The 132,749-nt window shown below is 52.2% G+C and overlaps 3 protein-coding genes across 3 annotated transcripts; 2 read left to right on the top strand and 1 right to left on the bottom strand.

The window, feature by feature from the left end:
- Positions 1-18,062: 18,062 nt before the first annotated feature.
- CDK2AP1 (cyclin dependent kinase 2 associated protein 1) lies at positions 18,063-21,951 on the top strand (the record flags this gene model as incomplete). Its single annotated transcript, XM_080717606.1, has 3 exons — positions 18,063-18,155; positions 19,521-19,647; positions 21,884-21,951. Exons 1-3 carry the CDS (start codon positions 18,087-18,089, stop codon positions 21,949-21,951), a joined length of 264 nt encoding a protein of 87 aa, XP_080573732.1. The 5' UTR covers positions 18,063-18,086.
- A 3,857-nt stretch (positions 21,952-25,808) lies between these two features.
- MTRFR (mitochondrial translation release factor in rescue) lies at positions 25,809-29,124 on the bottom strand (the record flags this gene model as incomplete). The annotated part of the gene is made up of 2 exons (XM_080717596.1): positions 25,809-26,033; positions 28,843-29,124. 2 exons carry the CDS (start codon positions 29,122-29,124, stop codon positions 25,809-25,811), a joined length of 507 nt encoding a protein of 168 aa, XP_080573722.1.
- Positions 29,125-39,172: 10,048 nt separating this feature from the next.
- On the top strand, positions 39,173-83,158 carry MPHOSPH9 (M-phase phosphoprotein 9; the record flags this gene model as incomplete). Its single annotated transcript, XM_080717595.1, has 23 exons — positions 39,173-39,282; positions 42,603-42,756; positions 46,560-46,649; positions 46,856-47,358; positions 48,701-48,821; positions 53,139-53,229; positions 56,529-56,638; positions 61,344-61,469; positions 61,574-62,028; positions 63,288-63,443; positions 64,279-64,366; positions 65,652-65,867; positions 68,582-68,629; positions 70,505-70,569; positions 72,244-72,345; positions 73,693-73,818; positions 75,947-76,119; positions 76,394-76,540; positions 77,732-77,852; positions 78,776-78,879; positions 80,016-80,263; positions 80,563-80,631; positions 83,057-83,158. 23 exons carry the CDS (start codon positions 39,173-39,175, stop codon positions 83,156-83,158), a joined length of 3,525 nt encoding a protein of 1,174 aa, XP_080573721.1.
- Positions 83,159-132,749: the final 49,591 nt, after the last annotated feature.

The following is a 132,749-nucleotide window of genomic DNA, read 5'->3' as shown; positions in this document are numbered from 1 at the left end:
CCACAGTTGGTTTTTAATGCTTGGAACTTCCCAACCTGGCTTTCTATTTCTGTTACACAGTGCTCAGGGTTAAGCGGCGTATCCATGTCATTGCTGGGGGGGCCCCCACATGCATGTGTTTTGAGTCTGTAAATAGAGAAAATATATATTGGCTTCTTTTTTCCAACTTAAACAATAGGTTTACTAAAGCATGAAATGAGCGGTCGCACACCCTGCATTCAGGTTCTCTCGTAGCTTTTGTTTGACAGTGCATGTCTTTGAAAGCATGCGTCAATGAGACTCGCACAGAAGTCAAGTCCTGGGGAGAAGCGTCGTCGGTGTACAGCGTCAGCGCTGCCTTCTCCAGCCTTCCCACCTGGGTGTTGCTTCGAGCCCTGCCAGCCCCGCCATCCTCTCCCTGCCCCGGTCTCCTCGAGATAATGAGTACATAACCCTATTTGTGATAAAACTCTGAAAAGTTCATTTTTATGTATTAATAGTATTTCTAATGTGTGCTGCAAAAATGGCTGTAAGCCTCATAGTCATAAAGTTACGTTTTCCTTAAAGACAGCTTCAGGAAGAAGTACAGTTGGCTTCCATTTGGCAAACAATCTTGTTTCACTCTGTGGTCTGGGTTTGCTTTGTGACTCAAGCAGGAAGCCAGGCTTGGGTTGGAGATGACGAGGGCGCCCTTGAGGCCTCTGCTGTGACATCGCCGTCCTCGTTGCCGGTAACTTGAACATTGTTTGACGTGTCCTACGCCTTTGTAGAGTTTATCTCAAGCTGTTAAAAATGGTGATGTACAAATGTGAATAGACGCGTGTCTATATAACATGGGTGCGTTTTGCTCTGCCTAGAGTAGATGTTCATAACAGCAAGTGAGGGGCACTTGGGCTTTTTGTTTTCTTATTTTCCTCCCAACATTTTTTCTGTTTTGTTTGTTGTTGTTGTTGTTGTTGTTGTTGTTGTTGTTGTTTGCTTGCACTGGTTGCACTATTGAAAAATTGAGATTGTATAAATCTGGTCAAAAGTTGCAAGATACCACAATCTTGTAGATGTTAAATAAAAAAGTGCTGTACATTCTACAAACGAATGGCCTCCTGCCTCGGCGCTCACCGGCGCCCTGAGAAGCGAGGCGGGCGCCGCGCACCCCAGGCAGCGACCGGAGGCTGTGCTGAGGAGGCTGGTGCCGGTCGTTTGTAAAGTCGGGTTGTCCTTTATAACTTCAAACTCCTCGGAGTTGCGTGAGGTGTGTTGCGATGGGAAGCGTAGGACTCCGTGCGCTTGTGTTTCTTGAAGCCTGAGTGTGGTTGGGTTTGCTGCGAGTTTCCTTTGGACTCTTTATTCTTAGTGCCTCAACAACCAGTAGAAGCGCTCGCTCTCCTAGGCACGCTTTGCCCAGTGGATGCAACTTTTATCCTCAGTCCGTCCGCGTAACTCAGGCAGATCCCCGTGAATACGGCCAGTGTCCTTGGCACAGCGTCCAGGCCTGGCTGGTGGCCAGGAGCAGATTGTGTCCACCTTTGGCCACTTCCCAGTCAGTGCTGCTTTTGTTTAAGCTGGAGGTCCAGCTCATGACCTTTAGAAGAGCAGGGTGAGGTGCTCCAGTGGGAGGCGCCCAGCAAAGGCCCTGGTCGGCGCCTGGTCGCGCTAGCTAGCGTGGCTGGCTTAGAGGCGCTGCCTTCTCATGGTGGTCTCCAGGTGGCCTCCAGGAAGAGGCTTTGCAGGAGTGAGTTGAGGCCGATGCCACCTCTGCTCCAAGGGCCGGCTAAGGTCTATTCTTTGCAGAACATCTTTATTGCTCTTATCATCTGAAAGACTTCCAGCAGGCAGTGGGGTGGGTGGGTGGGTGGGTGGAGCGGGTGCCCCGCCCCCCCGCTGGCGGTGAGCCTCCCCTCAGCAGCCCAGCACTCCAGGGCCCTTCTGTGAAAATCCTCTACATACCCATCTACATACCCAGAGCCCTCGCTTGACCTCAGCAGCCTGGGTCCTTCAGCCTCTGCGCTGCAGCGGTGCGGCTCTGAGCACGCAGGTCTGATGCAAATCATGCCAAGTCCTCGGAGCTCACCCTGCCGCAACGCGAGTCCAGAGAGCTTCGCCCCAGAAGCTGTCCTCCCCAGCAGCAGCCCACACCTGGGGCCTCTTGGCAGTTTAGAGTCAAGTATTCATGAAGTATTTCTTTAACGCCCTTTGACCAAATGTCGGTATGTCCAGCAGTTTTGTCTTTTTGCTACTAAATTGTACCTTCTCTCTCCATGTGTATGTAAATTAGCAAGAACCTGCATCCAAAGCTCTGCGGTGTGTGTGTATATGTAAATATGTATTTATTGAGTGCTCAGCCAAGCGCCTCACAGGCCCTTTGGGTTGCAGCAGAACACCCTTTAGTCTTCATGGGCTCTCTGTGAAGGTTCAAGTGTGAGCTGCCCAAGCTCCAGGGAAATAGAATCTTCGCCATTCTAATAGGCAGAGCAGGCCGGCCGGCACTGCCACAGCGCTGTGATCGCAGCCCCTCGCGGCGCCCCCGGACACAGCAGCAGCCTGGGCGGGCGGAGGCCCCTTGTGCTCTCTGGTGAGATGCTAGCGGCCGCGGGGCCGTCCAGTACTCGCCGAGTGTGTGGTGCGAGGCAGAGCCGCCGCGAACGCGGGCTCCAGATGTTGAGTCGGCTGTGCCGCGCCGAGTGCAGAGTGAGCACCGTGAGCCGGGCGCCGAGCCCGCGCTGCTGGACCGAGCAGGCACTCACTGTGGCTGCAGCTCAGCAAAAAACCTGCAAAGAGTTCCTCCAACAAGGCCAAGCGTCCAGCACAGACAAGGTCCTTAAGTGAGGGCGTGTGTCGGCACCTGCGGCGCGGTGCTGGCGGCCGTGGTGTGGGGTCCCAGGGCCGCCCCGTCGTGCCGCGCGTGTACATATGTACAGTGTATATACGCGGGAGCGCGCGGCGCTCTGAATGTAAATGTCCCTTGTAAATCGGCCTCTCGCCTGCGTCCCTCGGCCTCTTCCCTCCACTATTTATTCTGTCCTCGACTTCTCATCTGCGTCACCTTGTGTTTTTTTGTAACTTAGGAGACCTTAGTTAGAGCTGGCGTGTATTTTCATATTCCGTCTTGCACCTTTGCCATGGAGCTCCTGTCTGTGTTGGTGTTTTCCACACGCCTGATTGCGTTTTGTGCGTTCATTACGGTTTGCTGTGCGGAACGTTGTTTGGGGCACCCCTGCGTGGGGTCCCGAGGCTGCCGTCATGACTGGGCGTGCTCATCTAAGTTGTTCTTTGGAAGCTATCGTGAGCCTGGTGTTTGCACACAAAAAATACAGAAACAGCAACCGCTTCCCCAGACTTGCCTGCGCCCCTCCAGCGCCTCAGCGCCGGGAGCCTGGCCCTGAGGGACCTCCACTCGCCCGCGCCCACCTCCTGCCCGGCAGCGCTGGGTCCCGGCCTCCTGCAGGTTCCCTGTGCGACTTCAGTAGCCACAAACACCAGAAACCTTTGCTCTAACTTGTCAGGGGTTTCCAGCGCAGGGGAAGGCCGGGCGGGCGGCCGCGCTGGCTGGTGCTGGCCTTGGGAAGTGGCGCGGGTCATCTCTCCAGCCGCAGGCACTGGGTTGTATCCACAGACTTTGGCACCTTGATGAAAAGGTTCATAATTTTCAGGAAAGATTGCAGTGACCTTTTCTAGGCCTTTGGTTCATGGACAAGTTTCTCATTACCATTCAACTTGGTAGAGTGGTTGAAATTGTAGAAATTGTTGTCTGTGTTTGGTGAGGCCTAGGGACTTGTCCCGGAGGGAATCTCCTGCTGAAAGCCCCTGCTGGCCCGGCTTCCTCTTTGCTCCCCTCTGTGGCCCAGACAGCGAGGGAGGCCGCCTTGCCGCTCGCGGCCCCTCCCAGCCCGGCCTGGGCGGATGCTGCTGGCACCGAGGAGGGTGCAGGGGCTTGAGGCTCCGGGCCCTCTCTGGGGCTGGGGGAGCCTGTTTCTCTACACTGCAGCCTCGGCACTATCAGGAGCAGCATCCTGTCCATGGTTCATACTGAATTTGCAAACTACTGATAATATTTTTCAATAGCCACTTGCATCTGCCGCCAGCCATGCGAGGTGGGTGAGGTACGCTGTATGTCTGCAATAAAACTTTTGCCAGGTTCTACCTCCTTGAGCAGAGGATATTTTATACATAGGTGTAGATCTTCCTCCTTTACTAACCGACATGGTGCATCTCGAGACAACATCCGACGGAATCCAAAGACCATTGAAACAAAGGGACGTGAACTCTCGGGGGTTTCTCTTCTCGCCTCGTCCCCCTCTGCACCGCTGCTCTGTCCGGAAACGTCCGTCTTGTGAAGGGTCCGCACTGTTCTCCACGGCGCTGCGCCGCTGCCTCCGGCTGTCCCGGGGACACGAGCCCACGTCCCGAAGCACGAGTTCCCGCCATTTTGACTTGTACCTTTAAAACTGCTGTCATGCGATTAGCGTGGGCTGCGTTTAGCAAGGTGTGCTCTTGCGAGGACAGAGAGCAGCCACCAAGCGTAACAGATTCTGTACTTAGGTTTTTGTTGTGGTTTTCGTTGTTTGTTTTTGTTTGAGTTCTTTTGTTTTTGTAAAATTCTTAAATAAAATACAAAAAATAAATGACTGTGCTTCTCTGCTTTTGGCTGGGGTTTGGTAACACCTCTTCCCCGTCAGCACCACCTCCCCCACCAAGAGGGCAGCTGGGAATGCTTTCCTGTTGGCACTATTTATTTGGCATGAGGGATGGAACCCAGGGACATTCTACCTCCAAGCTACACCCCCAGCCCTATTTTTTATTGTTTATTTGGAAACAGGGTCTCACTGAGTTGCAGAGGGTCTTACTAAGTACCTGAGGCTGTCCACAAACTGCGATCCCCCGGTCTCAGCCTCCCAAATGCTGGATTACAAGCATGTACCACCACGCCCGGCTACCCCCAGCCCTATTTGATTTTTGTTTGGGAACAGGGTTTGACTAAGTTGCTGAAGCCAGCCTCAAGCCTGGGATCCTCCTCAATCTCTTCCCAAGCATTCCAGGTATGTGCCACTGCACCCAGCTGTGTTGGCATTGTATTTAAAATAAATTCAAGGGTGGTGACCCACGCTTGTAATTCTAGTGCTTGAGAGGCTAAGATGGATCTTGGTTTGCGACCAGCCTCAGCTACTACTTAGTGAGGCCCTCTGCAACTCAGTGAGACCTTGTTTCAAAATAAAGAATAAAAAATACGGCTGGGGGGTGTAGCTCAGAAGTAGAATGCCCCTGGGTTCCATTCCCAGTACCGCAAAAAAATAAAATGAATTCTAGAAGCTGGGCATGGTGACACACATCTGTATTCCCACTACTTAGAAGTCTGAGACAAGAAGATCACAGGTGAGATGTTTCAAAACAAAAATTATAGCTGGGGTGTGTTGTTACACGCTTGTAATCCCAGCAGTTGTGATGCTGAGACAGGAAGATCCCTGTTTGAGGACAGTCTCAGGTACTTAGGTCCTTTGCAACTCAGTGAGACCCTGTTTCCAAATAAAAAAAAAACAGGGCCGGGGGTGTATTTATTTATTTATTTATTTATTTATTTTTGGTGGTACTGGGGGTGGAACCCAGAAGCTTTCTATCTCTGAGCTATACTCCCTTATTTTTTTTTTTTTTTTTTTGAAACAGGGTCTCACTAAGCTGCTGAGAGCCTCACTAAGTAGCTGAGGCGGCTTCCAACCTGTGCAATCCTGTCTCAGCCTCCCAAACACTGGGATGGCAAGCATGCTCCACCACGCCCGGCTTCTGGGAGTGTTAATTAGGAGGTGAAATGCCCCTGGGTTCAAAAAATTCAACAGCGACTACAACTCTCTTGGGCCTGGGCTGTAGTCCTGGCGATTCAAATAGGACCAAAGGCAGAGGCAGCCATGTGTGCGGGGGATGCTGGGTTTCTGGGCTCCTTTGTTGAAATGTGGCCCAGATTCCAACATGGTAGCGCACCATAATCCCAATAGTTTGGTAGCCAGCCCCAGCAACAAGTTTCAAAATGTGAATAAAAAAGGACTGGGAAGTCCGGCGTGGTGTAATCCCTGCACTTGGGAGGCTGAGATGGGAGGATCGCACAGGTTTGGAGCCAACTTCAGCCGCTTAGGCTCTCAGCCACTTAGACCTTGGTTCCAAATATAAAATAGGTCGGGGATATACCCGGAGGTAGGATGCCCCTGCGTTCCATCCCCAGTACTGTAACAGAAAACGGGGGAAAAAATGAAAAGGAATGCCAACCTCAGCTGAGGCTGGCGTGGGTACCGCGAGGTCTGGCTGGAGGACAGCGGGAGCCAAGGAAAGGCACTAGAGCGAGGAGACGCACTCCTAGCCACCCTGTCTCCAGCCCAGAAATGCCACCAAACCTGGCCCAGCGCCAAACCCAACCATCGGGGCGTGCCGACTCCCGCTCTCCTGGCACCCCGTACCAAGCCGGGGGCTGTACGGAAGGGGCTTTCTGAGCTCCTGGGCTCTTCCCCTCCATCCCCTTCTCAGGTTTTATCCCTGAATAAAACCTACGATGTCACGCAGTGTCACTTGTCCCTGGAGTTCCTAACAGTGGGGCCCTGAGAGATGTGACCGCTGAGCCCACACCAGAAGGCTGGAGGCCCCGAGGAGAGCGGTGGAGGAGCCAGGGGGACGTGGACTGGCCCAGGAGTCACTCGGTGGCGCACCTCGTCATCCCAGTAGTGGGAGGCTGAGACAGGAGGATCACAGGTTCATGGCCAGCCTCAGCAACTTAGTGAGGCCCTGTTTCATAAAACTGGGCAGGGGTGTAGCTCAGAGGTAGAATACTCCGGGTTCCATCCGCAGTGCCACACGCTCACACGGAGGAAGGTGACTTGGCACAGAACAGCCAACATGACTTCTGCCGGTGCGTGTGTTGGAGAGGCTGCCTGCGCTCCAGCTGTGCATGGTGAAGCACGCCTGGAATCCCAGTGCTTGGGAGGCTGAGACAAAAGGATTGTGGGTTTAAGACCAGCCTCCGCAGCCTAGCAAGATTCTCAGCGACCTAGTGAAACCCTATTTGTTTGGTTTTTGTGGTGCTGGGAATGGGACCCAGGGGCATTCTACCTCTGAGCTACACCACCAGCTTTATTTTTAATTCTTTCTTTCTTTTCTTTTCTTTATTTATTTATTGGTACTAGAGATTGAACCTAGGGGCATCTGCTTCCAAGATACATCCCCAGCCCTATTTTTTACTTCTTTCTTCAGTATTATGGATAGAACCAGGGGTATTTTTTTTTTTTTTTTTTTTTTTTTTTTTTTTTGGTGGTACTGAGGGTGGAACCTCCAGGCTATACTCCCATACCTTTTTTTTAATATTTTATTTGGAAACAGGGTCTCACTAAGTTGCTGAGAGCCTCCCTAAGTAGCTGAGGCTGGCTTCGAACTTGTGCGATCCTCCTGTCTCAGCTTCCTAAGCGCGGGGATTACAAGCGTGCGCCACCACGCCCGGCTTAGAACCAAGGGTATTCAACCTCCGAGTGACACACCAGCCGTAATTTTTAGTCTTTTTTGGGGGGGAGGGGTCTGGGGATGGAACCCAGAGGCATTTGACCTCCAAGCTATACATACCCCCTGCCCAATTTTTTATTCTTTATTTTGAAACAGGGTCTCACTGAGTTGCAGAGGGCCTAAGTAGCTGAGGCTGTCTGCGAACCGCAATCTTCCTGTCTCAGCCTTCCGAATGCTGGGATGACAAGACTGCACCACCACGCCAAGCTATCTATTTTATATTTTGTTTTTTATTTTGAAACAGGGCCTCACTAAGTTGCAGAGGGCCTCACTAAGTAGCTGAGAGTGAGAGCAGTGCAATCTCCACACATATGAATAGCGAACCTGTGTTCCTCCTGTCTCACCCTCCCAAGTACTGGGAGGACAAGTGTACCCCACCACACCTGGCTGAAACTGTTTCAAAATAAAAAAAAAGTTAGCCGGGGAGCGGGGCGTGGGGGCACACACTCCCAGCATTCGGGAGGCTGAGACCGGAGGATCGCGGTTCGTGGCCAGCCTCAGCTACTTAGCGAGGCCCTCTGCAACTCAGACCCGGTTTCAAAATAAAAAGAATAAAAAACAGGGCAGAGGGTGTAGCTCGGAGGTCCAGTGCCCCTGGGTTCCATCCCCAGACCCGCAAAAAAACAAAAAAGAAAAACTTGTGGTCCTGTCTCGGCCTCCAAGGACTAGGATCGCAGGTGTGTGCCAACGTGCCCGGCTGTGTCCGCACCTGCGCGTGCACAGGGAGGGCAAGTCCCGGGAGGCAAGCGCGCCACCCCGAGATCCAGAAACTCCAAATGTGAACAGGCTGGCGTTTGGAATGCAGACGGTGCAATCTCCATAAGTATGAATATTTATCAGCTAGTCATTTGAGAGCAGGATGTAAAGAAGCCATCTGTGGAGGCCTCTAAGGAGAGAGAAGCTAAAAGAAATTTGCAAAAGACTTATTTTTAGTGTCCAATTCCCTGCAAGTTGGCTTTACCCCCTGCACGCTGCCCACCCTAGGCTGGATTAGGGGAGCTAGGGCCACGGCTGTCCACCCTAGTCACCACCGCTGAGTCAGCCGCCGCAGCCCGGCGCACACCTGCAATCCCAGTGCTTGGGAGGCTGAGACGGGAGGGACCGAGGTGCTAGGCCAGCCTCAGCAGCTTAGCGAGGCCTCATCTCAAGATTAAAAAGAGCTAGGAGTGCAGCTCAGAGGTAGAATGCCTCTGAACCCCTGCTCTCCACCCCCCCCCAATAAATAAAAAGCGCTTGAAGCCAGGCCTGGTGGCACACGCTCGTCATCCCAGGCTGAAACCCGAGGATTGTGGTTCGAGGTCAGCCTCAGCTACTTAGGCCCTCTGCAACTCAGACCCTATTTCAAAATAAAGAATAAATAATAGGACTGGGGGGTGTAGCTCAGGTAGAATGCCCCTGGTACCACAAGACAAGCAAAACACTTGAGTATCAGAAAAGGGTAAAATAGAGCCGGGCGTGGTGGCGCACACTTGTAATCCTTGCGCTTAGGAGGCTGAGACAGGAGGATCACGCAGGTTCGAAGCCAGCCTCAGCTGCTTAGTGAGGCTCTCAGCAACTCAGTGAGACCCTGTTTCCAAATAAAGTATAAAATAGGTCTGGGAGTGTAGCCCGGAGGTAGAAAAGCCCATGGGTTGCACCCCCAGTACCACACAAAAATAAATAAATAGAAATAAAGAATAAGCCTGGCGTGGTGGCGCACGCTTGTCATCCCAGCATTCGGGAGGCTGAGACAGGAGGATCACGGTTTGCGGACAGCCTCAGCTACTTAGGCCCTCTGCAACTCAGTGTGAACCCTGTTTCAAAATAAAGAATTAAAAATTGGGCAGGGGGTGTAGCTCGGAGGTCAAATGCCTCTGGGTTTCCATCCTTAGACCTGCAAAAAACAAACAAATAAGTAAATAAATCTGGCTGGGGGTGGAGCTTGGAGGTAGATTGCCCCAGGGACCAATTCCCAGCAAAACATACACGCACGCACACGCACGCACACACACACACACACACACACACACACACACACACACAAAAGGAAAAAAAAGTGAAAAAACTCCAAGAGGGTCTGGCTAGCTGCCCAGGGTGGCCTTGAACCCAGGATCCCCCTGTTACAGCCCCCCACCTACAGGGTTCTCTGCATGAGCCCTGGCTCCCGGCCCACCACCTGCTTTTGAAAGGCCTTGCAAGCCGAGAATGAATTTTTTACAGTTTTACATAGTTGGAAAAAAATAAAAAGAATATTTTATAACGTGAAAATTATATGAAATTCAGATTTTAGTGTGATAAATAAAGTTTTATTGGGAGACAGCCATGCCTGTTCGTTCCTGTATTGTCTCGGCCACTCGTGAGCTCCCACGGACGAGCTTTGTAGTTACCGAGACTCTGAGGCTTAGAAATACTCGCCCTCAGTCACTTCACAGAGAAAATGTGCTGGCTCCAGGTCCGCAAAGAGAGGAGATGGTAGAAAGAAAGCTGAAAATGTGTATATATGAGAGGAGGCCTCTCAGCTGGGCGCAGTGGCGCACACCTGCGATCCCAGTACTTGGGAGGCCAAGGCAGGAGAATCGCAGGTTCAAGGCCAGCCTCAGCAAGTAGTGAGACTCATTAATCTAGCAAGACCCTGTTTCAGAATAAAAATAAAATAGGGCTGGGGATATAGTCCACAGGTAGAGCGCTTCTGGGTTCAATCCTTAATACCTCTAATACCTCCCTACACACAAATAAATGAATAAATAAATAATAAATAGGGCTGGGGGCGTGGCTCAGAGGCAGAATGCCCCTGGGTCCAATCCCCAGCAGCAGAAACAAAAAACCAAAACCCTCCAATTCAGGACGTAGCTCAGTGATAAGAGTACTTGCCTAGCATTTTGGGGGCCCTAGGTTCAATCCCCAGCACCACAAATAAACAACCTCAAACTGGCATGAGTGCTGGCCATGGTGGCACTGGCTGGTAATCCCAGGACTTGGGAGGCTGAGATAGGAGGATCGCAGGTTCAAGGCCAGCCTCAGCAAGTAGTGAGACTCTCAACAACCTAGGGAGACCCTGTTTCTTCTTTGTTTGTTTTTTGTTTTTATTTTGCGGGTTGGGGGTGGAACCCAGAGGCATTTGACCTCCGAGCTACTCCCCCTGCCCAATTTTTTATTCTTTATTTTGAAACAAGGTCTCACTGAGTTGCAGAGGGTCTCGCTAAGTAGCTGAGGCTGTCCGCGAACCACAATCCTCCGGTCTCAGCCTCCCAAATGCTGGGATGACAAGCGTGCGCCCCCACGCCCGGCGACCCTGTTTCAAAATACAAAAAAATAGGGCTTGGGGGCGTAGCTCCGAGGTAGAATTCCCCTGGGTTTCATCTCCAGTACCGAAAAAAAAATAAAGATAAAAATAAAGCCAGGCGTGGTGGCGCACATTTGTAATCCCAGCATCTGGGAGGTTGAGACAGGAGGATCGCAGTTCAAGGACAGCCTAGGTAAGTAGTGAGATTCACATCAGCCTAGCAAGACCCTGTTTCCAAATAAAAATAAAATAGGGCTGGGGTGTGGGTTGGAGGTAGAATGCCCCTGAGTTCAGTCTTTTGTACCACACATTAAAAAAAGAAAAAAAAGCTGGGTGTGGTGACACATGTAATCCCAGCATCTGGGAGGCTGAGACTAAGTAGACAGCCTCCACTACTTAGGCTCTTTGCAACTCAGACTCTATTTCAAAATAAAGAATAAAGCGGGGCGTGGTGGCACATGCCTGCAATCCCAGCACTTGAGAGGCTGAAACAGGATCGCACAGGTTCGAAGCCAGCCTCAGCTACTTAGGCTCTCAGCAACTTAGTGAGACCCTGTTTCCAAATAAAGTAAAAAATTGGTCTCGGAGTATAACTCTGAGATAGAAAAGGCCCTGGGTTCCATCCCTAGTACCACCACCAAAAAAAAAAAAATTTCCACCCCTAGTAGCACCAAAAAAAGGGGGGGAGCTGGGGGTGTAGCTCGGAGGTAGAATGCCCCTGGGTTCCATTCTCAATACTGCAAAAAAAAAAAAAAGGAAAGAAAAAAAATAAGATACACTGTGAGAATAATAAGCTTAATTGTTTGTTTTTTTGTGTGTGGTGGTTCCAGTGATTCCACCTCTGAATTTACACCCTGCACCCTAGTTTTTCATTATATTATTATTATTTTTTTTTATTATTACTATTGTGTGTGTGTGTGTGTGTGTGTGTGTGTGTGTGTGTGTGTGTGTGTGTGTTGCTGGGGATGGAACACAGAGGTTCCATCCCTACTTCCAGGCTACGCCCCCAGACCTGCGCGATCCTCCTGTCTCCGCCTCCCAAGCGCAGGGATTGCAAGCGTGCACCACCACGCCCGGCTTCTTTATTTTTTGAAACAGGGTCTCACTGAGTTGCGAAGGGCCTCGCTAAGAAGCTGAGGCTGGCTGCGAATCGCGATCCTCCTGTCTCAGCCTCTCAAATGCTGGGATGACAAGTGTGCGCCACCATGCCTGGCTTTTTATTCTTTATTCTTTTTTTATTTTTTTGCAATACCAGTGATTGAACCCAGGGACATTCTACCTCCAAGCTTCATCACAACCCTATTTTTTTTTTGGTGGTACTGGGGTTCCTGGAAGCCCTTCTACCTCCGGGCTACACTCCCAGACCTATCATTTTTTATTTGGAAACAGGGTCTCTTAAGCCACCAAGGCTGGCTTTGAACCTGTGGAATCCTCCTGTCTCTGCCTCCCAAGCGCGGGGATTACAAGCGTGCACCACCATGCCCAGCTTCCCCCCCCCAAAAAAATTATATATATATATATATATATATATATATATATATATATATATATATATATATATATATTGGCACTAGGGATTAAACCTAGAGGCATTCTACCTCCAATCTAAGCCTCAGCCTTATTTATTTATTTATTTATTTATTTATTTATTTATTTATTTGCAGTACTGGGGATAAACTCAGGGGCATTCTACCTCTGAGCTACACATGCCCAGTCGTATTTTTCATTGTGTTTGTGTGTGTGTGTGTGTGTGTGTGTGTGTGTGTGTGTGTGGTACTGGGGGTGGAACCCAGGGGCTTTTCTACCTCTGGGTATACTCTCAGACCCATTTTATACTTTATTTGGAAACAGGGTTTCACTAAGTAGCTGAGGCTGGCTTTGAGCCTGTGTGAGCCTCCTGTCTCAGCCTCCCAAGCGCTGGGATGACAAGCGTGCGCCACCATTTTATTTTATTTTTTTGTGGCACTGAAGATGGAACCCAGGGGCATTCTACCTCCAAGCTACACTCTCAGCCCTATTTTTTATTCTTTATTTTGAAATACGGTCCCACTGAGTTGCAAAGGGCCTCACTAAATAGCTGAGGCTGTCCACTAACTGTGATCCTCCTGTCTCAGCCTCCCGAATGCTGGGATTACAAGTCTGTGCCACCTGCCCACCCGTGTAGAAACAATGTCTCACTAGGCTTTATTTACTTGGAAACAGTATCTCACTAGGTTTCTGAGAGCCTTGCTACATTGCTGAGGCTGGCTTTGAACTTGCAAAGCTCCTGTTTTAGGCTCCCAAGTACTGGGATTATAAGCATGTGTCTCCACGCCTGGCTCTGGTTTTATTCTTTATTTTTCAGATAGGATTTCACGTGTGTGTGTGTGTGTGTGTGTGTGTGTGTGTGTGTGTGTGTTTACTGGGGGTGGAACCCAGAGGCTTTCTACCTCCGGGCTATACTCCCAGATCCATTTTCTATTTTATTTTGAAACAGGGTCTCACTAAGTAGCTGAGGCTGGCTTTGAACCTTTGTGATCCTCCTGTCTCAGCCTCCCAAGCATGGGGATTACAAGCTTGCGCCACCACACCCGGCAGTACTAGGATTATTAATGAACACTTCCATGCCCGGCATTAAAAAAAAAAATTAAAAAGGAGGGGCTGAGCCAGATGTGGTGGTGCACTCTTGTAATCCCAGTACTTAGGAGGCTGAGACAGGAGGATCGCACAGGTTCGAAGCCAGCCTCAGCTACTTAGTGAGGCTCTCGGTAACTTACTGAGACCCTGTTTCCAAATAAAGTATAAAATAGGTCTGGGAGTATAGCCGGAGGTAGAAAAGCCCCTGGGTTCTATCTTCAGTACCACACACAAAAAAGGGGGGTTTGGGTGTGTAGCTCAGAGGTAGAATGCCCCTGGGTTCAATCCCAGTACCTCAATCAATCAATCAATCAATCAATCAAGGCAGGTGTGGTGGCGCAGGCTTGTAGTCCCAGCATTTGGGAGGCTGAGATAGGAGGATGTTGTTCTCAGACAGCCTCAGCTACTTTAGTGAGGCCCTGTGCAACTCAGTGAGACCCTGTTTCAAAATAAAGAATACAAAATAAGGCTGGGGTATTGCTCCGAGGTAGAATGTCCCTGGGTTCCATTCGAAGAACTGCTAAATAAATAAATATAAATAAATAAATAGGTCCAGGGTCATAGCTTGGAGATAGAATGCCCTAGGGTTCAATCCCCAGTACAAATTATTTTTCCTGGCCGGGCGTGGTGGTGTAATCCCAGCATTCCGCAGGCTGAGACCGGCTGCTTAGGCCCTCTGCAACTTACACTCTTCCTTCAAAATAAAGAATAATAATAAAAAAAAAATAGGGTAGGGGGTGTAACTCAGGGGGCAAATGCCCTCGGGTCCCATCCCCAGACCCTAAAAGAGGAAATTATTTTTCCTTCTATGTTGATTTGAAATCATACTGTTCTGGGTCTGTTTTAAATACAATGTATTCTTAAATTAATCCAGGTTCTTACTTTCACGTTTCTTTTCAAATTTCCTGTTCTATTTCCGAAAAAGGTGTCTCCTCTAATCTCAAAATGACTTAAGTACGCTCGTTTGTGTTTCCTGAGGCCAGGGCCCGAGGCGGCGGCGGCTCCCCTCTGGGCGGAGAGGTCGAGCCTTTGTCACCAGATCCAGCCCTGCTGTCTGGATGTGACTAATAAAAAAGAAAGAAATGGGGAAAAAAAAAAAAAAGGCTGAAGCTATGGCGATCAAAAGCAGCAGAGAAGGGCGGGCGCTGTACGCAACGGAGCAGCGGTGCCTGCCGTCCACCCGCCTGCAGCTCAGCAGGTGAGCGCCCGCTGGGCCGCGCCAGGGAGGACGGCGGAGGGAGGACGGCGGAGCGCGCGAAACAAGCAAGACGCCGGCGCCGCGTGGACCGCGCCAGGGAGGAACTTCGCCAAGTTCTCGGCAGCGCCTCACGCCCGGCGCGCCCGCCGCCAGTGGGCGGCCCTCGGAGGGCGAGGGGGCGGGGTGTGCTCCTCCCTTGATGGGGGAGGAGGGAGGAAGAGGGAGGAGGAAGAGGGAGGGGGACTGGGAAGAGGAGGAGGAGGGAGAAGGGGGTTGAAGGAGGGGAGGAGGAAGAGGGAGGAAGAGGAGGAGGAGGAGGAGGGAGAAGGGGTTGAAAGAGGGGAGGAGGGGGAGGAGGACCGAGAAGAGGGAGGAGGAGGACGGGGTAGAGGAGGAGGAAGGGGAGGGGCGAGGGAGGAGGAGGGGGAGGAGGGAAAGGAGGAGGAGGAAGAAGTAAGGAGGAGGAAGGAGGAGCGGGAGGAGGAGCAGGAGGAGGAGGGGGAGGCGGCGGCCCCGCCTCCGGCTTTTGTCGCCTCCCGCAGCCGCGCTCGCCCCGGGGTTGCGCCGCCGCCGGCCGCAGCCCGATCCCGCAGGGTCAGCGCGGCCCGGGCCGGCGGAGGGCTCGCAGCTCGGGGCGTGAGTGTGAGCGCGGGCGGGCGTGGGTGTGAGCGCGGGCGGGCGTGGGTGTGAGCGTGAGCGTGTGCGCGGGTCGCGGCCGCCGGCTCGGGCCTCCCGCCTGCGCCGCCTGCGCCCCGTCGCCACCATTTTCTCCAGGTAATTTTCCTGCGCGGCCCGGAGCGCCGGCCCCAAACTTTGCCGCGCGGCGCCGGCCATGTTGGAGCCGCCGGGACGGCGCGGCCGGGAACTCCGCCAGAAGTTGCGGGCGGCGGGGCGCGGGGCGGGGGCCGGGCAGTGCGGCCTCGGGGCGGGGGGCGCTGGGGGCCGGGCTGGGGCGGGGGAGGTCAGGGCACCGGGCGGGGGGCGCCGGGAAGTGTGGCCTCCGGGCTGGGGCTGGGGGCTGGGGGCCGGGGTCCGGGCGGGGGGCGCTGGAAAGTGTGGCCTCCGGGCTGGGGGCGCTGGGGCTGGGGGCCGGGGGCGGGCGGGGGGCGCCGGGAAGTGTGGCCTCCGGGCTGGGGGCCGGGGGGGGGGTCCCCGGCCCGCCGCAGCTCGCCCCCGGCGCCCCCGCACCCCCGCCGGCCCCTGCACCCCGGCCCGCAGCCCTCTGGGGGCGCTGGGCTGGGAGCCCCCGAGCGGGGACCTCGGGGTGCGGGTCGCGTGACAGCGGCGCCCCGGGACCCTGCAGCCCCCGCTCTGGCCAGCCAGCCCTGTCCACAGGCTCCCCCGGCCCGCTGGGCATGCCCCGGGCAGCCCTGAGGGCCCCCAGCCGGAGTTGGGGTGGGGCGCCACAGTTCCCGGTGGGCCCTGTGCGGACCCGCGCCCCTGCCACGCATCCAAGATGGACTCTCGCCGGCCGCGTCCCGGCTCCCTGGCCGTCCCGCAGCAGCCCGCAGCCCGGCCTCCTGCGCGGGGCTGCCAAGATGCGGCCTGACCCGCGGCGGCGGCGGCGGCGGACTTAGACAAAGCCCCCGCCCCCCCACGCGAGCCCCCCAGGCGCCCCAAGTGGCGGGAAGGCCGCCAGCTCCCCAGACCCGGCCGCTCTTTGTCTGGCGTGGGGGCGGGGAGCGGGCGGCCCCAGGAGCCTCCCGGCCTCTGCCCAGCCGGCCCATTGTCTGCCCGCGCTCGCCAGCTGCCTCGAGTCCCCGTGTCTGCAGGAGGGAGTGGGCGTGCGTGGCCCTGGGGACCTCCCGCCAACTTTGTGGGGCCAGCCCCCCTCCTCAACCCTGGACAAGGGGCCGGCCGCGTGGGAGAGCCAGTCCCCTGCCAGCAGCCCCCTCCGAGCTCCTGTGGGCTGCCCTCAACCCACTTGGGATGACTCCTCTCTCCCCTCTGCCCGAGACTAGTTCCCTCCACCCACAGAAGGAGAAACAGGCCCGGGGAGGGAAGGGGCTTCCTGAGGTCACCCAGCCAGCAGCAGCTCACAGCTGCCCCGGGCCGGGTCCAGGGGGGGGAACACAGCAGGCAGAGCCCCAGGGGGACAGGGCAGGAGGTGGCCAGAGTCTGGGAAGCAGCCAGACCGCCTCCTGGGCACCGGGACTTCTGATGTAGGCCCCAGCCTTCCTGAGCCCAGAGGCGGGCGACCTCTGGCACACGGATAGAGCCCAGGTGTGGGTGTGCGAGCCTGCAGGTCGGGCATTCCGGGCCAGGGTCGCCCACCCTGCCCACGCCCATGCGCAGCTACGGCGGAGGAGCGCAGTCGTGGGCACCGCACAGGTGTCTCCTCGTCCCTGCTTGGAGGTGTGCTAATGGGCCTCAGCCTGGCTCAGGACCCCATTCCCACCTGGAGCCTAGCCCTGCCCTGGGCCCCGCTGGGACAAGCTTTGGGGCTGCAGTGGCCTGCTTGGTCTTCTGAGCCCAGGCCTGGGACCACACCTCTGAGCCCCTCCCTGCTCCTGAGCCTCCTCCCAGCCCCTCCCCTCGCCCAAGCCAAACGAGCAGCTGGTCGCTGGGCCCGCCTGGCACCAGCTGTCCATCCCCGGGGCCAAGTCCGTGGAGCCCGCTGTGTGTGTGAGACCGCTTGGCTCTGGGGGCGGCGGGCAGCAGCTGCCGAGGAGGCCTAGGTAAATTCTCCATGGTTACCGCTGTTTGTAATTCTGCAGGGCATCTTTTACCCGCTAATGGCCACTCGGACGCCATTATGGCTGTGGTCGCGGGCTCCAGCCACAGGCCTCCCTGCCCCCACCCGGGAGAGGACATTCCCAGCTGGTGCCTGGCTGCTGGCTCAGTGTCCCTGAAAACCGCACTGTGTTCACGGGGCCTCGCGCTCCCATCTTGGGCTGCAGAGCCCGGGCTGCGTGGCTGTGAGGAGTCCTGGCCTCTGGGGAGGCCAGGAGTGGTGGAGGGGTGTGTCTGGGGTGCAGAGAGGACAGCCTTGCTCGGCCGTGCTTGGACCTGTCTGCCCAGGGCTGGGTCCAGCTTCCTCCTGGCCATTCTGCCTTCTGTACCGCATCGTCCAGCGGGGACGGGGGACATAGGAGCAGAGAGGTTGTGTGTAAGGAATCTTAGCCCTGTTGGGCTCCGGCAGGGAGGTGGCTCTGGGTCCCCAGCCTGTGATGAACAGGACCGGGGCACAGAGGACGGCAAGCGTTGGTAAGGGAACGGCAGCGACTCTCGTCTTTGGTACCAGTCCCTGTTGCTTGGGAGGCGGGCGCTGGTGGGATGGGCGTCTGAGCGCCCCATTACTCCCGGTGACCCGGGCCAGCTGTTGGGGACGTGGCCGTTGGAGGTCGAGAGCAGTCCTGTGAAGGCCAGAGGCCCAAGTGTGGCCTGGGTTCTGGGTGGAGGGTCTGTTGCAGCTAGCCGTGGGCATAGCTAGACACGGCCGGGGGGTTCCTGACCTTTCTCTCTTCCTCCACAGCGGGAAGCGTCCACTCTCCTTCCACCAGTATGGCGACATCTTCCCAGTACCGCCAGCTACTGAGTGACTATGGGCCGCCATCGCTGGGCTACACCCAGGTAGGCAGGGTGCGAGAGGCGGCAGGAGCTGGGGCAGGGTGTGAGAGGCGCTGCAGGGGAGACGTGTCCCTGGCACCCGGCGCTCCGTCAGCCACGGGGACCCTGGCTCCGTCGTGGCCACCAGGATGGCGTTCCATGGGACACACTGAGGCTGCTCGGGGAAGGACACGTGGGATCCTGGGAGGATTCCTGGCTCCTGTTTCCTGGACAAGCAAGGCTGACTTGGATGCCGAGCTGGGACAGCACCAGAGCCCGCCTCATGACGGATGAGGCACGTGGGCCCTGAGCGAGCTGCGTGGTTTATACCTGCTTCCACCACTCCTGCGACCGTGACCACACTCGGCAACCTGCAGGACATTCGGGGTCCTCATCCGCCCAGTGCGCGAGGAAGCCATTGCTTCTGCAGCCTGGATCTGCGAGGGATGCAGCGTGCCTGGGGAGGGTCCTGACCCTCTGCATTCTGGTCACCAACTGGAAGGTTCTCTTCCTGGGCCAGACCCCAGCCAGAGTTCCGGGGTCGCCATGGAGGTGGCTCCTCATCGCTGATGGTCCCTGGAGCCGTGCGGCCCCCAACCATGCCCCGCCAGGCCATCTTATCCCAGGAGGAGAGGCAGGCCCGGGCCCGGGAGCGGGACCGGCTGAAGAAGCGGCGGCGGCGGGAGGACGGGCAGCGGCGCAGCCTGGAGCGGCAGCGCAACATCCTGGCCATGTGCCGCTGGCGCCGGGAGAAGCTGGAAGCCAGGAGGCCGCTGGGCCAGGCCTGGGAGCAGAGGCAGCAGCAGGAGCTGGAGCAGGCCCTGCAGAGGGAGCTGGCCGCCTGGATGCAGCCGAGGGTGTCGAAGGCCCAGGAGAAGGAGGAAGAGGAGGGGGAGGAGGAAGAGCTGCTCCACCAGGGCGCCTCGCTCATCCGGGTGCTTGCTCAGGCAATGGCCGTGGGCTGGAGAAGGCTTTCTGTGGGGCAGGCCTGCCTGTGACGGAGATGGCGCAGATCTGAGGAACTTCAGACTCTGGGGTCCCTGGGGGTTGTGTTCCAGGACCCGGCACTTGGCCCCTGGGGATGTTCCTCCTGCGGCCCTAGGACGCTCCCTGTGAAGATAACCAGCTCTCCTTTTTTACTCTGGGATGGTAAAGGAGCTTTCTGGAGACTTCCAGAAAAGTGTCTGAGTGTACCAGAATAGGAGGGTGAGGACCAGCTTCCCGACTCTGGAGTTGTCCCCGGAGCGGGACCTGCTGTCCCGTCCTGGCCGCAGCTCCAGGCCAGGCCGCTTTCCCTCTGCCGCCCTGGCCCCGCCTGGGCATGCATGGGGCCTGCTGGGCAGCGGAACCCGGTGCCGTCCACCTGAGCCTCTGCCCTTGTGATTCTAGGGGACTGGGAGCAGCCAGGTGCCCCAGAGCAAATACGCCGAGCTCCTGGCCATCATTGAGGAGCTGGGGAAAGAGATCAGACCCACCTACGCCGGCAGCAAGAGCGCCATGGAGAGACTGAAACGAGGTGAGCGCCGCCGGGGCCACTGTTTGGGAAGACGCCCCTAAGCCGGGTGTTACGTTGAAGACTTGAAAACCCGGCCGGACGAGAATGGGGGCGCAACGTTGTGCGGCGACACCTGTGAGCAGGCGGGCTGAGGCCGGGGCTGTCAGCGCTCCAAGTCAAGGGAAAGTAGTACTTATAGAGGAGGGGTCTGCAAACCACACAAAAGACCGCGAGACGCCGGGTTTGGTGGTGCGCGCCTATAATCCCAGTACTTGGGAGGCTAAGACAGGAGGATCGAAGATTCGAAGGCAGCCTCAGCTACTTAGACCCTGCTTCCAAACAAAAAATAGAATAGGGCTCGGGGGTGTAGCGCAGAAGTAGAATGCCCCTGGGTTCCATCCCCAGCGACACATGCACACACGCGCACGCACACACACACACACACACACACACACACACACACACACACGCCTGCTAGTTTGTGAGTTTTGGCACATCCTGAAACAAGGGCGCTGGCTTCTCGGGGTCTGCACAGAGGGGAGGGATCTTCAGTGTGTCACAGCGGACGGAGCATCTTGTGCACAGCACAGCATCCTTAGCAGAGTGAGGAAAAGGCCCAGGGCAGCCGCCCAGGTGAACGGAGCAGCACAGGGATTGTGCACCTGTGGTCCTGGCTCCCACACAGGACGGCTGGGCTCAGGCGCTCGGGGCCCGCGGGCCCATGTAGTGAGACCCTCTCCATTCAACAGAACGTTTTGTGGGGATGGCGTTGAGGGCGCTTTGGAGAGGGTGGGTGTGGAAGGGTCCCTGGACACGGCCATGTCGCTGCGGGTAGGTGTGGCAAGGGTGGACCTCTGCATGGGGTCCTCGGGAGCCTCACAGGCTTGCCAGACACAGCAAGTCTTCACGGGCTGTCACCACAGAGGCTGCTGGGTGGCCCCATATCGGGGCTTCTCGCCGTTCACACTCGGATCTTTGTTTTTATTTTTATTATTTATTTCTTAATTCATTTATTTTTGGTGGTACGGGGGATGGAACCCAAGGGCATTCTACCTCTGAGCTACTCCCCTGCCTTATTTATTTATTTATTTATTTATTTATTTATTTATTTATTTATTTTGTGGGCCTGGGGATGGAACCCAGGGGCATTCAACCTCCGAGCTACACCCCCTGCCCTATTTTTTTTATTCTTTATTTTGTGTGTCTGCAAACTGCGATCCTCCTGTCTCAGCCTCCCAAATGCTGCGATTATAAATGTGCACCACCACGCCCAGTTTTTATTTTTTTACAGGATGGAACCAGGGGCCTTCTACCTCTAGGCTACTTTCCCAGACCTATTTTATATTTTATTTGGAAACAGGGCCTCGCTAAGTTGCTGAGAGCCTCACTAAGTAGCTGAGGCTGGCTTCGAACCTGTGCGACCCTCCCGTCTCAGCCTCCCAAGCGCGGGGATGACAAGCGTGCGCCGCCACGCCCGGCCACACTCATATCTTTGGAGTGGGGAAAGGAAGTGGGAGGGTCTGTCCTGCAGCCGGTGGGGCACCTGAGGCCTTTAGTGCTTCTAGAGGGATGATGTCAGAAAACGAGGGCCTCTGGCAAGGGGAGAGGCCAGCAAGTGGCCTGCCTGCCACCTCGTGCGGTAGGTGTGGAAGGCATGAGAGGATTTCTGTTTTAGGAGGTAGCGGTTCACAGGCTGGGGCTCTGGGCTCATGTACTGTCAGGAGGGCGTGTGTCTCACCGGGAATTGAGCTTGAGCCCAGGGGCATTCTACCTTTTTTATTTTTTTTATTTTTTGAAATAGGTTCTCGCTAGGTCGTTGAGAGTCTCCCTAAATTGCTGAAGCTGGTATCTAGCCAGGATCCTCCTGTCTCAGCCTCTCAAACACTAAGATTATAGGCAAGGCGGGCGCAACGGCGCGAGCTTGTAACCCCAGGATTTGGGAGGCTGAGACCGAAGGATCATGGTTGGCGGCCAGCCTCAGGTATTTTGTGAGGCCCTCAGTGACTTAGTGAGACTCAGTTTCAAAATAAAGAATAAAAAATAGGGCAGGGGGTGTAGCTCGGAGGTTGAATGCCTCTGGGTTCCATCCCCAGACCCGGGGAAAAAAAATGGGGCTGGGGGTGCACTTTGGACCTATAGTCCCTCTGGGTTCCATTCTCAGTACCTCAAAAAATCAAAGGGGGCAGCCCCTGCTCCTGCCTGGGGTAGTGGTGCGCCGGCTGTGAGCGGGCAGGCCCAGACTCTACTTTTCTTGCAGGTATCATCCACGCACGAGGACTGGTTCGGGAATGCTTGGCCGAAACGGAACGGAACGCCAGGTCCTAGCGGCCGGAAGCTGGAGCGCTATCATCTTCCGACAGGATGAGATAACAGCTCCTCTCCCCAGTTCAGATGAAAGTCTTGTTTTCAAACTGGTAACAGTTTAGTTGTTTTCTCCCATGGTTCCCTAGGCTCTGAACCTCCAGCGTCAGAGACCGAGAAAAGCTTTCGAAGATAATTAGATTTGCATTTTAAGTAGTTAGGAACCACCCAGGTTTCCTCCTCCTTCTGTTTTTTTTTTTTTAAGCATTGACTTAAAAGACGCAGTGAAGTTGTTTTACAGCAAGCTGCTGTCTGCCTCCAAGATGCTGGTGTCTCCCTTCGGCCTCGTCCTCTGGATACACTCACGGCACCCATTCGACCTTTGTTCTTAAGCGCATCCGACTCCGGGGATTTGTGTTGACGCAGCCGGGCTGGCTCAGTAGCTGGTCCCATTTGCCACACGGCGTAGATTCTGCTTAATGGGATTTTCTTTTTTGCTTAAGCATTTGCATGACTCTTAGTGCTTTGAAATCAATTTCTAAAAATGCACAAGTTATAAATACAGAAGAAAGAGCAACCCACCCAACCTAACAAGGACCCCGAGAATTTTCATACTAAGACTGTATGTAGATTTCCGTTCTGCGTTTATTGTAAGTTGATCAAAACATCGGGAAGAAAATGACTAAAACTGTTTGCATCTTTATATGTATTTATTACTTGATGTAATAAAGCTTATTTTCATTAACAATTTGTATTAAGACGTGGGTCCCATGGATTCTTCAGCACTGAGTTAAGGCAGCTGAGCCTTACTGAGATTGGAGATGCCTGTAAGGGCAGCTGCCCACTGGCTCTCAAACACTGTGTCATTGGTACACCTGCCCGGGAAAGGAGGTACTTGCTTCAGTCGCAGTTGGGATGATGTAAGGTTGTATCGTGGACGTATCTTTGTGTGTGTGGGGGTACTTGGGATTGAGACCCAGGACATTCTTCCTCTGAGCCATATCCCCAGATTTTTTTTTTCTTTTTTTTTTTTGTGGTACTGGGCATGGAACCCAGGGGCATTCTACCTCCGAGCTACACCCCCAGCCGTATTTTTTATTCTTTATTTGGAAACAGGGTCTCGCTGAGTTGCAGAGGGCCTCAGTAAGTAGCTGAGGCTGGCTGGAATCTGTGATCCTTCGTCTCAGCCTCCCAAGTCCTGGGATGACGAGCGCGCGCCCCCACGCCCGGCTCTGGGTGCGTCTTAACTGCAGGAGACTGAAATGTATGCTGGGAAGAGAGTGAGAAGAGCTTCCCGTCCTCAGCCCCTCCGGACCCATCCCATGAGCGTTGCCTGGGTTCTGCAGAATCAATTTTTCCTGTGGTGTGGTTGGTAAACGGTTTAGTACTTCCTCTCTTGCTCCCTGGAAGGATTGGCTGGTGGAGAAGGAAGGAGTTGCCCAGGGTGTCCTGAGAACCCAGCAGTGCCTCCCGCAGGGCTTCCGAGTTCATCACTGCTGTCAGCCTCCCTGAGCGGGAGGGACCGCTTTGGCAGGCGCGAGGCAAGGCCTCAGTCCTCCAGGGCCTAAGGGCTCCAGGTGCGCCAGGTCCTGGGTCCCGGTCACGGGCAGTGGAGTGCGGGCAGGGTGGAGACAGCCCGGGCCGTGGCTCTTCCTGGTGTGGCTCCAAGTCTCCCCTCTCACCGCCCCGGCTTCTTGCCTCCGACTCGGCTGCCGCTCAGGGTGGGTTGGCATCCGCCGGCCTGCGCGCTGGTGGGAGGTGGAGACAGCAAGGTGCGGGGTGTGCGGACGTCCCGGGCTGCGCACTAGGCAAGGACCGCCATACCAACGTGGGAGGCTGAGACGGGAGGATTGCAGGTTTGAAGCCATCCTCAGCAGTTTAGCGAGGCGCTCATAACTTAGACTCTGTTTCCAAATAAAAGTAAAACAGGGCTTGGGGTGTAGGTTGGAAAAAGAAAATAGAGAATGGCCATAGCCGGCAACCTCAAACAGTGTTTTACTTGGATTTTACAGGGCTGGGCTGCCTGCTTGTGGGACAGGCCTAGACTGAGGTGAGGCAGGGTCTCTCCCCTGGTACTTTACCTACTGTGTGTGTGTGTGTGTGGTACTGGGGATGGAACCCAGGGGCATTCTACCTCCACGCTTCATCCCCTGCCCTATTTTTTATTCTTTTTTTTTTGGTCTGGGGATGGAACCCAGAGGCATTTGACCTCCGAGCCACACCCCCTGCCCATATTTTATTCTTTATTTTGAAACAGGGTCTCACTGAGTTGCAGAGGGCCTCACTAAGTAGCTGAGGCTGTCCACGAACCGCGACCCTCCAGTCTCGGCCTCCCCAATGCTGGGATTACAAGCGTACGCCACCACGCCCGGCCTTATTCTTTATTTTGAAACAGGGTCTGAGTTGCAGAGGGCCTCACTAAGTAGCTGAGGCTGGCTGTGAACTGCCATCCTCCTGTCTCGGCCTCCCAGATGCTGGGATGACAAGTGTGCGCCACCACACCTGGCTTTAGTATTTTGGAACAGGATCTCACTAAGCAGCTGAGGCTCTGCACCTGCAATCCTGTCTCAGCCTCCCCAGTGCTGGATCGCAAGCGTGGCCACCACGCCCGGATGCCATTAATGGTTGACTCAATCCTCCCCCTCCCCACCAAAGTGGAGCCTACTTGAAGAAATTAATTTTTTCAAATTTTTCTTACTCTTCGCCTTTTATAATAAAACAATCACACAAACCAATGTGTAGCTTAAAGTAAGGCGAGCCAGGCACAGGAGCACCAGGAGCCCCGCTGTCCTGGAGACTCACGCCGTATTGCTTGAGCCTAGGAGTTTGGGCCGGCCTGTCTTTCTTGGTGCTAGAGTTTGAAGCCAGGGGCTTGTGCGTGGTCGGCAAGTGCACAACCACCGAGTCATACCCCTAGTCTAAGAGACCCTGCTTCTCTTTTTTTTTTTTTTTTGGTAGAGATTGAACCAGGGGCTTTCTACCTCTTAACTATACCCCCAGACCTTTCATTTTTACACAGGGGATGGACTCTGGAGCTTTCCTGCTTTGGGCTACACCCCCAGCCCTGTTTTGTTTTATTTGGAAAGGGTCTCACTAAGTTGCTGAGGCTGGCTTTGAACCTGTAGTCCTCCTGACTCAACTTCATGAGTACTAGAATTGCAGGCATGTCGCCACATCTGGCTGAGACCCTCTAAAAAAAAGGGGGGAATGCCCTTCTAACTACTGCCCAGGTCAAGAAACAGAACTCCGTCACCTACCTCAGAAGCCCCGCCATATGCCTCCCCAAAAAGTAACCATGGTCATTTTATAGTAATGACTGTGTATGTGTGTGTCTGCAGTACTGGAGATGGAACCCAGGGGCATTTCTCTACCTCCAAGCAACACCCCCAGCCCTGTTTTTTATTCTTTATTTTGAAACAGGGTCACTGCATTGCAAAGGGCCTAAGTAGCTGAGGCTGTCCACGAACTGCCATCCTCCTGCCTCAGCCTCCCGAATGCTGGGATGACGAGCGCGCCCACCGCTGTCTCGTTCGTTTTATTCTCAAAGTATGCATCTGTGTGCGCTAAAGTTTAGCCTACCACCTCAAAACTCTGATGTCTGTTTTTTTGTGTTTGTGCTACTGAGGACGGAACCCTTCTGTGCCACACCCCCAGCCCTGTTTTATTTTTTATTTTGAAATAAGACCTCACTAAATTGCTGGGTCTGGCCTGGAACCGGCAGTCCTCCTGTCTCAGCCTCCCGAGGACTGGGAGGTAGAGTGCGTCCCGACCCAGCTTGATCTCAGGTCCATCGGTGACTCCTTAGGGCTCTGTTCCCAGCTGGTGCCGGCGTCTCCGCCATTCCTGCGAAGCTTGCTGGCGGTCCAGTCGGGAGAGCGAGTTCAGTGCTCAGTGGCACTTTTGCTCGATTCCCAGAGCTCTCTGAGTGCTTTCTTTTTTTCTAGCGTCTCCTTTACTCTTTTCTTCCTCTCTTGTTTTTTCCTCTCCGCCTCCCGCTTCTCTTTGAGGACAGGACTGTTCTTGCCGTTGTAGAAGACGTCCACTTTCTCTTGGAGGATCTTCCGAGCCAGCTTCCTGTTGTGATCCACAGATCTCGTCTGGTGGCACTGGAAGAGACAACGTTCCGGAGGTGAAACCCGCACGCTGTGGGAGGTGGCTGGGCCTCTCAGATCGCTTAATTCGCCTTTGCCCGTTACAGATGGGGACAGGTCTGGGGGAAAGCCACGTGCCAGGAGTCCCCGTGAGTCAGTGGCCCTGAAGAGCAGGCCTGGCCTCTGCCGAGGCCGCCGCCCCTTCCTGAACCCTAGCTGGATTCTGGGACTTTCACTGAGGCTTTTTTTTTTTTTTTTTTTTTTGGTGGTACTGTGGTTGGAACCCAGGGGCTTTCTACCTCCAGGCTACGCTCCCAGACCTATTTTATACTTTATTTGGAAACAGGGTCTCACTAAGTTGCTGAGAGCCTCACTAAGTAGCTGAGGCTGGCTTCGAACCTGCGCGATCCTCCTGTCTCAGCCTCCCAAGCGCCGGGATTACAAGTGTGCGCCACCACGCTCAGCTCACTGAGGCTTTTTAGATTGTAATTTTTGTTTAGAAGCAACAGCAGCCTTCAAAGAACTTTAAGAGCCTCAAAAATAATTGTAAAGCATGAGCCAGTGGTCTGGCTTGTGACCGAGCACTGGGCCCTGCCCCATGTGTGCACCACTCACAGATGGCAGAGTCTGGAGCCGGGCATGGTGGAACACACTTGTCATCCCAGCATTCGGGAGGCTGAGACAGGAGGATCGTGGTTCGCGGACAGCCTCAGCTACTTAGTGAGGCCCTCCGCAACTCAGTGAGACTCGGTTTCAAAAATAGGGCAGAGATTAGCTCGGAGGTCAGATGCCCCTGCGCTCCATCCCCAGACCCACACACACAAAAAAGGCAGAGTCAGTCTGGAGGATAAAAGAGCATGTTTATTATTAGCCAACCACAACATTTAGACAGAAACTTTGCTATTACGGGCAAGCACCTAGCAAAGCTGGTTGACAAAAGAAATGTTAGTAAATGAGGGTAAAAGGTACCAAACAGATCTGAAGCTGTTAAAAACAGTGGGTTTGAGCTGGGCGTGACCCCAACACAGGAAGACCACAGGTTTGAGACCAGCCTCAGCAATTGAGTGAGACCCTGTTTCAAAATAGCATAGGCTAGCCGGGCGTGGGGGTGCACGCTTGTCATCCCAGCACTCGGGAGGCTGAGACAGGAGGCTCGAGGTTCGTAGCCAGCCTCAGCTACTTAGCGAGGCCCTCCGCAACTCAGGGAGACCCTGATTCCAAATAAAGAATAAAAAAACAGGGCTGGGGGTGTAGCTCAAAGGTAGAACGCCCCTGGGTTCCGTCCCTAGTACCGCAACAAAACAAACTGTTGTTATCTCAGAGGTAGAATGCCCCTGGGAGCACTCTCAGTAACACACACACACACACACACACACACACACACACACACTGTTATGTCAGGTTTCAGAATTTTGCTCAGTTCTGACAACTGAGCTCTGGGGAACTGAACCATAGGGGCATTCTACTTTGAACCACACCTCTAGCCTTTTTTGAATGTTTGGCACTGGGGATGGAACCCAGGGGCATTCTACCTCTGAGCTCTACCCCCAGCCCGATTTTTTCTTATTTTAAATCAGGGTCTAAGTTATGGAGGGCCTCACTAAGTAGCTGAGGCTGTCTGTGAACCCAGATCCTCCCGTCTCAGCCTCCCAAATGCTGGGATTACACGCGTGCGCCACCATGCCCAGCTACCCCTAGCCTTTTTTATTTTCCATTTTGAAATGGTCTTGCTAACCTGCTGAGGCTGTCCTTGAACCTGCGCCCCTCCTGTCTCAGACTCCTGCGTCCTGGCACTTCCAGGGGGTGTCACCGCATCTGCCTGTGGCTGAGCTGCTCACTGGGGCTCCTGGGTCGGGAGTTGCCTGCCTCCTGCAAGTCACCTGCTATCAGGGCCCTTAGCATTTCTCCACGTTACCGTCCCTGACGGCCGTGCTGCTCTGGGGCCCTCTAGCGGTGGGCGTGTGTCAGGATGGGCCAGCGGCTCCAACTACCGCCACCAAGAACCAGGAAATACTGGGCCACTTCCTAGGGGTTCAGAACTTGGTTAGAGCTGTCGGTTCCAGCATTTGGGAGGCTGACACGGGAGGATCGTCGGGCGGCGACAGCCTCAGCTACTTTGTGAGGCCCTTTGCAACTCAGTGTGACCCTGTTTCAAAGTAAAGAATAAAAAATAGAGCTGGGGGTATAACTTGGTGGTAGAATGCTTCTGGGTTCCATCCCCATACTGCCAAAAAAAAAAAAAAAAAAAAAAACCACCCAAACCCAAACAACAACAACAAAACAAAACAATAAAACCAAACAAACCAGAAAACAGGAAGAGGCCCGCCACCCAGGGATCCGCCTGTGTCGGCCTGTGCTCTGCCTGGCAAGCAACCCGGCCTCTGCTGAATGTGTTTATTTATTTATTTATTTATTTATTATTCATTTTCTGGTACTGGGGATGGACCCCAGGGGCATCTACCTCTGAGCTACACCCTCAGCCCCATTTTTTATTCTTTATTTTGAAACAGGGTCTCACTGAGTTGCAGAGGGCCTCACTAAGTAGCTGAGGCTGTCCAGGAACCACGATCCTCCGGTCTCAGCCTCCCGAATGCTGGGATTACAAGCGTGCGCCACCACGCCCGGCCGCGTCTGCTGAATTCAAGGGTAGCAGGGATACGCTGGCTGCAAGGGGTCCCGGAGTGGGCTTGAGGCTGTGCCGGAGATGGCTCAGGCACGGGCAAGTCTGCACTGAGGCAGTGACCTCCGCGGCCCTGCTGGCGGGGCCGGCCTCAGTGAGACTGCCCGCCCTCGGCGCCCACCGTCTGCGCCCTGCGGCCTCTACCTTGACAACGATGCCCGAGGGGACGTGCTTCAGCACCACGCAGTTGCTCGTTTTGTTGGTGGCCTGGCCCCCTGGGCCGTGGCCCTTCACAAACTGCTCCTCCAGCGCGTTCTCGTCCAGGGGCAGCAGCGCGGGGCAGTCCTTCTTGCCCGCCGTCTGGACCACGGAGGCAGCGAGCCTTGGGGACAGCAACAGCAGCTGCCCCCAGAGCCCCGGTCCCCGAGGCGCTGCGCGTGTTCTGCTGAGCGGGGCAGGGCAGCGAAGGAAATCCCAGGCGGCCATCAGGGACGTGGCTGGGCTGGCTCAGGCCCTGAAGTGGACACACAGAAAGGCCAGTAAGATGCCTCTGCTCAGAATGCTGCCCCAGGCTTTTTTTCTTTTTGGTGGTGGTACTGGTGTGAAACCCAGGAGCCTCCTACCTCTCAGCTACACCTTCATCCCATTTTATTTTTATTTTAAAACACAGTCTCACTAGGTCGCTGAGAGTCTCACTACATACTGAGGTTGTTCTCGAACCTGCGATCTACCTGTCTTGTGTGTATGGTACTGGGGATGGAACCCTTCTACCTCTGGGCTACACTCCCAGACCTATTTTATATTTTTATTTGGAAACAGGGTCTCTTAAGCCTGGCTTCGAACTTGCTGGCTTCGAACCTGTGCAATCCTCCTGTCTCTGCTTCCCAAGCAGGGGATTACAAGCATGCACCACTGCGCCCAGCTTTTATTCTTTATTTTGAAACAAGGTCTCACTGAGTTGCAAAGGGCCTAAGTAGCTGAAGCTGGCCGCAAACCTCGAACCTCCTATGTCAGCCTCCCAAACGCTGAGATTATAAGTGTGCTCCACCACTTCAGCTTTTGTAAACATTTATAACAGATCAAAACTATTTTCAAGGGACTCAGAGGTCCTGTTTCTCAGGAAGGAAAGCTTTCAGGGTGAAATTCAGAAAACGGGGCTGTAGTTTGATGCATAAACACTGCATCAAGCAGGAATTAGGATGAGTCGGGTAACAGTATTTCAACATTTCTGAATCCGAAGTCAAAATGTGAAGTGGCTGGGCGTGGTGGCGCACGCTTGTAATCCCCGTGCTTGGGAGGCAGAGACAGGAGGATGGCGCAGGTTCAGAGCCAGCCTCTCTGGCTTAAGAGACCCTGTTTCCAAATAAAAAAATATATATAAAAATAGGTCTGGGAGTGTAGCCTGGAGGTAGAAGGGCTTCCAGGAACCCCAATACCACCAAAAAAAAAAAAAAAGTGAAATTGGTTGTCTCTTTTACAGCTGAACTTCAACAGTCTGACACGGTACGCTATCAATCAATGTCACGATTGTTGCTTTTAAGTGTTTCCAGTTTCACGGATCTGAAGAGGAACATTGTTCCTTGGACGCACTGCCAGGAATGAGACCCACTTGGTGTTCATTGTTGGGATGGCCCGATCCGTGCGCTCACTGAGGCGCTGGCCAGGCTCACGGCACCATCGAAGCACAGCGAGGGCCGTGGGGTGGAGAGAGACTGTCTTCACGGAGCTTGCAGGCCAGTTAGAGACGAAACTCGGACGGGAGGTGGGGCCCAGTGCACCTTGTAATCCCAGCACTTGGACTGCAGGTTCGAGGCCAGCCTCAGCAATTTAGTGAGACCGTGTTTCAAAATGAAAAGGGTTGGAGGCATAGTTCACAGGTAGAACACCCCTGAGTTCAACCCTCAGTAGCACAAAAAAATCAACTATTCAAAGACACAGCCTAAGATCAATACAACTTAGTTGGCAAATGGGAAAAAGACCTGTAAGGATAAAGTCCCATAGGACTTTGCCCCTCCCTCCCTCCCTTCCTTCCTTCTTGGACGTGGAGATTGAACCCAAGGATTCTACTTCCGAGTACCAACCCCCAGTCCTAAGTTGCTAAGTTGCTGAGGCCGGCCTCGAACCTGCAATCCTCTTGTCGGTCTCCTGACTACCGGGATGACAGGCACCAGCACGCCCGGCAACGTGACAGTGTTAAACCCTATGCTAGGCTAGTTTTCAACTCCAGGGCTGGCCCTGTGGTCTAAACCTGTTTTCTTTCTTCTTTTATGATGCTCACTGTGTTTCCATCCCAAGGGATGAGGAGTAAGACAATCCTGGTGGGAAGGGCTGCATTTTGAAGTAGTATGCTGATGAAAATGGCACTTTATTTTTTATTTTTCTGCCGAGCTGGGGATTGAACCAAGGGATTCATGCTTCCTAGGCAAGCACTCTGCCACTGAGCTACATTCCCAGCCCTAAAATGCTACTTAAAAAAAACCAAAAAACAAAAACTGGCTTTTGCTTACTGTGTGAGAGACAGTAGAGGTGATAAACCGAGTTTCTCTGTGAGCTCAATAACCAACTAGCTAAATGCACTTGAGCGAGCGGATGGCCTCATTCCCCAGAATCCCCCTTCCCATGTGTGTTTCAATCTACAGATCGGAATCCACTGCCCCGGGAGTGGATTCCCAATGGAACAGGAGCTTCCGCCAGCTGGTGAACCTGAGCGGTGGGACACGAGGTGCCCGTGTGGGGACAAAGGCAGGAAGCGGTGGGGCCCAGGAGGCTTCCCAAGGACGGGCGCCGTCATAGTCCCCGTCTCAATCCCTACCCTACTCTGCTCGGCCTGGAAGATCTCCTGCCCAGCTGAAGTTCAGGAAGGGCCCCGGGTTCGGTTTCTGGCTGTTTAATGGAGGATTCCAGCAGCCAATCAGACAATCCAGGACGCGTCTAGTGTCCTGGAGCTCTGGCCCCACTCCAGTGATGTCAGAAACGACAAATGCACCCAGGATTGTCCATTCCCAAAGGCTGGAGCCTAGGAACTGAATTCCAGTCCTTGTGAAACCCAGAGACCGGCCTAAAGTCTCTGGGGAACAATAAAAGCAGCTCGAGTTATCGCCTGTCGTGACATTAAAGCAGAAAAAGCAAAAGGTGAAAAGAAGCGGGAATAAGGGAAAGCGGCCGTCGGACGCTCTGCTCCAATTCCTCTCTGTGAATGTGGCTCTCATTTGGGGCCATCTACCTTTCCTTTGTTGAAGGCTTTCGCTCTAAACAGCTGGTCAAAACTTAGATTAAAACCTCTCAGCAGCCTAGTGAGACCCCGTTTCAAAATATAAAGGGTTGGGGTGCAGCTCAGAGGTAGAATGCCCCCGGGTTCAAAAGCCGGCCGCAGAGGTGCATACCTATAATCCCAGTTTGTGGGAGGCTGAGACAGGAGGGTCGCAGGTATTAAAGCCAGCTCAGCAACTTCGTGAGGCGGTCTGCAGTTTGGTGAGACTCAGTTTCCAAATAAAATGAGACGGGGCTGGGGGTATAGCCTGGAGGTAGAATGCAATCCAATCCCCAGCACCCCAAGATAAAAGGAAACACCAACTCCTGGAATGGGGGACTGGTTGGTAGTGAGTGCACCTCAGTCTGGACCCTTGGACTGCTCACTGGTGATGGTGCCGGCCGTGCTCTCCTGGGGCACGGTGCTCCCTGGAGGACAGGGCTCTCCTGGGGGACGGTGCTCCCCTGGAGGACAGGGCTCTCCTGGGGCACGGTGCTCCCCTGGAGGACAGGGCTCTCCTGGGGCACGGTGCTCCCTGGAGGATGCAGCTCCAAATCCCATCTCTCAGTGTGGTCCAAAGCACAAGGGCGGGCTTGTCGGGAATGAAGGCTCCGGGTCCACCCAGCCCCACTCATCCATCGCACGCTCCTGATGCAAGCCTGCGGGCCATGTGAGGGCGGACGTGGCTGTCCAAGGGAGTGGGGACCGCAGTCCAGGCTTGAGGCAGACCATGTCCTTTCCCAGGCCTGAGGGCTGGCTCGGGGCTTCAGACCGAGTGTGAAGCACCTCTCCCCCACGGCCGGTTCAGAGCCAGTTCTCCAACAAGGAGAGCACGGCAGGTCCAGCAGGAAGCGCAAGCGGCCACCTTTGGTTTGGGGGCAGGTGGAGGAGGAGAGGACTGTGCGGGTTCACGAGACAGCTGGTGAGGTGTCCACAGGGAGCAGCATCCACTCCAGGTCACACCGACAGATCCTGCTCGTCTCCTTAGCAGGAGCCTGCACCATGGCAGTCGCACCTGCCTACTGGAGCACACCACTGTGAGCTGCTTCTACTTGTAGTGTCTTACAGGAACCTTATAATTTATCAACCACACTTAAAATAAAACACACAGCCGCAGCAACAGTGACACTCCAGCTTCTTCGACAAGTCTGTGTTCCCATTAATGGTGCCTTGTATTTGTTTAGGTATCAGATATTAGCAGGGCACTTTAAAATATAGGGGTGTGCCACCGGGCACGGCTGAGTTTTCAAGCCCTGACACTAGATTTATCCTTTCCACAGCTTCTTTTGTTACCTCTCATAATCTCAATGTGTTCTTTTTCCAATTCCTTAAAAAAAAAGGGTGACCTCATTTTCTTGACCTTTCTCTTTTTGCCTCATTTGTTTGGTCCCAGAAAAGCCAGACTGCAGAGGCTATGAGCTTTGTGGTCATCGCATCCTGCTTGGTGGGAGCGAGTCACACAGGGCGCCACAGGTCGTGCCATCAGAGGGGAGCGCTTCAGCTCCTGAAACTACAGAGCGGAGGAGCCTTTGACCAACATGCCCTTAGGGCATAAGCCTCGCCTGGCCTGCGAGCAAACTGTTTCCTGGGCTTTCTGACGCTCAGAGGGAAAGGCGTCTGCCAGCGTGGGACTTGGTGTGGTCCAGCTGGAGAGGTACCTGGACACCATCAGAAGGGAGACAAGGCTAACTGGTGAGATCATAATCCTGGCCTGAAAGCAGGTGCCAAGGGGATGATTATGACACTAAAACCACTCCCCAGCAGGCTCGGCTGAAGGATAGAGACAGAAAGATCGCACAGGTTCGAAGCCAGCCTCAGCTACTTAGTGAGGCTCTCAGCAACTTAGTGTCAGCAACTTAGTGAGACCCTGTTTCCAAATAAAGTATAAAATAGGTCTGGGAGTATAGCTCGGAGGTAGAAAATCCCCGGCGTTTCACCCCCAGTACCACAAAATAAATAAATTACCTAAAAGACAAAAATCAAAAACATACCTCCAAACTGAAACCGAACCCATCTATTTTTGTAGCCGAAAGCAATATCAACTGTCCTCTGCATGCTTAATAACTAATCACTAGTTCTTGCTCCTGGGCTATTTTTTCTTTTAGGGAAACATACCTCTGGTTGCCTGGAGCTGTCTCAGGAATTGACAATTTAGTGTCAATTTTCTGTGTGTTCAAGATTCTACAATGTTTCCGATAGTTTTTTGTGACAAACTGAAATCAGTTATAAAACTGCCTCTTTAGGTGGGTGGGCTTGAAATTTGGTCACTGGAAATAGAGTCGTGTGCTTACGGATAATTTGCTTTTGGTTACATGAGCATCGTATTGGCTGAAGGCTAATGCAAGGGGCGGTGGGTTTCCATTTATTTTAGCTCGAGATCTGACACACACCGATGGGGTTTTGGATGGAGACCAGTTGAACTGTTGGAAAATAACAGGTATTCTAAGGAGGCGCACAGGAGATGGAATGCCTCTCGGCGGGGTTTGCCATTCCACGGGCAAATCTCCAGCATCCTGGCTTCCCAGTTCCATCTCTGCCACACTTAAGTGCGAACTATCGCTAAGGCCAGGGCACTGGGCGGAGAGTTGTGGACACATCTTCAAGGCTCACTAGGCTGGAGAATGTGGGCTGGGGGCCCACGGGAAGGAAAGCGGCCTTTCTGTGGTCCTGAGAGCCCAGTAAGGGCAGGGCTGATCCATGCCACTCCTGAGAGAGTGCTTGCTGCGGGGCCGGAGCTCCAGCCAGCTCTGCAAAAGGAGCCCGGCGTGGTGGCGCACGCTTGTAATCCCAGCATTTGGAGGCTGCGACAGGAGGACCGCGGTTCCCGGCCACCAGCCTCTGCTACTACTTAGCGAGGCCCTTTGCAATTCAGCGAGACCCTGATTCGAAGTAAAGAATAAAAAATTGGGCTGGGGGTGCAGCTCGGAGGTAGAAGACCCCTGGGTTCCATCCCCAGTGTGTCCGTCCCATTTCTCCTTGGGCCTCCGTGGGGCTGTTTTCAACCAGGGGGGCGGCGATCTCTCCTCCTCTCCCCCGCCCCGAGCAGCTCGGAGTAAACCGAGTCCAGGGTCAGGGCCGACTCCATCTCCCGGCCACAGGCCCTCGGCCCAACGGGTTGTGCGACTTAGGATCGCAGGACCGGCAAAACCCAGGCGTCCCGGCTCCCTGACCGCTGTCCAGAGCTCTTGGCAATCCTGGGCAGCCGTCGGGGCGCCTGGCTGCTCGCTTACCTGGTCTCTCGCCCGAAACCTTCCAGGAAAACCCGAACCGCCGCAGACCCGGGAGCGACAGGTCTGCGCAAGCGCGAAACTCTAAGCCGAAGCTTCCCTCACCTGCCCGAGACTCATTCCCACTCACTGCGCATGCGTGAGGCGGAGGCTTCTCGCCTGCGTGGCAGCGGTAGGTTCCCGGAGAGCCAATCAGAAGTGAGGGCTTGGCCGAGGCCTCTCCCCCCGCCCCCCGCGTAGGACCTCCCTCTCCGGCGCTCCGTGCGCGCTAGGGAAAGCGGAGGTCGGCACGCCCTCCGCGCTCAGCTGTCTCCGCCCCCTTCCGAGCAGCCAATCGCGGTGAAGACGCCGGGCGCGCGCACGCTCCCTCGAGTTTAACGGTCGCGAGAGGCCGCCCGGCCGAACCTGACTTCGGCAGTGGGAGCAGCGGCCAGGTAAGCGGCCCCTTCGGGGAACCGGGAGTCAGACTTAGGGACTCCATTTTGGCCGACCCCAGAGCGCGCCGACGGGCCGGGGTGAGGGGCGGCGGTTGTCAGGGTCGCCGGCCGGCCGGCTCGAGCCCGCTGGCGAGTGGGGGCGCGGGCCCACCGCGGGCCCTTTTCTAGTCTCTGCCCTTGAGTGACGTCCGCGCGGCCCAATCGCAGAGCGCCATCCCGGGGGCGGGGGGCTTTTTTTTTTTTTCCCCCTGGACCAGGTGCCAGGGCTTCTTTTGGGAGTCACGATAGTTGAAGCTTTGAGGTTTCTCCTCGGTCCTCTCTGCTTTGGGGTCTGGCAGTGATTTACAAATCCCCGAAGTCCTCCGGTCTCCTCTCCCCGGCCTCCCAAGCTGCAGCGACGCCCAGACAACTTTGCATTCGCTGGTGCAGCCCCGTCGTAGGCTCCATTTCTCTGCGGGGTTATGAGTTGGGGGCAAATCCAGGCGTCATGTTTTGTTGCTGGAAGGAAAAAAAAAAAAATCTCGGTCCCTACATTCATTCCCTACCAAGTTGTCCTGTCTTTATTTTTATTTTTTATTTTTTGCGTACTGGGGATGGAACCCAGGGGCAGGCTACCCTCCGAGCTGCACCCCCAGCCCTATTTTTTATTCTTTATTTTGAAACAGGTTCTCATCTGAGTTTCAAAGGGCCTAAGTAGTAGCTAAGGCTGTCCTCGAACCCCGATCCTTCTGTCTCAGCCTCCCGAATGCTGGGATTACACGCGTGGGGCTGCCACGCCCGTCTTGTCTTGTCTTTAAAATTTTGCATAATAGCCAGGGGTGGTGGCCCACGCCTGTAATCCCAGTACTAGGGAGGCTGAGACAGGAGGATCGCAGGTTCGAGGACAGCCCCAGCAAGTAGTGAGACTCATCAAAGTGGCGAGACCGTGTTTCAGAAATAATTAGGGCTGGGAGTGTAGATCGAGGTAGACTGTCCCTGGGTTCAGCGCCCAGTAAAACACACAGACGCAGGCACAATTGCATCATATCTGGCTCTCTCCCCTCTCCTCCTCTCTTCAGCCCCCCAGCCCCCATCTGGAGAAGCATCAATGGATTTCTAGTGGTTTTTCCTTCTGGCTCTGCTGCATCCGGGTTACAGATGGGGTCCACCTCCCTGGAGGACTCGCATTTCCCTGGTATAAGGGCAAGGTGATTAGAAGCCAGGTGTTGTCAGTGCCAATTGGAAGAGGCAGCCCCTGACTCTCTGAATACCTCATTTGTGGTCGGTGATGGGCTGAGCCCCTGGGGAGACATCTAGCTAGCTAGGTCCGGTTTCCCCAGGCTTTCACACCTGTCCCTGAAAATAAAACAGAAACAAAAAGCCGCTTCCTTGATGAGCTGATGGTTTCTGGCGGAGTGCTTTGTAACACTGGGCTCTGGAAAGTGAGAATCTACAGGGGGCACATCCTAGGTAATTTTCCTGTTTACACTCTCTTTTTAAGCTTTTTACTTTGCAAATAACTAACTTCCTTCTTTTGTTTTCTTTCTGGTACTGGGATTTATCCCAGGGGCATTCCACCTCCAGGCTATCTTTTTTTTTTTTTTTTTTTCAGTACTGGGGATTGAATCTAGGAGCATTCTACCTGTGAGCTTGAGCTACATCCCCAGCTCTGTTGTTTATTCTTTATTTTGAGACAGGGTCTCACTAAGTTGCAGAGGGCCTCACTAAGTAGCTGAGGCTGGGTGAGAACCTTCAGTCTTCCAGTTTCAGCCTCCCAAGTACTGGGATTACAAGAGTGCGCCACCATGCCCAGCTTTTTTTTTTTTTAAATGTTGAAACAGGGTCTAAGTTGCTGAGGCTGGTCTCAAACCTGCAATCCTCTTGTCTCAGCTTCCCAAATACTGGGATTACAGGCTTGCACCACCACCCCTGGCTTCCAAAAGATTGCTTCTTCAATCTTTTAAAAATGCGGCTTCAGTAAAATTATAGTTGGCCTGACAAATAGTTTATAAGAAATGATAAATCACAGCCCGGTGTGATGGCACATGCCTGGAATCCCAATACTCGTGAGACTGAGCCAGGAGGATGGCAGGGTCGGAGCCAGCCTCAGCTCAGCTAGGCTCTCAGCAACATAGCAAGACATTGTTTCCAAATCAGAAATATAAACTAAGGCTGGGGTTGTAGCCTGAAGATAGAAGCCCCTGCCCAAAACACACACAGGAAAAAGAAATGATACATCACAGAGTATGAAAGGTAGCAGTTTAACTGGTTCTTTTAATATCCAGTAAAATACCAAGTAGTTAAGTTCTCTTGTCACTGTATAAGCCAACAAGTGTGTACACTTGGTAGAATTTGTTAAATGAACAATATGAGCATTCCAACTGTTACATAATAGAATTGTGTCTAGAATCTTGATGTTAAGCACACAAAATCTGGCATATTACCTGAAATAGTTGTTGGTAGTTTTGCAAGTCACCCTTAGAGTAGTTTGTTTTAGATATCATATGCCATAAAATTCACCCATCTTGAATTTGTACGATGCGTTGGGTTTTAGTATATTTACATGGCTGGAGGACCACCACTCCCAGTTCCAGAACTTTCTGTCACCCCCAAAAGAACCCCCGTGCCCTTTACAGTCCCTCTCTCTCCGCTCCCAGCTGCTGGCAAATACTAATCTGCTGTTTGTGTCTGTGGATTTGCCTCTTCTAGATATTTCACATAAATGGAATGACTAGCTTTCGTTTTACTTAGCATAGTATTTTCTTTGTTTACTTTGCAGTATGTATCAGTGCTGTGTGTGTGTATGTGTGTGTGTGAGAGAGAGAGAGATGGCGTATTGAACCCAGAGGTCTTGTACCTTCCAGCTACATCCCTATCCTTACTGGGGACGGAACCCAGGGGCTTTTCTACCTCTGGGCTACACTCCCAGACCTATTTTATACTTTGTTTGGAAACAGGGTCTCACTAAGTAGCTGAAGATGCCTTTGATCCTGTGCGATCCTCCCGTCTCAGCCTCCCAAGCGCTGGGATGACAAGCGTGCGCCACCACGCCCGGCCCCCTATTTAAGTTTTTATTTTGAAACAGGGTCTCACTAAGTTGTGGAGGACCGCCCTAAGTTGCTGAGGCTAGTCTTGAACCTGTGACCCTTCTGTCTTTCCCTCCCAAGCACTGGGATTACAGGGGCGTGCCATCGGGCCCGGCTTTGTTTTCCTTTTAAAGACAGAAATGTATTTAGGAAAGCGAGGAATACACATCGCAGGCGCACCGGGCATCTCCACGTGAGCGGCCGCTTCGCTCTGTAGGCTGACGAGTGTCTGTGGCGCGGCCGCCAGGTGTCTCGTCCATCCCTCGTGGCCGGCCTCGGCGTGGCCTCCATTGTGCCATTGTGAGTCGTGCTCCTCCCTAGGCGTGTGTACAAAGAAGCGCAGATTCCGGTGATGGGCAGGGACTCGCTGAGCTGCGGCCGATCCTTCCTGTTCATTTTCAGACTCCGGAGGTTGGGCTGCTTCACACTTCTGAATGTCAGCAGCCGATGATGCCCGTGGGCGATGACGCGTCCGAAGAGGACCCGGACTCGGCTCCCTCAGGAGGCGGGCGAGCCTGTGTTTCCACGTAAGAGAGCGTAGCGTTTCCGTACACGATGGAAGAGTTTCACCTGGTGAAAACCTTCCGAAAAGCTACTTCAACTTCTGGAGAAACGGATACCAAAAACCCTTCCTGTCCTTTTGGACTGGGCGTAAATAAGAAAAGGTAAGGATGGGCTAGATGTTTTTATTTAATGCAACAGCGAGTCAAAATAACCTTATTTGCATAGGTTATCAATTTATCCAGATAGTGTCAGTTGCTGACTTGCATTTTTTTTTTTTTTTTTTTTTTTGCGGGTCTGGGAATGGAACCCAGGGTCATTCGACCTCTGAGCTACACCCCCGGTCTCACTGAGTTGCAGAGGGCCTCACTAAGTACCTGAGGCTGGCCGCGAACCAGGATCCTCAGATCTCAGCCTTCCGAATGCTGGGATTATAAGCGTGCGCCACCACGCCCGGCTTGCTTTTTTTATTGTTGTTTTTGGTGGTACTGGAGGTGGAACACAGGGGCTTTCTATCTCCGGGCTATACTCCCAGAACTATTTTATATTTTATTCGGAAACAGGGTCTCACTAAGTTGCTGAGAGCCTCACTAAGTAGCTGAGGCTGGCTTCGAACTTGTGCGATCCTCCTGTCTCAGCCTCCCAAGCACGGGGATTGCAAGCGTGCGCCACCACGCCCAGCTACATTTTTTTTTTTAAATAACTATGAGCTGGGCGTGGTGGTGCACACTTGTAATCCCAACACTTGGGAGGCTGAGGCCTGTCTCAGCTACTTAATGAGGCCCTTCGCTAAGAATAGAAAATCGGGCTGGGGCGTAGCTGGGAGGTTGAATGCCCTGGGTCCCGTCTCCATTTATGTCCCTCCCCAGTAAGTATACCAACTCCGATAGTCAAACGCCGGCTCTGGTCAGCAGCTGCTCGGGCTCGGTGTTGACCTTGAGATGAGCTCAGTCCTGTGTTTTTCTTCTGAGATGTCCTTTTTCGAACCTGCGAGCTCTTCTTATCTCAGCCTCCCAGTACTGAGATGATAAGCATGCACCGCCGTGCCCGGCTTTATTCGTATTTTTGAAACAAGGTCTCACTGAGTTGCAGAGGTCCTCACTAACTAGCTGAGGCTGGCTGTGAACCTGCGATCCTCCTGTCTCAGCCTCCCAAGTACTGGAATTACAAGTGTGTGCCACCACGCCTGGCTAATCGCTTTAAAAATTGTTCTGCCCGGCATGATGGTACACTCCTATAATCCCAGGACTTGGGAGGCTGAGACAGGAGAATCGCAGGTTCAAGGACAGCCTCAGCAAGTAGAGAGACTCAGCAACCTAGGGAGACCTTCGAAGAAATAAGAAAGAAGAAATAAAATCGGGCTGAGGATGTAGCTCAAAGGTAAAATGCCTCTGGGTTCGATCCTCAGAACCATAAAAAAACAATTGCCTCATGAGTAATTTAAAACAGGTTACAGGAATAATTAAAGTGAGAAAAGATAAAGTAGGGTGAACTTATTTTTCTTCTTTTGCGGTATTGGGGATGGAACCCAGGGGCATAACCTCCGAGCTACACCCCAGCCCTATTTTTTATTCTTTTTTTTTTTTTTTTTTTTTTTTTTTTGGTGGTACTGGGGTTCCTGGAAGCCCTTCTACCTCCGGGCTACACTCCCAGACCTATTTTTACATTTTTTTTAAAATTTGGAAACAGGGTCTCCTAAGCCAGCGCGCGCGGCTAGCTTCGAACCTGCGCGATCCTCCTGTCTCTGCCTCCCAAGCGCGGGGATGACGAGCGTGCGCCACCACGCCCGGCATATTCTTTATTTTGAAATAGGGCCTCACTTAGTTGCAGAGGGCCTCGCTAAGCAGCTGAGATTGTCTGCAAACGGCGGTCCTCCTGTCTCAGCCTCCTAAGTGCTGGGATGACAAGCGTGCGCCGCCACACTGGGCTTGGAGATTCTTCAAAGAATATGAAGTGGTTTGAAAGAGATGGCCACTACAGCAGTGTCATGGTGGCTGGCCACGGGGCTTTTCCTCTGTCCCTTGGTGGCCCTCTGCCGCCCTCTCCTGGAAGCACCCTGCGGAGCGTGGCGCTGGGTCCACCTGCGGGCACCTCCGCGCCCCTCTCGTGAGAGCTGTGTCGTCCAGCTCGTCTTTCTTTCCCTGTGACTGGTGGTTGCATCTACCACACTGGAACTAGATTAGTACAGCTGTGTAAATGAAATTTTTTTTTTTTTTTGCGGGTCTGGGGATGGAACCCAGGGGCATTCGACCTCCGAGCTACACCCCCTGCCCTATTTTTATTCTTTATTTTGAAACCGGGTCTCACTGAGTTGCAGAGGGCCTCACTAAGTAGCTGAGGCTGGCCGCGAACCGCGATCCTCCAGCCTCCCGAATGCTGGGATTATATGCGTGCACCCCCATGCCCGGCTTCGCTGTGTAAATTAATCGCTTACGGACCACTTCTGTTCTTCTTTTGAATTTCTATTAATAATTTCCCTTTCCTAACTTTTTACTATTTTGCTGTTTACTATTTTTATTTATATATATTTTATTTATATTAATATCATATATATATATATATATATTTACTATTTTTCTCTTCTTAACTGATTCTTTTTTTTTTTTTTTTTTGTGGTGCTGGGGGTGGAACCCAGGGGCTTTCTACCTCCAGGCTATACTCCCAGGCCTATTTTTTTATATTTTATTTGGAAACAGGGCCTCACTAAATAGCTGAGGCTGGCTTCAAACCTGTGCGATCCTCCTGTCTCAGCCTCCCAAGTGCTGGGATGACAAGCGTGTGTCACCACGCCCGGCCTTAACTAATTCTTTGAAACAAAGCAGAGTATCAATAAATAAATGAAAATGACCGTTTAGTGGCTAGATTTTAAACAAATTTTAATGTTCTGGTTTATGCTTTGTGTGTTTATAAAACAAATCTGAACTCAAGTTTGGTAATGCCGTCTTCCTGGAAAGAACCCGCGTTTTATACACTGAAAGGGCTATAAAGTCCTGAATATTTGTTACTAATTTGCTTGGCACAACTTTTATTCAAAGAACGCAGTGATAGCATCAGCTTATCTCACCCAATTAGGGGATCCAGGTAACAGGACTTGCCTGCGATTCTGGGCAGTGGAGACTGAACCCCTGCTACACAATGGAGGGCTGTTGAGAAGTAGGCCAGAATCATCTCTGGAATAACTGACAGCAGAGAAGTCAGAGGCTCTGCTGATCCCGAGGAGCACAGGCTCCTCCGCCCGTACTGTGGGGTGTCCCTGACTCCGGGAGAGGCCTCTTCTGTTGTATTCTTACAATTAAATGCTGTCCGTCATTTCACGGCTCTTTTCCTTCTGTGGCCAAACTAAGATCAGATTTTCAACAGTGAGGTGCCATTAGAAGTTTTAAATGTCAGAGGTTTTGTACGGCTCTGCTAAATCTTGAACTGCTGAATTATTAGCGCTTTGGTAGAATGAAGAAAACCATTTGACTTATTTATGTTTCAGCAGAAGTAGTCCCCACCTTAGTACAAATGGGGTGTCCTCTTTCTCAGGGAAGACCAGACCGTCTGCAGTGCAAGGAGCAGTCGAAGTCCTAACCTGCTTAACGCAAGAGCTGCACGACAGCGGGAAGGCCGATTCGGACCTTTGGAAAAACTGTGAGGTATCTTGTCTTGTTTCTGGGATTTAAAAATAACTGAATTTAAGTGAACCTCAACTGGACCCTAAATTACTAGAAATTTACATCCAGAAGAATATGATATTTATGAAAGAAAAGTGGTCAGGTGTCTTGATTGGGGAATAGTATTGAACAAATGTGAAAAGATTATCAAAGTTTTTCTTTCTTTCTTTCTTTTTTCTGTACTGGGGATGAAACCCAGGGGCATTCTACCTCCGAGCTACATCCCCAGCCCAATTTTATTTTATTTTATTTTATTTTTGCAGGGTCTGGGGATGGAACCCAGGGGCATTCGACCTCCGAGCTACACCCCCTGCCCTATTTTTTTTATTCTTTATTTTGAAACCGGGTCTCACTGAGTTACAGAGGGCCTCACTAAGTAGCTGAGGCTGGCCGCGAACCGCGATCCTCCTGTCTCAGCCTCCCGAATGCTGGGATTACAAGCGTGCGCCACCATGCATGGCAACGTTTTGTTTTTTTTTTATACTAAGAATTATAGCCAGGTATGGTGGCACAAGCGTGTAATCTCAGTACTTGGGGGGCTGAGACAGGAGGATATTAGGTTTGCAGCCAGCCTCAGCTACTTAGTGAGGACCTCTGCAACTTTGTGAGACCCTGCTTTAGAATAAAGGACAACCCGGACGTGATGGTGCAGGCTTATAATCCCAGCATTTGGGAGGCTGAGACTGGAGGATCGCGGTTCGGGGACAGCCTCAGCTCCTTAGTGAGGCCCTCAGTGAGACCCGGTTTCAAAATAAAGAATAAAAAAAAAAAAAATAGGGCAGGGAGTGTAGCTCGGAGATCGAATGCCCCTGGGTTCCATCCCCAGACCCGCAAAAAAAAAAAAAAAAAAAAAAGAATAAAGGACAAAAATTAGGGCTGGAGTTTTAGCTCAAAAATTAGGGCTGGAGTTTTAGCTCGGGGGTAGAATGTCCTTGGGTTCAATCCCTAGTACTATACACAAAAAAAGAATTAGACATACTAATTTTGTGTGTGTGTGTGTGGTACTGGGGGTGGAACTCAGAGGCTTTCTACCTCCAGGCTACACTCCCAGACCTATTTTATATTTTATTTGAAAACAGGGTCTCACTAAGTTGCTGAGAGCCTCACTAAGTAGCTGAGGCGGCTTTGAACCTGTGTGATCCTCCTGTCTCAGCCTCACAAGCGCGGGGATTACAAGCGTGCGCCACCATGCCTGCCTAATCTTTTATTTTTTGAAACAGGGTCTCACTGAGTTGTGGAGGGCCTCACTAAGAAGTTGAGGCTGGCCGCGAACCGCGATCCTCCAGTTTCTGTCTCCCAAATGCTGAGATTATGAGCGAGCGCCACCATGCCTGGCTGATTATTAATAATTAATTTATTTATCTTTTTTGCGGTACTGGAGATAGAATCCAGGGCATTCTACCTTCAAGCTCTACCCCCAGTTCACTTTTTTATTCTTTATTTTGAAACAGGGTCTCACTAAATTGTGGTAGCCATCTTCCTGTCTTACCCTCCCTAATTGCTGGGGTTATAAACGTCGGCCACCACGCATGCTCGACTTCCCCAAATTATTAATGTTACTAATGATAATTTTCTAAGTAAATCATATGGAATTGTTCTCCTTTTAAAAAAAACTTAAATTTGTGGCTGGGCGTGGTGGTGCACGCTTGTAATCCCTGAGCTAGGGAGGCTGAGACAGGAGGATCACATGGGTTCGCAGCCAGCCTCAGCTACTGAGTGAGGCTCTCAGCAACTCAGTGAGACCCTGTTTCCAAATAAAATAGAAAATAGGTCTGGGAGTATAGCCCGGAGGTAGAAAGCCCCTGGGTTCCACCCCCAGTACCACAAAACAACAAAACAAAACAAAAAAACCTGAAATCTGCTGGGCGTGGTGGCACATGCTTGTAATCCTAGCATTTAGGAAGCTGAGACAGGAGAATTGCAGTTCCTGGCCAGCCTCAGCTACTTAGACCCTTTGCAACTCAATGACCCTGTTTCCAAATAAAAAATAGGGCTGGGGGCGTAGCTTGGAGGTAGAATGTCCCTGGGTTCTATCCCCAGTATGGCAAAAAAAAAAAGCCGGGAGTGGTGGGCATGCTTGGAATCCCCGCACTTGGGAGGCGGAGACAGGAGGATCGCGCAGGTTCAAAGCCAGCCGCGCTGGCTTAAGAGACCCTGTTTCCAAATAAAAAGTATAAAAATAGGTCTGGGAGTGTAGCCCAGAGGTAGAAGGGTTTCCAGGAACCCCAGTACCACCAAAAAAACCCAAACAACTTGAATCTACATTGAAATATTTTAGATGTTCTAATTATAAAACTTCTACCCGGTGTCTTTCCACAGTCAGCTATGATACATTGCGTTATATTGTTTTCAGGTTATAATTTTTTCTTTGGGTTGTAGGTTAAATTGTGATATAAAAAGAAGCAGTTGAAACCAGATCAGGAATCTAAGGCACAGGGTTCTGAGTTCAAGGCCAGCCGGGGCCTTGTAGTCCCAGGGCTGGGGCGCAGATCGTGGGGAGCGCCTGCCTGGCACATGTGGGCCAGGGGCCCAGGCTCCAGCAGCAAAGTAAAAGCAACAGTCAAATCCCATTTCATAGGAGAGCGCTAGCGATGGCCTTTTCCGCTTACAGTGCTTATGCTGTAGAGAAATGTGTGAAATATTATTATTAAATTCTCAGCGATTTTGTTTTAAATGTTAATCATACTTTTAGAACCATAATTGGTGTTATTTTTCAGAATATAAGGTTGAATGAAAGATTACCTGCCTTAAATATTGTTAAAGATTTAGCAGTTGAAGCCAGACACAGGGGCTGTAAGTGCCCTGTAGGTCCAGTACTTGGGAGGCTGAGACAGGAGGATCACAGGTGGGAGGCCAGCCTCAGTAATTAATAAAAATTAGTGAGACCCTGTTTTGAAATAGAAGGGGCTGAGGGTATAGCTTGGAGGTAGAATACCCCTGGTTCAATCCTCCCCCCAAAAGTGAGGGGGTTCTGGGGCTGTAACAAAGTGGTAAGGCACTGTCCTAGCATGTGAAAGGCCCTGGGTTCAATCTAGTGCTGGGGGTGGGGGGAAATCCCTGCCTGGAGGGAAAATTCTTAGATTCTTGTGTCCTCAAAAAATATGTAAATTGCAGGGAGTATAGACTATTTTAGTTTGAAATGAATAATAATCTTTTTTTTTGGATGGAACCCAGGGACATTCGGCCTCTGAGCTACACCTCCTGCCTATTTTTTATTTTTTATTTTGAAACAGGGTCTCACTGAGTTGCAGAGGGTCTCACTAAGTAGCTGAGGCTGTCCGTGAACCGTGATCCTCCTGTCTCAGCCTCCCAAATGCTGGGATTACAAACATGCACCACCACGCCCGGCTAGCCCTTTTTAATAATTAAGTCAAGAATATGTTATTCATTGTATTCATACTATTCATAAACTTAAAATATTAACTATAGTATCTGACTAGGATAAATAAAATTGTTTCCACCAATTTGTATCCTAAAAAGTTTTTTTCAATTGTATCCTAAACAAGAAAATAATGATAAAACTGTGATTATTAAGCAGGCGTGGTGGCACACACTTGGAATCCCAGCATTCGGGAGGCTGAGACAGGAGGATTGCAGTTCATGGACGGCCTCAGCCACTTAGTGAGGCCCTCTGCAACTCAGTGAGAGCCGGTTTCAAAATAAAGAATAAAAAATAAGGCTGGGGTATAGCTCAGAGGTTAAAAAAAAGCCATTTTTCACTGGAGGAATTTTTCTTGAAAGGTTGTTAAGATTATTTTTAACTAAGATATTTTGTAATTTAATAGACCAGGTGGTTACAGTTGTTCAAGTTGGTGGAAAAACAATGCGAAGACCAGATCGTGGCTCAGCAGGAGCAGTTCCACAAGCAGATCCAGGCAAGTTGCCATTTATGTGGAGTGAAAAAAGTTTGTAGGGTTTGCAGAAGAGTCGGTTCATACTTGCTGTCAGCTTTGCTCATTGACAAGCTCAAGAGCAGCTTATGTGAGCAGCTTCATATTTTGAAGCATGGTATTTTATAGCACTTAGAAGAAGGTGATGTTTCATATATTTTCTTACCCAAATCTTAACTTTTTGTTCCCAGTGTATACAGGAGGAAATAAGAAGTGTCGTCAGATTACAGATCAGCAATGCTTCCTGGGCTTCCCGCAACAGTTCTTCAGGCAAACCAGGATCTTCAGGAAGTCAGATGGGTTTTTTTTCTGAAAATAGTGAGAGAAATGAATCTGTCGTTAGTTATCCTGAGCCTCGGGAGCCTGAGATGCAGCAGGAAGTGTCAACATCGCAGCCAGACTGCAACGTGGAGGGCAGCTCTGTGAGCAGCGGCTACGGCACCTGCTGCGTCTCAGAGCTCCAGGCCCGCCGGCCCCCAGACGCCGCGGCGCCCATGGAGCCGCCAGGGGGCGCCGCCGAGGGCCCGCGCCCGGACTCCCCTGCAGGGGGCGCCAGAAGCAGGAGTTTCTACGCACAGACTCCCGGAGACTTCTGCGACTCCTTAAAGGAAGACATTTCCACTTGTCCTGCTGAATTTGAACATAACTTTCTGAGTGAAAAGATTTCTGAAGTATACGGTGGAAAAGCAAATAGGTGAGTAGAAATTCTCCATCACTCACAGAGAGGTTTATTAGAGTCTAGTGAACGGAGTTCCTTTCAATTGGAGTATAATAGAATGAACATGTACTTATTTTTACCATTAAAATAAGTTTCTTGAGCCGGGCGTGGTGGCGCACGCTTGTCATCCCCGCGCTTGGGAGGCGGAGACAGGAGGATCACGCAGGTTCAAAGCCAGACTCACTGGCTTAAGAGACCCTGTTTCCAAATAAAAATATAAAATAGGTCTGGGAGTGTAGCCCGGAGGTAGAAGGGTTCCATCCCCAAGCTGGGCATGGTGGCACACGCTTGTATCCCAGCATTCAGGAGGCCGAGACCGGAGGATTGCTGTTCGTGGACAGCCTCAGCTACTTAGTGAGGACTCCTCAATTTAATGAGACCCTGTTTCAAAATAAAAAATAGGGCTGGGTGTGTAGCTTGGAGGTAGAATGCCCCTGCATTGCATCCCCAGTACTGCAAAAAAAAGGAAAAAAAAAGTCACTTGGCCCACTACTTAGGAGGATAAGACAAGAGGATTGTAGGTTCATGGTCCGCCTCAGCACCTTAGCAAGGCCTTCTGCAACTTAGTAAGACTCTGATTTAAAATAAAAAATTTAAATAGGGCTAGGGGTATAGCTCAGAGGTAGAATGCCTCTGACTCTGAGTTCAGTCCCCGGTAACACACATACAAAACAATGTGCGTGGCTGGGCATGGTGGCGCACACTTGTAATTCCGGTATTTGGGAGGCTAAGACAGGAGGATTAGGGGGATTGCAGGTACGAGGACGCCTCAGCAACCTAGTAAGACCCTGTTTCAAAACCAAAGACGAGAGGCATAGCTTGGAGATGGAATGTCCCTTGTTTCAATCTCCAGTACCATAAAGAAATGGAAAAAGAATTTTTTTTTGGTGGTACTGGGTCCTGGAAACCCTTCTACCTCCGGGCCACACTCCCAGACCTATTTTATATTTTTATTTGGAAACAGGGTCTCTTAAGCCAGCGCAGCAGCTGGCTTCGAACCAGCGCGATCCTCCTGTCTCCGCCTCCCAGGCGCGGGGATGACAAGCGTGCGCACCACGCCTGGCTGGAAAAAGACTTTTTGAAGGGCCAGTGTGGTGGTTTTGCTGTTCTCATAGCTACAGACCGTGGGCTTCGCTACCGTCGGCCTTTTTCACTTTCCCTCTGGAAGAAACTGCAGATTTCCAGTGCGTTGATGAGCGTTCACCACCTTTCTACGAGAGCATCTCGAAGCGTTTCCCACGGAGGCCGTACCTACCGTGTCTGCTGTGTGAAGGGCAGCAACTAACGAGGGGAATTTTGGTTTTCTCGTCTTAAATAGCAAGTCGCTAACATCGTGGACTCGCAAGCTGAAGCAGAACCACCCGAAGAGAGTGCACACGGAGGAGGGACGCCCCGGGCCCGGGCCCGGGGGCGCGGGGAGCCAGAGGCCCGCGGAGAGGGTAGGTGGCGCGTCGCCGGGCTCATTCTCCCTTGTTGATTTGCTTATGTACAGTTTGTTGTGTCTCAGAGGACTGGGCAGAACCATTTGCTGTAAATATTGCGTCTTTAGTGGCTGGAAATCAGAGCTAATGAGACATAAAATACTACAAAAGTGGAAATACTACAAAAGTTAAATATTTCATTTTGTATTCCAAATGGATATATTCACCAGAGAGTACTCTATTTATTTGTAAAACAAACACACACACACACACACACACACACACACACACAAATACTCGGATGGGGGGGTATAGCTCCTAGGTAGAGCACTTGCCTAGCATGCTACCACAAAAAAACTTAAAAATCAAAATCAAATAATTCACATTACTATTAAGTATGAGTAGTACTGTATGAGTTGAGGACATTATGAAAAATATTGAAATCTGGATAATTTTTTTTTTTTTTTTTTTTTTTTTTGCGGTACTGGGGATGGAACTCAGGGCATTCTACCTCTGAGCTATATCCCCGCCCTATTTTTTATTTATTTTGAAACAGGGTCTCACTGAGTTGCCAAGGGTAAGTAGCTGAGGCTGTCCTCAATCCTTGATCCTCCTGTCTCAGCCTCTTGAATACTGGGATTACAAGTGTGCGCCACCACGCCTGGAAAAATATAAGAAATGAGATGCTTGTATTTTATCTGCCTCTTTTGCTGACTGGTCAGCTTCTCTATCCCAAGCCTTCCTGTGTCTTAAATCATCTATCTCTTGGGCAGGTTTTCTTTTTTTAGGTGAAGGATATACTTGGTATTGAGTTATTGGGCGAAATCAAGTTTCTTTGTTATTTTTGAGCTTTAAATGTTTTTTTTGTGTTTGTGTGTATAGTACTAGGGATGGAACCCAGGGGCACTCTACCTCTAAACTGCATCCCCTGCCCTATTATTTATTTTGAAACAGGGTCTCACTAAGTTGTGGAGGGCCTCACTAAGTAGCTGAGGCTGGCCTTGAACATCCAATCCTCCTGTCTTAGCCTCCCAGATACCAGGATGACAGGCACATGCCACCACACGGGCTTCTTTAAATGGTATTGAAGGCAGGTGTCATGGCGTACGCTTGTAATCCCAGCATTTGGGAGGCTGAGACAGGAGGATCATAGTTCGTGGCCAGCCTCAGCTACTTAGTGAGGCCCTTTGCAACTCAGTGAGACCCTGTTTCAAAATAAAGAATAGCCAGGTGTGGCGGCGCACGCTTGTAATCCCCACACTTGAGAGGCGGAGACAAGAGAATTGCTCAGGTTTGAAGCCAGCCGTGCTGGCTTAAGAGACCCTGTTTCCAAATAAAAAAAATATAAAATAGGTCTGGGAGTGTAGCCCAGAGGTAGAAGGGTTTCCAGGAACCCTAGTACCACCAAAAAATTAAAAAAGTAAAAAATAGGGCTGGGCTGGTCGTGTATCTTGGGGGTAGAATGCCCTGGGTTCCATCCCCAGTACTTGGCTTAGAGGTGGCGTGGGCTGGCGCTTGCGCTGCATCTTGCCTCGTGATTCGCAGGCGTGGGAACGCTCCTCCTCGTCCTCTTTCCCCATTGTTGGGTTTTGTTCTAGAGTGGGAATGCTTATTAAAATTCTCTTCTGATCTAAGTTTCCTTTTGCACAGTGCTGGTTTATTTTTGGTGGTAGCTAATTTGGAGTACATCTTGAAATTCTATATTATTTAGCAGAAGGGTTTTCCAGAGTTCAAGACCTTAGTCCGTGGTCCTTTGTCTCGGGTGGACGTGACTTTTCCATTCCATAGGCTGAAGGAATGGGGGTTTCTCAGATGGTGGCACAGTGACTGTTCCTGAGCCGATAAGGGCCGCTTCTGGGGCTGAGAGGCTTCCTCTCGGAGGGTTTTGTTGCTGCAGGCTTTTCACTGGGAGCAGGCCCGCTGTCTGTCTGCCAGAGGCGTGCAGTGGGGCGGAGCACATGAGCCCTCGGGCCACCGTGTGTGTCCGCCCGTGGCCGAATGCGCCTGGGGCTGCTCCGCTGGGATCATTGGACCTAACCTTCCCCAACCGCCTCTCCCTCTTTTAAGCACTGACACAGACTTGAACAGGTAGCAGTTTTAAAAGAGATGAAAGATGACTTAGGAATTTCTCTCTTGAAATAAAGAGACTGAGAGGGTGGTGCATTAAAGACTTACGTGATCACCCTTTTCCTGGTAAAGTGCTGCCATTAAAGTTACAAATTTTTTTTTTTTTTTTTTTTTTGGTGGTACTGGGGTTCCTGGAAGCCCTTCTTCCTCCGGGCTACACTCCCAGACCTATTTCATATTTTTGAAACAGGGTCTCTTACACCAGCACGGCTGGCTTCGAACCTGCGCGATCCTCCTGTCTCCGCCTCCCAAGCGCGGGGATTACAAGCGTGCGCCACCACGCCAGGCTAAAGTTACAAATTTTTTAATATTTTTTTGGTGGTACTGGGGATGGAACCCAGTAGCTTTCTACCTCTGGGCTATACTCCCAGACCTATTTTTTATTTGGAAACAGGGCCTCACTAAGTTGCTGAGAGCCTCACTAAGTAGCTGAGGCTGGCTTCGAACCTGTGCGATCCTCCTGTCTCAGCCTCCCAAGTGCTGGGATTACAAGTGTGCGCCACCACGCCCAGCTCGCTCTCTTTTTTTTTTGTGGTACTAGGGATTAAACCCAGGGGCATTCTACCTTTAAACTACACCTGCAGCTTTATTTTATTTTTTGATTTTGAAACATGGTTTCACTAGGCTGATGAGAGTCTCACTGCTTGCTGAGTCTGTCCTGGAACCTGTGATCCTCCTGTCTCAGCCTCTCAGGTACTAGGCTTACAGGCATGCGCCACCACGTCTGGCTTCAGTTACTCCTGCCTTTTGTGTGTCTGTGGTACTGGGGATTGAGCCCAGGGGCATCCTACCTCCAAGCTACATACTCAACCCTATTTTATTTTTATTTGGAAATGGTCTCTCCAAGTTTTCGAGACTGTCCTCAAACCTGCAGTGCACCTGACTCAGCCTCCCAAGTACTGGGATTACGGGCAGGCGCCACTGCACCTGGCTCAAGCGAAAGAGTTTTTGTGTGTGTGTGTGGGGTTGAACTCAGGGCAGTCTACCTAGGAGCTACACCCTCAGCCCTATTTTTTATTTTATTTTTTGCGGGTCTGTTGGTGGAACCCAGGGGCATTTGACCTCCAAGCTACACCCCCTGCCCTATTTTATTTTTTATTTTGAAACAGGGTCTCACTGAGTTGCAGAAGGCCTCGCTAAGTAGCTGAGGCTGTCTGCGAACTGCGATCCTCCGGCCTCAGCCTCCTGAATGCTGGGATTACAAGCGTGCGCCACCATGCCCGGCTCTATTTTTATTTTTAATTTGAAACAGGGTCTCATTAAGTTGCTAAAGGCCTCACTAAGTTGCTGAGGCTGAGGGCAAACCTGTGATCCTTCTGTCTCAGCCTCCTAAGTACCGGGATTACAAGCGTGCACGCCCACCCTTGGATCTTGATAATATCTTTAATATCACAAGAAATTTGTTTCCAAGTAAAGATGCGTGACAGGGGTATTTCCACGTAAACTTTTCTTAGTTCCTCCATTGTTAAACTTTTCATTCCTATTAAAGCTCTTTAAAGCTGGCCATGGTGGTGCGCGTTTGTAATCCCAGCATTTGGAGGCTGAGACAGGAGGATTGAGGTTTGTGGACAGCCTCGGCACTTAGTGAGGCCCTCCACAACTTAGTGAGACCCTGTTTCAAAATAAAGACTAACCAGGCATGGTGGCGCACGCTTGTAATCCTAGTATTTGGGAGGCGGAGACCAGAGGATCCTGTTTCACGGACAGCCTCAGCTACTTAGCGAGGCCCTTTGCAATTCAGTGAGACTGTTTCAAAAAAATGAAAAGACTAAAAAATAGGGCTGGGGGTGTAGCTCGGAGGCACAGTGCCCTTGAGTTTCATCCAGTACTTCAAAAAACAAATAAAACAAACAAACAAAAACAAAAAGAATAAAAAACAGGGCTGGGGGTGTAGCTCAGAGGTAGAATGCCCCTGGGTCCACCCCCAGTACCGCAGTACCCGGTGCCTTCCAAGTACTAGAATTTCTAGCATGCACTCGCACCCTGGGCTGCCTCCTAGCCCCTTTTATTTTGAGCTAGCCTCACTAAGTTGCTTAGGGCCTCGCCGGGTTGCTCAAGCCGGCCTTGAGCCTGTGATCCTTCTCCGTCAGCCTCCCGAGTACTGGGATTACTGATGTGCGCCACCGGACCTGGCTTGTGCTTTGGTTCGGAGCTCAGTAGATAACGTCAGTCTCCGGTTTTCTCCTGGTTTCCCGTCTTGAACTGCAGCCTGACTCTGCCGCTGCCTCACACCCTCGCGCTTTTTACCTCTGCCAGCCAGATGCCAGCCCCGGCTCCTGGATGTCCGATTCAGGAACAGGTATGGAACTTTAAACTCGCAGCTTTTTTTAAGCAACTGCACTTCTTATTGCAGGATGATAGTCTAGAGGGTACTAGTGTGGTCTCCGTGTGTTGTGTGCCCCTAGCAGCCATAACTTTCTTACATGCCTGAATTTGTGTTGCAGGCTCCGGAAAGATAAAAGGAAACGGTGTTTTTGCAGTGATTTCAAATTTCAAAATGGCTGCAGAAATCTTCCCAGTCTTTTTTTTTTTTTTTTTTTTTTTTTTTTTGCAGGTCTGGGGATGGAACCCAGGGGCATTCTACCTCCAAGCTCCACCCCCTGCCCTACTTTAATCTTTATTTTGACACAGGGTCTCACTAAGTAGCGGAGGCTGTCCGCGAACCACGATCCTCCATCTCAGCCTCCTGAAAGCCGGGATGACAAGCGCGCCCACCATGCCCGGCTTCTCCGCCTTTTGCATTTGCTCCATAATTAGTTAACACGTTTGTCTCGGTCAGCATTCTCACTGCTGTCCCCAGAGCACCTGATGCCCACAGCCTGGAGGGAGGAGAATGTGTTTGGGGCTCACAGCTCTGGAGGTTCCAGTCCACGTTCGCTGCTCACGCCTGCAGTCAGAGGCAGCTCTTCTCTCGCCAAGGCCACACCCCGTGGGCCGCCTCCTCCAGCCACACCCTGCCTGCACCCTCATCACCCAGCACATCAGTAATCCACCAGGATGCTTGCCTCCTGAAGCGCTTAGAACCCTCATGGTTGAACTATTCATCTCTGAACGTTTCTGCGCTGTCTCACATGAGCTTTTGCAGGAGACATTCTATATCCAGACCATAACAAAGCCCGCACCCTCTGCGCCGTCTTTGTGCTCTGTGGCGAGCTATTCTAGTCGGACTGGCTTTTATATTGACTTTCTTTTTTCTTTTCTTCCTGCTCCCCATCTAATTCATCAGGATAAATTAGCTTTTGCCAACCTCTCCCCCCACACCCCGCCACCGTGCTGGTGGAGCCTCCCACTGTCGCTACAGGGATCATTTTAAAAGAGGAGTTTAGCCAGGCGTGGTGGGCACGCTGTCATCCCCGCGCTTGGGAGGTGGAGACAGGAGGATCGCACGGGTTCAAAGCCAGCCTCAGCTACTTAGTGAAGCTTTCAGTAACTTAGTGAGACCCTGTTTCCAAATAAAGTATAAAACAGGTCTGAGAGTATAGCCTAGAGATAGAAAAGCCCCTGGGTTCCACCCCCAGAACCACACACACACAAAAAAGACAAGTCATATCTTGTCACTGGCCTGCACAGAACCCTGCAATGGGCCCGTTTCCTCAGAATATAAGCCGCATCCTGCACAGGCCCCCACAGCCCATGGGCTTGGCCTCTTTGTCTTCTGCCGGTCTCCCTCCGCCTCCGCAGGGAGGCTGTCTGCTCCACACACAGCCTTGCCCTTTCTCACGGCTGTGCCCTGGCTGCTGTCTCTGTTGCACACGCTTTTCTCCCCACGGGAAGCTTCCGCGTAGGCTAAAATGTCCAAGTCCGACCTGTCCCTTCAGGAGCTGGCCCTCCTGTGAAAGGCAGGGCTCGCCCCACCCCACCCCCTCGTCTGGCTTTAAAGTTTTACCCTCAGTGCGGATGACCTGGCAGCTCGCTGGCGTTCCTGTCTCCACCTGTCCCCCGGCCTGGGATGCCAGATGCTTAATAAGTACTCCAGTTATTGAGCTCTTTACACTGCTTCTGTGTCCATCTGTACTATTTAAAAAGAAATGACTGCCAGGCGTGGTGGGCACGCTCGTAATCCCAGCATCTGAGAGGCTGAGACAGGAGAATCACAGTTCACGGCCAGCCTCAGCTCCTTAGACCCTTTACAACTCAGTGAGACCCTGTTTCAAAATAAAGAATGAGAAATAGGGTTGGGGTGTAGCTCAGAGGTAGAATGCTCCTGGCTTTCATCCCCAGTACTTCTAAAAAGAAAGAAAAAAAGAAATTACTGTCTTTTTCTTTCTTTCTTTTTTTTAATGGTACTGGGGATGGAACCCAGGGAACATCCTATCTCTGAGCTACATCCCCAGTCCTTTTAATTTTGTTTTGAAACAGGGTCTTGCTAGGATGTCAAGTCCTGGGATTATAGGCGTAGGCCACCACACCTGATTTATTGTCTTTTTTTTTTTCTCCTCCTTTTCCTCCTCCTCTCCTCCTTCTCCTCCACCTCTCCTTGCCCCCCTCCTCTTCCTCCTTCTTCTTTGTGGTACTGGGGACTGAGCACAGGGACATTCTACCTATGAGCTACACTTCCAGCCCTATTTTATTTTTTATTTTGAAACAGGACCTCACAAGGATGCTGAGGTTGGCTGGAGCCTGCAATCTTCCTGTTTCAGCCTCCCAAGTACTGGTATTATAAACATGTGCCATCACGTTCAGCTGAAAATAAGTTTTAAGTTGTACTAATTCATTTTGAGTGTGTGTGTGTGTGTGTGTGTGTGTGTGTGTGTGTGTGTGTGTCTAGTGTTGGAACCCAGAGGCATTCTATCTCCGAGCTATACCCCCAGGCCTATTTTTTCTTCCTTCCTTCCTTCCTCCCTCCCTCCCTCCCTCCCCCTCTCCCCCTCCCTCTCTCCCTCTCTCCCTCTCTCCCTCTCTCCCTCTCTCTTTTTTCTTTTGCAGGTCCGGGGATGGAACCCAGGGGCATTTGACCTCCAAACTACACCCCTTGCCCTAATTTTTTATTCTTTGTTTTGAAACAGGGTCTCACTAAGTTGAGGAGGGCCTCACTGAGTAGCTGAGGCTGTCCGCAAACCACGATCCTCTTGTCTCAGCCTCCCAAATGCTGGGATTACAACTGTGCACCACCTCGCCCAGCTCATTTTGACTCTTAATAATAGTTTAGTTTTAAAATTTATAACACTAAGGTAGCATTCTTTTTTTTTTTTCTCTCTCTTTTTTTTTTTTTTTTTTTTTTTTTTTGCGGGAACCCAGGGGCATTTGGCCTCCGAGCTACACCCCCTGCCCTACTTTTTATTCTTTATTTTGAAACCGGGTCTCACTGAGTTGCAGAGGGCCTCACTAAGTAGCTGAGGATGTCCGCGAACCGCGATCCTCCAGGTCTCAGCCTCCCGAGTGCTGGGATGACAAGCGTGCGCCCCCACGCCCGGCTTAAGTTAGCATTCTTAAGTGCTATGGCATTTATGTGACGTTTCCTAAAAATTAAGCTCGCTGTAACCAGAGAGACAAAATCGGCTCCTTCCCAGTTTGCCTATTTTTCTATAGGTAGAAATAAGTTGTTGTAGAAAGCCTTTGTACCCTCTTCCCTCAATCCCTTTTGCCTGTTGCCTTTAGGACTGACTTACTGGAAGCTGGAGGAAAAGGACATGTACCACCCTTTGCCGGAGGCTTTGGAGAGGACGTTTGTGCCGCCCTGCGCCATGGAGGACAGGCCTCTAGGCCAGGTAAAGCAGAATTTCAGTGCATTGCACTTTCTGGTTGCAGTCGAGTTCTACTTTATATTGTAGTTGATAACTTCTGAAACACTGTAAGAAGCATGACTTTAGAGTTGTATTCATTTGCTTTCAAATTCTGACTGTCATTTATCTCCATGTAAGTTAGAAAGGTTACTTAAGAGTGATGCACAAGGTCTGAGCGGAGAAAGGCCTCCAGTTCTTGTGCCCTGATAGTGCCATTGAGAAAGGTTTAAATTGCCTGGTTATGGGCTTTATAGGGAAGAAATGTCCTATTTAACAGACATGAGACTCAGGAGATGGCGTATAGCGCAAATAGACTGACCTCACGGGGCGACGGTGCCTCCAGCAACACTGCTGAGGGCCCGCAGTCCAGAGCGATGACCCGGGGACGATGAGGCCCGGCTGGAAGGCCAGGTCTGAAGTGGACAGGCCGGGCCAGCCTAGAACCCCGGAATGTGCTCCTCATGATGTGGGCAGTCAGCCGCGGATCGGATGGAAGCGATTCATGTTCCCAAGAGGAAAAGTCCTGGCTTGTTCTCTTGTGCTCACACAAAAACAAAAAGGTTCTGAGGTTCTTCGGGACCCTCTTAGGGCATACATGAACTGCTGAGAGGAGCCAGGCTGGCACGGGCATGTCTCCACGGCCCTGATATGCCCGACCCTGAGGAACGAGCCCGGAAGGCGCTTCCTTCTCTGCACCGTCTTAGTCCTTGGCCTGTGCTTTGCTCTAGATAACAAGTTATTTCTGTGCATCCTGAGTTTATCATTAAGAGATGCTTGGTTTCAACTTCTCAGTAAAAGAGGCTTCTGAAAAAGGACTTGCAGAAGATCTCTGCTCTTCACCCCAGCTGCCCTGAACAAAAAGAAAGAAAGCACAGGTTACTTAAAATTGGAATCAAGCATCCCAGTACTGGAGAGGCTGAGACAGGAGGACCACAGGTTGTTGGCTAACCCCAGCAATTTAGTGAGGCCCTCAGCAACCTAGTGAGACCCTCTTTCAAAATAAAAATAAAATAGGGCTGGGATTGTAGCTTGAAGGTAGAATGCCCCTGGCTTCAATCTACAGTTCTGCAAAAAACAACAGAAAAAAAAAACATGAGAGGCATTGGGTGAGGTTTTACCTGGCTTAGTGGTTATGTAGAATGAGCTTACTCCCCACTGCCAATGGAGACTGTGGCTGGCCTTGGTGATTAGCCCTCCCTTAGGACTGGCTCTCAGAGGGCCCTAGGATTTTCTTTTCTTTTCTTTTCTTTTCTTTTTTTTTGGTGTGTGTGTGTGTGTGTGTGTGTGTGTGTGTATGTGTGTGGTACTGGGGTGGAACCCAGGGGCTTTCTACCTCCAGGCTATACTCCCAGCCCTATTTTATACTTTATTTGAAAACAGGGTCTCACGAAGTTGCTGAGAGCCTCCCTAAGTAGCAGAGGCTGGCTTCGAACCTGTGCTCTCCTCCTGTCTCCGCCTCCCAAGCGCTGGGATGACAAGCGTGCCCAGCTGTCCCTAGGATTTTCTTCTAAGCTGCCAACACTTACCGGCTCAATTCTGATGGTTCTGCTATGTGCTGTGAGCCAGCAGTGCCCATCCTGTCATGCTGGTGACTGGTGGAGTAACCGGGTGATGCCATTAGTTGCAAAGGCACCTCACTTCAGAGATACTGGCCATGAAAAGGACATCGGAGAGGTACCTCACTGTCACGAGCCCTGGAGGCGGTGCTCCTCCTCCTGACTGCAGGCTTGGTGTCAGCTTGGTGGGCTGAGCCGGTGGGTGGCGCACACCTGTGAGCAGGCCCACACAGAGGATCGCAGGTTTGAGGCCAGCCTCGGCAACTAACTGAGTGAAACTCAGCTTCAAAGCAAAAATAAGATTGGGGGTGTGTGTCAGGAGTGAACGCCCTTGGGTTCAATCCCCAGTCCCACATACATGCAGCAAGCGTAGAATTCTAAAGCAGGATCATGGGAATTGCACATTTTAAGGGTTTAGTGTGTAACAAATTTGTCTTTACTGCATATGTTAAAAGTATAATCAATTGCCCCATTCACAGATAAGTATAGGGTTTACTCAGAAATTAATTCATGGTAAGCCAGGTGCAGTGGCCCAGGCCTGTATTCTCAGCTACTTGGGAGGCTGAGGCAGGATTGCTTGATCCAGGAATTTGAGATCAGCCTCGCAACATAGCAAGACTCCTCTCAAAAAAAAAAGTTCTTTTCATGACACGGTGCAGCTTTGGGAAAGTCTAGAAATGAGGTGTGAGTGTAAAGCTGTAGGATGACTGTTCCTTCAGTGTATCTCTTGTCAGGTAGATAGTCTCATTTGAGACAGTGCTCACATTTCAGTTGGAGGCTCAGGGTTAGTTTGTTTCCTTGTCCCATCAGGCAGAAGTTGCCGCCTTGAACTAATTGTACCTCCCAAAGCTACACCCCCTGCCCTATTTTTCATTCTTTATTTTGAAACAGGGTCTCACTAAAAGTTATGGAGGGCCTCACTAAGTAGCTGAGGCTGTCTGTGAACTGCGATCCTCTGGTCTCAGCCTCCCGAATGCTGCGATTACAAGCGTGCTCCACCACACCCGGCTTCTATCTCTATTTTTTTATTCTTTATTTTGAAACAGAGTTTCACTGAGTTGTGGAGGACCTCACTAAGTAGCTAAGGCTGGCTTATTTTTATTTTTATTTTTTTTTTCAGTACTGGGAATTGAACCCTGGGCATTCTACTCTGAGCTACACTCCCAGCCCTCTTTTTTATTCTTTATTTTGGAAAAGGGTCTCGCCAAGTTGAGAAGAGCCACACTCAGTATCTAAGACTGGGCCAGTCTGCGATCCTGCCCTCTCAGCCTCCCAGGTACCGGCAGTACTTGGCAGTAATTTTTAGTTTTGAAACAGGGTCTTGCTAGGTAGATGAGGGTCTTGCTAAGTTGCTGAAGCTGGCTTTGAACCTGTGATCTTCTTGACTCAGCCTCTCAGGACTAGGATTACAGATGTGAGCCACCACACCCATCTGAGCACTTTTTATTTTTTCCTCTCTCCTCCTCCTCTTCCTTTTTTTTTTTTTTTTTTTTTTTTTTGGCACCCCAGCCTCTTTTATCTTTTTAAAAATTTTTTGTTTGGGAACAGAGTCTCACTAGGCTTCTAGAAGTCTCGCTACATTGTTGAGGCTGTCCTTGAACCTACTATCCTTCTGTCTCAGCCTCCTAGGTCCCGGCATTACAGATTTGAGCCACCACATCTGGCCTGCCGATTCTTTAAATAAAACCACAATTATGCCACCTGCAGTGGCGCACAGCTGTAATCCCAGCCACTTGTGAGGTCGCGGCAGAGGATGACGTGTGAAGCCAGTCTTGACACTTAGTGAGGCCTGTCTCAAAATGAAAGACAAAAGTGCTTTGGCCCTTGGTGTTGACCTCTAGCACCCCCACCACACCCCAACAGTGCGGGGCGCAGCCGCACAGGCCGCAGGATGCCAGCTCTTGGCTCTTGCCGCTTGAGTCACGTGGCATTAATTTGGCCAAAAGTTTTCTTGTCCTGTTTCACTCGCTCATCAAAACTTGATTCTTGGGGCTGGGCTGCAGCTCAGTAGCAAAGCACTGCTTGATTGCAAGTGCAGTGCCCTGGTTCAGTTCCCAGTGTCAAAAAGACAAAAAATAGTCCAAACTTAATTCTTATTTTGATGGAGGAAGACTGTGTTTTAGTCAGCTTTCTATTGCTGTGACAAATGCATGAGATAAACAACTTAGAGGAAGAAAGGTTTAAATTGCTCGTGGCGTCAGAGGTTCCGGTCCCCGAGTGGCGCCCGCTTGGTTTTGGGCCTGTGGTGGGCAGCTCCTCATGGGAGGAGCTTGTGGCATGAAGCCTCTCACCTCCTGGAGGCGGGGAGCCAGTGGAGAAAGGGTGCAAGGCCTCCCACACCCCAGTAGCGCCGTGGCCGGACGGTCCTTCAACGGCTGAGCCTGCGTGGGACAGTCAGGATCCAGGCCTTAACAGCCACCAGCGAGGGCTGTGGTCCTGGAAATGTTCGTAGGCTGCCAGGTAATTTAGGCTCAGATTATCCCCCAATACTAGGCGATATCCCCTTAAAATAGTTAGGAGGCCGAGCATGGTGGCGCACGCTGGGAATCCCAGCATTCGGGAGGCTGAAGCAGGAGGCTCGTGGTTCTAGGATAGCCTCAGCTACTTAGTGAGACTCTGTTTTAAAATAAAGAATAAAAATAGGGCTGGGGTATAGCCCGGAGGTAGAAAGCCCCTGGGTTCCATCCCCAGTACCGCAAAAAAAAAAAGAGATAGGAAATTTTTTCATTTTGAGGGAGACTCAGCTTAGGAAATTCAGCTACCAAATGTATTATTAATCTGACAGTCTAGATTTTCTTTTTTCTTTTTCTGTTTTTTTTTTTTTTTTTTTTGTGGTACTGGGGTTCCTGGAAGCCCTTTTACCTCCGGGCTACACTCCCAGACCTCTTTTTACATTTTTTTATTTGGAAACAGGGTTTCCTAAGCCAGCGCGCGCAGCTGGCTTCGAACCTATGCGATCCTCATGTCTCTGCCTCCCAAGCGCGGGGATTACAAGCGTGCCCACCACACCCGGCTTAGATTTTCAATTTATTTAAAATCTTTCAAAAACATTTTTTTGGTGCTGATCTTGAAGTCAGTAAATTTGTTCTATCATTGCCAGTACCATTGAAATGATTTCGTTTCATATCTTCAAGTCTAATACTAGTAAGGAGATGAAGCTCCCATCACTGAAGGATATTTATCATAAAAAACAAAGGGGAAGCAAGCAGTTACCTGCGCGGAACCTCACCTCTGCCTCCGCCCCGAGTCACCCGCCCGAGGTAAAGTCGCAGCCTGTGCCGCGTGATGGCTGCAGGCCGCCTCCTGCCGGGAGCAGGGCGCCGGCGCCACGCGGAAGCCTCATGCCCGCCCGTCCTTTCTCTAGGTGCTGACTCTAGATCCCGCGTTGCACGTGAAGCCGAGCCAGAGTGCGGGGAGCCAGCCACACGGCTTTGCGAGCGCTCTGGACCACAGGCTCTCCTCACCAGACTCGGTTCTGGAAGCCAGTGTGTCTGCTCACTCGGACAGTGACTCGTTCTCTCAAGCAAGCAACGTCGCTGCACGGCTCTCCAGGTTCCAGGAATGCCCTGCACACGCAGAAGCGTGCCCGGCAGACTCTTGGAAAAGTCACGCATTCCAGAGTGGAAGTAGGACCACTTCCACGCTCCCCTCCGTCTGTACCCTCACGAGCAACCCTATCTCCGTCAACACCGTAGATGAAGAAAACACTGGCACGGTGGCCTCCGCCTCGGCCAGCCAGTCCCCGCTTCCAGGTGCAGCCAGCGGCGTCCCAGGGTGCTTGGTGCTGACGTCCCTGGACAACCCCGTGGTGCTGTCAGAGTATGTGCTCCAGGGCCTGGCTTATAACGTTACAAGATTTTCTGTGATGCCTGCTTAAATGGTGGATATAATTGTTATCAAACCTTAGTAACGTATAAATTCTCAAAGACATTGCATTTTTAAGATAAATCACCTAGGCCGGGTGTGGTGGCATACGCTTGTAATCCCAACATTCGGGAGGCAGAGACCAGAGGATTGTGGTTCGCAGACCCCCTCAGCTACTTAGCGAGGCCCTTCGCAACCCAGTGAGACCCTGTTTCAAAAAAATAAAAGGACGCCAGGTGTGGTGGCGCATGCTTGTAATCCCCGCGCTTGGGAGGCTGAGACGGGAGGATTTCACAGGTTCAAAGCCAGCCTCAGCTACTTAGTGAGGCTCTCAGCAACTTAGTGAGACCCTGTTTCCAAATAAAATGTAAAAAAAGGTCTGGGAGTATAGCCCGGAGGTAGAAAGCCCCTGGGTTCTACCCCCAGTACCACCTAAATAAATAAATAAATAAATAAATAAATAAATAAAGACTGAAAAAAATGGAGCTGGGGCTGTAGCTTGGAGGTACACTGTCCCCTGGGTTCCATCCTCAGTACCTTAAAAAAAAAAAAAAAAAAACTCATCTAGCTGGGTGTGGTGGTGCACGCTTGTAATCCCAGTACTTGGGAGGCTGAGACAGGAGGATTGCAGGTTCAAAGCCAGCCTGAGATTGTTCTTAGTAATTTGGTGAGACTGTTTCCAAATAAGAAATAAAATTGGGCTGAGGGTGTAGCTTGCAGGTAATATGCCTCTAGGTTCAATCTCCAGTACAAAAAAAAAAAAAAAAAAATTTAAAAACTAAGTAATCCGTGTCTTTTTCACATTATTGTCAACTTTTGGGGGGTTAAAGACAAGGTGATGCCAGGTGTGGCAGATGTCCGTAATCCCAGTACTTGGGAGGCTGAGACAGGAGGATCCCATGTCAACCGCAAGAATGTACCGAGACTCAGCAACACAGTGAGACTGTTTCCGAGAAAGATAGGGCTGGGTGGGGGGATGGATGGCTCAGAGGTAGAATGTCCCCCAGTTGGATTCCCAGTAAACACCCCCCGCAGACAAAGACGAGGTACTGCCAGGCACCTGCTGAGTGCCAGTGTCGAGAGTATCGTGGTGCTTGCTGGGGCGTGCAGAGGAGACAGGCTGGACTTGCCAAGAGCCGTGGTCCTCTCGGCTCCTCTGGGGGCTGGGGCGGGAGGTGTGCTTTGCTAGCAACGCTCTGTACCCTGGCCCGCAGGATTAGGCAGAGCCTGAAGGAGAGACACGCTCGGCACGTAGCGGACCTTCGGGCCTACTATGAATCAGAAATCAACAGTTTGAAACAGAGGCTGGAGGCCAAAGAAAATTCTGCAGTTGAAGAGTGGAAGAAAACCAATCAAGTTTTGGTGGACAGGTAAAACTTACAATTCACCTGGAAAGTTAGGATTTCTTCAGCTGGGAGCACCCAGCATTACTCCTGCCTGCAGGTGACATATTGTAGCAGTGAAACAGTGAGCCGGGTGTGGGCGCACACCTGGAATCCTGGCACTTGGGAGGGAGAGGCAGGAGATCGCAGGTTCAAAGCCAGCCTCAGCTACTTAGCAAGGCTCTCAGCAACCTAGTGAGACCCTGTTTCCAAATAAAATATAAAAAGAGGTCTGAGAATATAGTCCAGAGGTAGAAAAGCCCCTGGGTTCTACCTCCAGTACCACCAAAAAAAAAGGGGGGGTTTGATCTGATATATAGAATAAAGTTAAATGTTATAGAGACAGTAGAAACAGAAAGAGATGTTGTGATTATTTTAACTGGAGAAATGACTCCTTTTAAGTCAAAAGCAAATGGTATCATTACACACCATTTTTTCAAACATAAAATTGGAGAAATCTGCTGGTGCTGCAAATGGGGCCTTTCACGCTTATGTTGTAGGCCAACTGTGACACTGGATTATCATGTCACACCATTGGCAGTAATCTCCAGCACGTCATTCCCGGCGTGGTAACAAAAACAGTGCAATACGGTTAACACACTCGACAGAACCCAGGGGCATTCTACCTCTGAACTACACCCCCAGCCCTGTATTTTATCCTTTATTCTGAAACAGGGTCTCACTAAGAAGCTGAGGCTGTCCAAGAAGCAGGATCCTCCTGTCTCCCAAATGCTGGGATTACAAGTGTGTGCCACCATTCCCAGCTGTGGAATACTTTTAAGAGAAATGGTGATATCTTCTAATTAAAACTAAACTTTTACAGATGTGGCCAACTAGATAATGCTTTGAATGAAGCTACTACTCGTGTGAGAACACTCGAGAAAAAGAATAATTTACTGGAAATAGAAGTGGCAAGTATTCTTTTTTACTGATGGTTCTAGTAACTTAAGGTTTTTTGTGTGTTTTGTTTTTGGTGGTGCTGGGGGTGGAACCCAGGGGCTTTCTACCTCTGGGCTATAGTCCCAGACCTATTTTATATTTTATTTGGAAACAGGGTCTCACTAAGTTGCTGAGAGCCTCACTAAGTAGCTGAGGCTGGCTTCGAACCCGTGTGATCCTCCTCTCTCAGCCTCCCAAGCGCGGGAATTAAAAGTGTGCCACCATGCCCGGCTGTAACTTAAGGTTTTAAAATATTTTTTCTAAACTTGAGAGATAAATGATTAGTTTTACAGTAACATTGGTTACTTTTGTCTTTTTTTTTTTTTTTTTTTTTTTTTTGCAGTACTGGGGATGAAATCCAGAGGCATTCTGTCTCTGAGCTACACCCCTGCACTGTTTTTTAGTCTTTATTTTGAAACAGGTCTCACTGAGTTGCAGAGGGTCTCAGTAAGTAGCTGAGGCTGTCTGCAAACTGTGATCCTACCCACTCAGCTTCCCTAGTACTAGGATTACAAGTGTGTGTTATCACGCCCAGCCTATACATTGTTTCTGTCTTAAAATTTTTTGTTTGTTTTGTTTTGGTACTAGAGATTTAGCCCAGGGGTGTTCTATGTCTGCGCTACACACCCCAGCCCTATTTTATTCATTAAAAAAATTTTTTTTGTAGTACTGGGGATGGAACCCAGGGACTTTCTATCTCCTGGCTGTACGCCTAGACCTATTCTTATATTTTATTTGGAAACAGGTTTTCGCTAAGTTGCTGAGAGCCTCACTACGTAGCTGAGGCTGGCTTCGAACCTGTGCGATCCTCCTGTCTCAGCCTCCCAAGTGCTGGGATTACAAGTGTGTGCCACCACGCCTGGCTCATTTTTAAAATTTTGAAATAGGGCCTCATTGAGTTGCCGAGTGTGGCCAGGAACCTGTGATCTTCCTGTCTTGCCACCATGTCTAGCTGAGTTTTTTAAATATTTTAACGCCCATAATTTACTAGTTACTTTTTAAATCTAAAGTAATATATCAGGCCAGGCGTGGTAGCACATGCCTGTAATCCCAGTACTTGGGAGACTGAGACAGGAGAATCGCAGATTTAGGAACAGCCTCAGTAAGTAGAATCTCAGCAACCTAGAGAGACGCGGTTTCAAAACAAAATATGAAATAGGGCAGAGAGTAGAGCTCAGAGGTACAATGTCCTGGCGTGTTCCAGGGTTCAGTGTCTGGTACTACAAAACAAAATAACACACGTTCACCTGTTTGTAGAAGGAGCTAAGGGAACGGTTCAGCGCCGCCAGCAGCGCCTCCAAAGTTCTGCAGGAACGAATCGAGGAGATGAGGACGAGCAGTAAGGAGAAAGACAACACCATCATTCGCCTCAAGTCCAGGCTGCAGGACCTAGAAGAATCCTTTGAGAACGCTTATAAGCTCTCCGATGACAAAGAAGCCAGGCTGAAACAAGAAAACAGAATGTTTCAGGATGTAAGTAGCGGACAGTGGGCACCTGCTTACATGCTTGGCTACTAGCTTGACTGTGGCTCTACAGTCAGGCCTTCCCAGGCCGGTGTGGGCCAGGCACTGGGCTGGAGCGGTAATGCCGGCCGGAGAGGGGTGTGCCGCAGCCGGCAGCCACGGCTTTGGGCGGCACTCACTCCTGCCTCCGCCTCCGCCTCCAGCGCTTGGCCTTCGAGTCCCCATAACATCTGTGCACCTGGCAGGGGAAAGCGCTATGAACCAGGCTTTGACTTCTTCATGTTCACCTAATTTCACTTAGAATTTAGATTCCCATGGCTGGCAGGGATAGCTCAGCGAGAAAGTGCTCGCCTAGAGGCCCAGCTCAGAGGGAAAGCACCCCTGGGCTCAGTCCCTAGTAACACACAGACAGCCAGACAGACAGCCAGACTGGAGGTGGAACCCAGCGGCGTTCTACTTCTGAGCTACACCCCCAGCCCTATTTTATATTTTTATTTTGAAGCAGGGTCTCACTAAGTTGCGGAGGGCCTCTCTAAGCAGCTGAGGCTGTCTGCAAACCTGGATCCTCCTGTCTCAGCCTCCCCGGTCCTGGGAGGACAAGTGTGTGCCACCACCCCCAAATTCACTTTTGCTTTAGTAAGCTGCAGTCTAGCCCTGTCTCCCGCCTGCCAGCTGCGCCGCTCTGCCGCTCTGCTTGCCTGTCTCTGTGACCTGTTTTCCCTTTCCTCTGGAGACTTAAGGTCTCGAGTTCATATCTGTGTGTTCTGAGAGTCCACAGTGATGGCTTAGCCCTTTTTCTTTGTTATTTTTCTGGGTATCTGAGGAACTGTTAACACTGAAAATTTTCTTTTCTAGTTTTTTTTTTTTCTTTCTGTTCTCTCTTATTGGATTTCAGATAGATTCTTGAATTTTAAAAATCAATCTCTTCTTCCTGCTTTCCCTCCTCTCTCCCTGGGACTAGGGACTGAGCCCAAGGGTGCTTTACTTCTGAGCTACACCCCCAACCCTATTTCTTAAAATTATTTTGAAATAGAGTCTCTCTTGGTTGCCGAGACTGGCCTTGAACCTGCGGTCCTGCCGTCTCCTTTTTCTGAGTACTGAGCGCACTTGATGCCTGTGCCCCTCCTGGTGATGTCTCCCCTGTGGTGTCTGTGGCGCTCTGTCTTTGGATTTACCTTTGTTTCCAGCACCACCATCTCCTCCTCCCATCTCCTTCTCCCGTTTATGAACCCAGTGTGGTGGCACACACTTGTAATCCCAGTACTTTGGAGGCTGAGACAGAAGGATGGCAAGGTTAAGGCCATCCTCATCAATTTAGCGAGATTCTCAACAATTTAGTGAGGCACTGTGTCAGAGTAAAAAAAAATAAAAAGGGCTGGAGTATATAGCTCAGAGATAGAATGCTCGCCTCTGCCTTCAATCCCCAGTACCAGAAAAATAAAAAAAAAACGTTAGCGTATCGTCTGTGTGGCAGTCCTCTTTGGCTGTGAAGGCTGAGGTGCAGGCCGCGCCGTGCCCTGGGCAGGGCTGGAGAGCCGTGAGCTCGCGGGGAGGCTGCAGGACAGTGCTTGGCCGACGGGCCAAGGCTTGTGGAGCGTTGTTGCTTTCTTTTCTTTTGTCTTTTTCTTTTTTTCCTTCTTTCTCTCTCTGGTACTGGGGATGAAATCCGGGGGCCTTTTACCTCTGGGCTACACTCCCAGATCTATTTTATATTTTATTTGGAAGCGGGGTCTCACTAATTAGGTAGCTGTGGCCGAGTTTGAACCTGCGCGACCCTTTCTCAGCCTCCCAAGTGCTGGAATGACAAGCGTGCGCCTCCACGCCCGGCTGGCATCAGCACTTTCTGTAGGTCAGTTTCTTTAGAGGCTTCTCTGCTGGGAGGGGCACACCTGGACACATGTGCAGGAGCCGGCTGGGGACAGGAAGGCTTCAGGCAGGAAGCTTGACTCAGGCCCTCGTCCTCTCAGGCTCAGCCTGCTCCCCGTTGTACCCGGTGCCCCAGACCTGGGCATGCTGGGGTGATGGCCTGCAGCCCGCTCTGCCTGGCCTCCCTGCAGCATCCCCGAGCCAAACCCTTCCTGGTGGCTGTGTTTGTTTGTTTTTTTTGTGGTACTGGGGATTGAACCCAGGGCATTCCACTTTTGAGCTCCACCCCAGCCCTATTTTTTATTCTCTTATTTGAAACAGAATTTCCCTAAGTTGCAGAGGGCCTCCCAAGTAGCTGAGGCTGGCCTCAGACCTATGACCCCTCCTGTCTCAGCCTCCCAGGTAATGGAATTACAAGTATGTGCTGCCATGCCCGGCCCCCAGCCCTGTTTGCTTTCCTCCTTCTCCTCCTCCTCCTTTTTTTTTTTTTTTCTGTACCAGGGATTAAATCCAGGGGCATTTACCTCTGAGCCACCACACCACACCCCCAGCCCTATTTTGTACTCTTTTTTTTCTTTCTTTTTTTTTTTTGTGATACTGGGGATGGAACCCAGAGGCATTTAGTCTTTACATTGAAACAGGGTCTCCAAGTTGCTGAGGCTGGCTGCACACTTGGACTCCTCCTGTCTCAGCCTCCCGAGTCTGGGATGACAAGTGCGCCACCTCGCCTGCTGCCGATTCTGTGTAAGCCCGTGTGGCCTAGACATTTTGGAAGGCACGGCCTGTTGTGTCGCACAGAATCTCTCGGTTGACGCTACCGAGTTTAATTGTGTGGTGTCCTGTGTGCTTCTTTGCAGCTCTTAGGAGAATACGAGTCCCTTGGAAGAGAACATGGGCAAGTGAAGGTAATGGTGTCTGCTCTGGCCTCTGAGGGTGGCGGCGCGGGACGGGTGGAGAGCGGCGTCTTCCTCCTCCCCTGCAGCGCGTTCAACTCGACTGTTTAGTCACTGTGTTGCTCTCCTTGTTTTTAAATACTGCCCTACTTAGATCATTGTGTGTTAGGTTCATTATTAATTAATTAGTTTGTGGGGGGTACTTGGCATGAACCCCGCAGCATTCTACCTCTGAGCTAGACCCCCAGTTCTATTTTGTGTTTTATTTGGAAACAGGGCCTCGCTAGGTTCATGAGAGTCTCACTACTTGCTGAGGCTGGCCGCAAACCACAGTCTTCCTCTCAGCCTCCCAAGTGCTGGGATTACAAGCATGTGCCACTGTGCCCAGCTTTGGTTCATTCATTTTTTTTTTTTTTCTTTTTTGGTACTGGGGATTGAACCCAAGGGCACTCTACCTCTGAGCTATACCTCCAGCCCTATTTTTTAAAATTTATTTTGAAACAGGGTCTCACTGAGTTGCAAAGGGCTTCACTAAGTAGCTGATGCTGTCCTCGAACCACGATCCTCCTTTCTCAGCCTGCAAATGGTTCATGAATTGAATAAACATTTATTGAATGGCTATCGCATTTGAGATGAGTTGAGATGAAACTGTTTAGAGAGTATAAGATGCAAATAATTATTTTTTAAAATTTTTTTTTTTTTTTATTTTTTGGCGGGTCTGGGGATGGAACCCAGGGGCATTCAACCTCCGAGCTACATCCCCTGCCCTCCCTATTTTTTATTCTTTATTTTGAAACTGGGTCTCACTGAGTTGCAGAGGGCCTCACTAAGTAGCTGAGGCTGTCCGCAAATCACAATCCTCGGTCTCAGCCTCCCGAATGCTGGGATTACAAGCGTGCGCCACCACGCCCGGCTGCAAATAATTATTTTAATATCTGGACGTGGTGATACATGCCTGTCAGCCCAGTATTTGGCAGGCTGAGACAGGAGGATCATAGGTTCAAGGCCAGCCTCAGGAACATAGCAACAGTTTCAGCGACCTGATGAGACCCTGTTTCAAAATAAAATATAAAAATGCCTGGGGGTGACGCTGGGCGTGGTGGCACACGCTTGTAATCCCCGCGCTTGGGAGGCGGAGACAGGAGGATCATGCTGGTTCGAAGCCAGCCTCGCTGGCTTAAGAGACCCTGTTTCCAAATTAAAAAGTTAAAAAATAGGTCTGGGAGTGTAGCCTGTGGGAGTGTAGCCCGGAGGTAGAAGGGCTTCCAGGAACCCCAGTACCACCAAAAAAACAAAAAAGCCTGGGGGTGTAGCTCAGAGGTAGAATGTCCCTGGTGCAGTCTCCAGTACCACAAAAGTAAAAAAAAAAAAAATTGTTTGTGGATTGGTATGAGTTTATGATGTCTGAATTGTTAATTAAAGATCTGTGTGTAATACGACAGACCTCAATTCAGTGAAATCCCATAATAATATTGTAAGTGAGGTTCAACAATGTCTGTGTCACCGAATTCAGGCTGTGGATGTTGGAGCCTAGCAGAAAGGCTTGCACGGCTGCGCGGCTGAGGTCCAGGGCGCAGGAGTAGGCGGTGTTGAAGGGGTTTGCTTGGCCTCCTGTTGGCTCTCAGGCACGTTCGCGGTCCCCGAGTGTCCGTCGTGACGCTGGGTGTGTGCGCGCGAGCGGAGCCCTGAGCTCTCGGGCCAGGCCTCCGTGCTCTGGCTCCCCCACTTCTCTCTGGCAGCTCCGGGCTGGCACCACACACAGCCCCGCGTGCGATTCACAGCTAGCTGGTTTAGCCTGCAGTTCGTTTTATTTCCTATACATTTTAAAGGAAAATAACTCGTCTGAATATTTACCTTCACTCACCTGGATTCCCTTTATTTTTGTAGGATGCATTAAACATAACTGAAAACAAACTGCTCGATGCACACGCTCAGATTTCTGATTTGAAAAGGTAAATGTCTTACAAGCAAATCCTTGTAACTGTTGTTCCATGTGTATGGATTGAGAACGATGGAGAGCTTATTCTTGACTATTTCTAAGTTTTCTTAGTTCTCCAGCAGCTTAGTTTTCTCCTAGTGTGCCCCTGACGTGGACGTAAATTTGATTTAGCCAAAGAAGACTTTTAGTTCTTTATTTATTTGGTGCTGGGGCATTGATTGAACCCAGGGGCATTCTACCTCCGAGCTGCACCCCCAGCCCTATTTTTGTTCATTTTCTTTTGAAATAGGGTCTTTTTTTTTTTTTTTTTTTTTTTTTTCTGGTGGTACTGGGGTTCCTGGAAGCCCTTCTACCTCCGGGCTACACTCCCAGACCTATTTTTACATTTTTATTTGGAAACAGGGTCTCCTAAGCCAGCGCGCACGGCTGGCTTCGAACCTGTGCGATCCTCCTGTCTCTGCCTCCCAAGTGTGCGCCACCACGCCTGGCCATGAAATAGGGTCTCGTGAGGTTGCTGAGGCCGGTATCAAACCTTTAGTCCTCCTGTCTGCCTCTCGAGTCCTGCGATCACCAGGACTGGTTCTTATTTATTTATTTTTTTTGGTCATGGAGATTGAAACCAGGGGCAGTTTACCTCTGAACTACTACATCCCCTAGTCCTATATATTTTTCTCTCTCTCTCTCTCTCTCTCTCTCTCTCTCTCTCTCTCTCTCTCTCTCTCTTTCTTTCTTTCTTTTTGTGATACTGGGGATGGAATCCAGGGGCATTCTACCTCTGAGCTGCATCCCAGCTCTATTTTTTATTTTTTACTTTGAAACAGGGTCTCACTAAGTTGCAGAGGGCCTACATAGCTGAGGCTGGCTGCAAACCTGCAGTTCTCCTGTCTCAGCCTCCTAAGTACTGGGATTACAAATGTGTGCCACCACACCTGGCTCAGCCTCAGCAGTTTATCAAGAGTCGACAACCTTGTGAAACCCTATTTCAAAACAAAAAATAGCCAGGCATGGTGGTATACACTTGTAATCCCCATGCTTGGGAGGCTGAGACAGGAGGATTGCACAGGTTCGAAGCCAGCCTCGGCTACTTAGTATGAAGCCCTCTGCAACTTAGTGTGACCTTGTTTCAAAATAAAATGTAAAATGGGCCTGGGAGTGTAGCCCGGAGGTAGAAGTCCTCTGGGTTCCATCCCAAGTACCACAGGGAGGAAAAAAATGGGCATGGTGGTACACACTTGTAATCTCAGTACTTGGGAGGCTGAGACAGGAGCATCCAGGTTTATGCCAGCCTCAGCTACTTAGTGTGAGACCTTGTTTCAAAATAAAGAATAAGCCAGGCATGGTGGTGCACACTTGTAACCCTAGCATTTGGGAAGCTGAGACAGGAGGATCGGGGTTTGTGGACAGCTTCAACTACTTTGCAACTCAGCGAGGCTCTGTTTCAAAGTAAAAATAAAAAATAGGGCTGAAGGAGTAGCTCGGAGGTAGAATGCCCCTGGGTTCCAACCCTGGTACCACACACACACAAATAAAAATAATAATAATTGACTGTGACACTCTTGATAGACAGCTGGATATTTCTAACCTTTTCTAGGAGGGACTGTTGACTAGTAACTTGTTACATGAGCTATATTACTATATTATCAGTTTTTTGAAATGTGCTTACTTTATCTTACTGCTTTTGAATTAGAATGATTTCAAAACTTGAAGCCCAAGTGAAGCAAGTAGAACATGAGAATATGTTAAACCTTCGCCATCATTCTGACTCTCTCACGAGGCCTGCACGTGCCAAGTAAGTCCTTTCCTTGACTCCTGGTCGAGCTAGGAGTAGGCGCACCCCTCTCCTACCAGAGGAGCTCTGTGGTCTAAATGCCCGGGGCGAGGTGGCTGATGGGGGCCGCGTCCCCTCCCACACAGAGGACGAGCCCCTGCCGCTTCCCTGCCGCTCTCCAGGGGTGACCTTCCACCGCTTCACGCTTTTAAGAGCTCAGTTTTATTTTCTGTAAAAATCAGAGACACTGAGCTAGAACAAATCAGAAGGTCTTTAGCCGTAAGATCCCAGACCTTCTACTTCAGTGCTGATAGAAGGGCCCTGCAAGCGGGTCCACAGGAAGCTGCGCAGTCTTCTAGTCTCAGCGTCCTTTCTTTAGTTTTGTTGCATTTGCAACGTCGGGAGCTTAGAACTGTTTTTGTCTTTCCAGGGCTGGGACTAGAACGCAGGGCTTCATGCCTGCTAAGCTCACTCCACCACTGACCCACGGCCCCAGCCCTCAGGTTTACTTACAGAATAAGGATTGGTTATTACTGTGGCACAAATAAAAATACTAATAAGTAGATCATAGCTTCATAATATTGACATTTATTAGAAATAAGTTACTTTTGAGCCGGGCGTGGTAATCCCAGCATTCGGGAGGCTGAGACTGGAGGATCATGGTTAGAGGACAGCCTCAGCTACTTAGGCACTGTGCAACTCAGTGAGACCTGGTTTCAAAATAAAGAATAAAAAATAGGGCAGGGGGTGTAGCTCGGAGGTCAAAGGCCCCTGGGTTCCATCCTCAGACCCGCAAAAAAAAAAAAAAAAAAGAAATGGGTTAGTTTGGAAGCCGGACGTGGTGGCACACGCTTGTAATCCTAGTACTTGGGAGGCTGAGACAGGAGGATTGTGGTTGGAGGACAGCCTCAGCTACTTAGGCCCTCTGCCACTCAGTGAGACCCTGTTTCAAAATAAAGAATAAAAAATAGTGTTGGGGGTGAAGCTGGGAGGTAGAATGCCCCTGGGTTCCATCTCCAGTACCACACACACACAAAAAGGGCAGTTATTTACCTACATTAATTGTGAAACAGGCTACATTTCCAGGACTGTGCACAAACCTGTGATCCTCTTGCCTCGGTCTCCCAAACACTGGGACTGCAGGTCCAAAGAGCTCTGCTTGAGCTGTCCGTCCTCCTCTCCCTCCTCCTCCTAGTGTCCAGGTCTGCTGTAAGGTCCAGGTCAGGTGCAGATTGTGAACACTACCTGAAAGTGGGGCCGCATGGCACGTGTGTGCGTGTGTGCATGTGTGGGTGTGCGTGTGTGCAAGTATGCGTGTGTGTGATTGGTCTGAACTGCAGCGCAGCCTCCTGCTTCTCGTCCCAGCAGCTCCCTGGCGACCTCCGACGTCAGCAGGCGGAAGTGGCTGATCCCGGGCGCGCAGTACTCCATTTTCACGGGGCAGCCTCTGGGCGGGGCGGCGGATCGCCCTCTGGAGGAGACCTGTGTGTCTGGGTAAGAGAGCTGCCCAAGAGGAATGTTGTGGTCTCTTCCCTGTCTTTGTTGCAGTGCTGGGGATTGAGCCTGGGGCTGTGCCGCTGTTTTTATCTTGAGCAGGCCGGGCAGATCCCCAAGGCTGGCTGGCCTCCAGCCCCACTCTCCCTGCTTCAGCCTCCTGGGTTGGGGTTAGCGGCCGCCGCTTTGCCTGGCTTTGCTTGCTTGCTTGGAGACTCAGTGGCCTTTAGAGTGTCAGAAAGTGCCGGGCAGCTGCCTTAATCTGAGATAGGAGAACTTCAGGTTCGAGGCCAGCCTCGGCTACTTAGTGAGACCCTGTTCCAAATAGGAAATACAATGAATCCAGGAGTATAGCTCAGAGGTAGCATGCCCCTGGGTTTAATTAATCCTTAGTGCCCCCCATTTTTCCCCAGAAAGAGCTCTGGCGTGCCCTCCCTCCCCTCTCCTCCCTTCTTTCTCACAGTGCTGGGGAGAGGCATGCTGGGCAGGCGCTCCGCACTGACCCCGCCCCATTCAGAGCCGTCTCTCTGGTTCTTTAATGTCTTAATTTTGAGAACTTTGTTGTTGCTGTTGTTGAACCCAATGTGCTGGGGTCGAACCCGGGGCACAGCTCGGAGCTACGTCCTCAGCCCTTTCTTATGTTTTTTATTTTAAAATAGGGTCTTTCGAGCCGGGCATGGTGGCGCACGCTTGTCATCCCTGCGCTTGGGAGGCAGAGACAGGAGGATCGCACGGGTTCGAAACCAATCTCAGCTACTTAGTGAGGCTCTCAGCAACTTAGTGAGACCCTGTTTCCAAATAAAATATAAAAAAGGTCTGGGAGTATAGCCCGGAGGTAGGAAGCCTCTGGGTTCCACCCCCAGTACCACCAATAAATAAATAAATAAATAAATAAATTAATTAATTAATTAAAAAATAGGGTCTTCCTAAGTGGGTGAAGCTGGCTTTGAACTTGAGATTCTCCTGTCTCAGTCTCCCACGTACTGGGATAACAAGCGCGTTCCCCCCTCCCCCCCGCCCCCGGGCTTTGGAGACTTGACATTTGTTTATTTATTTTTTTGTTTATTTTGTGATGCTGGGATTGAATCCAGGGGCATTCTACCTCCAAGCTATGCCCCCAACTAAATTTTTTTTATTTTTTATTTTGAAACAGGGTCTCACAGAGTTTTGGAAGGCCACACTAAGTAGCTGAGGCTGGACAGGAACTGCAATCCTCCTGTCTCAGCCTCCCAAGTACTGGGATTCCAAGGGTGCACCACCAGAGCCAGCTCTGACTTTTATTTTGAGAGGCTAATTTTTCTTCCCTGGGCTAGGCAAACGTCCTTACCTGTGCATGTAGGGGCAGCGGAGGCCTGCACTTAGGATGTGATAGTGACCCACCCTCTTCCTCTAGGCAACCCGGCTGCCAGGAGAAAGCCCAGCCACGCACTACAGGGTGCCGCATTGGGTTCTGTTTCTGTGTGCAGAACGTGGAAAAGATTGGGGAGCACTGGGTTACATGCAGGTTGAGCTGTAGTTATTTGCACTGGAAAGCACAGGTCGTGTTGTGGAATACCACCGCCAGCTCTCCCGAGACTCTCCTGGCAGTCCTGCGTGCCCAGGCTTGCTCGGCTGGGACAAGTTTCCAAAGCCTGGGTGGCTTCCACAGCAGACATTTTCCTCAGTTCTGGGACCGTAAGCAAAGGATCAACGTGGCCTGGTTCTCTTTTTTTTTGTGTGTGTGTGGTACTGGGGTCCTGGAAGCCCTTCTACCACCTCCAGGCTACACTCCCAGACCTATTTTATACTTTTTTATTTGGAAACAGGGTCTCTTAAGCCACCTGCGCGATCCTCCTGTCTCCGCCTCCCAAGCGCGGGGATTACAAGCGTGTTCCACCACGCCGGCAAGCTGGCCCGGCTCTTAGAAAGGGCCCCACGTGGCCTGTACTTGGTGCGCCACGAGGGTGTGCGCGCGTCCCCCTTTTCATAAGGACCCTCATCCCTCACGGGGGTTTTGCTCTCCAGGCCTCCTCTAACCCTTCTGCCTCCCCGAGGCCCAGCCTCCAGCTCCTGTCCCCTGCGATGGCAGAGTTTGGGTAGGGGGCGCACGTGGAGGCCGCGGCACTCACAATGGCAATTGTTGTTTAAGGTGCCGTTCTCCTCCAGAAAAGGATTCTTCCCCTGGAAGTTCACCAATGAAGTTACTGACCAAAAAACAGAGAGAGGCTTCGGACACGCCGGTCACGCGAGCTTTAAAAGAACTCAGTGAAGAGAGAGTACTGAAGAACTGGGGGACACAGACGGAGAAAGAGGACGCCCCGAGTAGGTCCTGACTCCTGCTTGAGGGACGGACGGACGGACGGATGGGGGCAGGGGACTTGCCTCATCTCCATTTATCTTTTTAAACTTACATTCCTCAGTCAGTACAGTGAAGTTAACTTGTGATGCTGCTGCTGATTGAGTCCCCTAGTTAATCAGGTCCCGGCCTAATGCGCCCTTACGAAGAGGTGCGCCCACCAGGGGCGAGCGCAGCGCTCCGAGCGGCCCGCGTCTCTGTGGGTCTCGGGGATGAGCCAGGCTTGTTTTGCGTTTGCAGAGTCAGCGGCTCCTCGGCCACCTGAGCCCTCCGCCCGGGCGAGCCCTTCCCCGGAGAGGCGTGCCCAGCAGAGACACCCGCGGCCGAGCCCCGCTGCGCAGCGGTCCTCGTCGCTGCCGCCCTCCAGCCGCAAGTGCGGGGTTCCAGGTGAGCGGCCGGCAGGCTGCGCCAAGTCCCAGACGGTGCCTGGGGAGCAGGACTGCCCGATTGCAGACACTACAGACAAACTTGAGAGATATGTGTGTACCAGGCGAGCCGGAGCTGGGCGTGGAGGCGCCTGCCTGTAAGTCCAGCGCGTGGGGCGCTGAGACAGGAAGGTCACGGGTTTGAGGCCAGCCTTTGTAACTTGCCAAGCCTGTGGTTCAAAGTAAAAAATAAAAGAGAGCTGGAGGTAAACCTCAGAGGTAGAACACCCCTGGGCTCAATTCCCAGTACAAGGAAGAAAGAAAGAGAAAGGAAGGGAGGGAGGGAGGTTGGTTGGTTGGTTAAGGTGAGCAGGCATGGAATACGCACCTGCGACCCAGTGGCTCCAGAGGCGGAGGCAGGAGGAGAACATGTTTGAGGCAAGTTAGTGAGTTTATAAAGAATAAAAAATAGGGCTCGGAGGATAGCTTGGAGAACGCCCCTGGGTTCAGTCCTCAGTATTAAAAAACAAAAGATTTTTATGTATCCAGCAAATTGTAAGTGGTTTATACCATCTCCGAGTTTTTGAGACAGTAAATTCTCTCTCTTTTTTTTATTAGCAGTACTAGGGATTGAACCCAGGGGCATTGTAACCTCCGAGCTACACCCCCAGCCCAGTTTCACTAAGTAGCTGAGCTGGCCGTGAATGTGCGGTCCTCCTGTCTCAAGCCTCCCAAGTCCTGGGATTACGAGCCTACTTCACTCTAGTCTGCAAAATGGATGCTCATGTGTTTGACCTTGGCTACTGGCATCGGTCACCTTTCCTCTCTGGCCAGTTCCAGGTGGTTTCAAGGTTGAAGCCCAGCACTTCCGTGCCCTCAGCTTCCACTTTGACCCAGCTCTAAGGTCCACATCGGCTGACACGGGAGCGTTCACTACCGCCCTGGTGTCACAGACTTATTTCCAGTCGACTTCTCAAATCCTGAAAAACCAGTTTTGAGTGAGAGTGCTGAAACTACTGCGTGGTACACTAAACGCCAGCAGCGTTTACCTCGAGGTGTTAGCATTATGGATTTTTTTGGTACTCCTTTGCCTTTCAGGAGATTGTACAGTGAGATTACATTCTTTTTAGAATTAGGAGAAGTTCTCTCCGGAAAACTCTGCTACACTAACACACGTAGAAGGAAAAGACTGTCTCTTTGTTTTCTTCTCTAGCAAAAAGAGAGATTATGTTAACACCGGTGACGGTGGCATACAGCCCAAAGCGGTCCCCTAAGGAAAATCTGTCCCCAGGATTTAGTCACCTTCTCAGCAAGCACGACAGCAGTCCCATACGGTAAGTTCTCTGAAACTGCGGAATGAGACGTATGCCGTTGATGTCTCGAGTATCGTCTTATGCCTCTAGCTAGCCCTGCTTTTTCAGTTATTAATGGGAGCCTTGGAGATTTGAATCACTTACGTGGATATCGTTCTAAAATACAGTGGTGCAGTACAGGAAAACAGCTCACCGTGCGAGCTTGTTACTGCAAGTGCCGTGCTCTGTGGGTGTGAATGCTGGGTCCTGTCCTCCTGGGAGGTCTGACATGGGGCCTCATGGGCCTCTGTGCGGGAGGTGGGCCGCTCGGGTGTGGCTCCGCGCCAGCCATCCCTCTCGGAAGGGGAGGCCCTGCCTCCTGGCCCCGGACCCGACGCTGCCAGGCTCTTGGAAGCCAGTTTGAGCGCACCGAGCCTCAGCTTCCTCTCCTAGACGGTGGGGCGGTGATGCTGCCCTGCTTATTCATATTGTTGTAAAGATGAGATGACATAATGTCCAAGTAAGTGCTCTGAGTTTCCAGGATGGAAATGTAGCTTCAAGTTAGAAAACAGACAGAGCCGGGCGTGGTGGGCACGGCTTGTCATCCCAGCGCTTGGGAGGCTGAGACCGGAGGATCGCACAGGTTCGAAGCCAGCCTCAGCTACTTAATGAAGCTCTCAGCAACTTAGACCCTGTTTCCAAATAAAGTATAAAATAGGTCTGGGAGTATAGCCCGGAGATAGAAAGCCTCTGGGTTCCACCCCAGTACCACAAAAAAGAAAAAAAGAAAATAGCCATTGGATTTCAGCTCTAGAAAAGTCATATGAGCAGCTTTCTTTTAAGAGAAGCCTGTAAATGTGTGAGGTGACTGGATGGCGGCTCGCTGCTCGTGGGGGGAGCAGTGGAGATGCCCTCTCACGAGTGCCCGCTTCATTGTCTCTCACGAGTGCCCGCTCCATTCATAGATCTGCCGTGCTTTTGGATGCCTGGGATGCCGTCCCTGTGTCCACGTTACAACCAGCCCACCCCAGAAAACGGCTCCAGTTCCTTCCTCTAGAGAGCGCGGAAGGTATCCTTTCCTAAAGTTATTAGTTATGCTAACACAGCCATTCGTTTTTTAAGATTCTGATATCTTTTCAAGGTTCTAATTGATGTCTTATAGCCTGTGCTTAAATATTTTTCCATTTGGCCCTGGTGGCCCACGCTTGTCATCCCTGCACTCGGGAGGCTGAGACCGGAGGATCGCGGTTCGCGGCCAGCCTCAGCGACTTAGTGAGGCCCTCTGCAACTCAGTGAGACCTTGTTTCAAAATAAAGAATAAAAAACAGAGCTGAGGGTGCAGCAGCTTGGAGGTAGAATGCCTCTAGGTTCAGTCACCAGCCCATCACACACACACACACACACAGTAAAATGGGGCTGGGGTGCAGCTTGGACATAGAATGCCTTGGGGTTCAATCCTCAGTACCAAAAATATGTAAATAATAAAAAATATTTTTCTGCATAAGGACCTCTAAAAATAAGCATTTGTGATGCTTGGTGGTGTTGTCAGTGTTATTCTCATTGAAAAGCTGGAAACTGAATCACGGGGAATGTGGCTGTTGAATTACTGGAGTTATACTGTTCAGTGTGTGTGTGTGTGTGTGTGTGTGCGTGCGTGCGTGCGTGCGGTACCCGGCATGGAACCCAGGGGCATCTACCTGTGAGCTACACTCCTAGCTTTATTTTATTATTTTGAGACAGGGCCTCACTGAGTCGCAGAGGGCCTCACTAAGTAGCTGATGCTGGCCACGAACCTGCGCTCCTCCTGTCTCAGCCTCCCATGAACTGGGATTATAAGTGTGGCTGTGTTTGGTTACTTTTAGACTCATAAACAGCTTGGGCTGTGGGTATTGTTTTTTTTCCTCGTTTGTATTTTAAGTTTGGAATAATGCATGTGAAATCATTTGGGCAGGCCCCCAAAACGTTAAGTACTTTTCTTACTGGTTTACATTTACCCAGCGCTTCCATTGACATGAAGCTTGCATGCAGCACCTAGGGACGTTTGAAGGTCGTTGGAACTTCCTGTAGAAGGCGCTGGGGGTCTGAAGGGCAGCGTAGCTCTGGGTTACTTGATGGGCCATATAGCAGCTACTTCCAGAAAGTGAGGTAGGGCACCATACTTAATTTATTGGAAAAATGCTAAGAAATCTCTTTCCTCTCTAACAGACAAAAGCTTGTCAGAACATTCCCTTGGCAGCCATGTTAACCGCGGCCCCTGCTCCGCACCCTCTCCACACGAAGGGAAGCGCGCGCCCGTGAGGCCGGCCTGGGAGGAGGAGAAGTCGGTTAGCTGTGAGCAGTGTGAGCCTGCCTCGGTCGCACCACAGGGTAATGGTTTTGAATATACCGCAAAGATTAGGACCCTAGCCGAAACGGAACGATTTTTTGATGAGCTTACAAAAGAAAAGGACCAGGTAAAATGAACAAAACTTTTTAAAAATCTTTTTCTGAACTTAGTGCTTATGTCTAAGGAGTAGTCGGAGGGACTGATTGAGTCACATGTGCCCTGGGAGTTGCCCGGGCACCGCGCCACGGTGCGCCGAGCCGCGCCACGCACGCCTGGCCGTGCGCCATGACTGACTGGTGGCGGGCTGGAGGTTCAGCAGAGGGGCAGGCACAGCCGGGCCAGAATCTTCTCTCTGCGTCTGTCCTGACCCTCCGGCAGTGACGGGGACGCCTTTGTTTTGACTTGAATTTCTGTGTGTGTCCACAGATTGAAGCGGCACTGAGCCGAATGCCATCTCCTGGAGGAAGAGCCACTTTACAGACGAGACTGAGCCAGGTGAGGCGTCTTGGCGCGGCCGCGTGGAGGCGGGCAGCTGGCTCCCACCAAGGGAGCGCTCAGTCGCAGCCCTGAAGCAGCGGTCAGAGCTCATTTTGTGTGTGTGGTACTAGAGATGGAACCCAGGGGCATTTTCTCTCTGATCTACACCCATAGCCCTATTTTTTAGTCTTTTTATTGTTGAAGCAGGGTCTCACTGAGTTGTGAAGGGCCTCGCTAAATAATCTCCACCTCCCAAGTGCTGGGATTACAAGTGTGCGCCACCATGCCCGGCATTGCTTGCTTGATTTGTAAAACAAGTTTTAGTTGCTTTTCAAAGAGAATTAAAATACATGAAACCACGGGACATTTAAAACTCAGTTCTTTTAGTGATGTTGTAATGTAACAGCAAGGGTATACCTCTCATGGTTTTCCAGTGCCTTAGCTTTAATTAAAGTTCTCTTTCAGACTGATCTGTAACACAGAGAAAGCCCCAGAGACGCGGCGGGGCTTTTCCCGGCCTCTGCCCTGTCTTCCGTCCTTCTCTGACGTTGGGCTTTTTGTTGTTTTTGTTCTGAAATTTTTTATTGAATAATTTATAAGACTCAACACATGAAACTCTTAAAATAGTTCACTAGGAAAGCAAAAGGAAAATTTGGTATGCGGATGCTAAATGAGTCTGAAGTATTTGATATATGTTTATACAATGAGCTTCTGAGTGCTCGTTCTTCAAATGCGACTTAGGGGCACTGGTTCCCGCTCGTGTTTGTTGATGACGAGGAACCTTCAGCTCCGCTGCTGGAGAGCAACGGCGCATGTGCAGACAGAGGCGTCTCTGTGGGACGAGCACATTAGCAAGTATTTCAGAGACGCACACGCGTGTGTTTCCCCGCCCACAGCAGGTGGATGTGAAATCGCCAGATTCATGAGTACAAGCCGACGTGTGTCCAGAGCCTTGGGATTTTGCATTTCTTCAAACCTAACACTTCTTACTTCTGGAATGATTCCTGGGGCAATACTTACAGACACTAGAGAGAGATATGTTTAAGAAATTGGTTGCAGCCTTGTGGTATACAAATTTAGAAGCAACTTAAATTTCTACTACGGTTCCCGGTTAAATATGTTACTTGTGGCGGTGCATGCCTGTACTCCACTACTTCGGAGGTTGAGACAGGAGGATTGCAGGTTTGAGGCCAGCCTTAGCAATGTACTGAGATCTTGTTTCAAAATAAAAGGGGGCGGGGGTGTAACTAGAAGGTAGAATGCCCCTGGGTTTAACCCTCAGTATCTCCCCCTCAAAACATTACTGGTGATAGGGTATTATGTACTAATTGAAAAGGGCATTGTAGGATATTTTATTTTATGTCAAGAACATTCAATTGAAAAATATTTTGAGCCAGGCGTGGTGGCGCACACTTGTCATTCCAGCATTTGGGAGGCTGAGCCAGAAGGATCGCGGTTCGCGGACAGCCTCAGCTACTTAGTGAGGCCCTCTGCAACTCAGTGGGACCCAGTTTCAAATAAAGAATTAAAAAAAGGGCTGGGGATATATCTCCGAGGTAGAATGCCCCTGGGTTCCATCCCTAGTACTAAAAAAAAAAAAAAAGAAAAGAAAAATATTTTTAAATATTTTAACCCGGGCGTGGTGGTGTACGCTTGTGATTCCAGTAGTTGGGAGGGAGGCTAAGACAGGAGGATCACAGGTTTGCGGGCAGTCTCAACTACTTAGTAAGATCCTGTTTCAAATTAAAGAATAAAAGTAGAGCTGGAGGTGTAGCTTGGAGGTAAAATGCCCTGGGTTCCATCCCCAGTACTGAAAAAAAACCCATATATTAGTTTGACTCAGTATTTATTTTCGAGGATGTACGCATAGAGCCCATTAGGAAGGAGGGACAGCGGTCATTTCTCGTGCTCATTGTTCTTGTACTATAGTAAGATGGGATCCTTTTGCATTTAAATGGTTAAAGAGAGAAATTTAAGTTTTCTTTCAGGATACCATTGAAGTGAATACTGAGGAAAGTATCTAAAATGATAAACACCTATTCTAGGCACTAGTAAGCAGCACTACTTATTCTGAAATAGTAGTTATTACAGTGATTCCTCGCGGATTTTTCGGCCTAAGTCGGGCTTTTTGGTGGTGGCGCGGCCTCCTCCGCCGAGCCCGCAGAGCGCTCCAGGCTGCCAGGGAGCCAGCCCCGCCCGCTGCTGGTGCTGCCCTGGGAGTTTCCATACACTGAATGTGCCACGCATATTAGAATATTTTAAGGTGCAGCAGTTATTCTGAAGAGTTGACAGACTGACCCACATAAAACAAATAATATACATAAGATGTTTCCCATAGAAAGAAAAATGCCGGCCGGTGAGCTCAGCACCCCCATGCTCTTCGCCCACGGCAGGCCCGGGCGGCGGCCGGCGCGGCTCCTCACTCCCCGCTCTTTTTTCCTAGGAAGCCCTGGAGGACCGCTTGGAAAGGATCAACCAGGAACTGGGCTCAGTCCGCATGACGCTGAAGAAGTTCCACGTTCTGCGCACCTCCGCAAATCTCTGAGACTTGCAGCCATTAAATTTTGAGACATTTTTGTTTGCACTGATGTATAATTATGCACTCAGAGAAGGCAAGCTGTTTTGTACTGTCGAAAAGCCTTCAAACAGTAGTTTTACAATCATGCTATTCTTACACCTGCTATTTTATACTTCAAATGGCCACAGATTTTCAAGATATTTTTGTTATGCTCAGGAATCTCTTGTATATTTTACTATTTAGAAAACATTATTTTTAAGTAGTATGTCTTCACTTTATATCAAGAATAAGGAAATGTAAGCAGGGAGCTTGTTTCTAAACAAATAGTGTTACCCTTTTATGATGAACTTTGCACACCAATTTTTAAACTTGTTCTACACTGTAAATATTCATTTTTAAAATAAATGCTGACAGCTTCCATAAGGATAAGCTAATACATGCTGACTATAAAAAATGTAGCATACCTTGGATTTCAGTTGTGTGGAGGTTTTTAAAAAATAGTATAATTACTATTTGAAACAAAGGTCTTAGAGTTCCTAACAAAATAATAATACTGGCCGGGCGTGGTGGCGCACGCTTGTAATCCCTGTGCTTGGGAGGCTGAGACAGGAGGGTCTCACAGGCTCGAAGCCAGCCTCAGCTACTGAGTGAGGCTCTCGGCAACTTTTTCACATAAATTATAAAACTGTTTCCAAATAAATTATGAAAAAATTGGCCTGAGGGTGTGGCCTGGAGGTGGAAAGCCCCTGGGTTCCACCCCCAGTACCAAACACACACACGCATGCTCACACATACACACACACAAATAATAATAATACTGGACTATTGGAAAGTGTTGAAAACTACAGTAATATAACTCATTTTCTTGAAACTTTATATTTGTAAAGAAAGAAAAAAATGAGGGGATGCAATTCTCTAATTTGTCTTAAATGTACTTTCAAAACAATTAGTTGGAGAGCGGTAGCTCATTCTTTTTTCTTTTTTTTTTTTTTTTTGTGGGTCTGGGGATGGAACCCAGGGGCATTTGACCTCCAACCTACACCCCCTGCCCTATTTTTTATTCTTTATTTTGAAACCGGGTCTCACTGAGTTGCAGAGGGCCTCACTAAGTAGCTGAGGCTGTCCGCGAACTGCGATCCTCCGGTCTCAGCCTCCGGAATGCTGGGATGACGCGTGCGCCACCACGCCCGGCTCTGCCCATCATTCTGAATGTAACTTGAGTTCCAGCCTTCATGGATAATCCACGAAGTAGTGGCCTCGGTCACCCAGCAGGGAGCAGAGCGGCCGGTCACCCGCACGTTTCCACGCCCCAGAGGGAAGATTCCTCGGCAGTCGGTGCCGAGCTCTCAGGACTCTGTGGTCACAGTGACCGCCAGCCAGCCAGCCACTCCGCCAGGGCGTGCGCTTCAAGCAGGACCTCAGGTGGTCTGCGGGCTCCCACCGCCAGAGCTCCACCCGCTGGCCCAGGCGCCCACGGCCTGCTCCCTCTCCCCTGCGGGCCGGCCGGAGCAGTTGGGCTGCGGCACTCAGCTTCTCCCGACAGATGAGCCTTGGAGCGCATCAGAGTGCGTTACCAACCCAAGTGCTTTTATTCTCAATTTTTTTCTAGCCTTTAAAAAAAAAAACCCTAGTTGCAATAAAGTTCATTTTCGCCATGTCCAGTGCAGCGCCTTCTAGACCTCGTAGCGGGAGGGGCTCTGCCAGCGGCACTTGGGCGTGTGAGTGAGTGAGTGTGTGAGTGTGTGTGTGTGTGTGTGTGTGTGTGTGTACTGGAAGCCAGCCGAGGCTGCGGGGATGTTTCAGTGTCCTGCTTTGCACGTCAGGTCTACGCGTTCCTAAGCAAGTGGCCGGCCGGGAGGCAGGGGGGTTCCTCTCGCCAAGAAGTTATCTTCCGAGTGGCCTATAATTGGCTTATCCCAAAAAAGGCGTCGAGCTCATCAAAACATCTTCTGCGCCTCTCGGAAAGCATATGCTGTGACTTTTGAAGTGTGTAATAGATTGGAACTATCAGTTACTTATTTGAAAAAAATCCCTTTTCTTCCTCTTTCTCTTTACCACCGTGAAGAGAAACCAAGGTGGGTTTTTGCAGCCTCCTCCCTTGGCGATGCATCTCTGATGAACACGAGCTGAGGTGCAGTTGGCCATCTTAAAGACCTTCAGCCCAATGTGGGGCGCAGGCCTGTCATCCAGCATTCAGGAGGCTGAGACAGGAGGATCGCGGTTGGAGGACAGCCTTAGCCACTTAGAGAAGCCCTTCAGATCTCAGTGAGACCCTGTTTCAAAATAAATCGGGCTGGAGGTGTAGCTCGAAGGTAGAATACCTCTGGGTTCCATCCCCAGTACTGGAAAAAAATTTTTATATATGTATGGCGGCTCTTCCTCAGGGAGCTGTTGGAGCTGTTCTTCAGTTAGGTGCTGGGTTTTTTTTTTTTTTTTAACTAAGTGAATCTTCACTGGGGAAGTACCTTTGAACATACAAATAGAAGGCGAGCTCCCCCCAGCTCCCCCGGCCGCAGTCTGTTGGCAGGAGCTGCTCCGGAGAGACGCAGCCGGCCACAGTAGCTGCAGCCCCGGCAGCTGTGGGGACGGTCCAGAAGATGGGCGCCTGGGCGCAGGCGGACCTGGCGCAGCGTGCAGGCCTGCCTTCCCGGCTGCAGGGACAAGACGAATGAGGAGACTGCCCACCCGAGTGCACGCAATAAAGAGGACTGGAGTCGCAGCGGCATCTGTGTGTGGAGTGTGTCCTGGGGACTGAACCAGGCCTTGCACATGCTCGGCAGTGCTGACCCGCTCGGCTTTATCCTTGACCTTTTTTTTCCTCTCTCTCTCTTTTTTTTTTTTTTTTTTTTTTTAGTACTGGGGATGGAAACCAGGGGTTTTCTACCTCCGATCTATACTCCCAGACCTATTTTGTGTTTATTTTTTTGTGTTTGGGGATGGAACCCAGAGACATTCGACCTCTGACCTACAGCCCCTGCCCTATTTTTTATTCTTTATTTTGAAACAGGGTCTCACCGACCTCACTAAGTAGCTGAGGCTGGCCGCGGACCGCAATCCTCCGGTCTCAGCCTCCCAAATGCTGGATGACAAGCCTGTGCCACCACACCCGGCTCTATTTTATGTTTTATTTAAAAACAGAATCTCACTCAGTAGCTGAGGCTGGCTTTGAACCTGCACAATCCTCCTGTCTCAACCTCCCAAGCACTAGGATTACAAGTGTGAGCCACCATGCCCGGTCTCCTTAACCTTTCTGAAATAAGGGCTCAAGTTGCGAGGCGGGCCGCACACCTGTGATCCTCCTGCTTCAGCCTTCTCTCCCCTCCCCAGTCACTGGGATTATAGGCACAGTTTCTTTTTTTCTTTTTCTTTTTTTGCGGTATTGGGAATAGAACCCGGGGCATTCTACCTCCCAGCTACAAACCCAGCCCTAATTTTTATTCTTTATTTTGAAACAAGGTCTCGCTGAGTTGCAGAGGGCCTCACTAAGTAGCTGAGGCTGTCCGCGAACCTCCTGTCTCAGACTCCCGAATGCTGGGATGACAAGCGTGCGCCACCATGTCTGGCACTTAATTTCATTTTGAAATGGACTTGCTAGGTGGATGAGAGTCTCACTACTTGCTGAGGCTGTCCTTGAACCTGCGATTCTTCTGTCTCAGCCTCTCAAGTACTGGGATAACAGGCATATGCTATCGTGCCTGGATTTGTTCCTCTTTTGAACCCCAAAACGCCAGGTGCTTTGCTGAATGCTATTTGAATTCTGAACCCAGTAGTAAAATTAGACATTTTCATCATTATAATTTTTAGATGTCATCAGCAGCTTTTATTAAGTTTTAATATGCATGTAATCATGCCACATGTCTGTAAGAACCTTAAGTATGCTCACCAGTCGGGCATGGTGGCATACACCTGTAATTCCTAGTATTTGGGAGGCTGAGACAGGAGGATGACGGGTTCAAGGCTGGCCTCAACAGCTTTGCGGGACCCTCAACAAACTAGCAAGGCCCTGTTTTTATTTTTTGTTTCTTTGTTGTTGTTGTTGTTGTTGGTACTGGGGTTCCTGGAAGCCCTTCTACCTCCAGGCTACACTCCCAGACCTATTTTTACATTTTTTTTTAAATTTGGAAACAGGATCACCTAAGCCAGCGGCTGGCTTTGAACCTGTACGATCCTCCTGTCTCTGCCTCCCAAGCGTGGGGATTACAAGCTTGCGCCACCACGCCCGGCCAAGGCCCTGTTTTAAAATAACACAAAGGGCTGGGGGTGAGGCTTGGAGGTAGAATGCCCTGGGCTCTGTCCCCAGTACTCCCCCTCAAATAAAAAAAGCACTCCCACAGCCCACTAGGAATCATGAAGGTAAGTCCTATTTATCTGTCATGAGTGAGTCAGGTATGGTTATGAGATTTGCAGGTCTGAGTAAACCAATCACGTCGCACGCAATTTTGCTGGGGACAACTTCCTGCTCATCCGAGAGCTCTGTGGTCTGATCACTGCTAGACTCCAGCAGTGCTGGCAGGACCCGTGCTAGAGCCTCCCCACCCGACTGCTTCACCTGAGCCCCGGGTGACGAGGAATTAGGCCACAGTTGCCCTGGGGCGTGTGCAGGCCCGTCCTCGCGATGACCTCATACAGGGCAGCTTGCGCTGTGCGGTGGCCGATGGCGTGAAGCGCTCGCTCCAGGTGCAGTGCTGCTCGTAGATGTGGACTGCCTTGTGTTGGTGCATTAATTAATACCCACCTGTGAGATCTGGGTGATATCTGTATAAGGCCTGGGCATAGCTACAACTCCTTGCAGTTAACTGGCTGTACAGTCAGCAAGACGCTACAGTGTAGCCCAGCGCGGTGGCCCACGCTTGTCATCCCAGCATTTAGAGGCTGACACTGGAGGATCGTGCGGGGACAGCCTCAGCCACTTAGTGAGGCCCTCTGCAACTCAGTGAGAACCTGTTTCAAAATAAAGAATAAGCCGGGCGTGGTGGCGCACGCTTGTAATCCCCGCGCTTGGGAGGCTGAGACAGGAGGATCGCACGGGTTCGAAGCCAGCCTCGGCTACTTAGTGAGGCTCTCAGCAACTTAGTGAGACCCTGTTTCCAAATAAAATATATTTTTAAAAAAAGGTCTGGGAGTATAGCCCGGAGGTAGAAAGCCTCTGGGTTCCACCCCTAGTACCACCAAAAAACAAACAAACAAACAAAAAAGAATAAAAAATAGGGCTGGGGGTGTAGTGTAGCTTGGAGGTAGAAAGTCCCTGGGTTCCATCCCTAGTACTGTTAAAAAAAAAAAAAAAAAAAAAAAAGAAGTGCCGGGCGTGGTGGCGCACGCTTGTCATCCCCGCACTGGGGAGACAGGAGGATCGCGCAGGTTCGCAGCCAGCCTCAGCTACTTAGGCTCTCAGCAACTTAAGTGAGACCCTGTTTCCAAATAAAACATAAAATAGGTCTGGGAGTATAGCCCGGAGGTAGAAAAGTCCCTGGGCTCCACCCCCAGTGCCACCAAAAAAAAAAAAAAAAACCCGCAGTGGGGCGTGGGTGCGGGGCGGGGACGGCGGCCGCAGCCTCCGGGTCCACCCGCTGCAGAGGCGTCCGCGGCCGCAGCCAGGCCGCCGCCCTCCAGCCGGCCTGCGGGATGCGGGCGGGGGCCGGTCGGCACGTGGCCGCCCCGCGGGCCGCCGCGCCCAGGAGCGCGCTCGGTGAGTGTGGGCCGGCGCCCCGTCCTCCCCTCCCCATCGGGCTGGGCAGCGGGCCGGGGCGCCCGAGGCCGGAGCGCGACCCCGGCCCGGGAGGCGGCAGCCGCCCCCAGCCGCCCCCGTCCAGGGCCCGCCGCCGCCCCCACCCAGCACCTGGTCCTGCGGAAGAGACCTCCAGCATCCTGCCGCCCCCGGCCCCTCTGCGGGCCCTGGAGCTGCCCGGCTGCAGGGTGCGCCCCCCTCCCACGGAGAAGGTGGCCCCTACTCTCCTCGGAATCGCCCAGGCTGCCCAGCCCTGCCCGAACCCCCACTGTGCCGCCTTTATGGGGCTTGCTGTATATTTATTTTATGGGGCTTGTTGTATAACTTTTGCGTTCCCTCCCCGGCTGGATTGCGAGTGCAGTTTGAGTGTGTCTGGCCCCCACCGGGTCGCGCGCGGTACCCCAGCCCAGCGCTGGTCAGCTCAGCGCTGGCCACTGGACGCCCCTCTGAGGCCGGCCTTCCTCGGCTCCTGGCTGCTGCTGCGGCAAAATTCTTTTCCTCCCTTTAGGAGACTGTTGTCTGTGGTTGGAATAGACGCGGGGCCCTCTCCCGCTGCGGAGAAAGGAGGACTTGGGAAGGGCTGGTCTGGACTGGAGGCACTTGGCAGACAGGACCAGGCTCTGCGCGGAGATGGCCAGGCCCAGGGGCTGCCCGGGACGAGGCAGGCCGGCCGTCTCTCTTTTGTCCTGGCCCGGCCGGGCTGCTGATACCCGGGAGGTCCAGGGTAGAGACGCCCTGGGCGGCGCGCCGGGCTTTCTATCCAACTTGCTGTGCCGGCTTAGCCATGGCACCTGGTGGTTCTTGGGCCATGGTTCCTTCCGCACCTCCAGGGCCCTCGGGGATCTGGGCCCTGTGTCCCCTAAGCCGTCTCCCTGCCCCCACCGCCATGTCTGCCTTGAACTCTGTGCTCCGGAGCTCCCAGGCCACCTGGAGGCCTTCCAGGCTGGGTTGCTCCGAGCTTGCGCCTTGACCCTTGACGTCTCCACCGATGGAGACCCAGCCGGGTCTGTCTTCCCCGACCCTCCCAGGCCGGCCACCCCCTCCACCTCTAACGCGACCTGCCCGTGGGACCGTGATTCCACGTGTGAGCGCAGTACTGAGTTTTCCTTCTCTGTCCCTGACGCCTTGCACGCGCAGGCACCGGGGCAGTGTGGAATAGAGGCCGGAGGGTCCACCCCGTGGTCCCGGAGCATCCTTCTTGGACTCAGCCCGTGGCTGCGAGTTCTTGCAGCTGGGAGCTGTTTTCTTCCCTGTCCCGAGGCCTGTTTTAACTTACCAGGAAGATATTCTCCTAACCAGCCCATCCGGTTAAGGCTAACCGACGTGGTCTTGGACAGGAGCCGGTAATTATCGGGAGAGATTAGAAGGGGAATTGTCTGTGTCTGCGGCACCTCACGTTGTGGAGGGAGAGTCCCCGGGCTGTGCGCTCGGCTGTGGAGGGCGGCGGCGGTGCCCTCCGGCTGCGGTTGTTTTGTTTGGGTATTGAGGATTGAACCCAGGGTCAGTCTACCTCTGAGCTATGCCCCCAGTCCTATTTATTTTATTTTATTTATTTTCATTTTTGAAACAGCCGGGTATGGTGGCGCAGACCTGTAATCCCAGGACTTGGGAGGCTGAGTCAGGAGGATCACAGGCTCAAAACCAGACTCAGCAACTTAGTCTATGTCAGCAATTTAGTGAGACCTGGTTACTGAATAAAAAATAAACGTGTGGTGGGCACGCTTATAATCCCCGTGCTTGGGAGGTTGAGACAGGAGGATCGTGCAGGTTCGAAGCCAGCCTTAGCTACTTAGTGAGGCACTCAGCAACTTAGTGAGACCCTGTTTCCAAATAAAGTAAAAAATTAGGTCTGGGAGTATAGCCTGGGGGTAGAAAAGCCCCTGGGTTCCATACCCAGTACCACACCCACACGAAAACAATAATAAAAAAATTTTAAAAATAGAGCTGGGAGTATAATTTATAGGTAAAATGCTCCTGGGTTCAATTCCCAATACCACCACCACTAATAATAATAATAATAATAATAATAATAATAACAACAACAACAATGGTAATAACAGTAATACATTTTGAAGCAGAGTCTTGCTAGATTGTGGAGGGCCTCACTATACTGCTGAGGCTGGCCTCCAACCTGTGACTTAGCCTCCCAAGTACTGGGATTCCAGGTGTGTACCACCCCAACCGTCAAGGCTACTATATAGGACCAGACATCAATTCAGAGTGGGTTTCTGGATGCCTGTGTCCCACTTTTTAGCTCTGTTTAGATGACGCCCATCCCTTGGCAGAAAGCCACCCCAAAACTTGCTGAACAGACCCCCCGCCCCGACCTCCAGATACACACGCAGCTCAGTGGTCTCTGCACGGCTTTTGCTTAAGTCACTGGGTGATGTTTCTTGTACTGGGTCCCCGGGATGCTGCCACGCAGAGCCACGGCAAATCTGCATCTGGTTGGTTCTAATCTAAGGCATGGCGCCCTCCTCTGAAGGCTTCTTAACAGTGTTTCCTATGAAAATTTCCTTTTGAAATTTAGGGTCAAACTTTGCCTTTCCTGAGAAACTAGGTTGCTTTTTCCTTTGATAATGAGAAGGAAAGTAGTCAAGGATCCTGCGCCCCGCGCCGAGCATGCAGGGCACCTGCAGGTCCTCGCGGGGAGGCGGCACGCTGCCCCATCTTCCCCGAGATCAGACACAGACATGGAGCTGGCAGTTGAGCGGATCAGAGCCTGTCTGGACGTGGACCTATTTCTGCCTGACTGTGTCTACACCACGCTACCACACGGTCTCGCCAACTGAGTATGGCTTCCTTCTTCTCCTGGGCTTCCAAGTTGCCCAGCACAGGTGTGAAATTCACCCCCTATCGCACTGACACTCCCTCATGCTCAGCATACTTATTTATTATTTTTTATTTTTTGTGGTACTTTGGACTGAACCCAGGGGCATTCTACCTCTGAGCTAAACCTCCAGCCCTTTTGTGGTTGTTTTTTTTTTTTAATTTTTTATTTGGAAACATGGTCTTGCTAGGTTGTGAAGGGCCTCACTGCGTAGCTGAGGCTGGTCGCGAACCTGTGATCCTTCTCTCTCAGTTTTCCAAGTACTGGATTACACGTGTGCGCCACTACGCCCAGCTTTTATTCTTTATTTTGAAACAGGATGTCATTAAGTTGCAGAGGGCCTCACTAAGTAAGTAGCTGAGGCTGGCTTCGAACCTGTGCGATCCTCCTGTCTCATCCTCCCGAGTACTGGGATCACAACCATGTGCCACTACACCCGGCTAACCTTTTTTATTTTTTATTTTGTCCTGAGGCTTGAACCCAGGAGCATTTTACTTCAAACTATAACGCCAATCCCTCTTTAATTTTTTTTTTTACTTTATTTTGAATGAATATAATCCTGATAAGTTGCTGAGGCTGACCTTTAACCCAAGTGCTGGGATTAAGGCAGGTACCACCATGCCGGGCTTTCTGCTAAACCTTATGGCCAGTGATATAAAGAGTGCCGTTAAGGAGGGGCGGGCTGGCATTTGTGGCGATCCCTCATGTTGAGAAATGTCTTTACCAACTATTAGGCGTGGTGGCGCACGCTTGTAATCCCAGCTTTCAGGAGGCCGAGACTGGAGGATCGCGGTTCATGGCCAGCCTCAGCTACTTAGTGAGGCCCTCTGCAACTCAGTGAGACCCTGTTTCAAAATAAAGAATAAAAAATAGGGCTGAAGCCAGGTGTGGTTGCACACGCTTGTAATTCCAGTACTTGGGAGGCTGAGATAGGGAGATCGCAGGTTCACAGCCAGCCGCAGCTACTTAGTGAGACTCTCTGCAATTTAATGAGACCCTGTATCAACATTAAAATATAAAAAATTGGGCTGGCTATTTTTTTTTTTTTTTTTTTTTTTGTAGCTTGGAGGTAGAATGCCTCCTGGGTTCAATCCACAGTGCTGGGGGGGGGGCTGGGAGGGTAGTTTGAAGGTGGAGCCTCTGAGCTCAATCCCAGTGCCAAGAAAAAAGAAAAAGTCACCCCAGTTCTGGTTTAGCGCTGGCCGAGCCTTTGCTCCTGCAGAGATGGGGGGCTAGGTTCCCGTGCGCCTCTGATCGAGGGTGTTCGTTAACAGACCCACACTGAACAGCCGAGTGTGTACGTTTCTATCCGTGACACCTAATTCAATACAGACGATGGGACATGTAACCCACAGCCGACAGCCCTGCACCCTGGAACCTGAACAAAGCTTATCTAACACCGGTTCTCTCTGCTCCTCATCCTCTCTGTGGTCTTACACCGGGGGACCATTTTATTTATTTATCTATTTATTTATTTTGGTACGGGGGGTGTGTCTACCTCCGAGCCACACACCCCATCCCCTTTTTTAAATTATATTTTTGTCTTGAAACAGAGTCTTACTGGGTTGCTGAGAGCTTCTCTCCTTTGCTGAGGCTGGTCCTCCAACCCGTGCTCCTCCTGTCTCCAGCCTCCCAAGTCATAGCCCTCTTTGAGAGGTGGTTGGTGCTAAGGGCCTGAGTTTTCTCCTTGGACAGCCGGGGCTCTGTCCAGGTGCACCAACACTGTCTCATCGAGGTCCTGCTGGGATTGGAGTCAGGCCCTGCAGCCTCGGGGTCCTAGGGAGGTCCACCTAGGGTCGGATGCGGAATCCGCCTAAGGACAAAGGCCCATTACCCATTTCCCTTGGCACTCAGCTAAAAGTTCACTCTCTACTTAACTGCTTTTTTTTTTTTTTTTTCATTTTTTCCTCATAAGAGGGAGAAAAACCAAACCTCTATTGCAATTAGAATTTTTCCCCGCTTGGGTAATCATACTGAAAAGAAGCATTTAAGTCGTTTAAAAACCGCACGCACTCGGGAGCCGACGGTCGAAGGGCCAGGCCGGACCAGCCGAGCCCGCGCGAGGCAGCGGCGGGTCGTGTCGCGCGCAGGAAACGACTTATTTCGCGTTTATTTTGGGTTTACTCCCGGCAGCAGATTTCAATTAGCTCGTCAAGGCTGCGCATCTGACAGGCCGAACGTTTATTGTGGCTCTGGCATCCGGGAGGTGGGAGGCCCGCAGCCTCCCTACGGCAGCCGGTGACTGCCAGCCGAAAGGAAATGTGTCCCATGGCTTAAGTTAGAGGCTGGCGCTAAAACGCCTCTAATAACAAAAGCTTTGATTCCTGCGAGGGCTCCGGCTCAGCCTGACATTTGCCAGTGCGGCCAGGCCCGGCCAAGTCCTGAGAGCAGCTCCTTTCATTGGTCAGGAGCAGGATTTGTATTAAGCCGGCCGGGAAGGAGGTCATTAAGTTCCACTCTGGAGGGAGCCGGGCGGCCCGCGCCGGGGCTCTCGCCTTCGAACCTGTGGCCGAGACTCCGAGGCTGGTTGGACGGCAGCTCCGGCTCTGGTGAGTCACCGCAGCGCCGAGTCCCCGGTAATGAGCGCTGACCGGAACGATTCCGCTCCGTGTTCATTTCACCCCGCCAGCCCCGCCGCCCATGCCCAAGTTCTCTCTCCTGAGAAATGTTCCCCGTCTCCTGCCGGGCAGGGCAGGGTGGGGTGCGCCGCGGGGCGGGGTGTCGGGGGACCAGGGAGGAAGGAATTTAGAATCAAACAAACAGGAGAGCCCGAGGAGCTTTGGAAAAAACCCAAGTCGAGAGTTTGACCTTTCCACTAAGAACAGCGACTTTCCCTTTCCCTAAAACCCTAAGGTGACGGGGCTGGGCGCGGGGTGTTGGCCGCGATTACCGCGCAAGCTGGAAGCCACTCGTGCCTCCGGGGACGTCCGCTTCACCCCGGGCTGTCGGGCGGACTGCTGCCTGGAGGGTTCAGAGGTGACCACACCCGGACAGGTGCACTGTGGGCTCTGGCTTGGAGGAGAAGGCTCCTTCCTCCCTGCCCTGGGCGGCATCCAAGCCGCGGGGACCCCGGTCTAGCCCACTGCCCCACAGGTGCCTGGCATAGCGGCTCGGCGCTGCTTTGGCGCCTGGCGCCCATTAGCGGAGGCACTGTCTGGAGGGGCAGAGGCGAGGGGCCCTTAGCGCCCCGCCGGGGAGAGCACCTGGGCCCAGGGCGCGTCGGTCGGCTTACAAACAAACGCCCCTGCGCCCATTTGGCAGGCGAGGAGACTGAAACTCAGGTCAGGGCCTTCACCCGCCATGTCCTGCGGGGACCCTGCGACTTGGGAAGGTCACAGATTAGTCGGTCATGATTTAGGGTGATTAACTGCTGGCCCGCCCACTAGGTCTGTCGAGGGCCTGCCTGTGCTTGCTTCTGTTTGTAAGGCGGCCGTGATGTGAGGTGGTTATTATTATTATTATTATTATTATCATCTGTATTTCCTGATCTGTTTGCATCTGAAAAGTTTGAAGAAAAAAATTTTTTTTTTTTTGGTGGTAATGGGGTTCCTGGAAGCCCTTCTACCTCCGGGCTACACTTCCAGACCTATTTTATATATTTTTTATGTGGAAACAGGGTCTCTTAAGCCAGTGTGGCTGGCTTCGAACCTGCGCGATCCTCCCGTCTCCGCCTCCCAAGTGCGGGGATGACAAGCGTGTGCCACCACGCCCGGCTGAAGAACTTTCTGATTGGGGTTTGGAGGATCTTGGCTCGCGGACAGCCCCAGCTCCTTAGTGAGGCCCTCTGCAACTCAGCGAGACCCTGTTTCAAAACTAAAGAATAAAAAAATGAGAGCTGGAGGTGTAGCTCAGAGGTAGAATGCCCCTGGGTTCCATCCCCAGTACTGCTAAATAAATAAATAAATAAATAAAGCTGGAGACGTAGCTCAAAGATAGAATGTCCCTGGGTTCAATTCCCAGCACAAAAGAAAAAGAAGAAGAAGAAGAAGAAGAAGAAGAAGAAGAAGAAGAAGAAGAAGAAGAAGAGAGAGAGGCAGAAAGGCCCAGTGGACGGATTCCTCGGGACAGGCTCTCACGCTCGCAGCTCCCATCTCTTTCTGGGGCCTTGGGGCCTGGTGCTGATGCTTGCCTGAAGTCCTGTGGCCACGCACAGCCGGCTGCAGGCGGAGGCCAGGGAGGCCTGGCCCACCATGGAGGCCCCCAGAGGGGACACCTGGGAGCCGGCACCTGTTTCTCCTCAGAGGGGGAGCGGCTCTCAGCAAGGGCCTAGCGCCGCTGGCCCGCTCCTCCCTGCGGGACTTGGCCAGGATGGGGAGGCTGCACGCCTGGAGCCTGGTCAGTGCGTCCAGCCGCACTTGTAGAGACAGGAAGCCAGCGGGAAGGACGAGGCGGGGGCCTGGCACGGCCTTCCTCCGGAGTGGGAACCCAGCAGAAAGAGCTCGAGGGTCTGTGGTGGGGGGCTGAGAGGATCTGCAGGAGACTCTGGCGGCCCTAGCCCCCGGGGCAGTAGGAAGGCCTGCCTTCCCAGGAGGCCAGGGCAGGGTGGAGCCGCCCACCCGCCCCAGGCTCGGATGCCCCACTTGGGCTTGCCTGTCCACCTGGTGGCCGTCCTCTAGGCCCAGCTCGGATGGAGCCAGGCAGCAGGGCCCGTCCACAAGGACTGCGGGTTCATTACTCCCCGTTCTCAACTCGGAGGAGGGCTCAGTTACATCTGAACAAAAAGCCGGGTGTGATGGCACACACCTGTCATCCCAGTGCTTGGCGGGGCTGAGAACGGGAGGCTCGCAGGTTCGAGGACAGACTCGGCCACGAGCGGTCCAGAAGATGCTAGCTAATGTCTGAGAAGCAGAGTCCCCTGGGATGACAGAGCCGGGACCCAAGGCCAGCGCTAGGCCACCGGGCGGGGCCCACCTGCTCCCGGGACAGGCTGTCACTTTTCTTGTTTGTGTTATAATCCATTTTTCTTTTCTTTCTTTCTTTTCTTTTTTTTCTTTTTTTTTTTTTTTGGTCGTGCTGGGGATTGAACCCAGGTGTACTCTACTGCCCAGCTACACCCCAGCCCTATTTTTAAAGATTTTTTATTTGGAAACAGGGTCTCACTAAGTTGCAGAGGGCCTCATTAAGTAGCCGAGGCTGGCCGTGAGCCCGCAATCCTCCTGCCTCAGCCTCCCAAGTGCTGGGATGACAGGCGTGCGGCCCCACGCCCGGCCGGGTCTCGTGTCCCCAGGGGTCAGCCGCACTGCAGCAGGTATCGAAAAAAGGGAGAACTTTCTTCCTTTTTAGGGGTGAGTAGTAGTCCGTTGTGTGGATAGACCAGTTTGTTTCTTCGTTCTGGCCTTCCTGAACGTTTGGGTGTTTCTGGCCTGTGAGACTCTGGCTCTGGTTGGCCTCGGGGTGAGGAACAGTGAGGGGTGGGCTCAGGGGCTCAGAGCCCCAAGTTGCCCCATTCCCGAGATGAATGGCCTTGGTCTCTGAACCACCCACCTTTCAAGGTGGTGCTGCCCCTCCTGGAGACGCCGTGTGACCCGTGAGGGGCCAGCGAGGGGTTGGCCGCGTGAACTGCAGCCATTCTGACCAGCCATAGGCCTGGTCTTCACCAGGGAGAGGTTGGTGGGTCCCCGCCCGCACCTGGGCTCCGGGGGGCCGCCTGCACACGGGGTCCACCCGCTGAAGGCTGCTCCCGGGTGGATCTTCGGCGGCCAACTTGGGAGAAGGGGCAGCAACTCTCCCAGATGCTGGGGGGGGCTTCTTTTTTGTGTGTGTGGGTCTGGGAATGAAACCCAGAGGTATTTGACTTCCGAGCTACACCCTCTGCCCAATTTTTTGTTCTTTATTTTGAAACCAGGTCTCACTGAGTTGCAGAGGGCCTCACTAAGTAGCTGAGGCTGTCTGCGAACTGTGATCCTCCAGTCTCAGCCTCCCGAATGCTGGGATGACAAGTGTGCGGCCCCACGCCTGGCTTGGTGGACTTCTGAGTGCTCCTGGACCCCCACAAGTAGCGATAGGGTGGGCGGGTGACGCCCCGGGACCCCCTGAAGTGTCATCTCGGGACCCCTGCCGCTGCTTCCGGAAGCACTGCCCGGCTGACCTCACAGCCTCCTGGGCTCGAGGGAGCGGAGCGCCACCTGCCCTACATGGAGTCACACTTAACCTTCATTAGGCTAATTAACTTCCCCTGTGAATTAGCTTTTAGGAAACGCATTATCCATCGGACCAGCGTGGCGGCGGCGGGGGCGCCGAGGAGATGGCGTTATTTTTTTATTTTTTTAAATTTCTTTTGGAACTGGGGATGGAACCCAGGGGCATTCTACCTCCGAGTGACACTCCCAGCCGTACTTTTTTTTTTTTTTTTTATTCTTTATTTTGAAACAGGGTCTCACTGAGTTGCAAAAGGCCTAAGTAGCTGAGGCTGGCCACAAGCCTGAGATCCTCCTGTCTCAGCCTCCTAAGTGCTGGGATGGCACAAGCAGGTGCCACCGCACCCGGCTCATTATTTTTAAAAAGAAGCTGATTCTGCCATATGGGACCCCGTGGATGAGACTCGAGGACGCTTCTAAGTGAAATGAGCCTGTCAACAGAAAGACGAGAGCCTCGGGAGAGCATTTCTGAGAGGTGCTTAGCATAGTTAAGCTCGGAGAATCCGCGCAGAGGGGCTGGGAAGCAGCTCAGAGGTAAAGCTCCTGCCTCCCAAGTGCACCACCCCGGCTCGACTCCCACTTCCAAAGAGACAAAAAAAAAAAACAACAAAAAAAACAACCCACAAACAAAAACAAACAAAAAAATCCCCAAACAAACCAAAAACCAAAAAATCAATAAAATCAGCATGGAAGGGTGATTATCAGGGCTGGGAAGGGAGAAACAGAGTTATTAACCAACAGGTATAGTTTCAGCTAAGCAAAGGATCCTCCTCTAGAGATCAGCTGTGCCTACACTTAGGAAGTCCATTACAGCCGGGCGTGATGGCGCACGCTGTCATCTCAGCCTTCGGGAGGCTAAGACAGGAGATCACAGGTTCTAGGACAGCCTCAGCTGCTTAGTGAGACCTCCACAACTTAGTGAGACCCTGTCTCAAAATAAAGAATAAAAAAAAATAAGGCTGGGGATGTAGCTCAGAGGTAGGATGCCCCTGGGTTCAATTCCCAGTAGTGCAAAAAATAAAAATAAAAAAATAAAAGGAAGTTCATTATGAGCCAGGTTTGCAGTGGTGCCTGGGAGCTGGTGAATTGCACACTTAAAAAACTGTTAAAAGCCGGGCGTGGTGGCGCACGCTTGTCATCTCAGCACTTAGGAGGCTGAGACAGGAGGATCGCGGTTCGCAGCCAGCCTCAGCTACTTAGTGAGCTCCTTTGCAACACAGTGGGACCCTGTTTCAAAATAAAGAATAAAAAACAGGGCTGGGGGTGGAGCTCAGAGGTAGGATGCCTCTGGGTTTTCAACCCTCAATACCAAAAAAAAAAAAAAAAAAAAAAAAAAAAAAAAAAGAAAATAAAATGAGTGATTTTCATGGGAAAACCCGTTCACAAGGTTCCCAGGCTAGCTCACCAACAGGGCACAGTCCAGAGAACCTGTTACTGCGTTTCTGTTCTGGGTACAGGGCCTCAGGTTTCTGGGGGAATTTCCTGTAGCCAGCTCCTCACCGCTGCACAGCCATGCTCTGAAGTTAGCCCCGGTACGGGTGGGAGGCCGAGGCCGAGCGGCGGCTCCTCTTGGCCCCACAGCCGCCTTGCACACGCTATTTTTAGTGCAGTGCCTCCCTCCCTCCTCCGCCACTCTGTCACTATGGAGATGCCGGGCTGGGGGCAGGCCTGTCCTGCTGGAACTCCTCAGTCAGGGCCTCGGGGTGTGTGTGTGTGTGTGTGTGTGTGTGTGTGTGTGTGACTGTTCCCGCAGCGGGGCCTCGGCCGTGGTGTGGACAGCGCTGAGGGTCAGGCCTGTGTGCAGGGCCGCGAGACCACGTCCCCACCTGCCACACGGAATAACCTGCCCGCTGAGCCTCTGAATCCCGGAGGGCACGGGCTGAGCCAGCTCTGCGTGTACAGGGTGTGTGTGCGTGTTTGTACACACACTTGTGTGAGTTGTGATGGTGGTGCTCTTGAGTTCACCCTCAGGAGAGCAGCCGAGATTTGTCCCACTCCTCATATTTCTTCCTTCCTTCCTTCCTTCCTTCCTTCCTTTCTTTCTTTCCTTTCCTTTCCTTTCCCTTCTTTCTTTCTTTCTTTCTTTCTTTCTTTCTTTCTTTCTTTCTTTCTTTCTTTCTTTTTGTACTGGGGATGGAACCAAGGGCCTTCTACCTCTGGGCTACACCCCCAGCCCTATTATATTTTATATTATTTTTTTACCCCTATATATTATATTTTATTGTGCCAGGATGAAACCCAGGGGCATTCTATCTCTGAGCTACACCCCCAGCCCTATTTTTTTCTTTATTTTTAAACGAAGTCTCACTAAATTGCTGAGGCTGGTCTCGAACCCACAATCCTCCTGTCTCAGCCTCCCAAGGGCTGGGATGATGGGCGTGCCCCATCACGCCTGGTCTTCTGCTTTCCCTTGGACGTTTGCCTTCTTTGGAGGCAGAGGGAGGAAGCTGAAGGAGCTCACTCTCGCCCTGTAGACATCAGGTGTCACTTGCCAGTGGGAGTGGGTGCGAATCTGCCCCGGGAATCTTCATAAACCCTAAGGGACAACACCCAGCTGGTGGGGACAGAACGGAGGCTCAGAGAGGTTAAGGGAGCCGTCCAGAGCCACACAGCCAGCAAGCACCAAAACTGAGTCCTGTGCAGAACGGCAGGCACAGAGTGCCCACGTCCCAGCGGTCACCGTGAGCCACTTGGGTGGGGGTGGGGAGCCTGGGACTTGTCTCCTCCTTAAAATAGCGGGGATAGAGTCGGGCGTGGTGGCGCACGCTTGTCATCCCAGCATTCGGGAGGCTGAGACAGGAAGATTGTGGTTCACGGCCAGCATCAGCAACTTAGCGAGGCCCTGGGCAACTCAGTGAGACCCTGTTTCATTAAAAAATAAATAAATAAAAGGAAGTATAGCTTGGAGATAGAACGCCCCTGGGTTCAATCCCCAGTACCAAAAAAAAAAAAAAAATAGGTCTGGGGAGTTGGCGCTTGGAGGTGAAGGCTCCGGGGTTCAATATCCAGTACCACTAAAATGGTGATGATAATAATAATGTAGAAAGAAGGGAAAAAAAAGAAGATCGGGCTCGCGGCTCCTCGTGCAGCCCTGTGTGGAGCACCTGGCCCCGGCCTTGAGCCGCCGGCGTCCCTGGCAGTTAACGGCCGGGCGTGTGAACGGCATCTGTCTGAGCAGAGCGCTCCTGCACCTGACATGGGGCATGTCCTTTTATGGCCCTTGTTCTCAGCCAGTGGAAAGATAAATACCTTTTCAGAGAGCAGATGCCAGCTGCCCACGGCCCCCGGGTCCCCAGCTGCGGAGCGGGGAGATGGCGGTGCCCGGGGGAGGCTGCGGGGGGGGGGCAGAGGACCCGGCCGGGAGGAGGCTCAGGCCTGGAGCCCAGCCCCGCCACGGCCTGCCTGCCGGACCCGAGTGGGCGCCCTGGTCTCTGATTTATTTATTTATTTATTGATTGATTGATTTTTCTCTCTCCCTCTCTCCTTCCCTCCCTCCCCCCTCTCTCTTGTTTATGTTTTTTTTTTTTAGCGGTACTGGGGATGGAACCCAGAGGCCTTCTACCTCCAACCAACACCCTCAACTCAGTGAGACCCTGTTTCAAAATAAAGAATAAGAAAATAGGGCTGGAGGTGTAGCTTGGAGGTAGAATGCCCCTGGGTTCCATCCCCAGCACCACACATAAATAAATAAATAAATAAATAAATAAATAAATAAGCTGGGCGTGGTGGCACATGCTTGTAATCCCCGCTCTTGGGAGGCGGAGACAGGAGGATCGCACAGGTTTGAAGCCAGCCGCACTGGCTTAAGAGACCCTGTTTCCAAATAAAATATAAAAAAATAGGTCTGGGAGTGTAGCCTGGAGGTAGAAGGGTTCCATCCCCAGTACCACCAAATAAATAAAAATAAATAAATAAATAAATAAATAAATATGAAAATAAAATAAAAATAAGTAATTAAATAAAAAATTGGGCTGGGGGGGGGTCTGGCTCAGAGGCAGAAGGTCCCTGGATTCAATCCTCCGTACCAAATAAACTAACAATAACAACAGCCGCAAAGCATAAAGCGGATGATTAAGTATTAGGGGCGCTACTAAAAGAAAAAAGAAGGGGAAAATCAGAGCACTGAGTTGCTTTGAATAGATGCCAGAGAAACATTTGATGAAGACCAGCGTCCATTACCTTAAAGACATCGAGGTGGGGAGACGGGCGAGAACCGCGGCAAGATGGCATCTCGGGTCGGCACTGACTTCATCCTTAATAGTCAGGCGCCGCAGCAGCATTTTCCGAGTAGGTTTGAAGGGCACAGAATGCCCCTGGGGATTGCAGGAAAGCAGGAATCTGAGGCCAAAGAGCTTCTAGAAAGCCCAGCTCTAGAAATCGCCTTGGCCGGGCATGGCGGCGCACGCCTACGATCCCAGTACTTGGGAGGCTGAGACAGGAGGGTCTCAGGTTGGAGGGCAGGTCCAGCAACTCAGCAAGGCCTTCAGCAACCTATCCAGGCCCTGTTTCAAAATAAACATAAGAGCCAGGCGTGGTGGTGCACGCTTGTACTTGGAAGGCTGAGACAGAAAAATCGCAGGTTCGAGGCCAACCTCAGCTACTAAGTGAGGTTCTTGTAACTTAGAGCCTGCTTCAAAATAAGCAATAATCCGGGCGTGGTGGCGCACGCTTGTAATCCCAGCGCTTGGGAGGCTGAGACAGGAGGATCGCACGGGTTCGAAACCAGCCTCAGCTACTTAGTGAAGCTCTCAGCAATGTAGTGAGACCCTGTTTCCAAATAAAAATATTTAAAAAAGAGGTCTGGGAGTATAGTCCAGAGGTAGAAAAGCCCCTGGGTTCCACTCCAAAAAAAAAAAAAAAAAAAAAAGGAATAAAAAATAGGGCTTGGGGTGTAGCTCGGAGGTAGAATGTCCATGGGTTCAATCCTTGGTACTGCAAAAAAAAAAAAAAAAAAAATAGGCCTGGGGGTGTAGCTTAGAAGTAGAATGCCCTTGGGTTCCATCCCCAGTAGCCCCCCCCCTCCAAAATTAATGTTTTGAATAGATACCGCAGTTGTCTTCAAAGTAGGTAAACTGGAAAATAATTAAAAGTGCGGAGCCGGCACAGCGTGGCTGCCGTTGGCCAAGCAAGTGGGCAGAAGCCGTCGTTTTCGAGTGTATCAGCAGAGACGGCCCATGCCGTCCAGGAGAGCCCGGATGTTGGGAGTAAGTCAGGGACCAGGGCTCGGCCACGGCCACAGCGTCCCCTGCTCCAGGTCACCTGGTCAGCCATCTTGGTCATGCTGGGGATGGAACCCAGGGAAACTCTACCTCCAGCCCCATTTTTATTTTTATTTTGAGACAGGGTCTCACTAGGTTGCTGAGGTTGCCCTCCAATCTGAGATCTCTTCTCTCAGCCTCTCAGTACTGGGATTACAATCATGTGCCACCATGCCCAGCATATTTATTATTATTATTGTTTTGTGGTACTGGGGGTGGAACCCAGGGGCATTCTACCTCCAGGTGACACCCTCAGTCCTATTTCTTATTCTTTAATTTGAAACAGGGTCTCACGGAGTTGCAAAGGGCCTTACTAAGTACCTGAGGCTGGCCACAAACCGCAATCCTCCTGTCTCAGCCTCCCAAATGCTGGGATGACAAGCGTGCGCCACCACGCCCAGGCATTCGACCTCTGAGTTACAGCCCCTGCCCTATTTTTTTTTTTTTTTATTTTTGGTGGTACTGGGGTTCCTGGAAACCCTTCTACCTCCGGGCTACACTCTCAGACCTATTTTATACTTTTTTATTTGGAAACAGGGTCTCCTAAACCAGCGAGGCTGGCTTCGAACCTGCGCGATCCTCCTATCTCCGCCTCCCAAGTGCGAGGATTAAAGCGTGCGCCGCCACGCCCGGCCCCAGCCCTATTTTTTATTCTTTATTTTGAAACCGGTCTCACTGAGTTGCAGAGGGCCTAAGTAGCTGAGGCTGGCCGCGAACCGCGATCCTTCGGTCTCAGCCTCCCGAATGCTGGGATGACAAGCGTGCGCCACCACGCCCGGCTAGCATTTTTATGTTATTTGGAAACAGGGTCGCAGTCAGTTGCTGAGGCCAGCTTCAACCCTGCGATCCTCCTGTCCCAGCCTCCCAAGTCCTGGGATGACAGGCGTGCGCCACCGCGCCCGGCTCCGTCCTGGTCTTTCTCAAAGGCATTTCTTGTCTGTCGGTCAGTAGAGATGCCGGAGATAACGTAGTCTTGAGGGATGCCCGAGTCGTCAGCCGATGGGGCGACCAGAGGCAGGGCAGGTCCCAGCCAACTGGGCTGTCCTCAGAGGGCACGGGAGGGCAGCGGGTGAGTCCGCCAGCTGCTCTCGGGCCGCGCCCGCGGGGACCCACACTTCCTTTCCAGTGACCTCCCCGCCCTCGTTCCATTTCTTGTCTCTCTCAATGTGGGTTTCCTGCTGTATTTCAACCACAGATGTTGGTGTGACACACGAGGCTCTCCTGGGACCCAAGTCCGAGGGCTGTGACGCTGTTCCCCGAGGCTCCCTGCTCTTTATTTATTTATTTTTGCAGGTCTGGGGATGGGACCCAGGGCCATTCTACCTCCAAGCTACACTCCCATCCCTATTTTCTATTCTTTATTTTGAAACAGGGTCTCACTGAGTGGCGGAGGGCCTCGCTAAGTAGCTGAGGCTGTCCGCGAACTCGGATCTTCCCGTCTCAGCCTCCCGAATGCTGGGATCGCTAGCGTGCGCCACCACGCCCTGCTGGTGTGGTCGGGGCACTGTGGTCCTGCAGGACGGGCTGGACAGGGCGTGCATGTGAACAGGATGGGAGTTGGAGGCCCCAAGTTGGGTGCACAGGAGAACCCCTAAAGTTATGGTCAATTTGCTTTTGCTTGGGATCTTGGCTGGTTTGGGGTTTCTTTTCTTTCTTTTCTTTTTTTTTTTTTTGGCGGTATTAGGAATTGAACCCAAGGGCATTCTACCCCTGAGCCCCATCCCCGGCCATATTTTTATCCTTTTTTTCTTTTTCTTTTTTTTGCAGGTCTGGGGACGGAACCCAGGGGCATTTGACCTCCAAGATACACCCCCTGCCCTACTTTTTATTCTTTATTTTGAAACATGGTCTCACTTAGCTGCGGAGGGCCTCACTAAGTAGCTGAGGCTGTCCGCGAACCACGATCCTGCGGTCTCAGCCTCCCAAACCCTGGGATTACAAGCGTGCGCCACCACGCCTGGCTATTCCTTTATTTTGAAACAGGGTCTCACTAAGTTGCAGAGGGCCTCGCTAAGTTTCGAACCCGCGAATCCTCTGGTCTCAGCCTCCCGAATGCTGGGATTACAGGGTGTGCCACCACGCCCGGCTTCACTCCTGCCATTTCTAAGGATGGGCTCCGCGTCCTGGTGGGTTAAACCAGCTGCCCGTTGCTGGGCTTCTGGGTGGTGCGGGCAGGAGACAGGAAGCAGAGGATGCTGTGGGGCGCCGGCTTCTCCTGAAGATAAGATACCCCCCCACACACTGTCCCCGGGGCCGCAGGTCAGTGGGCGGCGGCCTCTTGTTTGTGATGGCGACTACATCACTCTCCACGAAGCCAGGGCCAACTGCCCCACTTAACAGTGAGCGCCAGGCAGCGGGTTTTAACCTCAAAACCCCAGGCAAGGAAAAGCTTTTAAATAAAATGGAAACCCGGAGGAAAGTCCCGGGAGAGATTCTCCGCAGTGGAGAGCAGGCTGCGGCCTGACAGCTTCCTGGAGCTGCCCTGCCAGCGGGCAGGGAGGGCCCTGGGGGCTCTGGGTCCTGCCTCACGCTGGTCTAGAAGGTTCCTTCCCGGTGGGAGGCGGGGTGGGGCCTCGGCACCCTGCCCAGGCTCTGTCAGCCAGTCCGCCACGGGGGATCTAAGACATACCTGGGGAATTCTGGGTCCCCATAGGTCTGACCTGACAAGAGATCTCACTTTTGGGGAGCCATTTTTAATTTTTTTTTTTTTTTTGCGGGTCTGGGGGTGGAACCCAGGGGCATTCAACCTCCGAGCTACACCTCCTGCCCTATTTTTTTTATTCTTTATTTTGAAACCGGGTCTCACTGAGTTGCAGAGGGCCTCGCTAAGTAGCTGAGGCTATCTGCGAACCGCGATCCTCTGGTCTCAGCCTCCCGAATGCTGGGATTACAAGTGTGCACCACCATGCCCGGCTTTAATTTTTATTTTTTTATTTTTTGTGGTACTGGGAATGGAACCCAGGGGCATTCTACCTCTGAGATGCACCCACAGCCCTATTTTTTAAATTATTTATTTATTATTTATTTTTTGTGGGTCGGGGGATGGAACCCAGGGATATTCTACCTCCAAGCTACACCAGCCCTATTTTATTCTTTACTTTGAAACCGGGTCTCACTGAGTTGCAGAGGGCCTCGCTAAGTAGCTGATGCTGTCCGCGAACTGTGATCCTCCAGTCTCAGCCTCCCGAATGCTGGGATGACAAGCGTGCGCCACCACGGCTTTGGGGAGCTTTTTTTTTTTTATGGTACTAGGAATTGAACCCAGGAACATTCTATCTCTGAGCTATACTCCCAGCCCTATTTTTAAAATTTTCATTTTGAAACAGAGTTTTGCTAGGTTGATGAGTGTCTCACAACCTGCTGCTGAGACTGTCCTTGAACCCGAAATTCGGGTCGGAGATTTAGCTCAGTGGCAGAGCGCTTCCTAGCGCACGAAAATTCCTAGGTTTGATCCTCGGCCCTGTAAAAAAAACTACAGAAAAAGTCTTAATAAAATACAAATCGAAGTACCCTGCCCCCCCATAAAAAAATCCAAAGAACCTGCAATCCTCCTATGTCAGCCTCCCAAGTTGGGATTACAGGCCGGGCGTGGTGGCGCACGCTTGTAATCCCTGTGCTTGGGAGGCTGAGACAGGAGGATCGCGCAGGTTCGAAGCCAGCCTCAGCTACTGAGTGAGGCTCTCAGCAACTTAGTGAGACCCTGTTTCCAAATAAAGTATAAAATGGGTCTGGAAGTATAGCCCGGAAGTAGAAAGCCTCTGGGTTCCACCCCCAGGACCACACACACACACACACAAAAAAAAAGTATTGGGATTACACCATACCCAACAAGGATGCTATTTTTATCTATCTATCATCTGTCTGTCTGTCTGTCTATCATCTACCTATTTATTTTGGTGGTACTTGGGATTGAAGCCAGGGTCATTCTACCTCCGAGATGTACCCACAGCATTAAGTTTTGAAACAGGGTCTCGCTAGGTTGATGAGAGTCTCACTACTTGCTGAGGCTGGCCTCGAACCTGCCGTCCTCCAGTCACCGCGCCCAGCGGGGAGGCTCTTTTTAAAGGAGGTTTCCAGCTTCCCTCACGAGGTCACCAGGCCCCGGGGGAAGGTGAACTAGGGCTTCAAGGCTGAGCAGTTCCGGATTTCGCAAGAGGAAGGGTTCTAGAGACGGAGGCGCGCTCGACGGCTGCAGAACACTGACACGGCGCTTTGTGCCACCCTACAGCTTGCTAAACGTTATGTCTGTTTCACCAAACCCACACAAAAGGCTCCAGCTTCCTGCGGCTTTCATCCCAAGAACAAAAGGACACAGGGAGGAGAAAAGGTCTTGTCTAAGAATACAGACAGAGCGGAACTTCTGGAACACCGCCATGCGCCCAGAGTCACGCTCTCACTCCCAACTGCTGAGTCTGGCGGCCCCGAGCCGCTGTCCGCTCCCTGGGGTCTGGAGAAGGCGTTTGGACGGGCCCTGGGCTCTGGCCGGGAGGCTTGGGGCTCCCCCGGCCCACAACAGGGCTCCCCTGCCTCACACTGTGTGTGTGTTGTGCGGTATTAGGGATTGAACCCGGAGGCATTCTACCTCTCAGCTACGCCCCCAGCCCTATTGTTTTTGAATTTTTCCTTTGAAACAAAATCTCACTAGGATGACGAGTCTCACTCCTTGCTGAGGCTGTCCTCGAACCTGTGATCCTCCTGCCTCAGCCTCCCGAGTCCTGGGATTCCAGTCGTGCTCTGTCTCCCGTGCTATTTATTTATTTATTTATTTATTTATTTATTTATTTATTTATGGTGGTACTGGGGTTCCTGGAAACCCTTCTGCCTCCGGGCTACACTCCCAGACCTATTTTTATATTTTTATTTGGAAACAGGGTCTCCTAAGCCAGCAAGCCTGGCTTCGAACCTGCGCGATCCTCCTGTCTCTACCTTCCAGGGATTACAGGCGTGCGCCACTACGTCTGGCTTTATTTATTTATTTATTTATTTATTTATTTATGTGGTATGGGAGATGGAACCCAGGGGCCTTCTACCTCTGGGTTACATTCCAAGACCTATTTTTTTTTTTTTTTTTTTGGTGGGTCTGGGGGTGGAACTCAGGGACATTCGACCTCCGAGCTACATCCCCTGCCCTATTTTTTATTCTTTATTTAGAAACCGGCTCTCACTGAGTTGTGGTGGGCCTCACTAAGTAGCTGAGGCTGTCCGCGAACCACGATGCTCCTGTCTCAACCTCCCGAATGCTGGGATTACAAGCGCACGCCACCACGCCCGGCTATTTTTTATATTTTACTTTGAAACAGGGTCTCACTCAGTCGCTGAGAGCCTCACTCAGTAGCTGAGGCTGGCTTCGAACCTGGGCGATCCTCCTGTTTCATCCTCCCAAGTACTGGGATCACAAGCGTGCCCACCACGCCCGGCTTCCCGTGCTTTAACTAAGCACGTGTCCTCAGCTGCTGATGGATATTTGGGAGCTTGTGCCAGGGAAGTGCCTGCCGCGTGGGGTCCTTAGGAGCGCCCCGTTTCCCCAGGGGCTCAGGTAACTTTTGCAAAGGGAACATTTGCGCAGCCCGTCTTGAAGCAGGCGAGCAGACGTCTGTGGGGAAGGAGCTGGCGGCGTGGGGCCCAAGCTCCGGGGCTCTGGCCGGGAAGGCGGGCCTCCTGGACCTGCGGCCTGGTCTCTGCCCTTGCGGTACACGGTGTCTTGTCAGTGAAAGCTGGGATCCCAGACATGATTTGCAGAAGACGCTGCCGCTGTGTGCCCCCACGTCTGGTACAAGGCTCTGACTTTAGTTACTGTCCCTGCCCACACGTGAGATCTCCGAGCCCCATTCCGCTGCAGAGCGCCAGAGAATACCCGTGACCCCACCCGGCCCCAGAGAGACCCTTGACCAGGGCCAGCAAGCCCAGTGCATCCTGGCACCCAGGACGGCGCATGGAGCCCCGTGGTCATTTCACAGCCAAAATAGAGTCCAGGAGGTGGGTGCTGCCCAGGTTTGTGCCACCAGTCAGAGCTGGCTCCTGGGTTCCACTTGTTTATTTTCCAGACCCCAAACACTCTAGCTGGGTGTTTTATTCTATTTTGGTACTGGGGATGAACCCAGGGGGCATTCTACCTCCAAGCTACATAGCTCTCTTTATTAATTTTTGTTTCGAAATAGGGTCTTGCAGCCAGGTGTGGTGGCGCGTGCGTGTGAATCCGGTACTTGTGAAGCTGAGATAGGAGGATCTCAGGTTCCAGCCTCAGCTGCTTAGTGAGACCCTGTTTTCAAATAAAGAATAAAAAATAGAGCTGGGTGTGGTGGCACACGCTTGTAATCTCAGCATTTGGGAGGCTGAGACAGGAGGATCTCAGGTTCCCAGCCAGCCTCAGCTACTTAGGCCCTCTGCAACTCAGTGAGACCCTGTTTCAAAATAAAGAATAAAAAATAGGGCTCGGGGTGTAGCTTGGAGGTAGATGCCCTTGAGTTGAATAAGGGGCCCAGGGTGTAGGGCATGGTTATATCCCCAAGGGGCTAAGCTGTAGAATCAAGAGAAAACAGAAAGGGCCGGGCGTGGTGGCGCACGCTTGTGATCCCAGCACTTGGGAGGCTGAGACAGGAGGATTGCACAGGTTCAAAGCCAGCCTCAGCTACTTAGTGAGGCTCTCAGCAACTTAGTGAAACCCTGTTTCCAAATAAATATAAAATAGGTCTGGGACTATAGCCCAGAGGTAGAAAGCTCCTGGGTTCCACCCCCAGTACCACAAAAAAAAAAAAAAAAAAGAAAAAAAAAATTCTGACCTGGATGAGGCCAAGACCACCATCCTCAGCCCGTAGTTGTGGGGCCTGAGCCCCATCCAGTGAAAAAACACGGGCAGAAACTGCTTCCAGGACAGAGTCCCTGCGGACTCCCAGCAGCCCCGAGTTCAATGGAGCAATCCCCCAGGAGGTGGCCGGTTCAGTGCCGTCCTGCCTCGAGGGGACTCTTTTTATTTTTATTTTTGTGGTACTGGAGATGGAACCCAGGGGCATTCTACCTCCAAGCGACACCTCCAGCCCTATTTTTTATATTTTATTTTGAAACAGGTTCTCACTGAGTTGCAGAGGGCCTCACTAAGTAGCTGAGGCTGGCCGCGGACCGCGATCCTCCTGTATCATCCTCCCCAATGCTGGGATGATGAGCGCGCGCCACCACAGCTGTGGGGCGGAGAGTCCTCCCTCCGCGGCTGGTAGGCCAGCTCAGAGTCTCCAGCAGGAGGCGGCCTTGGCCCCTCTGGTTCCCCACCGTGCAGAGGCGCAGGGCGGCAAGCCCGGCCCCTGCAGCCGGCCTCCCTCAGTGCTGAGGGCCGTGTGTTTGATGATGCTTAGCCACAATCTAGTAGCCAGATGGTGCAAACAACCCATCGGTGGTTTGGTATATAAATATTTCTCATCATTATCGTGGTGCTGTCGTGGGAACATTAATGAGAATGAAGAATTACTCCAAGGAACTGTCCTACAAGAGCAGTCAGGCTGCAGGTGGGGCTGCAGCACCGGAACCGAGGGGGGCGGCTGGGCAGGGGCCGGCTTGGTTCCTCTGGCTGTGCCCAGACACGGAGGCCCTAGCTGGCAACTCTGGGGACCCTTCCCCTCCAAGCCCCTCACCAGCACCAAATTCCATTTTCATCACAAGCTGATTTGTTTTTCTGTTGTTGAGAGAAACAGCTTAGTTCTCTCTTTGCTTTGCCTAGCAGGAAGCACACAGCCAGGGTTTTTGTTTGTTTGCTTTACGTTTTTGCTTGTAGGTTGTCCTCAGGTAGGAGTCTTGACGTGGCCTTTGTCTCTCCTATGTGTCCATCTCATGTTGAGAAGAGGGGAGGAAATTTGGCAAGCCTGTGTTGTAAGGTTTTTGGACGTAAGTAGTATTGAACAATGCGGGAGGCTCCCACGGTCGGCCTAGCGTACGCAACTGGCCTGCGTCTGAGCTCCCTGAACTATCGGATAGACTGGTAGGTAGTTCCAGGAGGAGGAGGATCAGCCAAGATTGGGCCTAAATTCTCCTCTGACATGTAGTATCAGTTTGGTGAACGGATTAGTTAGGATAAGTAATGCTAGCTGCTATAACAAACAGTACCCTCGTCATGGTGGAATTGGATGCGGTGCTGGGTGGCGTCCGTGTGATGAATTCGGGACCCAGGATATTTTCATATTGTGGCTGCACCATCCTCTGGGGCGCCCTGGAGCCCTTCTCTGGATTTTTCAGTCAGCTGACTGGTGAGTGGAGGTGGAGGAAGAGATGGGGAACACATAAAGGGTTGTGTGCAGCATTTTCGGGGCTGGGCTTGGAAGTGGTGTCCTCTAATTCCTTAGCCTGTTTTAGCTCCAGGAGGCTAAAAATGTGGTTTAGGAAGAGGCAGTTAGACCAAGCCAGATGTGCAGTGAATGAAGGAGGACTCGGGGGATCAGGATTCCAGGGACACGTGAGGGTCCCAGAGCGAGTCTGCAAATCACTGGATCTCATTCAGGGCTTTGGAGTACGTGTGCGCGCCCCCTTCTTCCAGAACCACAGGACCGCAGAATATGGGAGCGGAATGGAGAGAATTTTTTTTTTTTTTTTTTTTTGTGGTACTGGGGCTCCTGGAAAGCCTTCTACATCCGGGCTACACTCCCAGACCTATTTTTACACTTTTTAATTTGGAAACAGGGTCTCTTAAGCCAGCATGGCTGGCTTTGAACCTGCGCGATCCTCCTGTCTCCGCCTCCCAAGCGTGGATATTACAAGCGTGCACCACCACATCCGGCAAGATCTTTTTTTTTTAGAGACCATCTAGCCACCTTCTCAGCTTACAGACAAGGAAACTGAGGCCCAGTGCAGGGAGCCGACTCGCGCAGAGTGAGCTGGCTAGAGCCCCGGGCTGATCTCCGCACCAAGGACCGTTTCATTGTCCACGGGGGACCCGTCGGTGGCTCCGTCCACAGTGCGTGCGTCTCGGCTGTGGCTAGGGGGACAGAGAGTGCCGTATCCGACTCATGGTCGGGCTGCTAACCGATGGCCTGGGTCCTGCCCAGTCCAGCGCCCAGCCCCCTGGGCTATTGAGCGGAACACCAGCCTGTCTTCCCACGGTGCCTCTGAGTCACTCACGCAGCAGAGTAGGAAAGGTCTTCCCTCGCCGCAGGGTGGAGACAGAGGTTACCGCTGTCCACGGTGCGGCTGGGTGGCTCGCCAGTGGCGTTAAGTAGCTTCTTTTATTTATTTATTTTTTCAGTGCTGGGATGGAACCCAGGGGCTTTCTACATCTGGGCTACACTCCCAGACCTATTTTCTATTTTATTTGGAAACAGGGTGTCATTAAGTTTCTGAGAGCCTCACTAAGTAGCTGAGGCTGACTTCAAACCTGTGCGATCCTCCTGTCTCAGCCTCCCAGGCGCTGGGATTACAAGCGTGCGCCACCACGCCCGGTCCTTACTTACTTTTTTGGTACTTGCTGTACTGGGGATTGAACTAAGGGTTGTCCTACCTCTGAACTCCAGCCCCAGCCCTATTTTATTTTTATTTTGAAACGGGGTCTCGCTGGGTTGATGAGAGTCTCACTACCTGCTGAGGCTGGCCTCCACCTGTGGTCCTCCTGTCTTAGCCTCCCAGGTGGATTACAGGTGTGCGCCACCGCGCCTGGCTCAGCTACCTTATGTAACTGGAGTCAGACCTCATCCGTCCCTTGTGACGGCTTCATTTTACTCGTTATAATGCCCTCGAGGTGTATGTGTATTGGAGCACATCAGAATTCCTTTTCTTTCGCCGGGCGTGGTGGCGCACGCTTGTAATCCCAGTACTTGGGAGGCGGAGACAGGAGGATCGCGCAGGTTCGAAGCCAGCCGCGCGCGCTGGCTTAGGAGACCCTGTTTCCAAATAAAAATGTAAAAATAGTTCTGGGAGTGTAGCCTGGAGGTAGACGGGCTTCCAGGAACCCCAGTACCACCAAAAAAAAAAAAAAAAAAAAAAAAGAATTCCTTTTCTTTCTTCTTATTTTTTTGGCACTAGAGATTGAGCACACGGGCATTCTACCTCTGAGCTACGCTCCCAGACTGTTTTATTTATTTTTTATTTTGAAACAGGGTCTTAATAGGTTGCTAAGAGTCTCGCGACATTGAATTCCTTTCCTTTCTAAGGCTAATATTTATTGTGTGGGTAGACCAAATTTTGTTCCTGTTCATCCCTCCGTGGACACGTGGGTTGCGCTCCAGCTACTGTGAATAACTGCTCTAAACACGGCCAAACTGGTCTCTGCTTTGGGTTGTCAGCCAGGTCTTCCTAAGGCTCAGGAGCGAATCTGGCACCATGACGACACTAATTTATTCAGGTGGTGAAAGCAGGTAAAGAGCCAGGTGTGACGGTGCCTGCCTGTCTGTAATCCTAGTAGTCGAGAGGCAGAAAGGAGGGTCACAGGTTCAAGGCCAATCTCAGCCTGGGCAGCATAGCGAGACTGCTTTTGAATAAAAAAATAAAAAGGGCTGGGGTGATGCAGCCTGAGGTACAGTGTCCCTGGGTTCAGTCCCCGCTACCAACACCACCAACGATGAACAGGTCAAAGGGCCAGACTGGATTCAGAGGGGAGGACACCCCATGAGTAAGGCTCAATAGAAGCCACCAGAGGCACTCTGGGAAATACCTGTGCAGACCTAAATCCACAAACTCACCCCAGGCCTGGCTCTGCCTGCCCAGACCTCTAGAACCCTCTAGAACCTTCTGGAAACTTCTGGAACTTTCTGGAACCATCTGGAACCCAGAGGTTCCCGTGGCCCAGGCTGAAGGGAGCGACTCAGGACAACCCCTCCGTCCCCTTCCCCTGGGAAGGCCGCGGTCCCGTGCCCGTGGCTGCGCAGCTCATTATGTAATCTGTTATTCTGTGCCGCACCAGGCCTGGTTACTTGTCAAAAGTTTCTAAAAGCCAGCTGTATCGGCTCCAGGCAACTGGGGGAGCCGCCTTTCCCTGAGTATTAGTCACTCTGTACTTAGCTAAATTTAACTTTTTATCATCCAAATGATATTTTTGTGGGCTTGGGATTTTACATAATGCTACCAACTGCTGCAGGCTAAGAATTTCTCCTTTTTGGTGTGTGTGTGTGTATGTGTGAGTGTGTGTGTGTGTGTGTGTGTGTGTACGCCTGTGCTAGTTTCCCTCCCCATCAACTCTTGTACGCTCAAGGAAACATCACTGGATTCTTTTTCCCCGGCTCCATCGGGTCTGGGTTCCAGGCCCGCCTTGGCTGCCCGCGGCCCCTCTGCTGTTACAGCGGCAGTGGTGGGCTCTCTCCGGTCCCTGCCTCCCCTGGTCTCGGCTTGGGGAAGGGCCTCCGGGCTCCAGGGCGGGAGACTTGCCGGGCCAGTAGGGCGAGCCAGCCGTGGCTCAGGGCTCAGGCTCAGGCGGTGAGAAGCCAGCCAGCCCGTCCAGGCACAGGTGAGCTGTTCTTGGTGACAGGACAGAGATCTGGCTCTCAGAAACACCTGGTGCGGTAGCCGGCGTGATGGCTCACGCTTGTAATCCCAGCGCTTGGGAGGCTAAGATGGGAGGATCGCACAGGTTTGAAGCCAGCCTCAGCTACTAAGTGAGGCTCTCAGTACGCAGCAGTGGGCAGTGGGCACTCAGCTCAGCCAGTCGGATCCCTGAGGCCCTCTGCCCTGAGCGGCTGCTCTGGCCCTCACCGAGGTCTCCTGGCCTGGTGGTGTCTGCTGCATTTTCCCGACGAGGAAACAGAGGTGCAGCCAGCAGGCAGCCCAGCCATGGTTATTACAGCAGCGAGCACTGGTCACCGCCGTGTGCCGGGTGCGCCTGGCCAGTCATAGACCCTCCCCTGCACTTCTGTGGAGTAGGTATGAATGCACGCGATCTATCTCAGACAGGGAAACTGAGTCCCCGAGAGGCTCGGTGGCTGCTCCGGGATGTGGCAGACCGGAGTTGCGAGCTGTGTACCTGCAGAGCTCCGCTCAGCGCCCAGTGCCCCTCGGGGCGCCCGCGACTCATGGTGCCCGCTGACTCCGGCCGAGCGGGTTAGCCAGCTCCTGTCTCTACAATGGAGGTGTGTGTGTGTGTGTGTGTGTGTGTGTGTGTGTGTGTGTGTGTGGCTGCCCGCTAGAGGAGTGGCAGAACTGGATTGTGCCGCTGGGCAGAGGAAGTGGGTGTTGGGCCACAGGGGACATTTGTCCCCTGTCCCCAGTGTATCTGTTGAGAGACTCTTCAAAGCACTCATTTATTCCTTGGTATAAATTAAGTGACATCGTTTCAGCCGGGCGTGGGGGCGCACGCTTGTCATCCCCGCGCTTGGGAGGCTGAGACAGGAGGATCGCACGGGTTCGAAGCCAGCCTCAGCTACTTAGTGAGGCTCTCAGCTACTTAGTGAGACCCTATTTCCAAATAAAATATAAAAAATAGGTCTGGGAGTATAGCCCGGAGGTAGAAAGCCCCTGGGTTCCACCCCAGTACCACCAAAAAAAAAAAGTATAAATTAAGTGACATCATTTTATTGAAAAATCAGGAGAGGTGAAAGAATCGAGAAGATATGTCCATAGAAAAACTTGTACACCGAGCCAAGCATAGCGGTGCACGCTTGTGATCCCAGCATTCGGGAGGCTGAGACCAGAGGATCATGGTTCGAGGACAGCCTCAGCTACTTAGTGAGGCCCTCTGCAACTCAGTGAGACTCTGTTTAAAGAAAAATTAAATAGGGCTGGGGGTGGAGCTCAGAGGTAGAATGCTCTGGGTTCAGTCCCCAGTACTGTAAAAAAAAATATAGAATATGATTTGAAAGTTTGAAAAGACACATCCATAGAGACAGAAAGGTTGATGCTTACCAGAGACTGGTACCTGCTTACAGCTACACAGGGTTTCTTAGGACAGTGAAGTGTTCCAGACTCTGTGTGTGTGTGTGTGTGTGTGTGTGTGTGTGTGTGTGTGTGTGAGTGTGACTGGGGATTGAAACCCCAAAGGCATTCAACCTTTGAGCTACACTCCTAGCCCTTGGGGACAGAGTCTTACTAAATTGCTGAGGCTGTTTTTGAACCTGCACAATCCTTCTATCTCCTCCTCCATACAAGCGTGCGCCACCACGTCCGGCTTATTCTTTATATTTTAAAACAGGGTCTCACTACATTGCCAAGGGCCTCACTAAGTAGCTGAGGCTGTCTTTGAACCTGCGATCCTGCAGTCTCGGCCTCCCAAGTGCGGGGAATTACAAGCGTGCGCCACCACGCCTGGCTTGAATTATTCTACTTTAAAAGGGTGAACTTTAAGGCATATGAATTATAACTTTGTGTGTATTTGGGGGTGAGTACTGACGATGATTGAACTTGGGAATGTTCTACCTCTGAGCTACACCTCCTTCCCCAGCACGATTTTATTTTTTATTTGGAAACAGGGCCTCACTAAGTTGCTGAATAAATTATATCCTTAAGAAGAAAAAAAAATCAGGAGCCCGCTTCCCCATGGAGTCCCGGGCGCTGGGCTGTGGTCGGCACCCGGGTGATTTGCTTGGAGCTCCCTGTCCCGGCAGCAGCCCCTCTGTCCCTCCTCCAACCCCCTGGTCACCGTGTGAGGCGCGGAGGGGCCCAGCGCCCGCTGCGGCCGCTCTGACCACTTGTCTGGAAGTGGCGCGTCCAGCCAGGGCTTGAGACACGCGGCCGTCTGGGCGAGCTCGCAACTTGGCGCCCCGTCAAGCCGGTCTTCTTTAAGTGTTTGTTTGACATTTATTCAGTGGGGATGAGGAGTGACGGGTACTCTATTAATAGAAATTGTATCGGGAAACAGATCCGTTCACTAATTCCCTTCCACCGGCTGACGCGGCAGCCGGGAGCGGACAGATTTTCAGGAAAGTAGCTCTGACTTCTGCCGCGCGCGGGGCTCAGAGGCTGCTGGTCTTTTTCTCTCCCCCGTAATTCTCCACATGGTGCAAGAGACATCTTGAAGAGTTGGAGGCTTCGATTTGTGGCTCGAAGCAATGAAATGTTTTCTTTCTGTGCCTGGGAACCGTAACACGTGATGCTGTATTTGTTTTCTGTGTGTGTGTGTGTGTGTGTGTGTGTGTGTGTGTGTGTGTGACTAAGGATTGAACTCAGGGGCATTCTACCTCGGAGTTATACTTCCAGCCCTATTTTTTTTTTTTAATTTTTATTTAGAGTCTCACTAAGTCGCTGAGACTGGACTCAAGCCTGTGATCCTCCTGTCTCAGCCTCCCCGGTCCTGGGATGACAGGTGTGCGCCACCACACCCGGCACTTCTCACTACTTAATTAATTAATTAACTTTACTGTGGTCCTGGGGATTGGACCCAGGAGTACTTGATCTCTGAGCTATACCCCCAGTCCTGCTTTATATTTATTTGGAAACAGGGTCTCGCTAGGTTGACGAGTCTCACTGAGACTCGCCGGGGCTTATTATCCCGGAACCTGCGATCGTCCCGTCTCAATCTTCCCAGGACTGGGATGTGAGGTGTGTTGCGTGGAGGTAGAATGCCCCTGGATCCAGCCCCAGCAAAAAAGGAAAAAAATGGGTGTGGGGGGGCTTAACGCTGACCTCAGAGCTGCCTGGGAGCCGTGGTTTGGAGCACCCTGAAGCCAGGGTGAGCGGTGGGGCTTGGGGACACGAGGGGCAGAGGCAGGTGGCCGAGGAGGCTGCGCTCCTGGAGGCCAGCCCCAGCGCTGCTGCACCCCTGGCTGCGGCTCCCCTGGGCGCGTGGGTGTCCTGTGAAGCGCCGTCCCCGCAGCCGCACCTCCCACACCGTTCTCTCTGCCTGTGCGGAGCTCGCTGGCCGGGGATCACGTGGCTCCGCCAGCCTCATGAAATCAGCGCGGGTTCTCCTTAGCTCTGCCGAGCCCGCGCGCCCCCGTGGTCTGGGGAGCCCTGGCGCCTGGCCTCGGCCTGTAGACTCGGACATCAGTCGGTTCCTGGACCGGTGCTCGTGTCCGCGGCCTGCGGGGAGCTGCCTGTGGTCCTCCTGGTCACTGACGGGCCTCCATGCTGCTGCGGGCTCCCTGGCCGCAGGTACGGGGCTTAGATAGGAGTCGGGCCGACAAAAGGTGCATGCTGAGCTGCCACGGTGGCTGAGAACGGGCCGGACGTGTCTCGGGTCCCTTTTGGAGCCCGGGGCTGGATTATGGGCTCAGGCCGTTGGGCCCAGGACTCCCTGAAAGTTCATTTCTGTTTTTTGATTTGTTTGGATTGGTGCTGGGGATGGAACGCAGGGGCATTCTACCTCGGAGCTACACCCCCAGCCCTATTTCATTTTATTTTATTTTACTTGTCTTTTTTTTTTTTTTTTTTTTTGGTGGTACTGGGTTCCTGGAAGCCCTTCTACCTCCGGGCTACACTCCCAGACCTATTTTATTTTTGGAAACAGGGTCTCCTAAGCCAGTGCGTGCGGCTGGCTTCGAACCTGCGCGATCCTCCTTCTCCGCCTCCCAAGCACGGGGATTACAAGCGTGCGCCACCACGCCCGGCTTATTTTACTTATCTTTAAACAAGGTTGGTTGAGGCTGTCCTCGAACCTGCGATCCTCCTGTCTCAGCCTTCCAAGTCGTAGTATTGCAGGCATGCGCCGCTGCACCTGGCTTGCCTTAATGGTTTTGCATGGTTGTCTCTGGCCTCTGGCTACTGGCAGAGGTGGGCGTCTGATCCCTTACTGTCTAGCTGGAGGGGCCTGCTGGGACGTCACCTGGGTGCTTGGACACTAGGATGAGTGTTCCCCTCCCTCCTCCCGGCTTTGAAGCTCCTCAGGCTGGAGTCCGACGGCTCACGCTTTGCTTTTGCAGTAAGACAGCTGTCTGCAGCGCTGGTCCGGGCTCCTCCAGCTTTCCTAAGCATGGGGAGGGGAGGCAGTAACCAGGTGCGTCCTCACCCCTGCATCCCTGGAGTGGCTCCTCTGCAAAGTGTAAGCAGGGCGTGGGCGCACGCTCGTCATCCCAGCATTCGGGAGGCTGAGATTGGAGGATCGTGGTTCGCCGACAGCCTCAGCTACTTAGTGAGGCCCTCTGCAACTTAGTGAGACTATCTCAAAATAAAGAATAAAAAATAGGATAAGGGGTGTAGTTTGAGGGTCAAATGCCCCTGGGTTCCATCCCCAGACCTGCCAAAAAAAAAAAAATTTTTAAAAAGGGTCTGGAAGCCGGGTGTGGTGGGCACGCTTGTAATCCCCGCGCTTGGGAGGCGGAGACAGGAGGATCGCGCAGATTCGAAGCCAGCCACGCGCGCTGGCTTAGGAGACCCTGTTTCCAAATAAAAAAATGTAAAAATAGGTCTGGGAGTGTAGCCCGGAGGTAGAAGGGCTTCCAGGAACCCCAGTACCACCAAAAAAAAAAGGGGGCTGGAGTGTAGCTCAGAGGTAGAAGGCCCCTGGGTTCCATCTCCAGTACCCCCACACACAGAATGCAGACCCCCCGAGTGGAATCCCTGTTTGACCCTCTCGTTCCATCCGGTCTTGGGTTGGGGTCGACGCGTGGTGGGGATCCAGGCTCTCACCCTCTCTGTTGGCCTTCTCCCTGCAGGGCGCGGGCACGCGAGTCCCGGTCCCCGGCTCGCTTCTGCGGGATTCCTGATCCGTCCTTCCTCCTGTATCAGGGACATCGACTGCATCCTGCATCGCTCAGACCCGCAGGTAAGGCCTGCCCGCCCGCCGTCCTGGACGTTGGGGTTTGGAGTCGAGAGACCTTGTGGACAGTTTCTTCTTCCTTTCAGAACCCGACTATCCGTTGAACGCGAGCTAAATTGTGTTCACTGGTTATGCGTCTTGCAAAGAGTGACTTACCTTCACTACCTAGGAAGGGCTGAGGTCCTGTGACTGGTACTTTCATTGATTCATTTATTTTTCTGTTTTTTATTTTTCTGGTACAGAGGATTGAAGTTAGGGGCATCCAACCTCGGAGCTACATCCCCAGCACTATTTTATTTTTTATTTTACGAGGGCCTTACAAGTTGCGGAGGCTGGCCGAGAACCTGCAACCCCTCTGTCTCAGCCTCCCAAGTACTGGGATTGCAAGTGTGCGCCACTCCTGGTTTTGTTAATTCATTTAGTACTAGGGACTGAATCCGGGGGTATAATACCTCTGATCTACACCACCCCCAGCTCCTGTGGTTGGTTGGTTGGTTTGTTCGTTTTGAAATAGGATCTGACTGGGTTGCTGACGGTCTCACTATACTGCCGAGGCTGTTCTGAGACCTGTGATCCTCCTGTCTCAGCCTCCCAGGTCCTGGGATGACAGATGTGCCCCACCAGGCCCAGTTTGTGATGGGTACCTTTAGATTCCAGGTAGGATGCACCATCATAGGCCAGCCCACGAATATCTCGTCTAGGGGCAGTTCGGAAAGCTGGAGGGGGGAGCAGTACAGTGTCCCCCAACTCTGCTGTGTGGGCGATGGGCAGTGGCCTTCAATGTCACTATCTCTGCTGAGTCCCTAAGGCTCTTTTTACACGAGGGAACCACAGCCCGGGCTCAGGGGTGACAGATGTCAAGCTATGGTCACACACTGGTCAATAGTGGGATCAAGTGTGGCGTGGTGGCGCACGCTTGTCATCCAGCATTCAGGAGGCTGAGACCGGAGGATCGCGGTTCGCGGACAGCCTCAGCTACTTAGTGAGGCCCTCTGCAACTCAGTGAGACCCTCTTTCAAAATAAAGAATTAAAAATAGGGTTAGGGGAGTAGCTCGGTGGTAGAATGCCTCTGGGATCCATCCCCATTACTGGAAAGAAGTAAATAAATAATAAATAAATAAATAAATAAATAAATAAATAAATAAAAATAAAGCCAGGCATGGTGGCACATGCTTGTAATCCCAGCATTCGGGAGGCTGAGACAGGAGGATTGCGGTTCATGGACAGCCTCAGCTACTTAGTGAGGCCCTCTGCAATTCAGTGAGACTCTGCTTCAAAATAAAGAATAAAAAATTGGGCAGGGGGTGTAGCTCAGAGGTCAAATGCCTCTAGGTTCCATCCCCAGACCTGCAAAAAAAAAAAAAAAATAGGGCTGGGGGTGGAGCTTGGCAGTAGAATGCCCCTGGGTTCCATCCCTAGTACCAAAAAAAAAAAAAAAAAAAAGTGGGATCAGATCGGCCCCCGAGACCCGATTCCGCAGCACGGGGCTTCCGGCCGGCCCTGTGGCTCGGGACCCTGGCTCAGGTCCAGGCTGGTGGCCGGGGCGGGGCGGCTCCGGGCCTGGGCAGCGCCCGCTTGCCTCTGGTCTCGGCCCTGGCACCGCGGGCTGCTTTCCTCTAATTGCTCATTTTCTTCTCTTGCCGTGAAAAGACCTCTAAGTGCTAAGGAGAGCGTGTTACGGTGTGTGTGCATTCTGCTATTTGTTTGAATTTGCTTCCCGAGGTGTCTCTGCTGCGGGAGAGGGTGGCGGAGTGCCACTCTCTGGCTGGTCACAGCGCCCCGGGGCCCCTCACCCTGCCCTGAGCCCCAGCTTCCCGTCCCCTTCCTTACAGCAAGGGCCCCTTCCCACACAGCAGCCCCGTCCCCGAGGCCGGTGGATCTGGGACACAGCGGCCGCCCAGCCTCCTTTCCCCGAAGGTCCTCGCAGGGACGCAGCGTGGCCTCAGATTTCTCCGTCTCTCTCATTTACCCAGCGAATATTTATTGAATACTTAGTGCGTGTCCTGGGGCTTCCTCCACAGCTCCGGTCTCCCTTTCCTACCTCGTTTCGGTTTCTGAGGCTGGCCTCCAACTGGCGATCTTCCTGTCTCAGCCTCCCAAGTCCTGGGATTACAGGTGTGCACCACCACGCCCAGCTCCCACCCCCCCATTTCCAATATCTCCTTTTTTTATTTTATTTTTGTGGGCCTGGGGATGGAACCCAGGGACATTGGATCTCTGAGCTACACCCCCTGCCCTATTTTTATTCTTTATTTTGAAACAGGGTCTCACTGAGTTGCAGAGGGCCTCACTAAGTAGCTGAGGCTGTCCGCGGACCGCCATCCTCCTGTCTCAGCCTCCCGAATACTGGGATTGCAAGGTGCGCCACCACGCCCGGCTAAGCCGGCGCCATCTCGCTACCTGCTTGTCTTATAGTCTCAGCCCAGACTCGGGCCTGAGCTTCGTGGGCTTTTGAGCTGCCTTGGGAGCTGGTGGCCGTGATGGGCATGAAGACCAGCTAGCTTTGAGCAGAGAGGAAGGGGCTGGGTGGGGTGGCAGCTGAGGACGCCCTTTCCTGTCCACTCTGCCGGGGCCGGGGAAGGAAAGCGCCCAAGGAGCAAGGTTTATTTTTAGAGAAGTCCCTGTTCCGGAGGAGCTCAGAGCTTTTCCCTGCAGGTGGAGGACAGGAGCCGCGGCTTGAGTCTCCTAGGGTAGCGGGGCTGTCTTCTGCATCTCTGTGAGCTACAGACAGTGTGTCTGGAGAGTCGATCTGCCTCCAAGAAGGGGTCCCGGCTGGGGAGAGCGTTGAAGGCACCGCCATCCTGAGTGGGAGTGCGGAGCTCCTGGCCCTGGCTCACCTCTGGGCGCAGCGGGGAGGGTCCTGGGCACCGCAGCGCTTCCTTCCGGGCTCCCTGGGCTCAAGGGGAGGGGCGCTTCCTGCCATTGTCTCCCCAGCAGGCCCTGGCAAGGTTGCTGCTGCTGTCTCCGGAAGAGGAAGAGGGCTGATGACTTGGGCAGGGCCTCAGCCCTCAGCAGCAATGGACACAGGCCTCCCTGCCTCCCTGGGGTGAGGCCTGGACTCGAGGGCTGGCCCTTCTCCTGGGCAATCCCCCCCACCCCCCAGAGTTAAGGGGGAGAGGGTGGCGAGTCCGTGCGCACAGGGAGCCTGGCCTCAGTTCTTTCTGTCCCCCTGGGTGGGGTGCTGCCCTGCCATCTTTCCATTTGCCAGCTTCTCTGGGTTCTGTGCGGTGGCTCTGAGCTCCTGTGACCCACACCCAGCACTGCCCAGAACAGGGACCAGCCAGAGACCAGGGAGGATGCCCCTCTCGGCCGCCCTGGCGCCCATGTTCTCGTGGCCTGGCCTTTCCAGTCTCCCTCGTCCTGCAGTCCTGGATCACCAGCTCAGAGAGCTGTTGAACTCATGCAGGTAGGAATCAACGCAGCCAAGAAAGAGAGCATTAGTAAGAGTTCTTCAGTGCACTGATTTACAGAGCAAGATGATGCCCCATAGGCCGGACAGCGCCAAGGGGTGGGCAGCCTGTGTCCACTCTGGGCTAAGAACTAACAGATTCCCAGGCGATACTGCAGTGTGCTGACGGTGCCTACTTCATTTTTTTTCTTTTGCAGGTCTGGGGATGGAGCCCAGGGCATCCTACTTCCAAGCTACATCCCCAGCCCTATTTTTTATTCTTTATTTTGAAACAGGGTCTCACTGAGTTGCAGAGGGCCTCACTAAATAGCCGAGGCTGGCCATGAATCGCCATCCTCCTGCCTCAGCCTCTCAGGTACTGGGATGACAAGCGTGCGCCACCACGCCTGGCCTTTACCCATTTCTTGATGAGGCCTTAAGCCCTGGGAACTCCGAGCCCTGCGGTCCCATGCTGTTGGCGATGGGGCTTTGGCTTGAACCAGGCTTGTCCTCGACTGCCTGTCCCCACTGCTGGTCAGTGCCCAGCCCAGGGGCGCGGGGCGGGACAGGAGGGCAGGCGCCTCCCGCAGCCCAGTGCGGTGCGTGACTGCTTTGGAGTGCTGGCCTGCTGCCTCGGACTGCCCTCTCTGAGCTGAGCTGGACGGTCCGGTCCGCTCTGATTAGCCCATGACGTCAGGAACCCCTGTCAGCTTTGGTCTCCCCTCGGCCCAGCAGCTGTGCTGTATGTCTTTGGACGCGTCCCCTGCCTCACTACAGAGGACCGCAGCCCGCGGGGACAGAGGGATCGAGCTGTCCCCATCTGGTTGCTTGTGGCCGCCTCCCTGGCCCCATCCAGCTGTTTCCCCATTCCCCACCCCGCGGGGCGGCAGATGTTGGGGTGAGGTCAGCCCGGGAGCGGGGACCTGCCCATCAGCTTCACGTGAATGTCTTCAAGGTTATTTTTGGCCTTGCCATTATCCCAACGGCTCCAAGCAATAAATATAGACAGGGATTGAAAAGCCCCAGTGGCAGGCGTGCGGGCGGGCGGGCAGTGAGCGACAGAGCACACGGGCTCGGCTATAAATAAGTCCTCTGGAACACCTCCCCAGCCCTGCCGCTGCCTGCTGGCTAGGGCGCTGGTGCGCGCGCGCACACGTGTGTGTGTGTGTGTGTGTGTGTGTGTGTGTGTGTGTGCGCGCGCGCCCCTCCCAATCCCTGCCAGATTGTCCCCGTGGGGTTGAGGGCAGGGGAGAGGGAGAGGCAGGGAGGGTCTGTCCAGCAGAGGGAAGGTGTGCTTTCCACTCTGTTGGCGACAGCAATGTTGTAGGGAAAGTGTTCTGCTGAGAACCAGGCCCGCCCAGCCTCCTTCAATCCAGCCTCCTAGAATCTAGTCTCGGGCCTGGCACCAGGCTGGGGTCCTGCTGAGACTGTCACAAGCCTCCAGTGTGGGTCTTTGTTAATCTTCTGGTCCTCTCCGAAGGAGCCCAGGCTGGCACACCTGGCTGCAGCTGCAGGGCCAGGGATTCTAGATGTGCCTACTTGGGAGGCTGAGACAGGAGGATCGCAGGTTCACTCAGCTATTTGGTCACCTGCAACTTAGTGAGACCCCATTTCAAAATAAAGAATGAAAAATAGGTCTGGGAGTATATCCTGGAGGTAGAAAGTCTCTGGGTTCCACCCCCAGTACCACAAAAAAAAAAAAAAAAGAAAAAAAGAACCCAAAGGTATTCCACCTCTGAGCTGCACTGCCAGCCATTTATTTTTTATTTTTTATGGTACTATGCATGGAACCCAGGGGTATTCTACATTCGAGCTATACCCCCCAGCCCTATATTTCATTCTTTATTTTGAAACGGGGTCTCACTAAGTTGCAGGTGACCTGACTAAGTAGCTGAGGCTGGCCGCGAACCTGCAATCCTCCTGTCTCAGCCTCCCAAGTACTCAGATTCCACGTGTGTGCCACCAAGCCTGGCTTGCCAGCCATTTAATTGTAATTCAATTTAATTTTTTACTTTGGGACAGGATCTGACTAAATCACTGAGGGCCTCACTAAGTTGCTGAGGCTGGCCTCGGACCTGCGATCCTTCTGTGTGAGCCTCACTAGTCCTGGGATGACAGGCATGTGCCGCCACACCCGGTTCTCACTTTGGCCTCCTGAGCGGGTAGGTACACAGAGTCCACAGGCCCAGTGTTTAGAACTGAGTGTGAGCCGGGCATGGTGGCGCACGCTTATAATCCCAGCATTCTGGAGGCTGAAACAGGAGGATAGAGGTTCAAGGCCAGCCTCAGCTACTTAGAGAGGCCCTTTGCAACTCAATGAGACCCTGTTTCCAAATAAAGATTAAAAAATAGGGCTGGGGGTGTCACTCAGAGGTAGAGTGCCCCTGAGTTCCATCCCCAGTACTGCAAAAAAAAAAAAAAAAAAAAAAAAAAGAAAAAGAAAGAAAGAAAGAGAATAGAGTATGAGCTCTGGCTTACAGTGCTGCGGGGTGAACCAGGTCCAGCCCCCAGCCCCGGGGAATTCATGGGCCACGGGGCAGGGCATGTACCTGAGTCAGTGCCCTGGGGGAGCAGCAGGGGTGTGTGCGCCTGGCTCCTGACCCAGGACCAAGTTCCCTCTGCGGGGCGGAGGCCGACTGTGGGCACGGGAGGCCCTCGGGCAGAGGGAAGAACTGGTACAGAGGCTCTGGGCTGGGGAGGCTCCGAGGCTCCTGGTGAGAGCCGGAGGGAGCTGGGGGGGAGACGGCGCTGGGGACGGCGTGGGGGGCCGCTGGTTAAGGAGCTTGTCATCTTGGACGGGCGGGGGGCTGAACTGGGGAGTGATGTGCTGATGTGTGTATTAGGAGGAGGTATGGGCGATGAGTCGGGACAGAAGAGGGTGCCTGGTGACAGCATGATGTCTTGCTTTGTTGAGCACCTGAAAGCTTGCACGCTCTCTCTCTCCCTCCTCCTCCCCCTCCTCCTCTTCTTTCCTCCTCCTCCTCCTCCTCCTCCTCCTCCTCCTCCTCCTCCTCCTCCTTCTTTTCCCAGGGACTATAAAACTGGGATGTGTGCACGCAGGTGCCCAAGAAGGGATTGTTTCTAAAGATGGCAGTGCTGGGCGGCCGTGAGCCAGGGCTGGTGAGGGCCTGGGCGGCGCAGGGACCTGGCATCCCCATGCCCTTGGCTACCCTTGCCCCTAAGCTTGGCTGTGGGTCTGGGACAGAGGTAGCGGGTTCCCTGGGACTGGCCTGGGCCCTCCTGCCCCAGCGCCGTGCGTGGGGAGTGGAGAGCCCCCGGCGCCGCCACCTTGGAGAAACCCGTGGTAAGAGGCATGCTCTGAGGCCAGCTGGCAGTGTAAATATTTCCCTGTGTGTGGCTCTCTGGGTGCTGACTGATAGATTGGGTGAGGGAGAGAGGGAGGGACCCTGCGGCCGCGACCTTGCCCCAGGACAGGGACGCGTTGATGAAACCAGCCGGTGAGGAAGTCTGCTCAGAGTGGAGGCTGGCCGGAGTGGAGGCTGGAGGGGAAGCTCTCCCTGGCCATTCGGGCCCTGACCTCCTGTTCTTTTTCTTTTTTTTCTTTTGGCACTGGGGATGGAACCCAGGGGCATTCTATCTCTGAGCTGCACTCCCTGCCCTATTTTTTATTCTTTATTTTGAAACCGGGTCTCACTGAGTTGCAGAGGGCCTAAGTAGCTGAGGCTGTCCGCGAACCACGATCCTCCTGTCTCAGCCTCCTGAATTCTGGGATTACAAGCCTGCGCCACCACGCCCGGCTTTTTCTTTCCTTTTCTTATGGTACTGGAGATTGAACTCAGGGCCGTTCCACCTCCGAGCTACACCCCCAGCCCAATTTTATTTTATATTTATTTGGAAACAAGATCCCACTAAATACAGAGGGCTTCATTAAGTTGCTGAGGCTGCCTTTGAACCTGTGAGCCTCCTGTCTCAGCCTCCCAAATACCAGGATCATAGGCATGCGCCACCAGGCCCAGCTCTGGGTCTCCAGTCCTTAGATGGGAAAACTGACTGCCAGGAGGCCGGGGAGGAAGAGGTACCTAGTCTCAGGACAGATTCTGCAGAGCCTTGTCTTGGGTCAGGAACTGCACCAGGCTTCCCCTGGGTGCTTGCTTGCTTGATTTTTTTTTTTTTTTTTTTTTTTTTGGTGGTACTGGGGGTGGAACCCAGAGGCTTTCTACCTCGGGGCTATACTCCCAGACCTTTTTTTTAATATTTTATTTGGAAACAGGGTCTCACTGAGTTGCTGAGAGCCTCACTAAGTAGCTGAGGCTGGCTTTGGGCCTGTGCGATCCTCCTGTCTCAGCCTCTCAAGCGCGGGGATGACAAGCGTGCGCCACCACGCCCAGATCCTGGGTGCTTGTAATATCTCGTTGCAAGCTGGGGAAGCAGGTCTACTCCTTCCTTGAGCAAGCAGATGAGCAGCTCCCCGTGTTGGCTTAGATCCTGGGGAGCCCCCGAGGTTCTCCTGCATCCTCGGTGCCCCATCCCCTGCCCGGCTGCAGGCTATATATCCCCATGGCCTGGCTACTCCATCCACGGCCTTCTCCTGGTGCGCCGGGCAGGGCTGTGTGTGCCTGGCTCTTGTGGCCTGGGAGGGCAGCTCAGTCCAGGGCTGGGATTCTGAGCCTCAGAGCCCAAGACAGTTGAGCTCTGTGGCCTCGGGCAGCCCCTCGGAGCTCCCCACCAGCGAGTCACACTGCAGAGCGGGAGTCCTACGGTGCCGGCCTCATCAGGTTGGCGTGGAAAGACCTAAAGCGCGGTGGCCACGCTCGTCATCCCAGCACTCGGGAGGCTGGGACAGGAGGATCGCGGTTCACGGACAGCCTCAGCTACTTAGCGAGGCCCTCTGCAACTCAGCGAGACCCTGTTTCAAAATAAAGAATAAAAAACAGGGCCGGGGGTGGAGCTTGGAGGTAGAATGCCCCGGGGTTCCATCCCCAGACCCACAAAACAAACAAACAAAAAACCCTAAAGCAGGCAGCTAATACACGCGGCTTCCCTGACACACAGCTGCCTCTGAAGGACAGGTTGGCACAGAGGGGGAACCGAGGCTCGGAAGGTCGTGGCGCGCGAGGGCTGTGGGGCTGGGGCCGCCTGGCCCTGCCTTTGCCTGCCGGGGCTCTGCTCCCTCATCTGGCCGAGCAGCTGAACACCCCACCCGGGCTGACATTTGGAAACACCATGGGATTGCTGGGCCTCAACAGGCGCGTGCTGGGGTGTCTGAGAGCCAGTCCTATGCTAGTGGTAGAAGGCTGGGGAGGCTTGGAGGGAGCTTCTGTTTTTTTCTCCCATCCCTCCTTTGGCCCAAGGACCTCGGCCCATGCTTAGGGAGGCCCTTCTGACCTCTGGGGTGCGGGGAGGAGGAGCCCATCATTGTGGGTACACACAGCAGATATACGTGGGTGCACGGCTTCCCAGAGGCCGCCACCACCTACCCCGCTCTTGAACCTGCTTGGAAGCTGCTCTTGAGGGTCGATGTTGACCTGGGGACCCCATCCCCCTGCCTGAGCTGGGCTCTGGAGAGCGCCGTCTGGCCTTCGGTGTGTCTATGTAGACGCAGGTCTGTGATTTTTGGTGCTGTGCGGGAGAAAGAATTCCTCCAATTACCAGCTTCCAGGATTCCTGGCTGGAGGCCCCGGTGGGAGGCAGCTTTTGGGTGATATTTCTTATTTTCTTACTTTGAGACAGGGTCTCTCTTAATTTGCCGAGGCTGGTCTTGAATCTATCATCCTCCCGTCTCAGCCTGAAAGGAGTCATTTCTGAGTGACCCACAGGGTGGCAGCTGCAGCCGCCATGGCCCGGTGAATCTGGAGGGCTCTGTGATGTTTTGTGTCCACGAGGCCCCGGCATCAGCCTCTGCCCTGGGCTGGCCTACAGTGACCCCTCGCTTGGGTCCAGGCTTTGTCCCTGAGACAAGGGGTTGATCTCAGGGTGGCCTAGAACATTATAACAGTCGGGCGTCAACCCAGACCCCCCTGGCTCCGCATCATTCCCCAGACTGCCCCAGAGCCCGCTGACCCGGGCCTCTGCCTCCTCTGACCGCTGTTTTCCTAGCTCCCCGCATCTTGAAGGCCTGGTGCTGGTCGAAGCCGGGCTTGTCCCGGGTGTAGCTGGAAGCTGACAGGATGGATCGCTGTTAGCACGCCCTGCTGCCGGATGATGGTGGTTTATTTATCCTTGTTGTTGTTTTGCCAAGATAAGAGGCTCCTTCTTTCTGACGTCTGGCTCATCCGCAGTCTAAACCGGGTGTCCTGGGAGACCTCTGTCTTCCCTGGCTGAGAGTTGGTGCTTCAGAAACCAGGGTGTGAGCTCAGAACTTGTCCGTGTCCTCGGGAGGGCACTCTGCTGCAGCGCCTCCTCCGGCAGCTGCGCTGTGCATGATAAACGGCTGTTTGGGGTTGGTTGGTTAGTTCATTTCCTGTAATCTAAACGTAAGTTTTTACTGAGCTGTAGTTCAGATACTATACAACCCACCCATTCAAACGCTTCAGTTCAGTGGTCTTAAAAATGTTCAGAGCTAGCCGGGCATGGTGGCGCATACCTGGAATCCCAGGACTTGGGAGGCTGAGACAGGAGGATCGCAGGTTCAAAGCCAGCTTCGGCAAGTAGCGGGGACTCTCATCAACCTAGTGAGACCCTGTTTCAAAATACAAATGAAAAAACTAGGGCTCACAAGCCGGGTTTGGTGGGCACGCTTATAATCCCCGTGCTTGGGAGGAGGAGACACGAGGATCGCGCTGGTTCAAAGCCAGCCTTGCTGGTTTAGGAGACCCTGTTTCCAAATAAAAATATAGAAATAGGTCTTGGAGTGTAGCCTGGAGGTAGAAGGGTTTCCAGGAACCCCAGTACCACACATAAACAAACAAACAAACAAACAAACAAAATAGGGCTCTGGATGTAACTCAGAAGTAGAATGCTCCTGGGTTCAATCTCTGGTAAAACACACACACACACACACACACACACACACACACACACACACACACACACTGTTCAGAATAATGCATCTAGTATCATAGTCAATCTTTTTTTGTGTGTGTGTGGGTCTGGGGATGGAAGCCAGGGGCATTCGACCTCTGACCTACACCCCTGCCCTATTTTTTATTCTTTATTTTGAAACCGGGTCTCACTGAGTTGCGGAGGGCCTCACTAAGTAGCTGAGGCTGTCCGCGAACCGCGATCCTCCCGTCTCCGCCTCCCGAGTGCTGGGATGACAAGCGTGCGCCCCCACGCCCGGCTCATAGTCAGTCTTATGTTTTCATCACCCTAGAAAGCAACCCGTTTGTTATCCGCCACTCTATTCCCAACCCCCTAGCCCTGGGCAACCACGGATCTACCTTCTGACTATGGATGTATCTTTTTGGATATTTTGCTGAAACGAAGTCCCGCCATATGTGACCCTTACCGTCTGGCGCCGGCCACTTAGCATGATGGTTTCAAGTTGACCCGTGCAGCGGGGATCAGAACTTCTTCCCTTTTTTGTGGCCAAATCACAGTTCGCCGTGTAAATAGACCACAGTTGATGACAGTGTCATTGTGTGTGTGTGATGCTGGAAATTAAACCCAGGGGCATTCTAACTCCAAGCCACACACCCCCAGCCCTATTTTATTTTGAAACAGGGTCTTGCTAAGTTGTTGAGGGTCTCATTTATTTGCTATGGCTGGCCTTGAACCTGCAATCCTCCTGTGTCAGCCTCCCAAGTAGTGGGATTACAGGCATGCACTACCCTGCCAGGATGATGACAAATGTCTTTTTTTCTTTTTTCATTTTGTGGTACTGGGGACTGAACCCAGGGGCACTCTACCTCCGAGCTATACCCCCAGCCCTATTTTTTTTTTATTCTTTATTTTGAAACAGGGTCTGACTGAGTTGCAAAGGGCCCCACTAAATGGCTGAGGCTGGCAGCGAACCGCGATCCTCCTGTCTCAGCCTCTCAAGTACTGGGATGACAGGTGTATGCACCACCCTCTTGCCTCTTTAGGGAAGAGGTAAGGCCGCCCGCGGGTGGGAGCCAGGAACCCTGAGCCCCCATCTGTTCCTGCTTTTCAGCAGCAGATCTGAGGCTTTACAGACGCAAATCTGGAACCAGAACAGAGCCAGGAGCCAGCCTGATGGATGATAGCCTGGGGGCCAGGGGGGGCTGTTAAATATTTGTTTAATATTGCAGCAGTCTCGTCTTTGTGGTGACTAGCAATCCTGTTTGCGCCTGTGGCATGGTGGTGTTTCCCCAGAGAATGCAGTCCCTTCGTGGACGGGAGCAGGGGCTGGGGACGAGTCTGGACGTCTAGGTGGTGGCTGTCTTCCCAGGGTGGGGTTTCTCTGCCGGCCACCTTGCTCGGGGATCCCTCGGGTTCCAAAACAGAGCGAGGAAGCCAGGAAGCCGGGGAAAGGCAGGGAGACGCTCGCTCCAAAGGCCAGGGGCTTCTCTACCCCATGGGTGGCCCAGAGAGGAAGGAGGAAGTCCATCTTTTATTTTTGATACCAGGGATTGAGCCTAAGGACATTATACCTCCAAGCTATATTCCCAGCCCCTCTTTTATTATTTTTGTTTCTTTATTGTGTGTGTGTGTGTGTGTGTGTGTGTGTGTGTGTGTGTGTGTGTGTGTGTTACTGGGGATAAAAAAAAAATCAAGTCAGGGGCTTTCTACCTCCGGGCTACACTCCCAGACCTATTTTATATTTTTATTTGGAAACAGGGTCTCACTAAGTTGCTGAGGCTGGCTTTGAACCTTTGCAATCGCCGTCTCAGCCTCCCAAGTACTGGGATTAAAAGCGGGTGCCACCACACCCAGTTTATTTTTCTTTTTGAAACAAGGTCTCACTAAGTTGCTAATGGCCTCACTCAGTTACTGAGGCTGTCCTCAACTCTGCGATCCTCTTGTCTCAGCCCCCCAAGTACTGGGATCACAGGGGTGCACCACCATGCCTCGCTGGAAACCCATCTTCTACGTAGAAACTTCAAGGTCGGGCTCAAGCGCCAAGCTCATGTCTGGTGACAGCAGAGACCTGTGACTCAGCCCTTGGGAGTCCTAATGTCACTCTTCTCAAAACTACCAGCAGGCCCGGCATGGTGGCACGTGTTTGTAATCCCAGCATTTGGGAGGCTGAGACCGGAGGATCGCGGTTCATGGACAGCCTAAGTCAGGAGGATCACAGGTTCAAAGCCAGCCTCTGTAACCTAGGGAGACTCAGCAAACTGGTGACCTTGTTTCCAAGTAAGAATAAAATTGGGCGGAGGGGTGAGTAGCTTGGAGGTAGAATACCTCTGGGTTCAATCCCTAGTGCAAAAAACAAAACAAAAAACAAAACCAAGGCTTACCCATCTTGGTTGGCACTGTTGGGCCTCAGAGTTGGCCCTGAGGGTAGGCGGTGAGGCTGGCCTCAGCCTCCAGCGTGCCTGAGCGGAGGAGTAACCAGCCCCAGAGCCCGGGAGCCCTAGATGGAGTTCGATTTATGGACCTAATCACATCTTTTACCGGCCCCTGGCGGTCAGAAGGAGGTGGGAGACATTGATATGCCTTAGTCACGGCTTCCTGCGAGACCCTGCAGCTAAGGCAGCTGCCGACCGATGCGGTTTTCACCTGGATCAGGCACCTCCGGAGCCTGTAAATTGCGCGCTGCACGGGGCTGCACCTGCGGCCATGGATGGCTCAGGCACCCAGGCGGGGGGCCTCCTAATGAAGT

This window comes from Muscardinus avellanarius, assembly GCF_963383645.1.
Source record: "Muscardinus avellanarius genome assembly, chromosome: 21".
In the NCBI taxonomy this organism is placed as follows: Eukaryota; Metazoa; Chordata; class Mammalia; order Rodentia; family Gliridae; genus Muscardinus; species Muscardinus avellanarius.
This window is presented reverse-complemented; position numbering and strand designations above follow the sequence as displayed.